The sequence below is a fragment of the Lichenostomus cassidix genome, chromosome Z (assembly GCF_008360975.1).
Source record: "Lichenostomus cassidix isolate B80296 chromosome Z, HeHo_3.0, whole genome shotgun sequence".
Lineage (NCBI taxonomy): Eukaryota > Metazoa > Chordata > Aves > Passeriformes > Meliphagidae > Lichenostomus > Lichenostomus cassidix.
The window spans coordinates 29,262,037-29,406,215 of NC_139511.1; the positions used below are offsets into that span (position 1 = coordinate 29,262,037).

Here is a 144,179-nt window from a genome sequence, read left to right on the forward strand (position 1 = left end):
AATTGAAGGGGAAAGAAACCCAAATGTGCCACCAATTTAATATAATGTCAATTCCTTGAAAACTCTCCTGAGTAGGGTCTTTATTTCCTAGTAGGGATTCTCACTACAATTAGTCTCTCATGAAGACTTAATAAAATTTAATTCTCCTCTAACAAGCCAACAATTTCTATGAAATTATTTGAAACTCATATTGTGAGACTTTTACTCCTGTGTTACTCGAGGTTGAATCGTGCTGGTGCATTAAAAAGTTGTGGAATTGATAGACAATACCAAATGAGTGTACAGGTGTGTTGTAAATGTCATATTTCCACATTACATAATTTTGATTATCTCCTATTGCTTTTGGGTCTAAATCCGTTTTTCTCAGGGTGCTTAAATATGTGCTTAACCACAGAGCCCTAATCCATTATTTGAGTGTTTTTTACTATTCCACTGTGATACTGGAGCAGGGAACTCTCTGAAAAGAGGAGTTTAGTCTGAAGTATAACTGTGGTAGAGTCTGAGTGGGAGTGAAAGAAACAATGAGTTCTAGAGGAAGTCCCAGCAGGGAATTTGCCACCATTCCCAGGCAGCTTGGAAACCTGAGGAATAACACCAATGAAACAGGAAAACAAAATTTTCTCTGTCTGTGTTTGCTTAAGTTGTCTTTGAACACACATTTCTCAGTCCTCAATGGAGCCAAGACTGAAGCTACACCAGCCAGGCCTCTCCAACTCATGTCCCCAGCCCTGGCACCCCACGCCAGACAGTCTCAGACAGTGGGCAAATGACCTCACTCTTACTCACTGGAACTGGCACATCAGGAGGGGACCTGGACAAAGGTACTCATCTGCAAGAGTAGTGACCTGCTTTGCTTGTGTGCATCAGCTGGCTGAAAAACATTGTAATTTGGAGATTAAATATTGCAAAAGGGGATTCGATAAGAAATGGCATGTAACTAATTAGTGAGAAAAAAATGTAAAATTAAAAGGCAGACAAGGATGTATGGAACGATGTTTGTATTTCACAGAGATTCAAGCATATTAGTGATTAAGCATTCAAGTTATCGATTCCTAAAATGTTTTGACTCTCAACACAGCACATTTTCCTCTTTAGATCTGCATCTCCTAAAGATTCATTAAACACAGTGAATTTTCTCCTCTACTTTGTTAATAATTTTTAGTAAAGAATGATTATAGAGCAAGGCCCTGTGTAAGAGTTAAATTGATAGATCATGTTTACAATCACATAATTCACATTCAGGGAAACTCATCATATGAGATGTTCAGGCTTAGAGGAACTAATTTGGATTCAGCAAAGCACCTACACACATGAACTAATGGAAGTGTCCAAGGCCAGTTATTTCAGTCTATTAAGTTTAACTCTCTAGTGCTTTAGCTTAAATTGAAATCTGTGTTTTGGCCACACTTGTCTAATACTCATCATGTTTAGATATAAGAACTTTATTATGGTTACTAAACTCTCATTTCTACTGGTCAGTAGTCAGTCATCCTTTTTGTGACTGTTTAATATGGTCACCGCTGATGTATTCCTCTGACATTACATAGTATAGTTAACTCTTTTCCTTTTTGTTAAGGGATTCACTTGCATGAACTGGACATGGGGAGGATGTGAACAACAAAATAATAAAATTATGAATTTTTTATTTAAAAAATAAGTTTTAGCTTTAGAAGGTATTACCTGGTCAGACTAAATGCTTGGGGTCTGACTAGCTGTCATAGCCCCTGAAGACAGTGGGATCTGTGGGATCCCTGAAGACAGTGGGATAAAAATATAGGTTTAATAGACGTGATGTAAAAAATATGTCAGTGACAGAAGAATCCATACAAGATGCAACATTTTAGTTCCATTTCCATTGATTTGCACACAAATGGGTACTTGCAGCAAGAGAGATGAAATTCAAAGCAACAGTACTATCAGAAAACTGTGTCAGTTGCTGAAGAGAGGAAGTCTTAAAAAAATACCAGAAGGGAAAAAAACATTATAGGACTACGAGATATATGATCAACTGGCAATACAAGGATGAAGCAGGAAAAGGGATGGTAGTGGATGTCCTTGGAGTCTCATGGATAGAAGCTGACGAAAGGACAACACGATGGCATGGAAGCCATGGTAGATGGGTTTCCTCACTGCATTGTATACCTTGTGTTTGGTTGTGCAGTGCAAGGGGATAGAATCTCCTACATTGCTGCCTGCATACAATTTTGTTCCTACAACACCATGGAGCTCTTGATTCACTGGCACTGAATGGATCAATAGAAGAAATGTCATGCCAGTAAAAGCAGGGAATGAGCTGGCTGGACAGTTTGATTTATTTATGTGACATTACAAGTTACTTTTTACAGTTCCACTGAGGGGAAAAAGAAAAAAACAAACACATTCTAAAATGATGTATATATCTATTTTTGGATGAATTACCTAGATTTTTAGGTACTGCTATTCCACTCACTGTATTCAGCAAATACACTCCACCCAGAAAATTACCTCATCACATGTTTAGGTTTCTTATCAAAGTGAGGCAGTGGACAGCAACTTCAAAACTGAAACAGGAAGATATGAGGATTCCTGAGCTGTCAGATTGCATCTAACTACCATGGTATCTTCAGAAACATCTGAGTGTAAAGATCATAATATTATAACAGCTCAATTTGCCGGCATACACATCACACCTAAGAATAATTGCTTTACAGGCACCGGAAGTATCTAAAGATAACCACACATTCACTTCATGCTTAACAAAAAGCAAATTTAAAAAATTGCATTTGTTGTTATGGTTCAGAGATTGACTTTTTGAGGTGGGGACCTTCCTTCCAAGTTGAGATCAGAACTTGGGACTACTCTTTTAATGCAGGTAAAGAACTACAGGCCCCAGCATGTGACACCATCACAGCCAAGTATGCTGTTTTCCTCTGATCATTTTCTTTTCTAAGACATAGAGTAATAAGGTGAGACACAGAAATACCTGGCAAAATAGAAATTCTGTTGCAAAATGGTAAAGTGTGTTTGACATTTTGAATCTTCCTTGCACTTGAAATTACAACAAAGAGGAAAAGTGTGACCTCTTTTCTCCTCTTGATGACATAAGAATTCTGAAAAAAAAAAGAGAAAGGGTTACTCTGTTATGGTTTTGTTTAGTTTTCATATAGACATGTATTGCTCGAAGCAAAGAGTCAAGGCAAAGTGATTTGGTCATTGAAAATGTGCAGCACTTTTGATACATCAAAGCAGAATATCTCAATAGCATCAAATAAAAAAACAGTAAAAATTTCTTTCCTTATTTGCCTCTGAACTCCTGTATAAACTGAAATATCACATCATGAATGCTCTGGTTTGGATGACTTATTCACGGATGGAAAAATTCCTGCCAAAAGTACTTGAAATAATAATCTCATGACAAAAACTTGTTATGCTTTGGATAGAGACATCATTATTTAATCACTGCAGTGATGAAGATGGATTCTTGGCTTTATGGACAACTTCTCTCTGCTGAAGAAACCTTATAAAGTGGAGTTGTAAATCCTGGAGATAAAAGCTACAGGATATTTACCTGATCATGCCTATCCACAGGAATCAGAGCCCTGCTGAGATGGGGCTCTTAATTAGCCTGGTAACGCAAGAGCTTATTCAGAGAACAGGAAGCAAATAAAGGAATGGAGCCATGGGGACTAGGGGAGTAGAATAGGTAGACTATTCTACTCCCCTAGTGTAGAAGTTGTCAGCTTAGGACCTAGAAGCTGTAAATGGCAGCCTACCAAGGGTCTTGTTCATGAAGTAGGCTGGGGCATTCGTGTTCATTAAAAAAAAAACCAAAACCAACATATAAATTGCATTCTTGTGTTTGCATGTAATTGAGAAAGAACAACCAATACATGTTTATTTCAGATTTTCTAAGGGCAGGCAGCTAAAATTTGGTCTTGTGATATCTGAAACAAATGCTTAACTAGTAAATGCATCTTCTAGAGATCTCAAGGGACCAGAGCTTCAGAGTTATCAGAAATGGAGGAAAAGCACTTTTATAGTTTTGGCTTAAGGGAAACACATACTGCTTTAAAAGAACACTATGTTGTTGTTTTTTCTATTTGGTTGGAAAATAAAGAGGTTACTTAAAGCCAGTGCTGTAAGTTGAATTGAACAACAGGAAACAAAGCAATACTTTTGAAGAGGCAAAAAACGCTTGAATTCTGAAATGTTTTGACAGTTGAATTGACAGTTGAAGAGAAAATGAAACATGCAGTAGAATTGCGTTCAGTGAACTAAACCACTGAAGGGATTGCAACTGATGTACACAAACTACCCTTAGCAAGTGCCTGACTCCTCTGTCTCAGTAGCTGTATTGATAAAAAGCTGATCATCTTGCTCCTCTGCAGGTCTTGCCTGCAGTCCACTGAACAGTACAGTAGTTATAACAGTGAGAGCTCATAAGAAAATGGGGGAAAAGAAAAAGAAAGGGAAAAAGAAACAAAGTCTGTTCATTTTGGGCAGCTGCTTAAGTGTTTTCTCTAACCTTCAGACTTTGTTTGTGAGCTTTCTTATTAGTATCATTTTCACACAGCATTGGTTTCAACTAAGTAGTCAAACACCATATGGAATTGAATAATCAAACATTGCATTTAAAGATGTTGAGATGAAACATCCTGACTAATTTAATTTTTTTTTCTTCTGAAAACAGACCTTCCCTTCTTTTTGGAAATCCAAATATATATTTTTCTATGGAAAATGTCACCAAACCCAATTGTTGGCTTATTCCACTTCTTACATGGATATCGATAAACACAGATCCCAGCTGGTGGCTAAGGAAGGAGTCTGAGTTCCATGGACAAAACTCCATGGAGGAGATCTTTGCTCAGTTTTCTGCACCCTTCATCTGCACCAGCAAGGTCACAAAGTTGAATCGTTCTGGTTCTGTAAGGAAGAACAAGCTTGTTCCCACAATCAGGAGCAGTCATATGTCAGCTACAGAGTGCAAATCAGGCTAACGACTGGCTTTGGTTTGGGGAAGTTTTGGATGTGTTAGAGGTAGCCTCAGCATGTGAGGCAGTTCTCCTCTGTCCATGGTGCTAGGACAGATCCCATGCGTTCATACCAATCTCTACCCCTCATCCTGGTGACAAAAACACTGCTATTTCTGAGATTTGTTGCTGTCTAGTAAATGTTATAAAATTGCATTACAACCGGATTTATGCTCATAAATTATTATAAATCTAGTGTATTGTTAAATGCCATCAGAAAGAAGATGCATGTGGTGCTGCTCGTTTCATTACCATGGCTGCAGAAGCTGTTACTGCTCTTGTAGCCGACATTATGTAAGGCAGGTAAACCTAACAGACCCCCATGAGTCCATCCTTCTGGCTGGGTTTCGCAACAAGTTGAGGAAAGGTTTTGTCTCCAAGGTAAAAGCCTTCACCAGAAGCCTTTCTGAGACTGTGAATAGACACAGATCTATAGACTACATCATCTCTTTTTGACTGTATCCTTTCTTGCCTCCGTGCCTGATCCTCATGGGGTGAGGAGTATACTGGTGGAAACTTTTCTGACTGAGTGGTCAGGGTACCACCTGGACAGAAGGCACCCAAATCAGTCTCACAAAGTATTGGATTTTCATCTGTAAGGTACGTCCTGGGAGTTATTTGGAAGCTGGTGTTTGGGGCAGGGAAGAGGTGCTGAAGCTAGGACTTAGAGTATCTCAGTGGAATTTGTGATTTGATGACGTGCCTTGTTCTCCTGAAGAGGAGGGAACTGTGAAGTAGTTGGTGCTAAGAATTATGTTTCACTGTCTCATGTGTCACGATTTTCTGTGTCAGCTGTATAATCTGGAAAAGTGGGTACAGTTTGGGAACAGAACCATGCGTACATGACCCTTGGAGAGTCATCTGGCTCTGGGAACAGACCAGCAGCTCTAAAACGGTCAACAAGAAGCTCAAGGACTTCTCAGGGACTTCTTGACGTCCTTATTGTTTTGTCTGGCTTTTGAAATCTCCTGTGGATGACATCACTTATTCTCTGCACACATGGGAGGACATTTGCTATTGCAAAGCTTGTAAGTAGCCTGTGAACAGGAACAAAGACATTTCTCAGCAACCCCACTTGGCTATGCTGACCTTTGGCTGCTACAGGAGTGTCTTGGTGTAGCATGCTCCATTACTACCAATATAGGAAGAAGAAAGCTGATTTTAGGTGATTGGGTATTCTAACTATGAGCTCACATTTTCCTGATCCTTCTTTTTGAGGGTATTTGAATTGTTCCTTCCCGAACTCCAGGATATAAGAGCAAGGTGTGCATACACAGGTTTAGAAGTGTGGGGTGGGCACACTGTCCCTCTCTCTAGTAGCAAACACATGATGAAAAAGGAATGTGAGGTGTTTTAGGACAGACACAAACTATAAGCCCTGCTCAAAGCCATACAGGCACTTTGGGTGGCAACACAGATCTGGAAACACAGATCTGGAACTACTGTGTTAATTGCATAGAAACCTGGGCACACAGCTCCAGCAGGTTCCTGGGTTTGTTTCTTGAGCACAGTAATCTATGCTGATGCATACCTATGTTATGTACGAAAAAGCATAAAAAATACTGCTTTATGAACTTTGAACTGTAAATTCTGGGAGGTGAGTTAAGGCTTAAAACAAGATGATTTTCCACCCTGTCTTGGTATTATTTTTTTCTTTCTGAAACTTGTTAGTAAAAGTGCAGCACGTGTTTACCCAGGTGAGTTTCTTAGACTAACACTAGTGTCTGCTGCAGAAGTGGTTTTCTGGGAGCCTATAGAACCGAATAGTTGAGTAGAAGGGACCTAAAAAGACAATCCAGTCCAATTGTCTGATCACTTCAGGATAACTGAAAATTAAGGCATGCTATAAAGGGCATTATCCAAATTCCTTTGAAGCACTGACAGGCATGGGGCAGCGAGGCAGACCCAGGTGGTAGACACTGCCCTGAGTGTAGAAACATGCACTCCCGCATGTAGACTGCACTCCCGCATCTGCAGCTGGCATCGGAGAGCTTTGCAGCCTGCGGAGCTCCGATGGCCGGCATCGCTGCCCCGGGAGGGACTGACTGGCCTGTCATGCCTGCTGGATCTGCATGCCGCGCGGTGCCAGGTGCTGGCCCGGTGTCCTTCCTGACCTTCAGACGAGGTCGCCCGTGGGCCGTGCCAGCGTCTCCCCAGGAGGCGCCGCTGCTCCCCATCCCCGGGCTCCCACTACTGCCGGCAGCACTGCGCCCTAACCCCCTCCCTCCCTTTAGACCCATAAAGGTTACTTTGGGGGGTGCTGTCCCACCTCTCCTGTTGGCGACAAAAGGACGGATCAGCAGCAGAACTCGTCTCCTCCCCACCCAGCTCCAAGCCGGCTGTCGGCATCCCTAAAGGTGGGCGCCGGTGCTGTGAAGGGGGTATTGCTCTGCTTTCCCACGTAGCGCTCGCACCGCACAGAGCTCCTTCCTTCTCACCTTCAGATGCCGTCCCGAATCCGGGCTGGACAGATCGCCGCGCTCGCGTCCTTCAGCGGCAATCGCAGGGAGACGACTTTCCTCTTTTCCCCCATCCCGCCACCCCCCTCAGCCCCCCCGCCATCGCCCCCCGACCTGGATAGCGAGAGCACAGAGACGAGCAGCCGGCGGTTCTTCTCCGGCACAGTTAAACCGAGGAGGGAGGAGAAGAGTCTGCTCCCTCCCTGTCTTCTATCTTGCCTCTCCAACTCGTTCCAGGACCTAGGGAATGAGAGGGGATCTCCGGAAAGGACTCAGAACAGAGGATGCAGAACGCTCTCCCACACCCTCCCCCTTTTGCAGGAAGCCGTGTTTGCAGAGATTTCCCCTGGCACACGCACTGATTCCCGAGGAGAGGCAAGGAAGCAATTGCAAAATACAACAGCGGGCTGACAGCAACCCCTCCTTCCCCCCACGGCAAAGCACAAGGACACCTGGCCGCTGGAGACAGCAGGGGATGGGGTGGGGGACAAGCACGCATACACGCACCCCTCCGAGGGGCTTGGGGAACGCTGGGGGCCTGCTCGGCAGCGAGCACCGAGGGGCGAGGGCGGTGCAGGGAAGGGGCGGGGGAGCCGGAGGCAGGGGGAGGGAGAGAGTCCAGCTCCCGCAACGAGGGGAGGAGGAAGGAGGGACCGTGTCGGTGGGATGGTCCGGAAATGCTGTGATAAAAAGAGGGGCGCGGGGGAAAAGTAGGGAGAAGGTCTGGACTCATCCCTTCTCCCCCACTCCGCACCCGCAACTTCCCCGGCAAGGCACACGGGCGCCGGCCGGAGCCCGTGGGAGAGGAGAGGAGCAGCAGCCGCCACCTGCCCCAGCCCGGCCCGTCTCAGCACAGCGCCTGCCGCCCTGCGAGGTATCGTGCTGAGCCGGGAAGGGCAGAGAGGAGAGGCGGGGTGCGGGCACGCAGAGACGGGGACAGCCCTCGTCCCTCCAGGTGCTGGCACGGCTGTGACCCGGTGCCGGAGCCGGGCGGGGGGTGGGAGGCAGCAGCCGGCGCGGCGAGGCTGCGGTGCTGTACCTGCGGCCGGCCGGTCTCAACCTTGAGCCGTCCCGGCTCACCCTGCGGAGGTGCAGCCCTCGCTGGCACTGCGCTGGGGGCTGTCCGAGGGGTTCTGGTTGGGGACATTCCATCCCGCCACCCGCACTGCATCCTCATCCTGATCGCCCAGCATCCCCCGCTTGTTCTCCCAAGCACTTGCAGGGTGCTTCACCTTCAAATGCCCCCTTGGCGGTCCCGGGCGGAGCTGCCAGCCCGGAGCAAACCCTCTGAAAACCGAGAGGGCGAGAAGCAGGCGGGGAAACGAGAAAGTTCAAAGGTTTAACCCCTTCCTGCCCGTCTGCAGGAGACAAGCCGTGAAGAGGCACCGCATTGCTCCTCCGCACTTGCTCCCGGCCGCTTGCCCTGTCTGGGGGAACCACCGTGTAGCCCTGACTCCTCCCACTCGCTGACCGCTCGCCAGCATGCAGCTCTGCTCCTTAGGTGCCTTGTCGTGCAAAGCAGGGTCTGAAGGGATGGAGGGTCGGAAACTTGTCTGCACTCAGACAAAGGGAGGAGGGCTGTGGGGAGAGAGCTGAGGAAGACCAGGCATTAGCCTTTTCTTCTCCTTGAGACACTATTCCTCTTTTGATTGTGCCTCTTTGCAGGCTGCCTTCCAAGGATTCCTGGTCTCTGTGCATTGTAAGGTGTGAAGGTGGGAAGTACCCCAACAACAAATCATGGATTTTGTTATGAAACAAGCTCTAGGAGGTAAGTGTGGTTGGCACATGAGGGGTCTTGAATCCCTCCTACTCCTCTCCTTTGCCCCTAGTAAGAGAGAGGATGGTCTACTAGGGTAGGGTCTGCAGCTGGAATGTTTTTCTGAGGACTTGGAAGAGCATGCCTGTCACTGATTTCATGATCCCAGAGTGGAGTGTTTTAAGAGTCTGAGCAGGAGAGGGCAGCAACAAGCAGATACCAAAGCACCATGTGAAAGAAGAGTCCTCCCACACAAGGTGTGCTGGCCCTGGGTCATGCCTACTTGGCACCCTACCAACTGTTTGCATATCCCAGTATGCAGATCTTGATTTGCTTCATGCCATGCCACTGAGGCAGGTGTTATAAAGGGTGCAGACTGGTTTAGGCAGAGTAAACCCAGAGTAAGGGTGGCATTTTGTCTTTGTGTGTGAGCCCTCTTTCTCCTTTGCCCCAAAGATTGTCCAAATCCTGAAAAAAAAAGGCCAATACAGAAATTTTTGTCCCTGATATTTTGAGGGTTGTTTTTAGTAAGAGCACTGTCACAATAAGGAGGGAAATGGTAATAAAGTATTCCTACACACCCTACCTGGATTTGAGGCCAACCTTCTATGTGTTTCTGTATATTATCTTACATGTGTGAGGAATTGTTTTAAACTAATGGTGGGAAATAGAAAAAGTAGGTATGTGTGCAGGAGAAATTGAAACTAATGCACAAATATTTGGGAATTAGGTTCCTTTTTTACTGCCACAGTTACTTTCTAGGCTGCTTGACCTGAACATTCAGCCTAAGCAACGTTGTCACTGAGGTGATGCTGGATGCTGTTGGGAACTGAAATATTGGCCTCAGAGGAAGTTGTTCATTCTCTCTTGGACTGTATCTCATGTATACTTTTGTCGTTGTTTTTTGCTTGCAGAAAATGTAGAGTCATGGGACTGTGTAAATGTTTAATGTGTGGTGATATTGATGTCATTTACAACTTCAACATTTACTGCAGGACTCTCTCCCACGGCATGGAAACAATGCTTTTTCATCTCTGAAAGTGGTGCATGTTTTTCACAAGGGGAGCAAAATTGTCACTGTTAAGAATGTTAACATTCTTGTTAAGCTAGCAACCCAAGTTTTAGTTGGGGTATTTTGAATTGGGAGATCAAACTGGAGAAGAAAGGGACTAATTTGGTTGCATGAAATAGCAAGGTATGAAGACATCTATATTGGAAGGTAACAGTGCTATGTTTCATGTCACTCTTCAGTGCCTGTTTTGAAGGAGAATTAGTGTTAAAATGTTCAGGTTTTGAACTGTTGGCTGGGTTGCTTGCACAGAAATGAACTAATGTACCTGCAAACTGGAGATACAGCCACTACAGCTGGAGATCCATGAGTCCAGGAAAGAGAAATAACTGCTTAGATACTGCAGTTAAAGGCAGGGGGAGGAGGGCTGCAGCAAAAGAATAACATTTGAGATGCATGCTTTTTTTGCTGCAGCTTGGTGACTTAACATGGGTTGGAAGCAGTGTCTGCCTGTGCTTAACAACATTCACTCTGGGCAGACCTTCATTCTAAGATGATGTTCCATGCCAGAGTCAGGATTTGTACAATAATAGGGCTTTCTGAGAAGGTAAATTCAAAAAGCACCTTTTTGTGAAATCTGAGCTCCTGATGTCTGTCAAGATGCAGCTCAGGGCACCAACTCCTCTGACAGATGACTTAATGTGTCTGGAACTTACCCACTTACTCAATAAGGGAGAAGCCTCTGCAGAGTGGTAAAATCCAGGAAATGCTAATTCATTAAGCAGAGTCCTCTTTTTAAATTAAAAATAATTTCAACAAGATAAAACAAGATCTCCCAGTGCAAATACATTAGGGAAAATACAGGAGGTTTTGGACATTTGTTTCTGTCTGGAGTTAAAGCCCAAGCTGATGCAAATCATCCAAGCTGGCCACACAGGCACAGCAAACCAAAGACTACAGGTTATAATTTGCTTCCTTAGTTTTGGGGCCAGAACCCTTTTTGTCTGCCAGTTCTGACAGGTAAAGGGAGATTTACTTAAGAGTTGGACTCAGTGATCCTTCTGGGTGCCTTCCAACTCAAAATAATCTGAGAATCTGTGAATTGTGTCCACAAAGATGCTCAAAACAGCAAATCACCAAACCTTTAATGATTGATAGGCTTGCTTTGGTTAGGATACTAGGTCTGATCTGCTAGTGACCGTATGGATTATCCTCACTTTCTGGGAGACACTGTGTGGATTTTATGGCTCTTTGATTTCAGTTTAATATGGCTTTTCCTGGAACACCTCTGAATTCATTTGTCAGTTTGATAGGATTTTTTGAATGGTGTGAAAGTTCTTATCCCATTCTCAAAATCTCATATGGTACTCCTGGAAGAAAGAAAAAAGTACGGCAATTTTGTGAGTAAAGTCCCCTCTAATTTACAGAGAACCAGACCTGCCATAGATACTGCCTGCAGAGCACCTACAGCTAAGATAGTTGAAGGGTTAAGCTATCTCAGCTGGTGACAATTCACAAAGGCTGAGGGCCAGTTTGGTTTCCTTGGCAGAGCATAATGGGTATGTCATTTTCATAATGGGTATGTCATTTTCTCTTCCCAGTGTACAGCCCCAAAATGAGGCTTAGGCCAGAGCTTGTGATAGTTAAGAGCCTGGATTTGAAAACTGTTTGCAGATGGGTGCTTTTGACCTTTCCCTGCTGGACACGACAATGCAGAGCTCTGAAGTACGTGAGGAGTCTGGGACTAGGTTTTGTCATAGGGAGTGATCAGTTAAGGTCCTGAAAGAAAAACGTCATTGTTCTCCGACCTCCTCACTCACCTTATAGAGAAACAGGAGGTCTCACTCTCTGCTAATTAGCAGTAGCACTAACCTTAGCAGAATGCTTCTGTGGGAGTTTTGCCATTGCCTGTGGACCAAAATTGGAAGATATTACCTTGTCTCTAATGGGACAGGACAATCAGATTTGCTTTTCCTTGAAGTTTTGCCCATAGGGGAAGAAGGCAATGAGGTGTTTTGAAGGCTAGGTGAGCTAAGTTAGCAAGCAAGGAAAGGCAGTTATGTGGTGTCAAGTTGCTTTGTTTGCAAGTCTGGGTGACTTCCAAATTATTATTATTGTTTAGATTTTGTGAAATCAGTTTGACAGGGTTATTGTGTTGCTGAAGTAGAATGTGTCTTTTCCCTGGCTTGTTGTTAAAGATCTGCAGAAGCCTGCTGTTTCTGTGCAGTGGAAGGTCATCCTCTGCTGTACTGCCAGCAGTGGGATTTTGCTTCTAGTGCTGGCAACAGAGTTTCTGCCTGGAGGTTGACCAGCTTGAAATGTGTCTTTTCAAATCCCTGGCCTCTTCATGGCAAAATCCTTGACCCTTTCATTAGCAGTGGGAACTATGGTCCAGGAAAGCAGTACGAGATACCAGGTTATCTGGCCAATTTCTTTGTGTAGGGCTTTTTTTCCCCCCTGTGATTCTCAGACCTTTTAACATCCTATATGGAAGTCACACTATTTATTGTCTGACAGTGACAGAAGCCATGCAGAGGTCAAGATGCTGATTATCTGTGTAAGACAAAAAGAAGAAAGTAGCAAGAGGAAACCTAAAGGTTTAAAATTGCTCCTTCTTCTTCCACAGAAGTAACAGAAAAGGGATATTTTGTTCTGCTGATCTTGCTGCATCATTGACAGAGGTGTATAGCCAGGGTGATTGGTCGCTTTGCTGTTCCTGTGACAGTTCATTAAACAAAGACAATCAGAGTGATTCCATGACTCTATTTTATATTAGAAGTGCTCTTTGCCAGAGCTGGTCTACTGCCATATGACCAGTGCGTAAGATTTCCCAGGAAAAAGCAGGAACTGGAAGATCCAAAATGGGTCCTGAAGGGGTTTATGCTTTTCACTGTGCATTGCTTATTTCTTCCTAAGTTTGTGTGAAAGCAAAGTGTGCATGAACACCTGACTCCCATGTTGTACTACACTGTATCACTAACTGTCACTGCTGGCTTGGGCAAATAGGGAAACTGGATTGAAAAAGAACACAATGACATTCATGTGTCTTCTGGGTGTCTTTCTGTTACTGGCTAATTTGAGTGCCAAGGGTCTGAGACATTTTCTTATGAAAAAGAAAAGAGGAAAGCCTATGGAAAGTGAGGAGGGTTTACCAGAGGTTGATTCATGATGTGTTTGAAGAGAGAGAGATTTCCTACTGCAGAAAGCAACATTCTGCAGACCAGAATGTTGTGAAATTGTGGATATACAGAACACACAGTAGCTCTAAATATGATGGTTCACAGAGCCCTTTTAATGTGCTAATTTTATTGCCACAATAGGAGAAATGGTAAGAACTGGATGGTACAAGGTTGGAATGCCTACCTTAAGTACTGACTTTTCTTGATGTCGGCATGTGGATAAATTATGCAAATCCTTTCACACGTAACAGTGCATATGAATGGTATGGTCTAAATTTCTTCTTCATGCTTCCATCATTCCTTGAATTCATTGTGCAATGCAAGCTCCCCCAGAAGGAAAGGTACATCTGAGTTTCTGGAAAGATATTCACTATGAGAGGTATTACAGGCATGATTTTCTGATTTATTGGCAGCAGCTTAGGCCACGGCTTCACATCCGCTTCTTCTGTCAAGAATCAGTGGACACTTGTTTTGGTTCAGAAAGATTCTTAAAATACTTTAGGCAAACAACAAATGCAACCAGATTGCCTTCTGGAATATGTCAGCAGGGGTGCACTGCCTACTTCATGTCCTTAACCAGCAACTTTGATTCAGCTGGGTATACCACAAACACAGTCCAGAGGGAGTCCCCTTGTTCTTGAAGGCAGACAGAGATCCAAACCCTCATGAAGATAATGGGATTTAAGTCACTGTGTGACTTAAGCTCTGAAAGAACAGCTCCTGTACTAAGCTTACATTAGCAAAGATGTGAAGGTGTGTGAATGCCAGATAAGCCTGAATGAAAACCATACTAGTATTTAATGTCTTAGCAGTGACCTTCTGTATATTCTACTGCTGCATTTGCCTCACTTTAGTGTTTTGTGGTGTGAGGATTAAGCCTTTAATTTTTCCTGCAGAAGTTAGCAAGATTGAGTGCAGTCAGAGGCAATACAGACCTGCTCAGGGTGGAACAGACTGTGAAATAAACACAGAGACTTCTGTTTTCTCCTTTTCCAACTCACTCTCTTGTTTCTCATATTTCCAGTTCTCTGCTGAGCCTCTGTGTTGCTCTGGGACCTTGTGCATCAACTAGGCTCTGCTCCACTGCTTATGTTAATGTATGAAGTTCTGGAGCAGGTCACAATGCCAGTGCTGGTGTTTACTTCTGGGCCTCTTTTGTCTGTGATCCTTGAAACCTTTAACAAATGAGGTCTTTCATTTTGCAGTCATCCAAATCATAAGGACTGGAGAATCTGGCACGAGACACGAGATCTCAAGCCCACTGTAGCATGTGATAGATATTGGGGGGCTCCTTACTTTCATTCTTCCACCTGTATTGTGTGTAATTCTGGGCCCCACAAACTAAAAAGGTTTTTAAGGGAGTTGAATTCATCCAGAGGAGGGCAACAAAGCTGGTTAAAGGGCTGGAATGAATGTCTTCTGAGGAGTGGCCAAGGACCTTTCTTGGAGGCAGAGGGGTCACCTCATTGCTCTCTAACTTTTTGAAGAGGGGAAGTGGAGAAGGAGATGCTGATCTTTTCTTCCTGCGATCCAGTGACAGGAGGCAGGTACCTGGGGAAGGTGGCATGTCTGATACATACATTTTTCACAAGGAATGGTATTAAAAGTTTTTTTTTCTAATGCATAGTGCTGGCAAAGAGATTTTATTCAGGAAATTCGATTAAGTTGCAAGATGTCTGCCAAGGAAGCAAATGGTTGCTGTTGAGATTATACCAGTGAAACAACTACAGTGATGATCAGTTGATTTATTCCGTCCATGGTGCTAACCAGGAGATGAAAAACCAACCAGGTCCTTTCTTCCTGTGCCTTTCTTGAGAAAACTTCCTTTGATATTTGCTTGCCTCTGTTTGGCCTGTTGAAGTTAGAATCACACAAAAACTCTCACTTATGTCTGCTGGGATCTTACTTATGTTTGTCTTACTTGCAAGCAGGCATTGAGACCAGTGTGCTTTTTGAAGTGTCCTTGGAGGAAATGTGCAACCTTCAGCTGATTGTAGAGGTAGGCTGCAAAGAGCTTAACTAAGATTTCTCCTGCAGGGCATCTGCTTGCCAAAAGCCTGCTTTGGAGTGACATGGCTAAGCAGGGTGTTTTCGCTCTCAGCGGGAGAGAAATAAGGAAATTTCTCATCTATTAAGTAGTCTGTCTAGGATAGATTCAAGGCAGAAGAAAAAGATTCTTCTTAGTTTTTCTTCACTTTGAAGGAAGTTCTGCATACTTTTGATTTTAATATCTGTTGCTGTATACCTGAATCTTTCTGACTCTTTTTTTTAGCCTTTCATAATTGAAGGAGTGAAAAGTGGTGGTTTCTTGCCAGCTGCATGGTTTTGGTACAAATAGAAATAGTCAGTGCTGAAATTTTGGCCTGCGTTGCATAGGAAATGCTATCTGCAGCAGCGGATTTGGAGCCAGGCGGGAGCCTAGTGCATGAGGTACTACAGTTACTCAGATATTGTTGGTGAAACGGGATGCTCTAAATGTAAGTGACTGGTTTTTCTTCGTGTTGGCTCTCAAGGAGAGGGAAGCTCAGAATGTAGTTCAGCTGTTAGCTGTGGAGACTCAGTTGCTCATGTGCTGGCAAAAGGACAGGCATTAGGGAGGACTGACATGTAAGAAGGCTGAAGTATGTGGGAGGGCTTACCCTTCTGACTAGAAGGGTAAGGTTTGGATTCATAAAGCTATGCAATCAAATCCGTGAGGGCTACCTGTGTTCAGAAGTCTTGCTGGGTTGAGTCGAGACTGTGTGGTCTGTATTTGTTAGCACTGCAGTAAAGTATAGGGCTCCAAAAGCCCTGAGCAGCCTCTGCAAAGGCTCTCCACTGAGGGAAGACAGGCATCTTGCCCTTACAGAAGACTAGGATGTCTCTTTCATCCTGTGGCACTGTCCCCAAGGCCACCAGCAAAAAAATCCACCCTAGCAACAAGATGGTTGCACAGAAAACTTCGTGTGGCAGTTGCATGGAGATGAGAAGTTCTCCAGCAGTGTTTGAAGTCTGCTTAATTGTTGAGGAGGCCTGGAAGAGGAATGACAATAAAGAGGGAAGGCTGGCAGAAAGAAAGGGACAGATCTCTAATGCATTGCCCTTGGCTTGTCTCATGTCAGAGGGCTGCATGCAAAAGGCATGTTCTTCTGTTTGAAGGCCAAGGTCCTATCTCTGAACTTTGTGGTAGAGTTGGGGAAGAAAGAGAGGGAGTAGACACTGATGCTGAAACTCAGGGACAGATACAGGTTCTGGTGTTATCTAGGATGAGAATTCAGAGTTTTTCAGGCCATTGGAGAGAGGATATTGTTCATGATGTGGTAATTGGGATGTTAGTCCCTCAGTGCTGCAGAATTACTATTGCCACTTCCAAAAGCTCTAAAGACCCTCAGCAGCATGCTGAGGGCTCTTCCAAATCCTCTGTCTCTCCTCTTTCAGTGGTGGGGCAGAAAATATGCTGCCTTGGCCTTGGATGCTCTTCGTTGTGAAGCTGCACCTCTGCAATGCCTTTGTATATTCATTCCATGTGCTGAAATCAAGTGCTTGATCAAGTCAACACAGAACCTTAAAAATTTGTTAACTTACCGCTTTGAGCACTTTGCTGGTTGCCATTGTACTTTCTCACGTACAATTTGATTGTGAGAGCTTGGATATAGTCAGTTATGTTTCTCTCAGCTTTGTTTTTGTGTCTGGAGTACGTGTCTCAGGATGTAGAACATTGCTGAGAAGGCTGAAAGTGTCTACTGACTGCTGAGCAGATGCTCACATGGTTTGCTAAAGGGTAACAGCTGCAATTACAGACATGGCAAAGGTTACTCGTGATCTATCACTGATACAAAGCACAGTGCATATTAGAAACAAAACACTTCAACTAAATTGCTTCTCTCTGCTAGGGACAAATTGATGACCCCCCTGCGCAATTTGAGGATTGATTTTTTTTATTTTTATTTTTTCCCCCCTCTCTCCTGTATTTTTAAATGAGCTGCTTTCAAGTTGGATGGATGCTGTCAATGCAGAAGTGCATTAATACAAACAGCAAATTTAATCTGCTGACTTTGTGCATCTTTTTTGCAGTTTGGATTGGTCATTATCTACAAGAATGAAGCTGTTTAGTAGCTACTTGCATTTTTGCATCATGATTTGAGTCTTATGGCTTGTTTGCAGTGGTACTGACCTTGAAGGAATGTCAAACATACAACAACATCAACATAAATTTGGGATTCAAATGGCTGTGAATTACCATCTGAGAAAAATAAGAGAAGAACCAAAAAAAAATCCAGGTGGGGAATGGTGGAGCTGTTTTGATAACTCCAGTCTCCTGAGAGAATTGGAGCAATGAAGGGGAACGCAGACAGCAATTAAAAGGATAGGAAAGAAATGTGTGTCAATACCTAGGTTGACAAATAGCTGAGCTGCTATGTCTCTGTGTTCCTGGATCTATGTCTTTTTGTTTTTTTTTTTTTTTTTTCTGGTGAGGTCAGCAAATTTGACCAGCAGAAAAGAAGTTAGAACCTTCTGTTGAAGGTAGGTGAATGTAAAATTGTTGTCTCAATTGCAGGCCTTGTCTGTAGGAGAGCTCTGGGTATGCTTGGGAAAGTCACTTCATCTCTAAGTTAAGTGGTGTCTCTGCCAGCCTCCTTGCAGAAAAAAGCAGTACAGAACACCATTATCCCAAGAAAACAACAGACTCAGCCAGACACAAGGGGCACTGAGCACTGCCCTTCCCTTCATGAGAAGTGAACAGCATTCTTTTGTCCTTCTACCCCTCTTCTGCTTCTTAGTGCCAGACAGAGCTCAACTGTTGGACTTAAAGGGCTTGAAAATTTGTCCTTGACTTGGCAATGAAACTTTCTTGTTCTTTCTACCTCCCTGCCATGGTGTTGCTGCATATAGTGTGAAACTTTCTGCATACCCCATGAAGGGGCAGGAACTGTGTGGGACTGTCTGGCTTCTGTTCCAAGTGTGTGTGTGTCTATTGAATTATTTGAAAATGTGTATATTAATCAAAATCCTAATTTGCAAGAGGACTTTGGAAAGGTTTTACTAAGGCTGTGTTGGTTGTTTTTTTTTAATGAAAATTCTTTAAACACCTAGTTTGTTTTTTCTCAGCAATCAAGAAAAGAAGATGTGTTGCAAACCTGAAAGACTGCATGAGACAAAGACATCATGTCAAAACCAATGTATTTTTAATCTCTGACAGTTATTTATTTAATGCTGGAGCTAAGTGTATGCATGCTACTCTTCCCTGAATCTGAGTGAAATATTTTCTTCTTTGGGAATTAACCAATTTCTCTTTGCAATTTCCTTCTAGACTTATTTTTTCCTTAAATAAAAAAAAACAAATTAAAATCCCAAATTAAAAAAACAAATTAAAATCCCAAATGGAATACAATTTGGAATACAATCCAAAATGGAATACAAAATACAACTGAGGAGAAGGAGAAAATATTCAGAGATTTTGCCAGCACATGTATATATTTACTCCTTTACAAAGTTCTAGCTGGGAATAAAAGTGCTTGGAAGAATATTTAGAAAAAAATCTAGACTCCATTAGAAACAGATGATTCTTTTAAAATTTGGTTTGTGTGTTTTCTTGGGTTTTTTTTTTTGTTTTTTTTTTTTTTTGTTATTAATTCTGAATACTTAAAATGCTTTTATTGACAATTTCAACTTTCTCCTCTATATTTTCCTTTAAATATTGGAAGTTTCTGTTGCATGTCAGCTGGGCTGCAGAACGAGAAGATTAAAAGGTGCGTGAAAGAGGACTTTACAATTACATGGAGATAGATTAAAATGCTGAGGAAAAAGGTTAAGGAGGGACACCACTACTCTCTCTAAACACGAGAGAGGTGAACACTGCAGCAAAGGAAGAGGTACTTAAACTGAAGGACAATGTTGGTAAAAGGATAATGTGAATAAATTGGCCATAAGCATCCTTTAGTCAGTAATTATTGTCTCTTGACTAGTGGGAGAGAAGAGAGGTGTTCTTTCTGGGGAATCCTGCTGCTGCAGCAAGCAGGGAGAAATGGAAACTGAGTCTCAGGTGTATTTGAAATAATTATACATGCTCAGAGAGGTAGGGCCAGTGAGGCAGGAAATAATTTTTCTTCCTGAGTACCTCAATAGAGAGTTGATGGCTTTGAGTCTTCACTTGTAAGATTGTCCATAATAACAGAATTGCTCTAAATCTTAATTTACATTAAATTTTGATTTTGTTCCAATATGTGATAAGCTCTGATGGTGTCCAGAAGGCAAACCTAGCTGAGTGGGAACCAGCATTGTGTGCCTCTGGGTGAGTTAGTTACAGAGCTGAGGTTAATTCTCCCTTTTCTGAAAACATTTTAGCCCCTGGCCATTTGTATAACAGAAGAGGTCTGCTAGCTATGTTATGTCCATGCTCACAGACGATTTGAAATCAGCTTTTTGATTCAGATTGAAAGTACTTTTCTTTCAAAGACTTGGCGGATTTGCAAAGTAATTTCTAGAATACGTGGCTACACTGGATAGTTTTCCAGCGGTTGTGTTTCAGTCCAGGCAAGGATTTGGAGTTTCATGTAACAGGCATAGCTTGAAATTCCCTCCATGGTAACTTCTACCTGCAATTTACATGAAAGCAGCTGTTTTCAAAGCTTTTTTGTTAAGTTTTGTTTCTATTTTAGTTTTTTTTCATGCTACAGTTGAGAAATAAGTGATTTAAGAACTAGGTGTTTCTCTGGGACCTCTTCCTGATTTTGAGCAGTTATCTGAAAATAGACTATTCTGTCTTCCTCAGTACCAGTATTTATTATTTTCCTGATCGTTGGACTCAGATTACACTCCATGGTTTATGTGCCTGCTGTCTGCCATCTCAGTATTCTGGACTCAGGCTGACATTACAGTATGACTTAGATCTCTTGTCTGCATAGCAATTTCAGAGGGTGCCTTGTGCTGGCCCAGCACTCAGAGAAAGGCACATGTTTTATTTGCAGGACTGAACCTCTCAGGCTCAAATGTCTCTTGTAGCCTTGTGAGGTTTCTTCCCCATGGCTGATAAATTTACAACCATGTCTCCTTAAAACTGACCAGTTCAGGAGTGCCCAGCCAAGCAAGCCTTCAGCAAGGGCACACAGGTGAGTGGTAGAACACCAGATCACTGCCATTGCAACATATTGGCTTCTGGAAGAGGAGGAGTGTGCCATCTCTTTCTTCTGACTGTGCACCTTTATAGCCAATGAACGCTGTGCCAGGCAGAGATCCCACTGAGATTCATATCTCTCTGAATATTATGTCAAGGTGTTTAACACCTTTTTTTGGTCATGTGGCCTGAGATCCCCTGTTGAGGACACAATGACTTGCCTGGTGGCCAAGGTTCTTGATTGGGATTTCTGGTTTTGTGTTTTGAATGTCATCTGGTAGAACATTTCAGGTGGTACTCCTTCCACCTGGTACTCAGTACCTCTCCTCTAAGACAGTATGCATGTGCTCCTGCTCTGCTGGCAGATGCAATAACAGTTGCATAAAATAGGTGGGTAAAATGTGTCCTGTTGACCACTGCCACAGACAGCAGTGTTCGTTTCCACACAGGAAAGTGAAGTCAAAATACAAAGTTTTGAGTTTACTTCCCATCTTGAATCCTCTCCCTGGGTTAAATCTAGAGTGTGTTGCTTTCAATGCTGTTTTTACTCCAGTTGACTGTTGTGAATTGGCTGCCTTGAGTTAAGAGCACTCATTGCTTTTTTCTCTCCATTACAGGCATGCTGTCTTATTGCTGGTTCTTATGTGGTTATTTGTCTATTATTTATTTAGGGATCACTTTAGTGTGTTTCTTTGTACTGTAGAAGATCCTTCTGCACTAGGATCTTTCCATGTGCTCAAAAAATTAGTTCTAACTAAAAGACAGTTGAGCTAATCTAGCCCAACAGAGACAATCTCTGGGTGACCAGGGACACTCAGCACTTGATTCTGTACAACAAAGTCCTGGACACTCACAGGCACTTGTTTGATACAGCATAATGTAATTTAGAAATTTCCACTGTCTTTGTTGGCAGAGAGATCTGTTAATCTACAGCAGCTGAAGACCAACATTTCTATTAATTTTTTGCAGATACAAGTAAAATAGTCAAAGAGTTTTCTTCCTCCTCATAAAAACTCACAAAAATCCCCTCAAAATCTCATTGGTTGGAATATTCCTCGTTTTCACACAGTCTGGAAAGGATAAGTCAGATCTACCACCTTCATGTGCATGAAAGAGGTACTTATGGCATATTATTATGGAAGGTCTGGCTAACCTAGGGATGGTATTAGTTACATAACATATCAAACATACCTCAGGTGCAGCATGAATGCTGTGGAGTGAAGCAATTATCTATTTTGCTGTCTTAAGAACAGTGCGACCTAGATTCTCTCTTCTTTTTTTTTTTTTTTCTCTTTTTCTTTTTTTTTCCTTAGTTTTTCCTCACAGGGTGGCCCACTTAGTTGATTAAACTGCAACTCAATTATAACTGGTTGTGTTACAGTTGGGAATAAAGCAGATGTAAAGAGAGTGGAGCTGATAAAGTAATTTATTTTTTGCCTTACTGGTTAGCTGGAAATTATGACTAGGATTAAGTGACAAATGTTGGATTTAGTAGCTTTTGGGTGACAGACATCTCACAATAGGCTTGGCTGGCAGTATGGAATGCAAAAGTGATTCAGTGAAAAGATGTGCATTTTATGGTAAAAAAAAAAGGTAGTAGTCTAGTTTATGAAAGATTTGAAATAAGCTTTAAATCCAAAAGAAGCCCAAAGTCAGCAAACACAGGGACAGCATGATTCATATTTTGTTTGAAGTGGAAACACATTGACACTTGTACATTATTTATAACTTTTATGCACTGCAAATTCTCTGCTAAATCATTAGAGGCATTAGGAGGGTAAATAAGTCATCCACATAGGAGGAGGTGACCAAACGCTCATCCTGCAGTCTTTGGAAACAAAATTACCCTTTAGGTTAAGGACATGACAGCCACGTCTAAAAACACTGTATTTAATGAAACCTGACATTGGCTTAGTGTTGTATAAGTTTCCTTATCTACAAAAGCAAATCTGTTCAGTGCAGGACAACCTGGAAAGTAAAATTCCTCTTTCCATGAAGTTCATGGTGGGAAAGGATCCAGTAAGAGCTCAAAAGCCCTGAAGACATGTAGAATCATTTACTTTCCTAGGCAGATATCTCTGGGGAGATATCTGCAACAGGGGTGAAGCTGTGGTTGTAACCAGCATCAGATTTGTGCTGGGACTCCAAGTGCTGGGAGGAGTACCTTCTGTCTCCTTGGGCTGGATGCTTAGCATGGCTTGTTGCTGTGTTGTGACATCACCTGCAGCTGAGCCATGTGCCTTCACACCATTGCCACCTGCACATTCAAGCATGACGACTTAGCCAGGTGAAAAAAGCAATGGGAATTCTGCTCTTCTTTTTCTGACAGTGGGGAAAGCTGATTCTGTAAATACATTTCTTGACAGTAGTGCAGGGGAAGCCTACCCATTCCTACTCTGAAGAGTCCCATCACCCAATTTCAGCTGCAGTGTGCTGTCTTGCTGCTCACTTACCACTTCAGTTTTGAAAGCTGTCTCAGAGCTGCAAAGTCTGTTCTCTGCAGTGGGAGGTGGATACTCTCCTTACCTGCCCAGATTCCGATTCAGCAAAGTGTGAAAGAAGTATCCATCTATGTAAAAATATTCCTCTCATACCTTGGGGCCTTAGAACTTCCTCAGGAATCAGAGAAGAGCTCATAGACAAGGGCCCTTGGAAACCCTCCTTGCATTTGTACTGAACTTCCCTGTCAGGAAGGAATGGGCTGGTAAGGAAGCATTGTGCAGATATTCTGGGAGGCAGTGTACAAAGTTAATTACTGAGTTCACGGGTTGTGACAAGGGCCTGATCTGCTCCATGTGTAGCTCACTTGGAGCAAAATAGAAAGATCACACTGTTTCATCTTCAAGCATTTAATAAGAATGAAGTGGTATTCATCTTTGTAGGGAAATCTTTGTCCATTGAGAAGGATTAACTGGAGATACCACAGAAGATAATAGTAATGTTATTTGAGGACCTTGAAGGTCCTGGGTGACCTTGACTGACATCATGGGGAAGGCCACAATTCCAAATGGTCTGAGTGCCATTTGAAATTTGAAGGCATCTGAGACACATTTACACATGATTTCAGATTCTTTTCTGTACCTCTTCTACTTCTGATTTTTTAGTGATCTTAATGGTTAATTTTCTTTCCTCTCAATAGCTGACAGACATGGATATTGGCTTGTCTTTCAGTCTTCTTTTTTTCCTCATTCCAAGAACCCTCCTGTCAGAATGTTATCTCTCTGTTTTACTTTTGTGTTAAGATAGCACTACAACTGCTTAATGGGAGAGCTTAGAAACAGTCTCTTGAGATGTATCCATCAGGATCAGACTATCCATGTGATATTCCTCGTCTAAAATGCTGTGCCTAACAGGAGGGTCTAATTGGCATCACTTGTCTCAGCTACTTCAGGACTTCTGCAGAGTCCTGAGAAGGCACAGAGGGGATGTGTTTTGTTATGCCCAGGATCAAGAATGCTTTACATATTCCAAATAAAGATAGGCAGGCCTTAGACCTGATAATAATTTCTTTCCTGTTTTCCTTATCACTTAAACTCCAATCTGGCTTCCCTCTGAAGGGACCTGGTGATTCATGCCCATGTTATCGCCCTGCACAGAGCAGTAAATCACCCTTGTCTACCTGCATGGCACTGTTGAGCATCCTGTCTCATGTACTCCTTAGGAGCAGACACCCTTTAATGGTACAGCTGGTGGGTGGTAACAGCATGAATCTACTGACATTTTGCTAATGCTGTTTCTTACAGCCAGAGATTCTGTCTGTGTTTCATAGAAATTCTGGGGGACTATTCTCCCCAGTGATCTATCAGGACCATCACAGTGATGGAAGGAGGGAAATGAAATAATGATTCTTGTTTAAGGGTTCAGCTCTCCGCTTACCCACCAGTAAACCTGTTACCCTTTGTTGGTGTACTGCAACATTTTCCCTGCAACTATATGTCTAGATTCTGATGCTTGCCACTATTTAGAACCATGTGGTTGCTGGGCCCAGCAGTGGGTACAAAGACAAAGAAATGATAGCCATGAATTTGCGCAGCCCAGCAGTCTGGATTAGAGGGCTAATATTCACATGGTGCTGCTGAAAGAGCTGTTGCTACTGCCAGTGGAGCAACATATGTGTAGGGGTTAATGCTATCAGAAAGCTTCATCCAATGAACTTTGGCTCTGGATGTGCTTTTGAGGACATGTCAACTGGACTCATGGTGGAATCTTAGCAATTTATACTGAGGTGATATATGTGCAGTTCTTCCTGGCCTTGGCTTTAATATGAAAGCATGGTGACCTTTGTCAGAAATGTGCATTCTTACCCATGAAGGGGAGAGGATGGCCTCCTTTATTCCTGAGGCTTGCTTTGGAGCTTCCAGCAGGACTTTGCTCTACATACCCTGGGCAGGATACCCTGTGCTGCTGCTGTGTGCACTGCACCCTGGACCACAGCTGATGGAGTCTGCTCACCACCTCAGTTCCAGCAGACCTCTCCTCTCAGAATGCTCATGGCACCTTTGGAGAGTACTCTTCCTCTCCATCTATCAGATATGTTCTAATAACACAGAAAATCCACCAGGGTGGCTTTGCTAAGCTGCTAGCCTTGCTGAGAAGGTGACATCTCTGTGCCTCCCATTGGTGTGTGCACACAGTAACTGCAGAATACCAGTGTTGTACAGGACATTGAACAGGAGCAAGAAGGAGCCTTCCTTGACTGTATTGATTATATGAGAACAATAGACTCAGAGGCAGGAGAGCAATCCCTCTTATCCACCATCCCCCTAATTTTCATTCCATGTGCAAGTGTGTTCCAGGAAATTAAAGAGATTCGCCATGATTATATCACTGACAGTCTCTGAGTAGTTAAATTCAGTTCAGGGCTCAAGTGGAGAGACCTAAGGTTCCTTATGCTCTGTAAAATGCTCCCTGTTCATGTTTGCTAACCTTTTAATTAGAGAACCAAATAGAGAAAGTTGTAAGAGGTAACTGTCTTGAAATGCAAAACGCTCAGTAGAGTTTTATTTTAACAAGGTTCCTATTCCCAGTCTCTTAAATTACAAAGCCCTTATAAGGGAGTCAGCCCATGAATCAGTCTTCATTAAGACATGCATTAAAACTGGCAGTAACTGCCCTCTAAAAAAAAAAGAAATTAGATGAGTTGGGCAGAACAGGGTTTGTTGTGATTTTTTCATCCTATTTAAGTCCAGTTCCATGTCCTCAAAAACAAAACAAGCAGCACACCTGGGATAGTGAGAGGAGAGAAGAGTACTGTCACAGTTTGTCTGCTCCTTGGACAAACCGGCCTAACCTTGCAGCCTTTGCTAAGGATAGAAAGCAAAATACATGTAATCAGCTACTCAGAAACCTGGGTGACTTTAGCTGACTCTGTGGTTGTGAGCACATGCCAGTATGGTAAATGAGACAGATTGTCTCTCTGTCTGCAGGTTTTTCTCTTATTTTATGGCCCGTAGGATGATTTTTTCACAGGTGACATGTGAAGTCTTGTCTTGTCTGCTTTCCAGATTATTCGGGGCCTCTGAAGGATATTCAGGGTGAATATCCTTCAGGGTGAGCCTGAAGGTGTGAGCCAAGAGCTTTCTTCTCTCTGCCCACCATCACCTTAGCCCTCTATCCTAAGCAGAGTTACTTCTTTAGCTCTCATTCCAGACATGTCATTGACCTCTGGTCTTGGATGGCAGTCAGTTGTTAGACATTTCTTCAACACTTCCAGTGTACTGGCAGCAGGGCTCTAGGCTTCGAGAAGATCAATCTGGTTTATACCAGAGGGCAGAATGTGTGAATGAACTCAACATGACTTGCTTCTGAGATTGTACCTGTAGCAATAAATGAGCGAGAAGAAACTAGCTGGACAGGCAGTGGTGCTGTCACTGCTTTATGGGGAAAGGCGTTTAGAGTTTCTGTTTGTTGTAATGGCCCAAGTACGTTGCACTTCAGCTGTCACGGTCTCTCTGAAAAACAATGGTGCAGTGATTTCACTGCTGTGTGCTCATGCAGGTAAGCATAAGCACGGATATGTGGCTGTGCAACAAACCAGTTAGCCACACAATATCAAAGGATGCAAAAAGTTGACTGGTTTTGGTGGGAGGACATAATTGTGATGAAAAGCTATTAATTTTCTCAGCTTCAGCTTGATTAACTTGTGACTGATTTGTCTGTGTAACATTCCAGCTGAAGATCCTGAGCAAGCTTATTACAGAGTTCAAATGGATAGACCTGTTTGATAATGGAAAATAACATAAATCATTTTAACTAGAGGCTAGTGTTTCATTATTGAACATCTAAAAACCATGTCTTCCCCAAGCGGATCTCTGGGGAACATTGAAAACTTCTTCCTATGAGTAACCATGTGTTCCTTCTCTGTTCCAAAAGGCAATAATGAAGTTATTAAAAGTATCTGTGATAGTTCTTTGCTAGAGAAGGATGAAATACAGCATTGGCATATATTCTGGCCACTAATAAAAAGAGCAAGGTGAAGGTTATTAGGTCATTTAAACATTCCAGCAGAACAGAATGACTCAGAACATTGGGACAATTTTCTGCCTGATATGCTCACACTATGTCAGGATGAGGGAGAGCTGTATTTAGTAGCTCTTCTCTTTAAATTCCAATATAAGCTATTTCCTGCACACTGCATTGATTTTCCTCTCATTGTGATCTTGTAATAATTGTAGGGGCAGGGCAAAATGTAATCTTGTGTATTCCACAGTCTTAGCTGTGACAGTAATTTAGATATCTGTCATCATCTTTTCAGCAAAACTGCCAGTGGGTTTTTTGAAGGAAGTGTTCATGTACTCGCACAGTTGAATATTCCTCTTTTAGTAGGCAGTGTTGGTTTTGCACCTTGTCTCTTTCATTCTATTATTTGAGAGGACTTATAATGCTAAATTTGCCCTGTGTGGCAACCCCTTTTTGCTTGCCCTCATCCAGATACAGAACTGCAGAAAGGCTGTTGTGCTTGAAAGCTGCTCTGTTTTTTCTCTCTCTAATGCGAAGTATTCTGTCTCCTAACAAGCTTTGCATCTGTTACTTTCTTACATCACCTTGTTTGCACTTTCCAATGGGATAAGTGTCCATGTTGTCATTCAAGTGATTAATTAAAATGAAGGATAGACCTTGCAGAATATTCTACCTGCAGCACATTCTTCCAACCTGACAGCAAATCAATTGTGCATCAGCTTCCAGACTTGACAAAGCAATACAAGTGTATTCCAGAAGCCTTTTTGTGGTTCTACAATCGTACTGATGGCTACAACTAACACAGTTAACTGGGAGATTTTGATCTTCCCTCAAAGAAGGGGTATTAACTGACCTTCTAAGGAGCCTGTGAGAGGCAATGACTTCCTTTCAGGTGAGTGGAGAGAACATGGGCAATGTTCATTTACCATACCTGCTCGATTGCTCAATGCCCATATTAGCTGAGATTGCTCCTATCAGGATTGTCTTCCTGGCAGGAGGTTGCAGCTACAGACCCAATTTGCATTGGCTTGGAATGTTTCCAAAAAGAAGAAGGTCTGTAGTTGCTTTCAAATCTGCTAAACAGCAGTCAGCTTTATTCCTTCATTTATTCCTTTGCTTGCTCCTGTAAAAATTTGGTAGGGCAATGGCATTAGGAGAGGTACTGTGAAACTAAGGAACATTTTGAGTGGTATGAGGAGCTGTCCTGACAACAGAATACGGTGTTGGACAGGTCTTGTGTTATCAGCTCCCTCAGACCTGTGGGTATCTTTGAACTGAGACATGCCTCTAATCTTCTAGAATTGGATAGGAATGCTGGCAAAGCACCTATGAGTTTTGTGATTGGTGTTACACTGTAACCAATTAACCAAGTTGTTATCAGTGTTAGGTCTTCTAAAATACTGCATTCTTTATAGGTGCAGGGAACAGGCTGTTAGCACTGTTCTGTTGCTTGTTAGCACTATTCTATTACCTCTCTCTGTGAGCTCTTCAGTCTGCTTTGTGTTTTGATGGATGTTGGTCTTTTTTGGAGCAAACTAAAACCTTCTGTCTGTATAGGAGTCTTCTCAGAGGAGTACTGTTCATATTAGAGCAGGAGGCATCTGAGCCTTAATTCAGCATGCAAGAGGCAGTTTTCACAGTGGTATGTATTTCAGGGAAATTTATTTGTATTTTGATTGAAAGGAAGGCATAATTAGCCTGAGCCACTCACGTGCTTGTGGCTCTTTTGTCAGAATCAACAAGAGGCTGATCTTAAAAAGGGACATTATGATGAAGATGAGAGGTGAGGATATGGGGGAAAATACTTGAGGTTGCCATATTGACAAGAAGGGAAGTAGGGTTTACAGGAGCTGAAAAAAGAGCTGTGAGTAGTTCCCTTGAGCAATTGCCTAAAGCTGCTGTGGGTATGATATGCTGTCCTTCTTTGTGGCTATTCATGACAGTTGCACTTTTCTTGAACAGGAGTAACTGGCATAAACTTATAAGTGACACTTGAATTTTGAATATACCTACCAGTCAAACAACACTTCAAGTTTCCAACCTGAAGAGGCAGACAGTGCTTCTTAATTCTGTCTTCCATTCTGTTAAAAAAAAAAAATCTAAAAAAAAAATCTAAACCCATGGTGGTCTTCAGGTGTGCTAATTTAGGATCATATTTGAGCTTTCTTCTAGCAGCACTGGCATTTCATTTTTTTTCCTTGCCAGCTGTTAGGAGGAGGTGTGATTTCCCAGTGATTTTAGCCAGCATAGTGGCCCCTTGTGTGTTGGTTGCCTGCACAGTGGTGGGAAGAGTTCTTTCTGTATTGGAGAAACAGAGCACTGAGCTCAAGAAACAAGTTAACCTGGTCTGTTCTTCTTAAATTGTGCAGCTGGAAATTTCTGGGTGGTGTTTGCAAAAGGAAGAAACAGAATGGAAGTGGCTCAAGAATTAATCAGATTGTCCTGTTTGCAAATGCCTCATGTTGAGGCATGACACTCAACAAAAAAGTTTACCTCAAGACCATTCAAATGTTTCCCTATTTAGTGGTTTTCTCTCTTTTTCATTATGTGTTAAAATGGGACTTTTTTTCAGTCTCTAACCAAAAACAGTGCATAAAGACCTGTTCCTCATCTCTCCCCATCTCTTGATCTCTAAGTCACTGTCTGTTCACCTTGCCACAGACTTAAATGGGGTGAAAAAAAATCATCAGCTGTGAACAGTTGCATTGGTTCTTGCCTTAACGGTGTAAAGTTTCACCTGATGTTAAGGCATGACTTTGTCTATACCTGAAAAACTGGGTTGTTTACCATAAGAAGGTGTACATCAATGGGATTGCTGATCCCAGCTAATGATTTGTGGCTTTCATCTGGAAATGCTATAAATTATGGTCATTAAGGTAAAAAGCATGAACTAAAATGATGCATATGGGTCTCTCCTTTCCTGGGCTAGGGCTCTGTCATTTTCTGTACACAGTGAGGAAACTAAAACTTGCTGAGTCTTTATAGTTACTTCTTTTTTGTTGTGTTGGCTTAGACTGAGATCTCTACATGACAGAAAGCTGAAAACATGTGTAGGGCTATTGATAGCTGGCAAGAACATCAGTGAGAGCCATGATGTGTTGAGACTTGTAAGGAGATCCAGGCTACAGTCATCAGTTGCTATCTCTCTTTATAAGACAGTCCTTAGGCCTTGTTTTGTGCAGCCACTGGCATTTATTCTTGGCAGCAGAAAAACTTGTTCACCCCTCATTTTAAGCATTTGGTGTTTGGCTCACTTGAAGAGTGTGAAGTCACACATTTATCCAGCCATGCTTCTAGGTCATGTCCCATCTTTCTTTGCATCAGCTCTCTGTCTCCAGTATTGCTTCAGATGCAGCCGTGCTTCTGGGTTCTTTTGCATAGCAGATTTAAAATTGTGATAAGCAGCTGCTAGTTGGAATTGAGGCTTAGGGGCTCATTAGCTCACAGAGACACTTATATTTTCATTTGCATTTTGGGGGAGCTTATGATACCCTGTAATTACAATGTCTGAAGGCTCTCCATCCTCCTGGGGCTGAGTAGCCACTGTTTTTTTTGCTCATTTGATAAGCAGCAGCAAAATTAACCATTTGTTTAGAAAGCAGCTAGATTTCTTACTCTGTTGTCAGCCATAGAGGTGGAACCTTCCTCATCCCTCCTGCCTGTCTGGGAACACCTCTTTGTATTAACAGTGGATTCTGCTTCTTTAGAACTGCCAGACTGTAAGGCATTTTCCAAAGCATGGAAACGTCTTTACTTTTTTTTCCAGAAGAGTGAATTAAAGCTCAGAGGTAAAGCCCAATCACTGAGATGTGAACCGGGTGAATTTGCCATCCTGAGTAGAATAACTCTCTTTATTAATAAAATTGTGACAGGTTAAGTTTAAATAATTGCCAGTCATAGTATATGACTGTGAAAGTGTATTCAAGGTAATATAGTTATTCAAAGCAATACACTAACAAGCTCTAATCCCTCCTCAAGACAATCATTCAGGATGCACAGAGTACTGTTCTTACCTAATAGGTGGCCCTGTGGGGGAAGAAAACAGGCGCAGGTTGTTGACAGATCCCAGAAGTCGCGGTGGAGTCTTCCCATCAACATTCCTGTATTTTAAACTAATTTTTATACTACTTTTTTGTATTTAGGTCGAGCTTGAGTCACTTTAGTCGTACATCGTACTCAGTGAGTGGGGATTGTACCTTTGGGGTGGGTACCTGAGATAACCTTGGGATGGGAACACTCATTCTAGTATCTGTTTTCCTCCCCTACTTTGCGATGCTTGCTGTTTCACTCCACATTGAGGTCCTGAAAAAGATAGCTTCCATCTGATTGAGGGAGGGGGGGCTTGAATAATGAGTACTGGGAATCCTTCATCAAGTTAGAATCACAGAATGTTTTGGGTTTGAAGGGAACTTCAAAGATCTATTTTCAATTCCTCTGCCTTTGACTAGATCAGGTTGCTTCAAGCCCCTTCTACATCACGGAGTTTGAGGTCAACCAGGCATCCTCAGTGAGGGGTCGGTCCAGGAGTTGTCATATATGGAAGCTCCCACAGAGAAACTCATCTCAGGTAGCTGTTCACTTTGATATATTTTTAGTGTAGACACACAGGTGAGGTAGGACATAGTTCCCAACTATGTATTTGAGAGAGGGCCCAATTCTCATGTAGAAACTTAGAGTACTAAGTAGAGAAGAAGAAAATTTATGTTTCAGCAGGCAGCATCCACAGTCTAGTTGGAAAGGATTAAATAGAAGAAAATATAGGGTATTAGAAAAGATACCAGAATCTTTACTGATGAAGAAAGATCAGGAAGGCTATCCCAGGAAGCATAGGTACATGACCCCTTGATCAAACTCTGATTATTACAGCCTGAACCAGTCTGAAGTTTTATGCAGCAAGGACATGTGTCTGAAGACAGTTTTTTTTTTCTGAGGATGAGCTACAATTTTGACTTTGACTCTGCATGTAGGTTACCCGTCCTGCACTTCTTCTGACATGTACCAAAATAGATTGCAGGTCTCTAATCACCAGGGCATATTCTCCATTTATATGACTTCACAGAGATGCAGGCTAGTTCACAGAATGTAAGAACTCAGCTTTTACCTATATCTCTCAAAAGCAGCAGCTTTTGTGTCCCCCTTACATGCACTGACTTACTGGTGATGTTAGCTGACTAATCTATGTGGGAGAAGATTACTGCAGTATACACATATCTGAAAATGATGAAAGGTTTCAAACGGTTTGAATCTGTACTGTACTCTAGGTTAGAAATGTAAAGACAGAATAAATTACACAGGAATAGAATTTCTTCCTTGCAGTGAGTGGGAGCAATTTTTGGTATTTGGCATAGCAGGCCTATAGGAAAGTGTTTGTTATAAATAGACCCAGGATGAACACAGAGGAGATCCTGATAGGAAGTGAAAAAGTGCTGAGCAAGAAAGATACCACCTTGTGGCACTCACAGCGCTGCTCAGTATGCAGCAGGATTGGTCTGGCTTGTTGAAAACAACACAGTTCCAATCATGTAAGCTGAAATTCTTCACTTCAAATCCAGTTGGAATAAGCACTGGGCAGACAAATCTTAAAACAGAAAATTCTTTTTCTCTGCCCTAGCTGTTAGTTCCTAACAGCTGCTTTGCACCTATGATCACTGAAATTCCCTCAAGATTCAATTCCTATTGTACTCCCTCATACTGTAAGTTTAATTTTTCCTTTTGAACAGTGGGCACACCAGAACTATGCAATCTGTTTTATTGTTTATAGTCAGTTCAAAAGCATATTAGAAGGCAGGACTCTGTCAGATCAAATGTAAGGACTATCTAACCTAGTGTTGCCTCCAACAGTAGAAATGTTGGAAAGGCAGCAACTGGAAGAGTGTAGTGGGCATTATACCCCAGAACACTGTCCAGCCTGCACTAGCTGTGGGTTTTAAATGCATATATGTTACCTCTGTGCATTCCTGGTAATCATGAGGGTTCTTTGGGTGCAAGGGAGTGTTTATGTCAAAAATTAATTAGGTATGATATTTGAAGAGGGCCAAAAATTTGATGTTCCTCAGTATTATGAAACTGGATGTCCACTCCTAAACCTGCACTTTGTATTGAACTGTATTTGTCATTCAAAACAAAGTTCTGACATTTTGTAATCTGTCCAAAGTAAGAGGAGAGCTTAAAAGGCTGTGGAAGTCATTGCGTGCAGCACACTGTGCCTTCCGCTTCTGTAGGTCCCAATCAGATACTTTGAATGGAGAGCCTGGCTGATGTGTGATTTGGGGTGAATAAAGAATTTTGACATGTATTCTCTCTTGTGATAATGACGGGTGAGAGCTATTAGCATAAAATTGCTATAAATCATGCTCATTGTAAAGATAAGGGTCTTGATTGCAGTCAGCACTGAAATCTCTAGCTCATTTCCTGTAAATCACTCACTTGAAAGGTAGATTTAAAAGATCATGTGCTAGGCAGGCTTTACTGGAGAATTTGCAACTCACTGGCTGTCCATTTGTGTAATTAGGATACATAATATTTAGAAAATCTTACCAAAATCTGTTGCCTACTGTCATTTAGATGCTAGCTTTGGCTGTCCTTTTCTCAAAGAGGTGGGCAGATTTCTGCCTACGTCCTGCACCAAAGGTTAATGTGTAGGTTTTCTGAAGTGCTGAAAAGGCTGAGTGGAGAAACACAGACCTTTCTGATCCTATGTGTGGTGTGGGCAGCTCACACTGTTTGTTTCACCAGAGTCTCGCATCATCTGCTCACTGTAGGGCCTTTTTACTGTTCTGGGATCCAATACTCCAGAAATGTGTGTAGGAGGGCAGGTCTAGACTGTATCAAACCAATGGTCTGTTGCCTTTCAGCATCCTGTCTCCAGTACTGGCCAAAGGTGTGCATTTCATGAAGATCTAAGTACAAGGCAAAATAATAACTTCCCCTAATATTTTCCCATCTCTCTTTCTCTCTACTTCCAGTGGCTTCTTGAATGTAGGTAGGTTTTCTGTATTAAATGATTCTCAGTGGAATTATCTGCCACGAGCTTGCCCAGCCTGTCCTTGAACCTTTGTAACATTCTGGTGTCTGGCTTTGTGGCTTGCTCCTCATCCCTTCACTTGATAATTCAGCTGGTTTTCTGGAATTTACAAATTTTAGCATGAGATACCTTAAAATTTTTAGAATGAGGATGGACCTTGGAATAAGTTGTGTCTTGGCCTTTTTCCTGAGATGGCAGTAAGAACATTTCTGACATTTAACTGAAAACTCTGTCCACAAGAATAATGCATGAGTGCATTTGTTGCTGTGTTTTTGTTTTGTTGTTATTTTTGTTTTGTGGGTTTTGTGGTTTTGCTAGTTTGTTTTATTTTTTCTTTTCCTCCTTTGCCCAGGAGTCTGTATTTTCTTCAGACTACAGAACTTGGTTGCTTCTCTTGCCTTCCTCTAACAAAAGTAATTTTGCCTTGCCACACTTCTGCCTTATACCTTTAGCCAAGGTATATTAGAAAGGGTTTACCAAGATGGTAGTTATCCTGCTATTGCAAGCAGAAATATTTCAGTGTAAATTAAATTCATGGAGTTAAACTTGCCAGTTGATTCCATGGAATTAAATTTGCCATTTCCATGTGTTCCATGAAGAAGCTGCAAGACAAAACTTAAATCAAGATGTTAGCATGCTTCTGTGGTGTAAGCACTGAAGGTTTTTGCCTGTAAAACAGCCAGAGTCTGTAGCTAACAGTTGTCTTTGTCAAACTGTTGGAGAATCTCAGGTAAACTGTGTTGGCTGTGCCTTTCAATCTGGTATCTTTCTCCAAAGAAAATCCCATTAGTGCCACGTTGTTCTGCAGATCACAATGTCTGTTGTCACAGTGAAAAATTAATTTCTGTGGGGAAAAATACTTATGTGGGTTCTGGTTCTTTTGAAGCAGAGAAGTTCCAGCTTTTTCCTTAATGTTTTGCCTGTGAATATGAGTTCTAGCAGATGAAATTACTGGCAGCATTCTTTTACGTATTGCCCTTATCTGAGTAGTTTTGGAGGAGAACTGTGAGTTTCTTTTTCTTGACATGGTGGTATAGCACATTTGATAGGATGCTTTGATTGGAAGAAAAGAGTCAGATTACAGTTCAATTACCAGAGTGTAAGGGAAAGAAAACACCATTTAGATTTGATGCTCAGAAGGAGTGAGTGGGGTCATGAAGAGGATAAGACATTTGAGGAAACATAAGTATCCAGCTTTTTATGGCTTCATTGTACACCAGTTATTCTGATCTACAGCTTTTCATGTGTCATGCTTGAGAAAATTTTGCACATGCAGAAAATTAAAATCCCTTTTGATATTTAGACACTCAGCTTGTCTAAATTTTTTTAGACAAAAATTCACTGTGGTGAGAGAAAAATATACCATAGGAAGGCAAGGGAAAAAATAGTAATAGAAAAGAGAAATATTTCTTTTGTTGTGCTTTTTACTTTTTCATGGTAACTAATCTAAGTCCAAAAGTGCACCTGAAACTGGGAAAACAACTTAAAAAATGGATGCCTTCTATTATTGCAGGCACACAGCAAACATCAAAATGTTATTTGTGATTCAACCAACAGTTCAGAATTTCCTTAGCACTCAGGCAAAGGCTTTGTGAATCCTCTTTTGTCCTTCAGTGGTTCTTGCCTTTTCAGCTGTGAGCACAGTTGTCATCTGGGTTATGTGCTATGTTCGTTTTGTGAGATGGGGTGTCACAGCAGTGACAGCAGAGTCCCTTGCTGCACCAAGTGGACATGAAGATGATGTTGCCTTTTAGAGTTCAGTTTTTGCTCCATACCATCACCATATCTTGTACTGAGGCAGATTCCTGAATGAGCTGTCTATAATACATAGAGACAGATCTGCCTGACAAAATTTGTCATGACTACCAGGCAATGTGAACTAATGATGTCTTCAGTATCTTCTTTCTATCCCAGAAAAGCACGCTGGTCTGTCTTGGACCAAACCCTTACCTGAAGGATAGTGCCTGTTGGTTTGGATCTTAATTCCTATTCTTTTACATTCTCAGAAGCACAGAATATCAGGAATTGAAGGAGGCCTCTTTGAGATCTCCCCTGGTTAAGCAGGGTCAGCTTGAACTACCCATGACTGTGCACTGTCAAGCTTGAAACATTGCCATATTTACTACTGAAGGAAGAGATAAACTGTTCTCCATGCACATTTGTGATGACAAAGTTTATACTGACATAGAGATGGGGCAGGGGAAAGTGGACAGAATTCAGATACCTGGTAGAGAGAAATCTATATTCCTTGTTGGGTGTGGGCTGGGATAGAATTTCTTCCTCTGAAGAAAGAACAGTTAAAAAAAAATCCATCAGATAAAGTGATGCAGAAACATCTTTTCAGTCATGGTAGGAGAAATGAGTGTAGTGTTTGGTTTCTTTGGGATTTTTCCAGCCCTATTTCCCATGGTTGTTTTTCCCTGATAAAATTCTACTTAGTTATTGCTTTAATGAGGAGCAAAGATTTCTCATTTTACGTTGTGATAAATTATTGCAGTATTAATTAGAACTTGCATAGCCAATTTCATTATTTCAGAGGTTTTAAAAAATGTTAATTACTTCATTAGTAATAATTAACTTGTTCTTTGGGAACTGCTGAACTTTTTTTTCCAGTTGTTTGTTTGTCATTGATTTTTTTCCCCTTCACATATGTTTGTTTCTCTCACTGTGCAGTTTGGATGATGCATTTTTACCTGGTTTGCTCAAGTTACATTAAATTTATTCCCTCTGGCCCCTTTGTTTCTGATAAGATGGGTTATGGTGCAAAAAGGAGTATGAATCTATGATATGACTGTTAAAATGAGGAATGACTTGGAATTATCTCTTAGAGAGCCCTGTGAGTGGGAATTCTCTCACTCTGATGTTCTGAGTTCTGCTGTACAATGCACCTGGTGTTGCATGTTTTTGCTGTCTATAAACATGTTTAAGAAATGTTTTAGGGCTCTGGGGGAGAGGTTGTGGTGGTGTCTAGTTCTTTTCCCTGGTAGACAGCTATTCTTCTGGAATGGTTGCAGTGTTCTATGGTTTGGTTTGGCATGTCATCCCCAAGACTTTTGAGTGTCCAGAATATAGATCCATTGCCAGAGTTAGTCAGCAAAGTTTGGCAAATTATGATGTGAAACCAAGGAGTCCAGCTTGGCTCCTACCACAGTTGTTTCTGTGGCAGTGAGGGAAATCAGCACCATGTGCATGGCTAGCTGATTATGAGGAGAGTGGAAATATTTCCTGGCTCCATTGCTGGGTAGATTTCATGTTATCTTACTACTAGACAGGAAGGTAATACCTGGCACGATTCCTTGATGTTCCTAGGAAGTCCTTGCTGGTGGAAGTAAAACAAAGCCTTGTTCAAAACAAGGCCTCCATGTATCATAGTAACACTTCTCAGTTTTGTCATGGTAAAGATAGAAGGTACTTGTTACATAAAAAGAAGACAAGGAAGGACTGATGAACTGAACTGAGCACCCACAAGGACAGAGATGATGGCCTTTACTGTCCCAAGAGGCATTGATTGGAAGACCAGTCCAGGTTTCTTTAGCCACCAATGCTGACCATACAGATGGGTGGTATGGGAAAGAACTAAGAAAATGCAGAGAGGGAGCAAAGTAGCTGGGAAACTGTTAGAAAGCTAGTACTCATGGTGGCCTGCTCCATTTTATCTGTTTACAGCTGGAAACAGGGTTGAAACTGTGTGTGTCCCTCTGTCAGTGGGAGAGCAGAAAGAAGGATGGTGTGGCATGGTTATATACCACAGGGTGGTGTCATATTAATAAACTTCCAAGGAAGCAAGCTGGAAGTCAGGGAAGATCCAAACCAAACAAAACACCAAACAAAAAGATGCAGAGGGTAATATTGTTGATACATTTTTTCTGAGGAGATGAAGATGTCCTATCCAGCCCTACCAAGGAAGGTCTTTCAGAGAAAGACAATGCTTCAACTATTCCAGATATTTTTTTCTGAATATAAACAGGGTTTTGACTGCTTCTCAGGATTCCCCTGGAAAGTAATGCTTTTGTAGCAAATAATCACTTAAAGATGTAGGAAAATGCCTGTAGATTAATAAACCATCTGGTTTATGAATATCTTGCTAAGGAACACTGATTGAAATATTATTATTTTTGCAGGGGTTTGCTGTATTTTGGTAACTAGTACCCTTGCCACAGGGGTGTTCTTTGAACATCTGGATATACAGAAATCTCATTATTAGATTGCAAAATTTTCGTTGCTGGTCTTACTGCTCTCTTTCTCATTTAAAGTGGAAAAAGGAAAAAATCTGCTAGTTTGAATTAAGTTAGGTTTTTCCATGGTGGGAGAGACTGAAATCAAAGTAGGAGGATAATGAGAAAAGCACTTCAAGGGCTCATAGCCTAACCAGGGAATTAACTGATCTTGCTCAAATCTTCACGCTTGGTCATTAGATTCATTAAATCACAGCCTTCATGCCACAGAGAAATTTAAGGAATCTGCCACACTATAATTTTTTTTTCCAAAGTTCAAAGAGAAACTAGGTTTCATCCAAAACTCAGGTTCCCAGCCTGTGTGATCAGGGGAATAAACAATAATTTTTATCAGTCGCAAAACTTGCAGAGTTCATCTTCTCCATGGTTGGTTTCTTTTGTCACAGAACTTAAGAGACAACTGACTGTGAAAATAAGCTCCCAAGACAGAATTCCATTTGTCATTGTGCCTAGTGCTGTGCTCTTCTCTGCCTGGTCACTTTCAGAGGCACAGCATATAGCTTTGGTGGAAAAATTCCTCCGCTGTTACAAACTAGGTTTTACTCCCAAAGCCTCTGAAGACCAGACAGCTGTACCTGTCTGTTGGTGGGAAAGAGAAGATCTGACTAATAAGTACTTGTTTGCTGTTGAAGGTCAACACAAGCCATTAGAAAAACAGCCACTTGAGCACATTGTTGTGCTCGAGTGTAGGAGGTGAGGAAGAGAAAATGCCTCATCTGAGAGGCACATGGGATCTCTGTTACATGGTGGCAGACAAAGTGTCAGGTATGTTGCCCAGATAATAAGCTGGAGAGCAGGACTGGCGGCCGTTTGCGTGTTGAAACAGCATTGAATGTCTTCTTTTCTGTGCTAATGAACAAATGAGCTTCTGTGAAACTATTAGCCTGCCTTCCACTTGTGTGTGTGTTTCTTTACATATATAGAGAAACAATTTACTTTATGAGCCCCTGTCAGTCTCCTGCGCTGGGAAAACTTTTGAAGGGAGATGTGCTGAGTGAGAACAGAGCCATTATGGATCTGCTTGTTTGGCAACTAAAGTAACACCTGTGATCTTGCTACAAAATGCTAGTGCAACGCTCAGCTCTTACCATCCTTCTGATCAGCACAGAACATTCCAAAGGCAGGCATTTTCTGAAAAGCCTTTATCTCTGGATCAAACCTCCCATCTACTATTGATAAAAAAGCAACATTTTCTCCATTCTGGCCATGTATCTAGCCAGGATTTCAAAGCTAGGATGTAAATCCCATGTGTTTAGAAGACTAAGTGGTGCAAGAATTGTAAAGCTGTTGTGCTGACTGACACCTTAAGCTTTGTACAGCCCCAGGTGATCCACTCAGCTTGCTTGGTGTATAAGTGTATGAGACATTGACACAGGCCCAGCTGGCAAGCTGGATGCTGAAGCTTGGACCTCAGATATTCTCACTTTGTTTTAACCTTTGCTTTTTCTCCCTGCTTGTTGCAAGCCGAATGGGAGCTTCAGATGAAGTTGATTAGAGTAGCCCTCCCACTGAGTCACAGCATGCAGAAAGGACTGCCTTGCTTTCTAAACTCCTTCTAAGGAGGAATGTACATGTGGCTGGATCCACTCTTAGCCCCAGACTTTGTCAATGGTTTGTGTCTAAAAGATTATATAGATGTAATTGAACCTTTCTACAACTTTGTCTTGCACATTTAAGGACTGCAAACCAGCTATATTTATATAAATATAAATGATTTATTATTATACAGATTAAGAGACATGAATCAGAATCACCTACTACACAGTATAGGCAGCTATAACTACTAGTGCAGTATAGTGCACTATTTTTGAAACAATATAGAAGCAATTACGTTAAAGTTAGCAAAACTTTCCATTACCACTCCTAGAAGGGGTATGTTAAAAAACTCTGCCATTAGCAATGGGACTGGAGTGATTGACTGTCACTCAGATGTCTCCATGCCAGCTCAGCATCATTAGGTAAGTCATCAGTAGTATCACTAATTTGTTCTTTTATAAGGTCCTTTACCTGCTCTGCCACATCTTCACCTCACTTTCAGGATGTTTAACTTTGGGATTAATGAGTCACACTGGCTTCAACATTATTCAACACCAAAAGCAGCATGACACCCCCTTCTCCATTCACTACTGCTGAAGGCTGTTCTGTCATTATTTATGTAGCAAAGTCCGCATAGCCTTTTGTCATGCCCTTGGTAGGTGCAAAGTAAAGAAGAAATGAGAGCAGCAGAGGGCAAAGATGTGGACGTGAATGACTTGAGATGAAAAACTCTTTGCTTAGGCAGGACTTTCTCCACTCTGTGAACCCTGATTGCTGGTGACCAAGTTCAAGAGGCCAGAGGGTTGTTTTGGCCATGTCTCTTGTCAGCAGACCTCCTGTACTGCAACACCTTTGTGTGGGTTATAGTTGGCTGCAAAGCAGCCTTTGCAGAAGACTGAATGCCATCAGGATGGGAGGTGTGGTTGGCCTGATCAACCCTTCCCAAACCTGTTGCGAGATTTCTGGATGGCTCCTCATACAGAGCACAAACCCTTATAATAAGTTTGACTCTAGCTGTGTTGGAAATTGTTTGCTGACCTCTACATTAGCTGGGTCTGCTTTGCAGCAGAAAGTAGACATGTGAGGAATAGAAGGTAGGAATTCTGCCTGGTACCACCTCCCTAGAACTTTAAAAGCTTAATCCTTTCTTAGAGTCCCACCTAAGCTGTAGAAGAAATAGCAGCAATATGATGGAAGACCTGAAGTGAACTTGTAAGAGTTTCTTCATGATCAGTATGAAGCAATGTGGGGTTGACTTCTTGTTCTGACATTTTTTCTTGGAAACCACACAAGAAAATGTAGTATTTCTACTCACTAAAGTCCCAGGGAATGAGACTTTGGGAATGCATGGAATTACTCTTGTGTGGACCATGAAATGATGAGAGCTTTTAGAAACCCACAGAAGCACAGAACACATTTTCCTGAAGTAAATCTTAAGCAAATTTCAGAGGGATATGTATAAGAGTTGTCTGGGCTTTCTAGGGTTAGTTTTTCAATGCCCGGCACGATATTTGGTTTTAGAGCTCATGCTTATTAGCTCTAATTAGCTCAGGATAAACCACCAAAAAAAAAAACCCAGGCAATGCTGCTATTTGTTAAGTATTTCTTCTGTTTATTTAAACAAAATGAAATCAAATAAATAGAGTTATCCTTCTGGGATACACTGAATTTTAAAATGGAAAGAAAATCTGACCATTCTGCTAATATTCAAACATAAAATTGAAGTCAGGAAGACTTTATGTTGGACTAGCAGTACTTATGCAAAGACGAAATTAAAAGGCTGCAAAGAAGCCAGGATGCTGGCGAACATGTGGGAAGCTCTCTTGCATGTCTGAGCCTTTCTGTAAGTTCCCAAACAAGTGTTAACTCTGAGGCATTAGGTAGGTAAGTAGTTAACTGAATGTGTGAGCAATGTGATGCAGCTGGTTGTGTGCTGCTATTTACTGTGTTTCAGGGATGGCAGAATGCCTATGTCAGCATCAAAGCAGGTCTGACAGAAATAGGAGGGAAAGTTGAAAAGAAGGACTCTTTCCTAGATCTTCTCTTTGAAGTCCTTAATTTATCTACAAAGCATAAAGAGAAAAAAAAGGACAGAGGCAGAGTTGGGGTGCACATGGGATGATAGCAGTTTCTTGAATATGACAGACAGCTGCCTAGGATAAAATTAAGTAATGTGACTATATTATGGGGGCATGGGTGGGGGTGAGGGGGTGGGAAGGGAGAAGGCAACAGCAGCAACACAGTCCTCCAACAGAAGGGTGAAGACCTTTGGACATAAACCAAGATGAAGATTCAACTAGTCTGTTCTAAGCCAAAGATGTGCAAGTGCCAATGGACATGGTACAAAGTGGGCAGATATAAACATCTCAAGGCATTATTGAGGATCTTGCTATGATTCTGTATTTTGGTCAGGGATGTTAGGGGTCTGGAAAGAAATCCTAGCTTTTAGGATTCTTTCTCTTTTATGATTCTTTCTCTTTTACTTAGAAAATAATTTCAAAATGAGAGTTTGTGGTATTCCTATGCTTGGAGATTTCCAAAATGTGAGAAGGCAAGACTCTAGATTGCCTGGTTTAACTTTGTAGCTAGCCTTGCATAGAGAAGGCTTTTGTTAAAGGTCCCCAGAGATCCCTTCCAGCTTGAAGTGTCCTGTGATTTAGCCATTGTCAGAGTCATAGGAGGGTATTTGGGAATTTATGTGCTTTTTGCTCCTAGATACTTGGAAAGCCCTGTTTTTTCCTAAGAATATCTTTCCAAAAAAAAAAAAAAAAAAAAAAAAAAAGAAAGAAAAGAAAAGAATGAATCACTGGGACTGCAGAGGTTGTGAAGTCCCAAAGTGCAGTAGGGGAGCACTCAAAAGCAGCTTGTCTCACATCACCACTGAACAGAAATACTTAACACACAGGAAAGAGACAGGGTGCAGGGCAGTTTACTGTACCTGCAAATTGTACTTTTATCCTTGGTGGAAAGCTGATCTTAGCAGGCAAGGCAGGCAGAGAAAAAGAATATAGATTTGGATTTATATTTTGAGAAACATCCATTACTCAAAAGACAGCAGAAAGTCAAGGGACTGCAGAGGTTTATCAGTATCAAACTGAAAAGCCTTGATGGTCTGATCTATCAGAGGCTGGATGCTTGAACTTGGAAACTGGAAGTATCAATCATTAACTGAGATTTCCAAAAGCCCCAATGTCATTAAAAAGTTCTGGGACATGATGAGATTTTCTGCTAATGTCTTCTGTACTGAGTGTGAAATCTCAAGCTCTGTCCTTGAGATGTATGAAGTAAAACAAGTGAGCTGGGATATAGATGAGAAATAGTGCAATTAAAATCAGTTTTGGGAGCTCATCAAGACCTCTTTGCTGCCTGTGTGACTCTGGCTGTGCATGCAGCGTAATCTCCTCTAGAGCTCCCAAATGCTCAGCATGATGGTCTGTACCCACAGCCAAAAGATGCTAGACTAATGCCTGAAGTGCTTCAGACCTTATTCTTTCAGCTAGTGATCCAGACTTCAGTTTACCATGGGGATCAGAAATGAAGGACAGATCAGAAATGAGGATCAGAAACGAGCAGATGGTGTGCATGGGAGAGCTGGTCCTGGAATTCCTTCCAAATGGTTGTCACCAAAATCCTACTTTGTTGCCAGATGTGTTTCAGTAGCCCGCTTTCCTATTCTTTCTTGTCGATTTGTAGAGGAAAAAAGAGGAGAGGAAAAGAAAGAAGATAAAGGTTGATAGACCAAGCCATATTCAGCAAGGTCTGGCTTCATTATACATTTGTAGTTGTTTGAGAATGACATCCCCCAGTTTAGTCCCTCCCCACCTTGAGACTCCAAAACCACATGCTGCTTACTCAGTCCCCCTCCCCTTCTCTTCTGCCCATGGGCTGCTGGAAAGAGAATTTGGAGGCACAAAATGCAAAGATCATGGGTTGAGACGAGGATGATTTACCAGGAAAAGCAAAGAGATAAGAAATTAAACAGAAACATCAGCAGCAATACTAATAATAGAAGTCTACGAAGAGAGGGTGATTTACATGCAAAATGGTCACCAAACCCAGGACAGTGAAACGATGGTGGACAGACACCATGCCACCCTGATTTCCTGACCAGATAGAGACATGTCCTTCTGGGAAGAGAGGACTCTTTTCCCTGCACCTGGCGATGAGGCAAGATGTTACCAAAGAGCATTTGAGTCTCGGCCACACCCACATAGCTCCAGGCTCACCCCTTCGCAGGTACTTCAAAAATTAACCCTGTATTTGGCTGAAACCAGGACAACATTTTACATTAGTCCTGCGGGCTTTAATTCCACCTGTCCCTGTGATCCCCCTTCATCCCGTGTTATATCTTGTTCTTTTATTGGTCAGTGTAATGTGGTGCCCTTGTTTACTGCTGTAAGATCACCAGAAGACTTCCTGTTGATTTATTGTCAAGGATGTCACCATAAAACCAGAGACTGGAAAGGTCCTGGTCTTTCCTTTCTTGAGGACAAGCTTGTAATTTTTAATTCTAATCAGATGAACTTGTGATGAAGCATTTCTGAAGAACAGATTTGGCAGAGCCTCATATTTTCAGGTGATTGTAGGCTTGCAAGACAGGATACCTACAGGTTCTTTATCTTCCTGCATCTTATGTAGTTGAGAATTGTTGCACTTTCATTTCTGGACATTTAGACCTGGGTTTTGCAGCTCCACTGATATTTCCAGTACGTCTTAGCATTCAGGCACCTCTGTCTGTAAGCAAACTCGGCAAACTATCAAAAAGAAATGCAATAAAAGGCATCTTCTCTTGAGATATAGTTGAATAGTTCTTTTTTCAAGAACAATTCTTCTGGGAATATTTGTGTGTCTGGACATGGCTGTTCCAGAATCAGTTGGAGTCCAGGGTAGCTTAATTCCCTTTTAAGGATTTTGCACTTGACACTTTCCATTTCTCTTTACCTGAAGGAAGGTTTGGGTGAAATATGCTATATGGCAAGTTGCATTTTGTAGGACTGTTGACCAGACTAGCACACAATTCTTACCAGTGGTTAAAGGAAGAACTGTGCCTGGCTGTTATTAGAATTAACTGCTGAAAACATGATGGTAATAGATTTTGCCACAGTGGGGTTTTTTTGTGTATATGTTTTGTTTTGTTTTTTTAAAGGCATTTCGTCTTTGCAATGGAAATAAGTTAATATATGTACATTTTAGAATGATGCCTAGACAAAAACGATCTACATACTGATAAAACAGTAAAAGCAGTAATTCAAAGCAGTCCAGTGAGTATTTTATCTTGGAAAAGACAAAATTCTTCTCTTACTCTCAGATTCACATTTCTTCTGTATGGTGATCATGTCTGATCACCATCCACCCTTATTTTTGAAAGTGATGTGTATGTGCTTTAAGTATTGAGCAAAAGCTTCCAATGAAGCAGAACTTTTCTGGCAATAAATTGTGGATGTGTGGGCAAAATGGAGGAAGCTAGCATAGAAAGGGAAGCTCAACTCGTATGCAAAGGGAGGCATGAAGAATTACCAAGTGGGCAAAGAGTTACACCTAGTTTCTTCAGTGACATCTGAGCTTGGAATGTTCTGCATAAGAAGGAATGCACTTGGTAGGTATTTTTACTAGAACAAATGGTACTGTCATAATGCATAAAACTGGTGAAATCATTCCATCCCGAGATGATGAGGGCTTTTGCAAGATTTCAAAATTGCTGCCCAGGGAAATCTGAAAAAGTAAGATTGTGTTTTCACAGAAAGTTATTTGAATACTGTGGGAAGTCCAGAAGAAAACTGATGTTACTTCCACAGTTAAATGTTGAAAGGGAAAGAGGATGACCCAACTTCAACTGTGGGTTGGAAAGACCAAGAAAATGTCTGACACAAGGAAGGTAAGTGCATAGTTCAATGTGTGTGATTTAATCAATGCCAGTCAACATACATTTTCTTAAAAATGCATCATGTCATACTAAGCCAAATCCATCTGAAAAGGAGATGACATGCAAGACAGAGTTGCAGTATGGTTGCAACCCAAATACCTTAGGTTCTGGTACACAGGAAGGTAGATACTGTGCTCTATGACTGAATATATTAGGATATCAAATATTATGTAGTAGGATATGTACTAAAAGATTAAATCTAAATCCTTGGTCTGTCTCCGAATGTCCTTTTAAACAGGACATGGGTTTACAATGTGAACTTAGGTGACTGGCAAGGGAAGAGCCTATGCTGAACTGACAAAAGTAGATGCAAATCACCATGCTGCTGTTTGTTCAGCTGCTCTCATGACCCTGCAAAGTGCCACAAAAACCTGCATTATTCAGATGGCACACTGATGCCAGGTACTAAGTAACATTTAAATGGCTTTCAGTGAGAATTAAGGCTGATTGTACACAGATTTGCCAAGACTGTCCATGCTATCTGCAATATTGTTTCCATGTGCATGATGCCCAGTTGCTTTTCAGCTTGTGTTTTCAATGAGTGAATTAGGCAGGAAAGATATTGCAGCTCTACTAGGCAAGTTGCAAAGACACATAATTTGGGAGAGATGCATAGTGAGGTCTGTAAGAGAAGGCTCAGATTCCGTGGCCATATTGACATGTTCATCTTGCTGTTGGTGGAGTGAACTGATGGCCCAGTCTAGGAAAGATGGGGAACCTAGACTCTGCCTCCCAATGGCTCCTTTGCGATTTGGGGGAAGCAGTAAAATGATCAATCTCTAGTGATGGTCTAGGATGGACTATGTGCATGATAATGTCAACTTCAATGGGGCTAGCATTCTTCTCAAGTTTAGATCTGTAGTCAAGGGCCTGCCTGTGCTTTGTGGTGGAAACAACTGAATTCTGTATTTGAATTTAAGCTGTGAATACACAAGCCTCATTTAAAATGAGGCTTGGTCAGAATAGGACAGCAGGTAAGCATTCCCTCTCTTACCTTCCTATTTATTCACCTATGTGCAACATGAGAATGAAAATGAGTTCTTGACCAGTATGATAGTAAATGTTAGCAGCTTTTTATGCTTTGGGCTAGCAGCAAGGTGGGAGAGTCCATGTAAATGTGTCAGAAGGGGGTCTCCTTTCCTTGCTAATCCTTTATACTACATGACAATCAAATTTAGACTCAGACCAGAAATTTTTCAATGTACCTGAAGAAATATACAAGAAAGGCTAGAAACATTGGTGGACTCAAATGGCTCTGTGAAAAGGAGGTGTTCTTTGCATATTGTGAGCTACAGCCTGGCTGACGGTAGATCAGGCTGCACGAGGCCACTGCATGTTGTTGACTAGTGCCTTGAATGCAGCCTGAGACCCAAAAAGAGGGTTATATTTAGAGTTATTATGACAGTTAATTCAGAGTTATAAATGTTGACAAGTTCATTGCATGGATTTTTGAGCTTAATATGTAAGTTGCTGTATAAATAAATTATTTTTTAGCAACATCAGATTAATATTCAGAATAGATTTCTCTGATGACTGCATACAAATCTTACCTTACCTACACTGTAAATAAAGCTCTTGTCAAGTCTCTGTTCGACCTTGTTCATGTTTTATATTATGGACAAGAAAAATGACAGAGGGAGGAAAAGCAAGCTGACATTGCAGGGAGATCAGCAGAAAGCCTAATGGAGCTTGTCAGCTAAATGAAGTGTTTCAGAACTGATGATTAGTGAAAAAAAAAAAAAGCTTGGGCAAATCAGGGAAAACCCCTTCATTTCACAGTTTGGGCAAGAAAGAAGGTTGTGATTTTCCCTGAATTTGTTAAGAGCAAATACATTTTGAGAATGTGTCAGTAAATGACAAATAGAGTCAGTATGTCAAGCCCAGACGATGTTCAACACTTGGTATGTTTTGCCAGCAGCAAATGAGATGGAACATAAGAATAGTGCTGATCTGCTCAAGGGTAGGAAGGCTCTGTGGAGAATTCTGGGCAGTGCTGAGGCCATTTGTATGAGGGTCCTGCTCTTGGGTCACAATAACCCCAGGCAGTGCACCAGGCTGGGGGCTGAAAAGTGACCCAGCTGAGAAGGACCTGGAGGTGCTGGTCACCAGCAGCTGAACATGAGCCAGGAGTGTGCCCAGGTGACCAAGAAGGCCAATGGCATCCTGGCCTGTATCAGCAATAGAGTGGCCAGGAGGACCAGAGCAGGGATTGTCGGGATTGTCCCCCTGCGCTCAGCACTGGTGAGGTCACGCCTCAAGCTCTGTGTTCAGTTCTAGACTCGTCACTCCAAGAAGGACACTGAGTGCTGGAGTGTGTCCAGAGAAGGGAAATGGAGCTGGTGATGGGTCTAGAGCACAGTTCATATGAGGAGCAGCTGAGGGAGTTGGAGGGTTTAGTGTGGAGCAGAGGAGGCTCAGGGATGACCTTATAACTCCCTACAACTCCCTGGTAGTAGGTTGTAGCCAGGTGGGTTGTGTTTCTTCTCCCAGGTAACCAGTGACAGGACAAGATGAAATGGCCTCAGTTTGTTCCAGTAGAGGTTTACATTAGATGTGAGGAAAAATTTTGCCATCAGAAGGGTTCTCAAACATTGCATCAGACCAGTAAAATGGTAAAGTCATCATCCCTGGAAATATTTAAGATATGTGGATGTGGCATTTAGGGACATGATTTAGTGGTGAACCTGGCAGTGTTAGGTTGGTAGTTTGACTTGATGATCTTAAAGGTCTTTTTCAACCCAAATGATTCTATGATTCTAAGAAAAAAGTTATGAACAGACTGGGGAGTGTCCAGAGAAGGATGACAAAGAGGATCAAAGTACAGAGGAACTCGTTATATGAGGAGTTGCTGAGAGGGCTCGGTTGGTTGATCCATGAGGAAAGAAGGCTTAGGGGGACCTTAACACCACGTTCCAGTATTTAAAGTATATATAATACATAAGTATATAAATATAAAGAAAATGGAGACTCCCTTTCTACAAGGAATCCCATGAAAAGATGGAGAAGGGTACAAGTTAACTCCTGGTGAGATTCTAATTGGGCACAAGTGGAAAATTTTTCACAATAAGAAAAATCAGAAGTTGCAGTAATTTCCCCAGGAAAGTGGTTGATACTGCAGCATTTGTAACTTTTAAGAGTCATGTGGACAGGATGCTGGCCCATTTTGTCTAGCTTGTGCTTTTGTCAAGCAAGTTTTAGATGAAATTATATTAGAAGTTACTTTCAACCTGGTGATCTATGTTCCTATGGAAAGCAAAAGACAGAAGAGTACGTACAGACATGTATGCTGTGGTAACTTAGAAACCAGTTCAAAGGAACTCTTTTTCTAGGTTCTCTGTTACGTGTTAGTTTGAAGGTTTTCTTGTCCTCTGGTGAGTAATTAGTGCTCTGGGGTACCTGTGAAGGGATAGTTGTTCCCAAGGCAGGAGGCACTGAGGTCTCCAAAGTGTTAGATGAAAAGTTCAATCCTGGCAGCTTTAGTCTAACCCAAAAACTGTGGCAGAAGTTAACACTTTTGTTTCCTTTCAGAATCCCATTCAGCTGGTAAGACACTGTAAGGTCTAGGCTTCCTGTGATTAGGAAATCTGTGGTTTTAATAGTGCTCACAGATGCAGTCTGCTCCACCATGCACTGAAGTCAGTAAGTGTCTCTTCACTGTTTTTGTTACAACTTTTGCTTCAGCATGAGTCAGACTTTCCCCAGCCTGAATACTCACTCTGGCCTGAATAAGCTATCAAGCTGCACTGCTTCTTCTAAAGATTGTCCCAGTACATTACAAGAATCTTGGTCTTTCTGATGTCTGTTTCCCCAGACATCAAAACAGAATCCCTCTGTGAAACACTGTCTCTACAAACCCGAGCATTGAACAGGTTTAAATGTTTTGTTGATGATATTTCCATTTTGGAGCAGGTTACATGTTTTCTCTTTGGTTAGCCTGGCAGGGATAAAGGCAAAGCTAATTGTGAAAAATCTTTGCTTGATAGTCTTTAATGATCTAGGTGGAGTTAGAAAAAATATACTGCCAGGAATGGTCTGTGGAGCTACTGACACTGAGACTGGATGCTACATTATGGAGCAGTCTTACGGAGTAATTTGACATCCTTTTGTGGCTGTTAATGGTGTTTGTGGTATCTGGGCCAGCAGGAAGTCGCTATATCTAGCAACAGTAACTGCTTTTGAGAACAGTCACTTAATACTAAGCTGGAGTCTCTTATTATTGTAACCTGGACTATACGGTAGGGGTAACTCAGAGTCTATTATTAGGCAACTGTATTTTGTATAGTCCTACTACTCTTGTCAGTGTGGTGTCAAATAAAAATTTCTTGATGAATATAAAAATATACCAGTAGAATGACATAATTATATATTTAAATAATTGTGCTGGTATTATGACTGCATTCAAAGACACAATCAGCCTTTCTATCAAAGTACCTTATATTATTTTAACCTCATCTTTTCCCGGCCTGGAATCAATTAACAGTGGTTTGGAAACACCTTTACAGTAGTGTGTGTTTCATGGAAAGATTCCTTGTACTGCTGAATGTACTGAAGATGCAGAAAAGTAATTCATCTGCTTCATTGACACTGGAGGCCTCACAGACCAATCAAACTGGCCAGTTTGATTTCAGTCACACTGGATCAGAGCTACTTGGTTGGAATTGAAGACTTTAGGAAGAGCACCAGATAAGGGTGTGATGTTGGACAGTATCAAAGTCCTTACGGAAGTCTAGGGCAGTGACGTCTAGGTTATTTTAGGTGACATGAGGTTATTTTTCCCTTGTCAACCATTGCCATCACTCCATCACAGAAGGCTCCAGATTGGTCAGGCACAATTTGCCCAAAGTAACAGTATGTTGGCTGTCTCAGGTCACTTTCTTGTCTTTCATATGCCTTAGCATATATTCAAGGAAGATTTGCTCTAGGATCTTCCCTGGCACAAAGGTGATGCTCACCCATGTGTCGTTCCCTGGATTTTCCTGTCTTCCCTTTTTAAAAATGGGAAATGTATTCCTTTTTCCGGTCACCGGGGACTTTGCCTGACCACCATGACTTGTCAGATATAGGTAGAGTATCTTGGCAACAACATCAGCGAGTTTCCTTATGAATGTCATCGATTTCTATAGACTTGTTGCTATGTAGTTTCATCAAGCGATGCTGAACCTGCTCTTCACATACAATGCGAGGGACTTCCCTCCCCCCCAAAACCACTCAGAGGACCAGGAGTTTGAGAGAAGTGGAAAGTCTGAGTCCCTGTGAAGACTGAGGCAAAGAACCCATTGATTACCTCAGCCTTCTCCGTATCAGTCGTCACCAGTTCACCCTTCTTGATTATCAGTGGAGGAACAATCTTCTTGGCCTTTCTTTTCTGACCTGTATACTTATCCCTTGCCAAGTCCTTTTCCAGAATTGTCCAGGCTTTTCTGAGCCCATTCCTACACCTTCAAACTGTATTCCTTTACTCTCCTCGTGTCACCTGTCCCTACTTCCATAGGGTGTACATTTCCTTCTTACTTCTCAGTTTGAGGAGCAAATCCTTGCTCAGCCATGCCAGTTTCCAGCCTGCCATGCTGGATTTTGTGCACACTGGAATGAAGAGCTCTTGTGCTTTAAGGAAAGTTCTTTGCCAGCTCTAATCAGCTCATCTATTGTTAAGGACAGTTTCCCACAGGGAATCTCATCCACTGACCCTTTAAACAACTGGAAGTTCACTCTTCCAAAGTTCAGTGTCCAGAGTTTCACTTTGCCAGCTCACATTCCTTGAGATCCTGAGCTCAACCAGGGTGTGACTGCTACAGCCCTTGCTGCTTCCAGCCAGAACCTCTTTACTGAGCTTCTCCACACTGCTGAGCCTCACCTCTGGAATGCCTCACCTCTGGCTGGCTTGTCTAATACCTGCACCAGGAAGTTGTCCTCTACATACTCCAGGACTCTCCTGGGTTTCTTGCAGTCATCTGAGCTGCTTACCCAGCAGAGGTCCAGGGGGATGAGAGCTTGCAAGCATGATGCTTCTGTATCTGAAGCAAGAAGGCTTTGTCGACAGGCTCTACCTCATCAGGTAGCCTATAGAGGACCCCAGTTTTGATGAAAGCCCTGTGAAGATTTGTACAGGGACATTTGGGGTTACAATGCAAGGATGGAGTAAGAGGAATGAATTAGGAGTTCATCCAATTCTGTGTCTGAAGCTGATGTATCAACCAGTGTGTGTAATTTGATGAATAACAGCAGAGTTTTTTGCCTGGCAGGATACTTTTTACCTGCTTCTAGAAAAAAAAGTAATTTTGGGCACAAAACTCTTTTACAGCAGGTTTTCTGCGTACATATCTCAGCCAATTCAGTACAACAGTATGATTACAGGCTAATGTCACACATATGCACAAAGTAAGAATCTGGGACATAAGGAAATGCCTAAATAAAATACAAAATAGAAAAATCCTGGATTTATAAATTTCGCTTCTTCCCTCTTCAAGAAAGAGTCCACTAACTGTAGAGGCCTCTTTGAAGAGAGTTTGTATTAGATAAATAGCTCCACATAATTTGCAATTCAAATCGGAAGTACTTGTGTCAGTGTTTGACAAAGCATGACCAGTGGGGTGCCCTGTAATTCTGTCACTGAGCAGATGGGGAGATGAAGGATTATTGCTTGTTGTATTCCATATAGACAGCACACTGTACATCACAGATGAACCCTGACAGCTGAAGTTTGACAACTGCTGATGGAAAAATACTGATGAAGTAAAATGAAGCCTATTGAAATGGCAGGCTTACATCATGAGATTTTTTTTTTTTAAATTGAACTGTTTTCAAACTTCTGGACTTCATGGGATTAAAGAAGACACAGCTATGTTCTTGCAAAAGAGTGAAGCTGTAATAAATAATAAGCAATTTATCTTTTTTCAAATATAAAATTTCTTCTTGTGGATAAATAAATTGTTTGATAATGGGCTTGGAATGATTGCCTTGTCCTGCTACCAGTTCTGATGGCATTCTTAATTTCAGTCTCATTTCTTTTGTGACCTTTGCTTTTACATTGAAGTACAGTGTTAGTCTATGTATTGAATTCCAAACCCCTGAACTATTCTTGAACATCTTGTTGATCTAGTTATTTCAAAGCTTCTGGTTTTATAGAAGCACGTTCCCCATGTAACAGGGAATGTAAATGTGTTAACTCTCAAGGCAAAACAAAATTATGATAAAAATGTCTCTGTTTGGTTTTGGGGATATTATCTCCCAGACACTTTTCCTGAGTGACTATGTTGCTTGTGCACTTAAATTACTCGCAGAAATAAATATCCAAATACTTAATTTGAATGTCCGTAACCAAACAACTGAAGACCTTGGGCAGTATGCTTAGCTTTTTAAACTCATAAGCCAATATGCAACATGCTCCACCTGCTAAAGGATAATATTATTTTCAGTCTAGCTCTATTTTTTGCCTTCACTAATAGTTATTTGACTATTTTGTGATTTAGAGCTCATTTGTCTACTTAGTCATTCACAAACACAGTTCATGCATGTGCAGTAGAAAGAAGAAAGCTAGAAAATTATTCTTTTTGCTCTGAAGAGATGAGGTCCATTTTGGCTATGTGAAGTCAGGCTGTTCATTACATCTTCCTCACATTTTGCATCCTTAATGTTGGATACAGTTGCTTCCTGAACAAGAAGGATAAAATCATCCCATTAGAAGTGGGTATATTTAAAGAACAGAAAAGACTAGTTCAATTTTTAGCAAGAGACTTTTGTTGCAACAAGGGAAGGATCATGCTTCCTTCATCTGTGAAAGTGATGTCAGCATGATCCTTTCCTTGACAGAGTCCATTCCTGTGGTCTGAAGGAATATTTGCCCATCTGGGAAAGAAATGGAAACAAGCATTTTACTTACAGAAGGGGCTTTCTGGTAGAACAGACTCGGTATGTCAAAGTGTTCTGATGGTAACAGCCCTTTTGAAACTACCAAACACCAAAGAAGTTATCCATGTCATGCAGCAACATTGTAGAATACTCACACAAACACCCACAAACTTCTTTCACTTTGGGGGATAAATGGCAAAAATCATGTCTTGATGGGACACTGGAAGAAATAATGTGCCTCAGCTTCCAGAAATTGTATATAATTTGTAACTTTTTTTTCTTTTCATTTTTTTTCTTAATGACTCTAGCACAAAGGCCTTAATTCCCATTCATTCTCCCATTCCCGGCCCAGTGCTGAAACCTAATAACCTATGGATATAACTTCCAGTTTTACCTAAATCCTAGTTGAGGCTCAACATCATGCATGGCTGGAACACCAGTCCAAGAGGATCAAAGCACAGGTCACTTGAACTCTCCATGTTGTTGCTGCTCATAGTGAAGGCTGTAATAACAGGAGAAGCTTAGAATACTGTTTCCCAAAATATTTTCCCAGCTTCCAGCCATATTGGTTCAGGAACTTATTGGACAGAAAGTGATTTTTTTATATTTAGCAACCCTCTTTTTTCTTCTGTATCTTTCATATTCTCCTCTCCATGCTACAACAGTTTATTTGATTTGCAACACCCTGTGGCAAGGAGTTCCAAGGGCCAGTTACTTGCTTTAAGAACAACCACATTCTTCTGTTTCTTCAGAGCTTTCCTCAGATTTTTTGAAAACTGTTTGAAACTTGCTTTCTCCTTAGGTCATGTGGGACTCTTTTATTTAGAGACAGTGAGAAGTCATTCCTTCTCCCAGTCACTTCCAGTTCTGAGGAACTCCAGCAAGGTGTATTTTTCCCTGACTGGAAGGTTCTATCTATTAATAGTTTCTTGTAGCCAAGCTGTCACATTCCTATCATTCTTGATGACCTAATTTCATATAATTTCACTTACCCTGACAAGTGGCACAGACCTTTCCCATAGTGCAAAATGAGTCTAAATTACACATTTATGTGAATGTGCACCTATTAATGACAAATGCAATTTGCATACTTACCCCAAAAAATCCACTGTTCTTCCCTTAGGTTACATCTTCAGACTATTGATGTTAGTGAATTCATGAACTCTATTCCACGGATAGAAGATCTTTCCAAAGAACTTTGATAGAATAGCCTTTTTGATTTAATTTAAAAGATTTTCACTTCCTATTCTTGAGAATATATGATCTTTAAATTTTTAAATCACTTTCCCCCCAAGAATAGAGTGAATGGCAAGCTTTTGGCTTTTCACGGGAAAAAATGGGCAGATTTCCAGTACTGCAGCCCATCTGTCTGAAAAAATGAGGTTGAATCCAGTGGCAGTTCTGATTGCAGATGGATTGAAAACAACAGCCCCTCCTTCTGATTCTTCTGGAGAGCATTTATTAAGCATCTCAATGCTGAAATTGTCCTTTTAATATCTCTCTTTATGCCTGCAATTCTGGGTTGTAAGTGAGGATCCTAAATGTGTTTAATTGGCTCTTGGGGTGACCAGTATTTGTTTCTTTCTGCAAAACTTTTAACTCTGCTTTTCCCTCCTTTCCTCTACATATGTCTGTGTGTATGACTACAGCATTACATGTCAGCAAGTACTACAGGCTACTGTCTGGATTATGTTTCAAACAGCAAACAAGCTATAGCCTTGAAAGGATTCCGATTGTGCTGTCATGTCAGCCTTCCTCCAGTGACCTTTGATTCCAGAGCAAGTACTGAGGTTACAAAAAAATTAACCCTGAACTAGTTTTCTCATGGCGAATGATGCATTGTGTTTGTTAGCCCTCGGTTTCACTGTGAAAGTGTGGGTTTACTGTGTTGCTGACAGTGGAGTTCTTACCAGTCTCTCCCAGTTGAAGCTTGAGGGTGTGGGGTCTTTGTGTTTCAGCTTTTCTTGTTTGGTAATTAAAGCTTTATATTTGGTCCTCGTGCCCTTCGAGGTTTGTGGACATGGGGAATAGCAAGGTAGTGTAATTGCTGTAGACCCTCCAGGGATGAGGGTTTTTTATGAGATGGTAATTCCACATTCTATCATAGAAAGTAGGTATTAAAAATCCAGAGTTTTATTTTTCTATTGGCCTAGGGTAGGGTACTAATGGTGTACAGGGAACACTCTGTTTCTGGATGCTGGTGGCTCTCTAGATAATCACAGATGTGTTGAAATGCTCTGGTATTTCCCTGCTGTCTCTTGGAAGCTGTAGGTGGCCAGTGGGCTGGCTCAGCTGGCTGGGAATGCCTGGGTTGAGCAGCACTGCTAACACTACCCAGAGCTTGGAGAGGAGTGTGTTAGAGGACCTACCCTGAACATGTCTCAGCTGGGCTCATTCAAGTACATCAGTTACTATTGTGAGCACACATCTAGGGCAGATACAGGAGAAGCTCTGTGGCCACCAGAAATACTGTCCTGATATCTGACCACAGTATTGTCTCCTCTTACCAACTGCTAATGCTGCAGTGCTCAGAGTCACAGCAGAGACAGGTCAGTGTCACCAATGCTCTGTGCTCAGGATTCTTCCTGGTTCTGGAGGATAGGTGACAGAAACAACAAACAGGACCAAACTCAGAGCTACAGAATTTTCTATTCAGCATAAGCTACTGCCAAAGTCTCATGTTATATTTTGATTAGTCCATTCTTAAGTCTGAATTGCACTATTTCTGGTTCCATTTTGGAAGTAATTACATATGAAGTCAAATTAACATTAAACATAGTCCAAAGAGGATGGACTGTGAAAAAAATGGAATAGGATAATTTGATAGTCATCTTTTCTCTAGGTGAGAGACCCCACTATGGTGCTTCCATGATATGATTAAACTATTTGACAAACCATTGAATACTGCACATTTGTAAAACAATTGCTTTGGTAATAATTCAGATGCAAGTCTATGAATACAAAGCACCAATGAAAAGAGTGTGCCTGAATAGAATATCTATTTACCACAAGAAAACAAAAAGCATGTTTTTAGCATGATACAGGAATCTCAGATTATGAAGCAGTCATTTTGTACACCAAATGGATATGGCTGTCCTTTCTTCGAGTCTCTGAGAGATTCCATTGCCCCTACTGTAAAATGCTTATAAAAAACCTGGATGTAATCCCTCTTGATTGTGCTGTATTTGATACTTGGGTATTTAGAACTATATGTGATACTTCCTGCCCTACCTATACCATAGTGTAGTATTGAGATTGGGCATTGCTGTCCCCTCAGAGGCTCTTTCAAGCCCTGACTTTTCTGTTGCTCAGATAAGGCAACAGATGTGGCTGTGGCTTGTAAAGGGAGACTTGTGGAGGAGTGCTTTGTAACCTCCTGCTGTACCTCCCATTCAGGAAACAAGGGAGACACAGAGTGTGTCTGGAGAATGGGCTTAGTGGACTTACAATAATAGAGACCATTTCCCAAAGGAAAAAAAAGTGTTTACTTGATCAGTAGTTGCTGTCTGAACAACACTGACCAACACTTGCAGTGCTTCATTTGGAGCTCAGGAGAAGGTGACATTCATACAAGCAATGAATGCAGTGTGAATGCAGCTGTGTTGCTTGCACAGTAAGCTTTCTACATGTAAATCCAGATGAATTCAAGGAGTCACACCAAGAGTCTTACACAATTGTAACCTTGTCCTGTTCACTAGATTGGCATACATAGAAGTTTTTTTGTTTGTTTGTTTGTTTTAGGACTGTATTGTTACCTTTTCATTTATGTAATATTTCTGTGAGTTGAGGTTAATACAGAGTTGAAAGCTCTTGAAATCTTGTTTTTGTCGTCTTTCATCCCTAAATGAGGATGTGAAATCTCAAATTAAGCAACAGTTTAAAATCTTCTATAGAAAAGTTTTCAAAAACCATTTTCTTCTGGTTCAAAAGTGTTTCATGCCCTTCAATTTTCTTTTGACACTCCTGAAGTAAAAAGTAAAAAGCACAGAAATTACATCAATTATTTTTCTTGCTCAATTATCTTCTGGCCCCTTGAGCTTTTCCAAGTAATTCTATAGACTGAGGTAACTCCATACCATGCTGAAAAGTGCATGGATCAATAGCAAGCATGGCCTATATATTAAAAAGGGTAAGAAAGAACTACTGATGGAAGACTGAAAATAGAACAAGCACGTCTTGTTCAATCAAGACTACAAGGTGACTTGCAAGAGGGCTTTGCTCCCTGAATGCTCAGCAGTACTGTGGGGCTTTTGTCTCCTTAAGCAAATTACTATAAAATTGTGGAAGAAAATTTACCTACCTTCCTGTAAGAGCACTTGTATGAGATCTGCATATTCAGAATTGGTCGTGTGGTTCCCACTATGATGGAGACTGAACAAGACACCAGGATATGAAAGAGGCCCCAAGGGTAAGGCTGAGGTACAGACTTCAGTAATATTAGATGGCTGGAGTGCCCTAAGACTTGTCAACAAATGATAAAGCCTGCCTTAAGAACTGTCTCACAAATCTGTTTCTGTCCATGTAGAAAGAAAGAGCAGCCTTTGTTTTGAGGGTGTTACCCACAGGAGTCTTCAGGACCCAGAATCACAAATGTTGGGGTGAAAGAGAAGGCTTGCCTACAGGGCAGGAACATGTGCAAATAGGAATGATACATGCATTGGTTTGGGAATAGAAGGTGTTTCTTGCTCTTTCCTGATTTTTGAAGGAAATGTCCTTTCTTAGTCCTGAGTGATGATTTTGCTGGGTGTCACATTAGATTACTATTCACAGTCTATGAGGCAGTTTTTTTGTTGACGTGTTCAAAGGCCTGAGTTGCAAACTGCATAATGAGATCCTTGAAAAGCTTTTACAGGCAGTGAAAAAAGTGTGAAGTCACCTTCATAGAAGGGAACATAATGATGTGGAGTTCAGAGTTGTGTTAATCAACACTAAAGGCTAAACCAGAGTGTGGTGTATATGAAAAGAGACAATAGCCACAGGGCAAATGTGGGAACTGTTTTTCCTTAGTCCATAACACAGGGATTCACATTCTGATGCTTAAAGTACTTGTGAAGACAACTTATTTATGGAAGTTTACGCAGATCAAATATTTCATACTGAATCTGCATCTTGCAGATTTTAAGGTTTGTAGGTGAATGACAACCATCACAGAATAACCAAACTATGCCAGCTGTGAAAAGGACGTCAGACATCTTACCTAATTGTCATACTTGAAGCATGAACAATGGTGCAGCAGACCTTTCCCGTAAGTTATTTCTCTTGTTTTATTTTTATCCTTTATTTTTAAAAATGTATTCTCGACTTTTCATTTGCATTTCCAGTCTTTTAGAATATGAAACAATGTAATACATTACTGAGTGACTTGCCATTGATTGTTGTTATTACTTTATTTCAAATAAACCCATAGGTTGGTCTTAGACTGAAAGTGACTTCAGTTATTTTCTTCTCATGCCAGAGTTTTGGCATCTCAACTTTCTTGAAAGCTTTGAACGTATAAGGGACCAAGTTGTCTAGCACTGCTTCTTCTACAATTTTTGGGTACTTTTGTTATTTTTGCAGCTTTCTGAAAATAGTCCACTAAGCGGCATTGTCAAAGAATCCTCAGTGATGTTGTGTGATGTCAAATCTCTCAATAAGCCTGTGGTGGTTACAACATGAGTGATTTTAGAAGAAGTCACATCTCTGAAGTGATGTGATTTTTTTTTTTTTTTAAATTAAAGGAAGGTAGTGGCTTTTTGACAGCTTCTGTTCTGACAGTCCTGGAGGTGCACTTAGACTTTTAGTCTCTAATTTTTTCTTCCACATAAATTTGTCTGTTCTATCAGGACTGCATTCTTGGTGGAACTCCCACGTAGAACTAAAATAAACTGTGGAGCGAGGAGAGAAAGCTGCTCTGGCTAGCAGATACAATGTTTGTGTGTGTGTGAGTGTGTATATTATGTTTCTGTCTGTGGGTGTATGAAGAAACTGCTGGGAGCAAACCAAATTGGGAGTTCTTCCTGGGCACAATGTGTCTGCAATCACTGGTATTTCTTCACTATGGAAGTCCCACAGCTTCTTATGAAAACCCTGTCTCCTCTACTTGCAGCCTGTCTGCTGGCCCTCAGGCTTGAGAAAACATGAGATCACTGGCAGATATTATGTTAACTTTTCTTCAAGTAAAACTCGATTCTATTCAATGAGATGAGGGTTACAAGCTCCCGACTTGAGTAAAAGCCCATTCCAAAGAACATTTTCCTCTGGTAGAGTACCATCCCACTGAAATCACTGTAGCTACCAAGAAACACCACACCATCAGTGTATTGCTATGCTGCTGTTGCCAAGCATCCACGCTGCTTGAAGTATATCAAGAGAATAAGAGAAGGTGAATTAATTATTTCTAGAGAGTTCCTACCATTTCTGGTATGTAAGTAATTTTACCAGTTAAGCTCTATTACAGCTGTTTAAACGTCTCTTGCTGCTATGTAGAAGTTCCCAATGACATCTCATTGTGAGAACTCAGCTGCCTGGGAAAGGCTCATAAAGATTCTCAGAGATTCGATTGCAGTCTCTTTAGAACTTTCCTGTGCGAGGGTGTTGTGATTTAGCTTATGGGCAGTCACAGTGCCCTTGTGCAGTGTCATTTCTTCCTGCCAACACATTAATCTGTTTCAAAGAGACCTCAGAAAATCTGCAGGGGCCAGAGGAACAGTTTGCAATCTTCCACCCAAGCCCCTGAGAAGTAATTGAGGCAGCCATAATATCTTGCTGTCTTGCTGTCTGGTCTTCTGGTTTGTTTTGTATAGTTTGGTTTTTTTATTTGTTTGTTTGTTTGGTTTTTGGTTTTGTTTGTTTGTTTGTTTTTAAATTAAAAAAAAAAGTTTTCTTGCTCTTAGTCATACTTAAAAAATGGTGTGGTGCTAACATAATATTTTGGAGGTATCTGGTAAGAAATCACAGAATAGTTTGTTGGAAAGGACCTTTAAAAGGTCTTCTAGTCCACATCCACCTCCACCCCTGCCCCACATATAACGTGAGCAATTTAGAACTTAGAAGTCCATATAGAGAGCAGCACTTTATGCCCCTCCATGGCAGCAGAGATAGGTGACTTGCTTCCCATCAGAGAGAAATCTTGTTCTTCTGACTTCCTTGGTCTCACAGCTGTCTTTGGATAGGTTTGATCCTGCTGCCAACTGAGAAACATTCTATATATATGTACTAAACACATCACTAGAGTTACTGTTGTATGGTGTTGCTCCAGTCCCTGTTAGCCTTTCTTTAAAGCTACAGGAAGATTCCAGTCAGCAGGATTATCTTACAGACTGATATTTCTGGGTTTTTGGATAGACATCATTCTTGTCAGTCAGAAACCGTGGAGAAGACCATCATTTTCCAAGGCAACAGAGAAGGTCTGGAACCTGTCACCAGGATGAATTTGGGAAATCTGCTAGAGCAGTAGAGATTTACACAGTTAGCAGTTTTTATTTTTTTTATTCAGCTGTTCTTTCTGTGCCAAAGTGAATAATTTCTCTGAAGCAGGAAAGCAGGGCTGTAACAACCATAAATCACAGGCAGATAAATATTGTGGCAAGCAGATCTGCTTTCAAGTTCTTTTTTTTCCTGTTGGAACTGCAGGCTGCATGTGACTAATGCCAGAATACTGCAGTGCAGGTGGGCTCATGTGAACAAGATGCCTGCATTCACTTCTCCATCAGTAGATATCAGGTGAGCAAGTCCAGAGGAGAATTTTCCTCCTAAAGTAGGTGTTTCCACTTGGCCTGAAGAATCTCATCCCAAAATCCGTGACTAGCTGGAGTAGGCCTCCATGGACTAGGAAGGGAACATATGCAGAGATTATTTACAGCTACATCCTAGCTGAGTCATAGGGGTCAGGAGGGCAAGAAAAGCACTTGCCAGGGATTAGTGATCAAAACGGGAACAGTAGCCACTGCATTTAAGTTATACAGGGAGTTGTTCCTGCTTTATGGTTGTGGGGTTGCATGGAGTGTTCCCCTGAAAATGGGACTGCACCCTTCCAGGTGTAAATCTGTCTTAAAATTGCCTGCATACAGAAGCTTTGCAGTGCAAATAATGAAGATCAAAAAAACTCCTGAGAAGAAGAAATGGGAGTGCCTCCCAAAGGTGAATGCAGCAGCTTTGGAATAGAGGCAGTAACAGAAATTTATGTTATCTTAATTGCTGTAAATCTTCTTAATCTTAGCCTGTCTCTTAATCCCTTACCAAGTAATAACAGGCATCACTTGTCTTTTAGGGAAAAGATTTGTGTAGTAGTTCAAACGAACAGTGTGTGGATTGCTATTTTCATGTAGTGCATCTGGAAACATATTTATATAATGTGCCTGCAAGCAAGGCAGAGTGCTTTTTAACTAGGGTTGCACACATTTGGCAGCATAAGTAAAAGACTGTGGCCTTCCAGGTATCTTAGAGTAGTAATGGTCCCTCCAAAAAAGAAGTCAGGTTTGCACTCTTCAGCTAGCAGCTCAGTCTGGTACCCCAAAATCACTCCCCGTCATGCCTGCATCATTTTAATTTCTCTTCCTGTACAAGCTGCCTTTAGCCAGTGGGGGCACAGTGGTTGAATATTCTCTTAGTGCTGTGTGCTGGAGACTGATGATTGCTTTTGTTTCCAGCTTTTTGAATTTTTCCCTTCCTGCCTTGTAGCAGGATTTAACTGGCATGAGGTAGGTAAAAGGAGTCTCAGCAGTCTGCATGCTCTGTGTGTTGGTCTCTGGAACACAAATGCCTCCCCCAGCCCCTCCTTGCACAGTTGCAGGATCTTGAACACTTACAACCTAGTACTCTTCTGCAGTGGACACAGGCATCAGTGTGGGATGGGGAAGGGAGAATGCTCCTTCATGGTACTTGTTTGTTAAAATGTCTGTGTGAAATATGTATGAGTGAAAGCCTAGCTTCTACTTTTGGAGGGCTCTGAGACAGCAGGGTGATGACTGTGTTTGTCTGATGGTGTGTCCCCAGTCCAAGGCACATTTTTGGGTCAGGCTGACCTAGACACATTGGCACTACTCACCCTGACCTTTGCATGTGCATCATCAGGTGTTCCCTTGTATGACAAGTTTGGAGTTAAAGGTGTGCTACTTAAACACATACCCACATTGAAGTAAAACCTTGTACAACAAAACTGGGATATCAATAGTGTTTGAAAATTCTATTTTATCCAGTTTTCAGTTTTTGTCTTCAACAGGACTTGCTTAGGTGAACTCACTATGTTTCCAGATAATCTATTTCCAATCAATGGAATTATTTCTTTTATGAGTGACTGAAGTAATAGCTTATCCTAATGGCCTGTGTGTCTTCAAAGGCAGTGGCAGCAGTGCTTCACCATGATGTGAGCATTGACGAATGATGCAATCAGATAAAAATGAAACCAGCCTGGTGTGGATTGTCAGATGTGTTTATGGAACTCAAACTAGGTTTCTTTCTTCTGCATAGCCTTACCCTGTCCAGGCTAGAGGTAGCTGATAACCTTCCCACACCTTCTGTCTCTGCACGTTTGTGTTGTATGTTTGTCTCAATCATCTCATCATGTACCACCATCTTGTAGTTTACAACATGAAATGGTGTCATCATACGATATTAATAGTTCTTTGGCCTGCACTTGTGTCTCAGAAAATAATTGCTCATGGTGCCTTGTAGGTGTCTTGGAAGGTCACAGAGCAGAAAGAGAATGAATGAGTCTATCAGAGAATATTAATAATTTCACCTAGGAAGTGTGCAATTTTTTTTGCAGCAGAGGAGGTTTGCAAGCTAATGAATGAACTGAAGTGAACATTTCACTCCTCAGAGATATTAACTATACTAAATCGAAAGTGCACAGCACAGTACCAGATAAGAAGAACACTAACTCTGATGCATACAAATGAGTTACAACTGACAGGCCATCAAGAGTGATTGACATCTTTCAGAAACTGATTATAAAATGTAGTACCTGCTTCAACCTGGAAAAAACCTATAGGATCATTTTCAATAACAGATATGTATTAGCCCAGTGCCAGTTTCTAGTTTGTCATGAAATGAAAATTGTGACTGGCAATATAAAAAACCCAATAACGAATGACAAGCAAAGTGTTAGGTTGTGCTCCTGGGTCAAAACAACTCCATGCAGTGCTGCAGAATAGGGGCACAGTGTCTGGGCAGCTGCTCAGCAGAGAAGGACCTGGGGGTGCTGGTTGGCAGCAGCTGAACATGAACCAGGAGTGTGCTCAGGTGGCCAAGAAGTTCAGTGGCATCCTGGGCTGTATCAGCAATATTGTGGCCAGCAGGACCAGGGTAGTGATTGTGCTCCTGTGCTTGGCACTGGTGAGGCCACATCTCTAGCTCTGTGTCCAGTTCCAGGCCCTCCACTCCAAGAAGGACATTGAGTCCTGGAGTGTGTCCAGAGAGGGGCAATGGAGCTGGTAATGGGTCTAGAGCACAATTCCTATGGGGAGCAGCTGAGGGAGCTGGGAGGGTTTAGTGTGGAGAAAAGGAGGCTCAGGGATGACATTATCACTTACTACAACTCCCTGGTAGTAGGCTGTAGCCAGGCAGGTTGTGTTTCTTCTCCCAGGTAACCAGCAACAGGACAAGATGAAATGGCCTCAAGCTGTTAAAGTGGAGGTTTAGACTGGGTATGAGGAAAAATTTTGCCACCAGAAGTGTTCTGAAGCACTGGAACAGACTAACAATGAAGTGGTCACCATTCCTGGAGGCATTTAAAATACATGTAGACATGGCACTTAGGGACTCAGTTGGAGGTAGTTTTGCAGTTTTAGGCTGACAGTTGGACTTGATGATCTTAAAGGTCTTTTTCGACCTAAATGATTCTACAATTCCGTGAAAAATAAGAGAGAGGTCAAAAGATCCAGGATATTGTGACTGCAGGTCTGAGATCAGATCTAATGAATATCACCTGGAAATAATGTCTCCACATAAATTGCACAGGGACCTTTACTGTTGTAGTTAAAATTGTGTTAAAAGGATGTACCACCAATGTAAAGAAATAAATAATATGCTAACTGAAGAATTCACTTAAAATATGAGTTGCTAGTTGTAAGCTAGAAGGAGACAATAGAAAAGGAGTTTATTCATTTGTTGCACAAGTGTGCAAATACCAGGAGATTGATGTTGGTTTGTGTGCAAGTACTGTATTGCCCTGTGTAGCTAGAGAGAAACTGTCACTGTGCAGAAATGGAGACTTTGCAGAGATAAAAACATACAGACTAAAATTTTAGCTAAAAAATTATTTTAATGAGGCTGGCAGGGTCTTGCTCTAAAAAACATACCTTCCATTATCTGTCAAAGAACACTATCCAGCAGCTTGTAAGATAAGAAAATTATTTTTTCTGTTAATGTGGCTATCTATCTCATTCACTTTTGGGCTTCACCTGTCTGCAGAGTGAAACATAGGTCTTGGACATATTAGAACTTACTACTACCTCAAATAATGTGGGAAAAATAATTTCTAGAAAATTCAAAGTGCTTACAGTGCCTTGGTACATGGCTCTGTACCAAGCTGGCAAGTAGCCCTTCAACACCAGCCTTTATATTCTACCTTGGTGTCTGGAAGGGAAATGAAACATTACCATAGTGGTGAAAAAAAGCATTTTTCTCAAAATGGTTGGGGTTCTTAATACCTCCAAGTATCTTTAAGTATCTCATGTGCCTTTAGGGAGAATTTGCTCAGCTTACCAGTTTGTTTCCCTGCAAGAAAAACAGTTTTCTTCAGCAATACAGTTTGTCTGGCTTGGATACAGAGGGAGAGAGAAAGAATGAAGTAAAATACCAGAGACAGAGAAAGCTGAGTCTGGGAAGGGGAATGGCTGAAGAAAAGATCCCCAGTAGCAGACATTTTTTCAGTAATGTTAATTTATAAACAAAATGAACTGAAGCTTTGAATGCTCCTCTACTACTCCTTCCTCTTACCCATTTGTGTTCTGCCGGTCCATCACTTGCACATGACCCATGACCTATGGCTCACCACTTGGTATTTTTAAGTGAACCTCACTGGAATCCTACCAGTATTGTTCCCATGATATCACAGAAAAGTTAATGCTGAAACAGATAGGCTTCTCACTGGCCTGGAAATAAGCACCAGCTCATAGATTGTCCTGGGACTGTCCTGGGAAGCACAAATGCATATAAATGTTGTGTAAGATTTGCGCTGAGTGGATCTGGGAAAGTAAGCAGAGAGAAATGTTCCTGTCTACTCTGAGCTTTGAGTTTCATTGAGAACTTCTTAATTTAATACAATGTTAATGATCCCTATCAGAGATCCCCACTGCACCAAAAAGACCAGAAAATAGCATTGTCTAAGATATTATGATTTCTCAAATGAGCCTCTCAAATGAACTTGGCATCAGTTCTTTGTTTACGAAAGGAATCACTAATGCATTTCAGTAGGTGTATTAGTTAACTATTAATTAATAATTTGTGATTTTTCCTTCAGAGCTATTCAGTACTAATATATAAACACATTTTTTGTTCATGGAAGTACCACTTTCAAATGTCACACAATACCTTCCTGAGGGGCTGTTACATTTGTATTGAAACTGTAACAGGTGGAAGTCAGATGTTTTGGTTGTTTTTTCAGACATAAGCTTTATATTATGGTCTTGATGATCTTCATTGATACCAAAAAAATGTACTCATTTCTGGCTCTGAAATGATTCTGCAAAGATGAGGGACCCATTCTTGCTCCAGATCAGTACTCTGTGATTAGCTCCTTATGTTTGGATGATGTGATAAAAGTCATGCTGTGATTTAGAGACTCTCAGGAATCAGTTGTCCTGTCTCTTCAATCTAAATATGGCTCAGACACAAATTGTACTTCCAAAAAAATAAAAACAAACCAAAAACCCTGTGAAATTCCCTCAGCACATGCCCATTTCAGGCAAACCTCCTGCTGGTTCCTCTGAAACCTATCATTGAGAGAGAGAACTTCTGCACCATCCTCTGAGATCTAGCTGTACACACACACAGGCATTTTGAAAGACAGGTTTGGGTGCTATTTGTCTACAATATGAAATGAGATTTGAGCAAAGGAAATTATTTTAATTTTACTTAATTACCTTACCTGAAACAATGGTGTATACAAATTTCCATCATTCTTTACTTAATTAAGAATGCCCAAGGTGTTCCTATTTCTCCATAAATAATCCTTAATAATCCTAATCCTGTAGACTTGCAGAACACATTTTTGCCTGCTATATTTAGGACTACTTTTTTATCAAGCAGCAAATTCAACACTGCTCCTGCAAGTTGATTCTGTGAGTTTGTGTTTTCTGTGTGAAAGCTGGATTGGTGTCAGTCAGCTGTTGAGGGGTTAGGTCATAGTTGGTGGTGCTCTTGTAACAGAAGTCTGGCAGTTAAGAATTTACTTTTCTTCAGTTTAGATGCAGGATGTGTTTGGGCATGTACTCTGCACCGTTTTCCTTGCAAAATTAACTTTAGCCACTTTCAGATGCCATTTAAACTTGTGAGGTCTCCAGAGTCACACAGTGTCTGGGGCTGTTTTAACTGCAGCCAGCAACAAAGCACCATGCAGCTGCTCACTTGCTCTCCCACCTGCTAGAAAACGTGTGGGTTTGAGATAAAGGCAGTTTAATTGGGAAAGCAAAAGCCACACGTGCAAGCAAAGCGAAAAAATGAATTAATTCCCATGGGCAGGTAGATGTTTTGCATCTCCAGGACTGCAGGGCCCCATCACACCTCATGGTGACTTGGGAAACCAAGTGACATCACTCAAATGTCCCCTCCTTCCTCCTTCTTGCACCCAGCTTTAAATACTGATCTGGAATATCCTTCTGGTCAGTTTGGGTTACCTGTCCTGGCTGTGTCCCCTCCCAGCTTTTCATTCACCCCCAGGTGCCATGCCAGCATGGCAGTACAAAAAGCAGAAAGGCCTTGTTTCTGTGTAAGCCCTGCTCAGAAGTAATAAAAACATATCTATCATCACTATATTCAGCACAAATCCAAAATGCAACACATTACTAGTTCTGTGAATAAAATTAACTCCATCTCGGCCAAAACCAGCACATCAAAGCTGAGTGAACCCACAGTATTTGCTTAACACCTGATTGTTTAACTGTTTGGCCCATATGAATTAAGGGAATTATTATTGCTTTTAAATAACTGCCATGCCACTTCTGGGATGATTTTCCATATGAAGTCTTTTATCCTTTGAGGGCAGGACTGTTTATTGTAGCCAAAAATGTGAGAGTTTGCACACATTGTCCTGGAGCTTTAGCAATTTCTGTTTTCTTTCTGTAGTGTTGTCTAAAGATGTTAGAAATAATGTTTATTGAAACTCCTTACTAATTAGTGAATAGTGTGACAGTCTCTGACTTTGTGTCAAGGTATATGTCACAGCTGGGTTGTGAAAGACAAAAAGACAGAAAGAAAGACAAAAGCCCTCATGTTTATCACATGAACAGACTCAATAAGTGTGTCCTTCCCCTGTTTCCTTGGGAGCTTCAAATGGAGGCTTAAGGACAGAACAACTGCTCTTTCTTTCTGCTTGTGCCCATAACTGTGGCACCTCAGTTGCATGTGGAGGAATTCTCTGGGATCTTCACTGCTGAACTGCTAAAATCAGCTGTTATCTAGGGAGTGTTAAGAGAACAAAGTCTACAGTTTAGGACGAAGAACAAAGGAGATGAAAAAAGACCTTTTCTTTCCCAAAAGTAACACAAAAGTCCTTAGGTAAAATGTAGTGTAAAATTTTGGTTCTCATAATACATTTCCTTCCAATTAGTTAACAGTGATACTACTGTGCAGCATTTTACACATTTAGAAGGTGACTTTGAAACCAGAGGTGAATTAAGAGAGTCTATGAGGATCCTGAAAGTACATTCTTCTTCTTCTAAGTGTCCTGTGTGCTAAATGGCTCCAGAACCAAATGCCTAAAGTATTTAAAATATTGGTCTTGTTTAAGAAATAAAAGAAAGTTATGTGATTTCACTTTTTACATGATGAGCTGAGCTGACATTATAACTTAATGATAGCCTAGAGGTAGTGCTTAGAGGGAAAAAAATAATCTCTTTCTGCTGCTGAATTCTGTTTCCTAAGTAACTGGAGTATTATATTGTCTGAGTAGCTCTAACTGGAGAGAAGCTAGAAAGAGATAAACCTGATAGATTATTGAACCTAAATCAGTTTAATCATCAGTGGAGAAATCTGTGGGGGGGACCTAGAAATAAAAGGTGTTAGTGAGATTTGTGATCAATGATGTATGCACAAAAAGGCTGCTCAGAGCTCTTTCTGCAGTGGAGATATGTGACCCAACTAGGCTGTATTTCCTTGCCACTTGCTATGAAATTTTAGCTTACTTGCAATTTCAGTTAGCCTTCCTTGCCTTACAGGAAAGAAATCAGCAGATAGTCGGTGTAAATTTGCTGTCAATATGCAAGAGTTTCTGTACTACTCTGATCCTGCAACAAAGGATGCAAAATGGTAGTAGAGGAAGGCTGACAATAGACAGGGACCATGAATATTCCAGGTGGGGTTTGTTTGGGGTCCCTAGGTGTCTTTTTGTTTTAAGCCACAGATTTCCTAACCATGGAAGTGTCAAGAGGTTTGTGGTTAGGCAGCTGAATGGAGACAGTCATGTTTACTGTTGTTATTTCCCACCTGGCCGAAAACACCCCCTGTGTATTACAACCAGATCTTGTAAGGCTTAAAATTACCTGTTTCCCATGTTTCTCTATGGAAAATTTCTCTGTCACATGTTGGGGGATTGGGGGGTTGTTTTTGATTCAGGTTTGATTTTACTTTAGAGCTGTGGGAAAACATGTTACCTGTAAAAGAAATGTGGTGAGAAAAGGTATCTACTTACCTCTTTACAAATTCCTTGTTGGTTATTATAAGCAATAGTTAATCTGATAACTGCCATCACTAGGGCAATTCAGGAGGAATCATTCTTACAGGTTGCAGATGTTTCTCCCCTTAAGGACCAAGGTTTCACAATCTCTATCCCAAGAACAGATGGGGAAAGCAAGACCAAACACAGTCCTCCAGCAGTGTTGACACACTGAAGAGTAATTTATGAAGGTAGTTCATAAGGGATTGTGAAAACTTCTTTCCTTCACTTAGCCCTTGGTAAGACCAACAAACAATTATTTGGCAGGACTTTGATAGTGTGTCCTTCCAATCCAAGCCTTTGTAAAAGCCAGAAAGCTTTGCTTCATGCAAAACAAGAGATGTTGAATATGTATAGTTGTGACTATTAAAACAAGTCTCAGATTAACTGAATTAAATCTCAGCCAGCAACGAGCCAGTGTGGAGGTGTCTTGACTCAGCATCTAAGGACCAATAGTGCTTTTCCAGGGTGAAGGAACCTCATTTAGTAAAAGATGCAGAGTATTTTTCTGCTACAGACAGGGTCCAACACTGCTTCCTAAGGATATGTGTCCTCACTTCATCCATGTAACCAGGCTTGATCCTGCTGCAGCCCTCCAGTGCCCTGATGATGCTGTATCACAGTACATGCTCTCCTCCTTTCCTCAGCAGCTGATTTCCTCCCTGGCTGGATGATGGACAGTCATTTGCTAATAAAAATGTCTCTGAAATGCAGGGTAAATGGGTTTATGCAGCTCTGTGGGGATAAAGGGGCATGCAAGATACCTCCTCCTCATTTGCATGGTTGTGCAAGGGCTTTGTACAGCAACAAAAAACTGGGTCAGGAACACACACAGGGACTGAAAATTTGGAAGCTATGTGTATTCAGCAATAGAAAGAGGACAAGACAAAGCCAGGATCCCACCTAGGTACTAAAGCATTACAGGTGGTGGTATCCAAGAAGAGATAAGAGGCATGTAGAGATGCTGCTTCTTTCTGATCCACAGTAGGAGCCTAGAATTCATCAACTCCAACTGTTTGCTAATGCCAAGTGGTCCTACCTGTCATAAGATGTGTAATTTCTGACAACAATTAAGACTGTGATTGCTCATCCCTGCAATCAAGATTTAAAATTCCTTTCTGAGCCCTTGTGTCATTTTGTTCTGGATGTATAACCTGCCTATTACATTAAAAACCCTTCAAAATCAATCATCAGTCACTTGGCTGAGCTGATAAAGTGAAAAAATGGTCTGGATGGCAGCTTGTCCCTTTCAGGACTGAAAACAAGCTGGCTGCCATCATGCAAGTCTACTGATGTAGTCTCTTCCTCTTGCTGTTGTGCTTCTCCTGCCAGTGCCAGGTAACTTACCTGATCAGGTTGAGTGCCTTGCCCACCTCCTGCCTTGGGGGAGATTGTGCTGCCTCCTCAGTGAAAGGAGAAACCTTTCCTGATGCAGAGGGCATGACAGATGGCCTTGAGCATGGGGAAAGAGAGACCTGCCATCCTGGGGGTTTTCCCCACATTCTTATGGTGCTGATTTTCTCTTGTGCTTTCTCTAGGGGCTACCAAAGACATGGGGAAGATGCTGGGTGGGGATGAGGAGAAAGACCCAGATGCTGCTAAGAAAGAAGAGGAACGACAGGAAGCCCTTCGGCAACAAGAGGAAGAGAGGAAAGCCAAATATGCCAAAATGGAGGCTGAAAGAGAAGTTATGAGACAAGGGATTCGAGACAAGGTAAGTATCTGGCTTTTGACACACACTGATCAACTTGTAATGCCCAGTGGAGAGCATCTGTTTTCAGCTGACTTGTGACTAGTTCCCTCGGTGCCTGCATAGAACCAGGTAACTACTTTGCCACACTGAACTTTGTCCCTTTATGAACTCTTCCTCAAGCTCTGTCCGTGTTTAAACACACCTCCCACACAGCAAAGCCCTGCAAAGTTGAAATAGAGAGTGAAGATGAGGAGAAAAATACACCTATTTTTCTCATCATCTATTAAATGCTCAAAATATGTTATGTTAGAGGCTTCCTTTTACCTTGGGGATACTTTCCAAGCTTTCAGTTGTGGTTTGTAAGAAGAGTCATAATTCAGTGAATTTTTGAGAGATATGGTGCAACTATCTTCTGTATTAATTCCAAAACGTTACTATGCTGACCAGTGATAAGGACAAATCTAGTCTACTTTTCATATTTAGGCTTCCATCACTTACATGGGATTAATCTGAAAAAAAGAGAGTTTTCATACATTAACTATCAGGGGTTGATGTGTGGAAGGAGAAGGCAGTTTTGGTGCCTCTCCCTCAAGCCCAGACCAAAACTGTTTCTTTAGAATAACTTAGGTTTATAAGAAGATGTCTGGTGTTCATATATCTTGGAAAGAAATGTGGGCAATTTTTGGATGAGGGGTTTCTAATGATGAAGTCCTCTGTGGTGACTTACATCACATGCCAAAGAAAATACCTGTAGATAAAACGAGAAAACCTTGCTCAGTATAAGAGCTGTTCCCCGTGCTGTTCCCCATGCTGTTCCCCAGCTGTCTGGCTCATTGCTGTTGAAACAGACATAAACAACACTGTATCTGCATTAGGCCAAACTTCTGACCCAATCCTTATCATTCAGGATGGAAGCATGAATAAGGGAGAATTTCTCTGGTGGCACAGTGCATCTTGCAAAGAGTTACTGACAATAGTTCTTCAAATAAGGAAATTTGGGATTATGTTTCTGAGAAAATAAAGGACTTAGAGGAAGTTGTCTGTCTGTTACACTGTCAGAGAAAGGTATCTATATGATTGTTTAAATGAGGGTACTGTTTGACGGATGCAGAACCTCTACCTGGTAAAAATTCATTTTTTTATAATCACAGAATCATGAAATTGTTGAATGGTTTGAGTCGGAAGGGACCTTAATCATCATCCAGTTCCAACCTCTCTGCCATGCTCAGGGACACTTCCCACTAGATCAGGCAGCTCAGAGCCCCATCCAACCTGGCCTTAAACACTTCCAGGGATGAAGCATCCATAGCTTCTCTGGGCAACCTGTTTCAGGGCTTCACCACATCTAAGGAAAGAGTTTCTTCCTAGTATCTAATCTAAACCCATCCTCTTTCAGTTCAAAAATATTGCCATTGTCCTGTCATTATGTGCCTGTATAAAAAGTTCCTCTCCCTCCTTTTATAAGCCTCCTTAAGGTATGGAAGTTTGCAATGAAGTCTCCCTGGAGCCTTCTCTTCTCCTGGCTGAACAACCCCAGCAATAATATATTTAATGAACATGTATCTAGAGAGTCTAGTATATTAATATAAGCATATCAATGTGTGCATAATATGTCTAATGTGTTTATAGGTGGAACTGTTTCTAAGCAATGACGTAGGTAATTAGGGAAAAGAAAAAGAGTAGTAAATTTCTGAGTTGCCAGCAAATGAGCTAATGCCCTGTTTTCATTGGTCACTGTCTCTTTTGGAGCACAGAATTGTTCCCAGAGGTAGATGGGGATTGCCTTTTCCCTGCTGTTGTGAAAACTACTGTAAAAGCATTAAAAAAGTCTAAGGTGTCCTCTGGTATAATTCCAAGGTGATGTCATTCATGAGTAGTATGCATACAGCCTGAGCTACAGCCAAAGGGGTTTTTCCTGTGATAATGTTGGCTATCTGGACTTTGCTGATTTGGCTGAGTACTGAGTGGCCAAGTCTCTTACAAATGCACTGAATCCTTGAGTAATATGGCAAGGAGTTGGGTCTGCAGAAAAGGAGAACAGGAATACTTGAAGGAACATTATTTGACCTCAGTCAAGACTCTGGATTGCAGCTTTCCGAGTGGAGTGGTGGACTACCTTTGAGATTAGCATCAGAAAGTCCTGCTTTGGGCAGAGCATCTGGATTGTGAACTTATTTTCCTGTGGTTTTCTTTTTTCTGGCTGTAATCCCAGCTAGCATGCATTTGAAAGATGTTTTCTGCAGAATCAGAGAAGATGGATAAAGCTGTAGAAAGGAGCTGTATTTTCCTTTCCTTTCCTTTCCTTTCCTTTCCTTTCCTTTCCTTTCCTTTCCTTTCCTTTCCTTTCCTTTCCTTTCCTTTCCTTTCCTTTCCTTTCCTTTCCTTTCCTTTCCTTTCCCTTCCTTCCCCTTCCCTTTCCCTTTCCCTTTCCTTTCCCTTTCCTTTCCTTTCCTTTCCTTTCCTTTCCTTTCCTTTCCTTTCCTTTCCTTTCCTTTCCTTTCCTTTCCTTTCCTTTCCTTCTTTCCTTTCCTTTCCTTTCCTTTCCTTTCCTTTCCTTTCCTTTCCTTTCCTTTCCTTTCCTTTCCTTTCCTTTCCTTTCCTTTCCTTTCCTTTCCTTTCCTTTCCTTTCCTTTCCTTTCCTTTCCTTTCCTTTCCTTTCCTTCTTTCTTTTTTCCCTGTAAATTGGAGAGTTCCATAAAAGAGAGATTATCTTGTCCTGACAAAGAGATGGATTTGATGATACACAAAACTCTGTCTTCTAGTCCTGTTGATTGGTGGCTGGAAATTTGAAACAAATTTTGAAAGAATTAAAAAAGAACTGGATTATTTCCTTCATTACTTGATTATTTAGAAAGTATCTTCATTTCTTTGCTAACTCCACTAAAAGCAAAGATGCAGAAAAGAAGAAAACTGAAACAGACATTCTGTCTGGTATGTATACAAGCACAAGTAGTTGTTAGCAGCTATGAATTAAATCCAAGACAGTTTAAGTTTTAGAAAGCTCATACTGATATTTGCTCATTTCTCACATAAGAGAGCGAGAAATGAGCAATTAGTTCAAGTGACTGAGTAGGAACAGATTATTTATGCAGAATACAAGTTTGAAAGTGTGTGTCTTAGGTTATGAACCCTCAGTCACAGTTATTCCTTAGTGCAGCTGTGGGATGTTAGGGAAGCAAGCCAGGGAATCACAGCTTAATCTGTGAGTTCCTATGGCTCTTGGTGAGGCTGACAGAAAGGATGGACTCATCATGTTTGTTGTTTTTGACTTTTTGCCTCAGCTTTCCAACCCCTAATCTTTCCAACATCTAAGTGTGATGAATGCACTCTCTTGTTTAGGGCTTCAGGAAATGTGGGAGCTATGGCAGGGCTTGAAAACAATGATGACAGATACCACAGATGTGCTCCAGCCAGCATTAACTTTTAAATCCAATCGGTTAAACTGGGACACAAATGCCCTCAGCCTAGCATGGCAGATGGGTACAGAAATTACTTAGGGAGAGGGAAGTATGAATTACTCAGAAATGAGATTTTTTTCCATTAAAATGTATGATGCATTTTCGTTTCTAAATGAATTTTTAGGAAGGACATCTGAACATGACATTTTGAAATAACTGGACCACCAGTTGTCTGAGCTTCTACCCAGTATTAAAGTCCAGTGTCTGGCAGTGAAAATGGATGGAAAGAACATAAAGAGCATAACTGGGGTATACTCCAGCTTCCTCCTACCTCAGGAGATGAGCGTGCAACTTGTTTTCTGATCTGATCTGATCTGGTTTTGATCTTAACAGTAATGCCTCACAGAGCTTCTGGGCCCTATCACAGCTGTCCCTGGGGAGAGTTGCCACACTTGGCCAACACAGGCAAGACTGCTAATAGACCTTCAGCCCCTTTGTCTGGCAGGTGAGGCTGTGGATAGCTAATATCCCTCTTACCTTGCTAATATCAAGTACTATAAGCTCATCATGCTGCTGTATCCATCTTGTTTCCAGTGTTCTTGGGTGGAATACTGCCTTCTATAAACATTTTTTTATGTTTATGTGCATACATCAGCAGTGAAACCAAATTGCTCTCTTTGTGTAATAATGCATAATTAGTTACTTACATAATGATTTCTACCACTGTGGTAGAGCCCAGTCCTGAGGAATCCCCAATCCATGCTTGGAAATTAACACTCTACCTGTCTGAGACAATGTCCATAGTCTGGCTTCCAGAAAATCTCACACGTGTTTTAGGCAGTCAACATTGTTAAACCCCTGTTGAAAAGTAGCAGAAGCTCAGAGATATCCTCACAATGGGGAGGGCTTAAACCAAAAAGGATGGGAGCATGGTCCAAATGGCTTGACTTCAAGATAGAATTTAGGTTTGAAATTAGTCCATACTTGAGATGGAGCATGAACTGCTTCAGTAGGTTTTGTATACTCAGTTCTCTGAGTGAAAGGGGGAAGTGTCTCTGACCCATCTTGTCTTTAGCCAGCCTTATGTGCTGCTCATATGCTATGTAGCACATGGTGTATAGCACATGGATTATGTGCAATAAAGCAGAAATTTAGTTATATTAATAAGGATTTCTGCCCTTCAAATGGAGCATGAAATCTGCATGAAAAGTATGGAAAAGTGGAAAATGAAAATTCTAATCTGGAAGAATTAAGAATGTCTCTACAATTGTAATTGTCTTTGTTGGGTGCTATGTAAAGATGGTGACACAGTGCATGACTGTTTGTTTACACTTCTAGGAACCTCAACTCTCCCATTGCATAAGAACAAGTTAACTGTTTCCTTAATAAACAGATGTTCAGTATTTTATCTCTGATGTGCCTTACAATGTATGTTTTCAAGCTCATTTACTATGCAATATTGAAATTCTGATGGCAATATAATGAATATCCTCATCTGAGGGTTGAATTCTCTGTTGCTATTACTATTACACTCACTAACATAGTTAGCGAAGCACAGCTGCTTCTGATATTTAACAGGATGGAGGGCAGAGTTGTGGGGTTTTTTTTTTGTTTGCAAGGTGTGAATGCAGAAGGGCCATTATGTGATTAAAGCTTTTCATGGCAGAAGAATATTAACAACTTGTTGCATCAGTGAGCCTCAATGGCACAGTGAGAAATGCTCAGGACTTCTTGTGACTTTGCAGGCAATATACAAAAATGGCAAAATCTGGGTTTGAGGTTTGTTCCTGCAGGCAGCATATCACACAACAGGAGAATGTGCAGTCCTTGCTCTGTTTGAGTCCCTTCTGTCTCTGGGTGTGTGCCATTAATTCTTCCCATATTTCTCACTGTGCCATTTAATGCTCTCAGTGACTAAGCACTAAGATTCTCTGCAGTATTTGGAATTGTCCAAAGAATTGCAGAAGGGTTTGGGTTGGAAGGCACCTTAAAGATCATCAAGGTCCAACCTTCCCTCCCCCCTCAAGGGCTGGGACACCTTCCACTAGACCAGGTTGCTCAAAGCCCCTTCTAACCTGACATTGAATACTGTCAGGGATGGGGCATCCACAGCTTCTCTGGACAACCTCTGCCAGCCCCTCACCACCCTCCCAGAACAGAATTTCTACCTCATCTCTAATGTAAACCTGCTCTCCTTCCATTTAAACTCATTCCACCTTGTCCTATCATTCCATGGCCCTGTATATGTCCCTTTCCAGCCTTCTTGCAGTCCCTTTTCAGTACTAAAAGGATGCTCCAAGTGTCCCTGAAGCCTTCTCTTCTCGGGGCTGAAGAACTCCAACTGTCCCAGCCTGTCTTCATAGGAGAGGTTCTTTAGCCCTTGTTTCTCCTCTTTGTGTCTCTCCTCTGGATTCGCTCCAGCAGGTCCATGTCCTTCTCATGCTGGGGACCCCAGAGCTGGACACAGCACACTATGTCCCTGGAAAACCATGAAAATTATTCAGTTCCTTGTGGATATTTAAGATGTAATTTTCTGGTCCTCCATGGGTCACGGTACATGATGCTGTAACTTACTTTTTTAAGGAATGTAGAAACATTTGGATTGCTGGTAACAGGAGTAGTCCTAAGTTAATGTCTTTATTTTTCCAGTGGGAAAGGGTTCTCATATGGAATGCACTCCCCGCGCCCCTTTTTTTTTCCTCTTTTCTGTATTTTTAAATCTGATTGCTGAACTTACTTCTAGCACTAAATCACTAAATCAGACAAAAAGGCAATCAGGATTCATAGCTGCAGTCCTAGAATTTTATGTCAGATAATCAAGATGCGACATAATATAATTATTTAATTTTAATATTTTATTAGCATATCTCCTTATGTAACTGGTGCATATCTACTAAAATCCTGTTTTAGAGCAGGAAAAATAGCAGAATGTGAATTGTTTCTGTTCTTCAGCGGTATCAGAGCATTGAAATTAAACTCCCAGTTCAGGAGCGCAAACTTAAATTTGATAAAACTTGGTTGCTATAAAATAGTTTCACACACTGTTAGCTAAACTCTTCAGCGTTACATGGTGTTTCATTCTTGTATAACTTCAGATGCAGATATTGCCAAGGGCTTTAAAAATCCCTATACAAAGGATTGAAATTTAAAATGCCTGAAAATGTAATTTTGATAGTGCAATTTGCCTTGTGAAGAAGAAATATATAGTGCTTTGTCATTGGAGACTATTGGCAACTGAAAAAAGTGTAGAAATTTTATTATTTGCATGCCAAAATATGAAAGATTTCAAAGAAAATATTTTCCTCAGCAATGAATCATGTTTTGTAATTCAAAAGATCTTACGATGAACATGAAGATTCTGTCTGATCTCTTCCCTTTTAAATCATTGATATTAAACCAGTGCTGTACATTTTTATCCAGCCCTTGTGATCTAATGAAAATGAGTCTACTGTTCAGTGTTGGGGCCTTAAAATAGATTTTCAGAGGTCTGTATGTATTGCACAGATGGGGAGGTATCATTAACTGAACTTTTCTGCTTCTACAGTGGATTTTTATAACTCAGGATAAAAAAAAAACCCAAAATGAAAAATATCTTGCCTAGTTTAGTTCAGTGCAGATTCTCTTTGTGGCACAGACAGAAGTGTTTACAACTGGGTCACAGGTCCTCTGGCTATGAGAAAGCAAAAGACTTGGCTATGACACTCCCAGTGTGATTCTTTGCAAGACAGGGATTGCATTGTGCCTTCCATGAGGTGAAATGGATGAGTGGGATGAGAGGGAACAGTCGTAACAGCACTAACGGTGAAAACTGATAACAATTGCACTCTTTGCAGCATTTAAATCTCAGGCTGTTCTGGAAGAAGAACAGTGCAAGGGCAACATCCTTTGGTGTTCTGCTCTCATTTGATAACATTGGTTATCGAGGACAGACTGTAGGAAGTCCAGGCAGATTTGGAACAAAGAAACACATTTGCATTTTGATTCAAGAGCATTTTAACTGTGCAGATCATTTTCATATTGATATTGAGAGGCTTTCTAGTGGATACAGTGATTTGACCTGGACTAGACTTCTGACCTTCTGCCAGAACTTGTAGCCCCCAGCCAGCTGTATGCAAGGATGTCCTGACTGGCCTATGTTGCCTCTGAGTCAGATTCTGGAGTTTCTGTTACCAGTTTTCTCCATAGCTTTGAGTACAGATTTCTAGCATCAAACTTGTTTCCAGACTGCAGCCCTTTGCAATTTAACTAAATCACCCACTTCTCTAGCACTTTCAACCTTAGGAAATTCCTGACAAAATTTAATTTTCTGGTTTGTGTCTCCAAAAACATTCCCTTGTCTGTAAGGCAGTAACTGTTTTTTGTGAAATGATGAACAAACTGGTCTACTCCAGTAGGAGGAAACACAATCAGAAAGTAAAAACTCATAAAGTTATCTGGGTATGCCCAAGTTTAGCAGTCTGTCTTGGAAACTGAGAGAGAAGTGATGCCTTCCCAGGTGTGCTTTTCAGCACAGAACAGGGATTGATGTTCCTGCCCAGGACCTCCAAGGCCATTATTAAACATAGTTATCTTCAGAGTGATTTCAGAGAGTCTGTTCCTTCCTAAACTAGGAAGTTTCATCTTTATATTTCCTTAGAAGTCCAAGGATATGCAACATATCTTGGTCTTAGTGAATCCAGCCATGTAGATCTATAGAGTTCTGTAGGTGGTCTGAATGAAAATGTGTGTGCCAGGCCTTATCTCTTGGAATTAAACTAACAGAACTTCCCTGATGGTAGAACCTGCATGCATTACTTCCTGTGCTGTAGCTGCAGGCCATTTTTTAAAATTCATAGTGGGAAGGCACCTTTAGCAAACCATTTGATTTCTGAAGAAAACTGGCATCGTTTTCATCTGCTTCCATAATAGTTAGAGGTTCAATTATTCAGTAGAACCCAGCAGGTGCTGACTACCCCACTAGTACATTTGGGGCTCATTAGTCTGCTTCTCTGTGCAGCTCTGCCTTGCTGTAACTTGATTTCTGTGTTTTGCGCTAGTCCAAACCTACACCAGTAGATGTCACTTTGGATACTTGCTAACGAAATCCCACTGGGTGATGCTTCTGAAGTTACTGAAATGTCTCTTGAAATGCAGCCTATTTTGCTGTTACTCACTGACTAGGGTGCCGTGTATAGTCATTCAGCTGAAATCCTCACTTAAACGGCTTTTGTCTTACGGGGTGACAAGACCTGTGCACATTGCTGACATGGTACTGAGAGGTTCAAATGCTCAGGACTGGGTGCAAAATGACCCCAAACATATGACATACAGTTATTGGTGCTGCAATTTAACTAGAAAGGGTATCTGAATGGAGTCTCAAACCTAGCTGGGTATGACTCATTGGAACCCTAAGCATTTGGCTCATGTATATGGAAAGACACAAAATATGCGCCTCAGCAAATGGTCATTTGCAAATTCTTTACCAGTACCAGTGCAACAGTGCAACAGTGCATTCACCTCTGAAATACCAGTTAGCTCTGTTTGTGACATTTTGATGCTTCTTTGTGATTGTAAATGTGGCTGAATCTTATTCACATCAGCCAGTAAGACCCAGCTGCACAGTGAAAGGGCTTTTTCACAAGAGATCGCCAAAATCTATTTTTAAAATTATTATTAATTAGTTTAATTATTTATATTCTATATATGTCAATTATATAGATTATATAAGGTTAATTATATAGATTATATAAAGTATAATATAATACATTCTATATTAAATAGTAATTATTAATTTAATTAATAATGGGGTTATTATGCATTTTTATTTAGCATTATTGTGTGTGTTCTACAGGTGAGGAAATTGGGCAATTTGCCCAAAATCATGCAGCAGTTGAGTAAGGAATCACATTTCTGAGCTGAAGGTCTAGAGATGTAGTCTAACTGTTGGGGTTCCTTCTCCTCCTGAAAACATGGATACCTTCACAGGGAGCAGATAGAAGAACTTAGAAAAGAAGACCATCCCAGTGTCTGTATAACCCATGTTCCCATTGCCACTGGTTGCTAGAATTTGTTGCCATCCCCAATCCTGTCCACTTAGAATTCCTTTAGCCAGTAGATCTAAGACTAGACAGAATCTTTTCTTGGCTGAATCCCAGCAAGGGAAAACATCAAAAAGCAGAGGAGCTTATTTGCTGCTCTGCTGCTTTGGGAAGTAAAATATTGTTTCCTTGATGGAAAAAAACTTAGTCAGGATGGTATAAAATGTGAGTAATTGGCTGGAGGAGCTCTGAGCTTTTTCCAACATAGTCACTTCAAATCTTTTAGTTCATCTTATCTTTAAAAGTAGATAGCTCTGTTCTTTGGATCCTTCTGGATCATACTACTTGTGTCAGCCTCAAAATGCAGATAATTACAAGAGAGTAATTTGATCAGTACTACTGCCTCTAATAAGTATAGCTACGCCTTTTTTTTTCAAGTAACTTTCTTTTTCCTGGCTCACAAATCAGATGCAAGAGGAAGGGCTTGTAGAGTTGTTGATTTTTTTAATGTCAAGCTAATTCAAGGACTGTGAGGGTCACCAAACAGGATTTAGAGGTCTATTCCATTTTTGCTGCAGCCAAAGAGCTCCCATTACTGCTTCAAATCAGGCAATAGCCACATTATGTCTCTTCTGTTGGCAGTTTGTTATCTGAGTCCTAAGCCATCAGATAACTCACCAGGAATTAATGAGACCAGTGGAATTATGCCTGCTTGAGAATGCAGCCTGGCACCTTCATGGCTCAGCTAATGGATGCATCATTCTTTTTGGATGAAAATCATCAGAGCCAGGCTCAGCTTTTGAAATGCTGGTGCTTCCTTAGAGCAAGATGTGGCTTTGTCCTGGCATTGCCATGAAGTTCTGCATCTGTTCTGGCAGTGCTTTCAATTTCACCAGCCTGGGATTTAAGACTGTCAGAGAGAATTAGTCAGCCCATGCCTGAAAGAAGAAGGGCTCATCCAAGGCCGGGTCTAAGTTCATGCATGGGACAGAGTGATAAAATTTGAACCATGCTTTGCTTATCCTGGCTGTGTAGCCTTGCCTGCTGTGTGTCTTCATCCCCCATGGGTCCTTGTTGCTTATGGTTTAGGAGGGAAAAGAAAGGACAGCTTGCATGCCCCATTCATGGTGACTGACAATTCATATGGCCCTCCTGAAGGTCTTGAGAGTTCTCTTCCTGCCTCACTGGCCATTTTTGAGGCACTCATGAATAGAGCTGACTAAATCTTACCAGACTCCAGTGCAAAGTGCCCTCTCCAGGGCTCCAGGCCCAGGACAATCCTCTCGCTGATGCAGAAGGAAGGCTGTGGCCTTCCTTTGACCATGTGAGAGTTTGGGGAAGACAGACTGGCTGCTGTTGGGAGAGAAGCAGGGAATTTTGGGGAAACATTTGCTCTTTCATTGTTTCTATTGTCTATGGTTTTCTAGAGTTCTCTTCTTTTCCCTTCAGTACAGCCTTGAATCCTGTCTCTATGTCTGCTCCTGTTGGAAAGCACAGACTCAGGTTATTAATTTGAGAGGAAGACTTCACTGAGGAATATTTTTTCTTGGTTAGGATGGAGGGAGGAAGAATGCAGCCTTTCAGCTCCAGGCCACCACATTAAATTGTCCCATCATTTCCTGAAACTGTTGGCATGGTCTTCACAAGACTATCAGCCTAAACCAGATATTGTGGAGTATGTACCGTGCTTTTGTGCTCTTGGTCCCAAGCCAGACCTCCCAGCAGCCCCTTAGAAATTTAGGATCATAACAGGGTTGAGCTTACTTTTAAAACTTGCACCATATAGTTCTGTAGTATCTCACTATTAATTTTACAGCTGCTGGATTATTTCTGTCATGCTCAGTTATAGGGATGTAAATTCGGTCTCCTTGTTTAGCAGGCTGACTGTAAATTAGAGGAATTATTCTTGAGCCAGTGATGAAAACAGAAATAGTCCAAGGCCTGATGTGAGAAACTCAGCTAATAAACTGTCCCTTGGATAATACAGAAAGCACAGTGGGGTTTCTAGGTGTTTCTTAATCAGGATTTGCATGCCTGATTGAAGATCTATTCCAGCTGCTGCCAAGTTGTTTTGGGGATAGAGGCATCCCAGTGTACCTTTCTTGAAAATCCCTCAACTGTTCTCTCATATTCTGAAGTTTCTGATGAATCCCTGGATGTTGACTTGTGGGTGGTGCTGAAAGTATTTATTTCTTCTGTTTAATGATTTGCTAAGAGGCTATAGGAAGAACCTACTAATTTAAACCATAAACCTGGCCTGAAAAGGGAAAAGCAGATTTCACCATGGAACAAAATTTGACAACAGCACATTGCTTTCCTTTGCAACAACCTGTAAAAAATATAGCATATATTTTTACACTACCCCACATTTAAAGTATTTTTTCCTCCTCCAAGATGTTTGCTAGGGAAGGATATTCTGCAAAGAGAAACAAATGGAAAACACTGATACACTTTTGGATGAATATCCACTTTTCTGTCATTCAGACTGGGTGTCTGGGAAGTGGTTTAAGGCAATTTTGTGATGCCATATGCTTTAGGTGTGGATTTGGAGGTGGAGAAAGGTAGGGGGTGCTTCAGGGCTTCCCTTTGAAAGTAGTGGGAGAATGTCAAATAAGGAGCTGGCAAGCTATGCCTAAAGATAAGGATATCCCTGTTCCTGCAGAGCATCTGACACTATGAAGGAAGGAACAGGGCTCCAACTGGTTCAGGATTATTCTGAAAGCTCTTTCCCTTGACAGGTGTGTGCTCTCCCTTGTTTAAGCTTCAATTTTCTCAGAGATTTAGCACTCGACCTTGTTTGACAGGCCTGGTGAGTGTCAAGGAGAAAGGCCTCTCACACTACTCATAATCTGCCTCTCATTCTGACATGTCACACTGGAGCCTGTGTGAAAGGAATTTTGTGTCCTCTGGGCCATTCCAGAAACTGGAGTCACAGTTCTGATCATCAATTTTTTTTTTTTACAAGAATCTGTGAGTGAATTTGTTTGGCAGAAACCATTACAGTGATAGGGCAAAAGAAATCACAGATTATGAGGGAACTCAACAGACCAACATTTGTATTGATTTTTCTCTTATGCCTTCTGGCTGTTCACCAGCTCAGCTTCTTATCTCTTCTTGGCTCACAAATGCAAAATCAGATTTTGAAACAAACAAGATTGTGTTCCTTTGCTTCTACTGACTGGTTCTGGGTTTCCAACAGGCAACTTCTTACTGCAAAATGCAGCTATTTCTCAAGGGCAAACCTGGGACTTTTGAATACTGAGAGCACTTACAGAGGCATCAGGAAAAGGACAGAAGGCAGGCCTTAGATTCTGCACTCCCTCACTTTGTCATAACTGGGAACTAACCTGTCTAAAGTCTTTGTTTCTTACATTCAATGTAATGATCCACTTGAAAGCATCTGTGTTAGAGGTGCCACATAAGAGGTAATGAGCACATACCTGACATTAACATGGAGCTTGAACCCACTAAAATAAATTAAATCTGCTTAAGACAATTATGAAACCATACCTTTGATAAAACTTCTTTGGTGAAAGGTTGTAAGCTCAGTGGCATTATGTTTTTTAAGAAGTCTCACCACCTGGGGAGTTTTGAGACCACTTGTTTTCCACTCCCTTATGTTTTCCCTGTATTATTTATACATGTTATTGAGGCAGACAAAACCAGTATTTGAAATCCTGGTAGGAGATGATAGTGTGAAGCTCCTCCTTGTCTAATTCTACTACATGTATCTTGGCAAATGTCACAACCACAGAGCAGTGTAAATAACAGCACTGGCATAACTACAGTAACTCTATGAAAGACCATCTGTGATTTGTCATCTGCTTTTAGTAAGAATGCCCAGAAATGAAAAAAGCATACCTCAAGTTTAGTGAAGTTATTTATTTGGCTGACATGGACTGTTTACCTCTAGTTCTGGAAAGTAGCTTAGCAACAAATTTGACTTTTTGGTTCAAAATCTAAATGTAAAAATTCTTCAGTTTCACCCAAATCTGATGCAATATGGAGTTGAGGAACCAGCTATTGATTGACAGAGGGTAGGGGTAGATGAGATGCAGAGAGACCACTGCAAGTGCTTTGTCTGTCCTGATAGCACTAAACAGCATGAAATCCATTCTGCTACCTCATCCATACACCCTGCAAGATTTTAACAAAAAATGTAACTCTTCTTTTTTAGGAGAATTTCTTGACATTTGCTCAGTGATGACTCAGAAGCAATGCGATAAGCTCTCACTGTTGTGCACATATACCTTTGTACACAATTCTGACCAAAAAATCTAAAATAAAAAGTTCAAAGCTCAGCTCTAGGTAAGTACAGCTTGGAAGGTGTTTGTTAAAATCCCCACAGGACAAAACTATGGCTCTTCCCAGTGCAGTTATCTTCCAACAGCATTGCACAGTGCCTGTTTGCCGAGTCATCTGTAATCAGAGCATCATGATTGTGAAGTAAGGAAGTTGCTTAAAAGATACTAAAAATGTCACAGCTCCTCTAATTAAAATCAAGCCTGAAAGCTCTGAAGTGTTGGCTAAGTGGAGTAATAGTTATTAAAGCACCTGGGTCTTGCTAGGAGATGCCAGGTCTCCCTGACTTTACTGTTCTCAAGGGCACAGTGAACAACTTCACAATGTGAATGAAAAATCAAACTGGAAGCTGCACAGCAGGATGCCTGTGAAATAGACTAATTTATAAGTTGGTGCAGAGCTAACAGGAGGCTATGTTGGACTGTTTTATCATGGTTTTGATAACAAAACACAACACAGTTATCACAAGTCTAATTAAATAGGATAATCTATGCACTTTCTATCAATTATGCTTTTTAATGCAGCTCAGCTCCTTTAAAAACCTCCAGTCTTGCATTTAATATGGTCCTAATCACAGTGGTTAAAACCTCTGGTGGTTTCTGGTTTACAAAAGTAGAAACTTAACGGCAAGAACCTAATTTGTAGTTATGTGTGAAAATTCAAGAGTTGCAGTGGCTTTATAATTTGAGAAATGCAGTAAATTCCACCGCAGTAAACAGCCTCAGGCTTTCCAAAACAGAAGTTATGGTGGCTGTGACAGGATGAAAGGTGAAGTAACTTTTATGTAACATTCACCTCCAGTGTAGCCTGGAGAAGAGGTTCCCTGGGAGTGTAAAACCAGTGTGTGGATGTGGCAGGTGGGGATATGGTTTAGAGATGAGCACAGTGGTGCTAGGTAAATGGTTGGACTTGTTTGCCTAGGAGGTCTTTTCCAGCCTTAATGACTCTGTGATTCTGTGATCTCAGACTGGCCTCTGTTTCCATCTCTTGTCTGAGATAAGGGTGTAAGATGTTTGATGAGATCTCCACAGTCCTGCAGGGGCAGCCAGCATATACTTCTTGTCAAGGTTACCCCTGTCCTGTGGGCACTACTAGAGAGCTGGGAGTGTGGTCTAGGTGCATGACAGGGCTTGGCTTACAGATTGGTGACTTCCTCCATCCTACTTGAACAACTGGTTTATGATGCTGCAGGTCTTTCTCTGGCTCCTTTACTCAGCTGGTTGCCCTGAGCTGGGAGGCAGAACATTTTAGGAAGATGATACTACAATGAAGAGGAAAACACCGTGATAGAGAAGTGTTTTTAATCATTCTGGTATAGACTGCTATCCTAATAATGACGACAGAACTTAAATCTGTCATGACTCCTATCCTTTGTGCTGCACCATTCATTTAAGAAGACATCCTACTGTGGGGACTATCACAGAGCATAGCAAGAACAGGTACAAGCTTCTTTTATGACCTTTATCAAATTTGGATTCCACGCCACCCCCAGAGTAGGAAAAAAAAATAAAAGAATGCCAATTAATTCAAAATCACAGTAGGTTGCTGATTATAAGCTTAAAAAAGATAATAAATGCCTGGATATTTTTCCACTTAGAAAAACCAACCCAAAATGTTATCTACAATTCAAAGTAACTGACAGTTTTATTTATAATTTTATTTAGAAACTGCAGAGAAATGTCCTACAGTATTTAACTTGTTTAAAGGCAAATTTGTAGATCAATACATGAGCAATTGTATTGTTATGCTAATCCAAATATCTATTGTCTTCTCCACTTAAAGGCTGTTTTTCCCCTGAATGTTGAATCTGTAAGAACTGGTATGCTCTATTTCTTTGTTCTGGACCAGTGCATTCTTTGGGAAAAAGTGTAGGGTTGTTTTGCCATGTATATTGCACATAGTGCAAGGGAGGAAGCTTTGCAATGCTTTCTGTGTGGATAGTTAACTTGTTGGTTAATGTGTGCATGGAATGGCTGTTTATGATATCAGCCTTTTTGCTCCATGACTGCTTTTCACACAGCCTCTAGGTGATTTTTCTTTCTTTAAAGAGTATCACCAAGTGTCAACTGATAATAAAATGTCATAACCTGATATTATATGTAATATCTTATTACATGATTGGAGATGTCCACTCTATATTAAATAGAGTTGGCAATATTTTCTCCGTCCTTCAACTCTTCAAGTCCTGAAAAATTTTGCTTAACTTGTGTCATTAACTCATGCAACAAACTTCAATGAGTGTGCAAATTGTGGTAGGTCTCTGCCATTTGTTTCAGAAGCTAACTGTGCCGCTGCCAGGCATAGGGAAATTCTAAAGCCTTATCTTGACAGATAAGTAGGAATCTATCTCAATACCTAAGGGTGGATCCGTCTCAGATTCAACTGATTATGGCCTAAATATGTTTGCAAAGCTAAGTTTAAATATTTGGTGGGTGGCTTTAGAAAGTTCAAAACAATAATGGGCTAACTTAGCTAGAAGATCATATTTAACTAGGAAAACATAATTAATAATTTAAAGAACTGTTGAAGAAATTTTTTCATATGCATGCCCACATTATACAAAAAATCCTGACAATCTTGGAGGGAATAAAATTTCAGCATTAAAAATAAAAAATACACTGGTATGAAGAAAATGTGGAAGAAAAATACCATCAAGATTATGAAATGTATCAGAATTTGTAAAGGAAGAAAAAGAGCAGAATCAGAACTCTAGAACTGGCAGAATTAAAGGCAAGAAGATGTTTATTCAAAAAAAACCCCAAAAAACCCACCAAACCAAACCAAAATCAAACCAAACCAAACAAAACCCCCCAAAAAACAGTTCCAAAAAGGAATAGTTCCAATGAGATAATTTGGTTACTAAATGAATTTTGCACAACCGTTAGTAATGCCTGAAGCTTTTTTCTAGGTGGAGAAGACACAAACAATGCAAATGAGATGAAAATTTTAAAAAGTCATTCACAGCCAAAGATGATGCTAGATAACAGCATTGATGTGAACAGAGGAAACTTGGATGACTAAGACTGTGGAAACTAGATATCAGGCCAGCTGGGTGGGTATCTCAGGAAAAGAAATAAAAATACATAGAGTCTGTAAGCCTGCATTTGATATGAGGTTGATATGAGGTTGGAAGAATTAATTCTTGTATGAGGTTAGAGGTTTGGTTCATAATATAATAGAACATTCTTAGGCTTGGTGTATTATCTCTTCCGAATTGTTAGCCTGAAATACTTACTAAAGGAATAAAGCTTTTGCCAACAGAATCCTTGTCATATAGGTAGCTTTTAAGTCTTGTGGATGATTAACCCTTGCCCCTAGACCTAATGAATGTTTTCATTAAGGAGATAGACAGTTGTGTATAGAAAGACCAGAAAATGGTCTTTTCTGCAAGACACATTAAGAGCAATTATGTCCCATGGAAAATTCATGTGAATCATCATGTGACATAACAATGGCTGTGGATTTCATTTCAGCTGTCAAGCCTGTGGTTCAGTGATGGAAATAAATACAGATCCAATTCTTTCAAAAATTGCAGCTTTACTGAGAACCATTGTTGAATCTCATTAAAATTATATATTGCTTTAAAAGGCAAGAAAAAGGGGAAAAAGGCATTTAATGATAAAAATGTTTCCCACAGTTGGAAATTGCTTTGCATTCTCTCGCACAAATAAAGGAAAGAATGAAACACTTAATTATGTTTTGGATGATGTTAGGATAGGAGCACAGCTCTGCTTGTTAATGACTTCCCTTCACTTAGCTATCCCTAAGCTATTGATGCTACCAGAATTGAATCACCAACCTTTCTGAAATATGAATGGGTTTCCCTTTTCCTGGTATAAGTGAGGAAAGGGAAGGGAGTAAAAGCTTGCAGTCTCCTTGGACTAAATCCTTCGCTTCTCTCAGAGGAACAGACAGGTGCAGGATGAATTTTAGACAAATTTAAACTGACTGCCTAAAGAATATCTCTGCTCTGGTCACAGAAGCATTAGAGATCTAAAACAAAATCACTGTTCAGCAAAAGGAATGTATACAGTGGGTAGCATTGAAAATCCCATCAACCCCTTGCCAGAGAAGAAAATGTTGCTGAAAACACTGATGTTGAAGACCCTTGAAGAAAAGAAATCAGTTCTAAAGAGATTTGATATAGCAACAGAAGAACCAAATGCTTGGGGCCTGATGATGCATCCCTGTCTCAGGAAACAGTTTTCTTTAACATTGAAGTAGCTCTTCAAATGAGGACGTGTTGACAGCAAGTAAAAAGATCAGTGTAAGTAGAATGTCTTGAAATTACTAAAACTGATCAGTTCAGGGCACTGAGGAAGAAAAAAATCTAGCATGGAATTTTTTTTTTTCAAAACAGCAAAAGTTCGAGGATTTTGTTAAAATCAAAGGTAAAGCAAACTACCATTGACTTCTGTGGTGTTAGGGAATGTAAAAAAAAATTGTTCATAGGAAGCTCAGGACAGCTGAGAAAAGACAAAGAACTTGGAGGCAAAATGAGTTCAGTGACATCATCAGGATGACACACCAATTTAGTGGCAAAGCTGGAAAAACTTCAGGTTCTTCAGATGTCTGCTGAACGGTGTGGCTTTTCAGCATGAATAGGCAATCCCACTGATTTCCAGTACAGTAAGAAGTGCAGAAATGTGATTGAGACAGTGTTCTTGTGGTGTGGAGAAAGGCAAAGCACTCATGTACAATAGACCCTGACAGACTAGGCAAAACAGACTGCCTTGTGCAAGTGCTCTAAAGAGATTAGCAGAATAATATTTGTGAAAATTATTCAATTTAATAGAGATGAGAAGAAGAAATAAGAGAGTCCCAAGACTGATCCCCTGCTCAGAGAAATCACTGAGAGACTTTAATTAATGTTAATTGGAATAGATTGATCTTTTTTGGAGTATCAAGTTACCTTGAAACCACTGTTGAAAATTCAGTCTTATATTAGAAAATATATTAAGAAATGAAAGTTTGTATGAAGATCAGAGGACACAAAGTAATAAATAAAATATGGCCCCAGTGTCTTTAATATTTATAAAATGTAAATTGGTAAAGCATATAGATGTGGTTACCTCAGAAAAGAGTAAGCCTAGCAATTCAAAGTAAGTACATCTGGAAAATTAGAAACTCATTTTTGACCTGTGTCTGTGTCTTCAGACCAGTGCTAAGTAAGCTCAGTAAAGTCTTACTATGACAACACTTAATTATAAAGAACAGCATGGTAAATGTATGGGATAGATTTATGTTTATTTGGTATGCATTTAGTGAAACATCAAAAACTTTCTTTTTTCTTACTAATTAGTCACTTCCAAAACATAGCAAAGAGCTGATGTGTTTCTGAGCTCTTTTTTTACCAATTGTAAAATACCAGTAGTCATGGCATGCACACACTGGAAAACATTTCAGTTTTGCCTACAAAAGAGACAGAGAAGACAAATGAGGAATTGCAAAGAATTGATTTCACTAAATATTGAAGAGCCACTGGATTTTTTAAAAAGCATTAAAAATTTAAAATACACAGAATGGAAAGATTGTGCACCAAACTGTTTCTCTAAGCATATGGTGCCGGAACTCTGCACTACACCTTTGCATGAGAGAAACCAGTTAGTAGGCACATCCTCCAGGACTCTGGATAGAAAGTATTGTCTGAATAAAAGCAGAACTCAGATTTCCATGTGTCTGTAGAGATAGCCCTGTGCATATATCTTTGAATATATGTAACGAACTATTAACAGACTATCTAACTGTGCTGCATTTTTTAGTGAACAAGTGCTCCTTCAGATGAAAGAGTGCTCACATCCACCCACAACACTCACTCTCCTGTTTTCTGGAATTTAATCTTAATGCAGTAGTTCAGTCTCTAGCTGTTGTTGAAAGAGCACCTGAGGGGCGATGCTGCAAAATGAAAGCTCAGAATAATGTATGACAATTGCACCCATCTCAACCAATTCTCAGAGATGCCCAGTAAGAGTGGGATTTGGGAAGTCACCCTAGCAGCTCACCAGAGGAGGAGGAGGGATGTAAGGCTTTGCAAGTCTTACGAAATCCTTGTCATAGTTTCAGGTGTGTTGCAGTGGTTCTGCGTGCAGGTTGTATCTGTTTTTAAGCATCATGAGTGAAGTCTTTAAATAGAATTGAAAATGAGAAATATAACAGGATTAAAAAAAAAAAATTATATCTGTTCACAGAGAAGAGCTAAATATGACAAACCAATACAAGCTTGGTTTGATGATGTACCTGTACTTCTGATGGTTGAAAGTAGTGGCTGCCAGAGACAGAATCCTTTAATATTACCCTAATTCTTGCAATCCTCCTCAGAGCAGCAACTTCTGTCTATCTAATTGCACCCTTGTTGTAAGATAGTATTTACAGTTTTTCTGTGCCATTGCATTCCTGCTACATATTTACAGCTGTGGTGGTTTTTTTTCTCCTTTCTTTTCTAAGTCCAGACCATGATTTATCTCTACTACATATAAAGAAGAGAGCAAGCCTGGGTTGTTAACACTGGTAACTGTGTCTCCCCTCCCCTCCTCTCCACTTTTGTTGGGCACAGAAGTCACTCTACCACAAATCCATATTTTCTACTTCAAATGTCCTCCTGATTAATCCTGACTTGAAGGTATATATCTGAGTCTTATGTCATACTGTAGGGCAGAAAGGGAAGAACCTGAATAGGGTCCATTGTTCAAACCACAGCACAACTGTTCTGCTCAAAGCCCAGCAGAAGACAATGTTATGATTTTAATCTTCTGCAGTGAGGGAAAAGGTTGCTGGGGGAGTGCCAGGACTGGAAAGAACTTGGGATGCTGGGATAAAACTATAAAATTTAATGTAATGGCTGGAAGACAAAGTTGCTGTAGTCTTCTAGATAGTACATAGCAAAAAATACTAAGGGGATGATACTTTTACATAGCATTTCTGCACTTGACTCTGACAACTATGGATTTTCACACACTCAGCCGAAGGATCCTTTTTTCAGTCTTATCCCCTCTCTTCTGCAAGAAGCATACATGTTGTTCAATTTCAGAGACTGTCTTAACACACAGCTATTGGCATCATTCCAATAGTCATAAAGTGACACCTGATGAAACCTCATTCTTGGAGCAAAATCTTAGTTCTCATTGGAAATTGAACGTTTTTTCCAAGGGTCTGACTAGCCAATGAGATTTAAATACCCTGCAGCCCTGCAAAGCTGAAGACCCACTAGCTCCCTTAAAGGAGATAGTCTGCAAGGGCCTCAGATTGTTGGGGTGCAGTGGTGGCAGACCAGAACCCCAAGAGAAGAGCTGCTGGGAGATGACTCTTACTGCACCGTGCTTCAGGATGTGCAAAGAAAAACATTCCATGCTCGTTCCTTGACCTTTTTCTGGAAGGAATTGTCCAGCTTAGCAGCATCACTGAAAAATGGCTGCAGATTACAGGGGGAAGCAGGGCTAGTTAGTGAGGTAAGGGGTCAAGCCTTGACATTGCTAGAGCTTATCTATTCCTATTGTACTTTCCCCTGATGAAATTATCATTTTGGGCAGGTAGCAAATATTATCATCCTGACTGGAAACCCATTAACTCTATGGTAGGTCTTTCATATTAGTCATCAGAGCTAGTGAAACTGATCTTTGGTTTGCTCAAAGTGATAGGCACTATTTTTAAAAAGAGCTAAGTGGCTGGCATGCAACAAAGGTCTTCTTTTAGGGAAATGAATATTCCAGGAAGACTATCTCACAGCTATTAACAGCTTTCATTAGCTGAACCCAAATTTATGCATGTTTCATTTTCTGCTGAAGGAATGGATTACGCCTAAGAGGAAAAGGAGGCAGGGGGGTGGGGTGGGCAGGGCAGGTCAGGGTAGGGAGGGAGGAGAGAGGGAAGGAGGGAGAAAATGGAAGAAGAACCTTGATGCTTTCTAGTTTTAATGTATCAGTCAGAATGAGAAAGGGTTATTAAGTACCTGTTTTTAAAAAAATTAAACAATTTCACAATGGGCACCTACAGATACCAGAGTGAGAAAGAGATGAAGTCAGGTGAGGAGACAGGCTTGGGAATATTTGGTATCATTATATGGATAACCAGGTTTGCCAATGAGGTTGCCTCAGCAAGCTTTAGCTATCTAACTGTTCCTTGTCTCCACCTGAGCTGGCAATCATTTCTCTGTTGGTACTCGACAGGGAGAAATGCATACCTCAGAGCATGATGACCCTAGGGCATGCCTTAGGATGGGATGTATTGCTGTCCACAGTGTATGCCTCTTCCCACTAAGAGCTTAGAACAGATGCTTAACTTGTAGCTATCAAACTATATGCAAGTGCTCACTCGTGAGGAGGCTCTTCTACCAGGTTCGTTGCAAAGTCTTTGTGTAGAGGAGTGCCCAACATAGGAGAACATCTTGCTAAATAATCAGCTTAGTTACTCTTAATCGTGGCTTTAAACCAGTTTTCAGTCCATTTCTCTCTCTGGAGGTGGAGATGGCTGAGTCTGGTAGAGGCCAGCCCCTGAATTCTTATCACTCACCCTGTTAGGCCCCTGCTGTCAGCACCTGCACATATGAACCCAATGCTTCCCAGACTTTTTCTCTTCTGTTTTAGAAATGCCCTAAATTTCTAAGGTGAGGTTCAGAGGATAATTGTTCTAGTATCTGGAGTTTTCTTTTTGTTTTGAATATGCTTTTCAGATTATATCAAAGCGGGAAAAGCCACAGGGCAAATTGGCAAAATATTGTTAATGTCTTCTAATTAAATTCATTGAAGCACATCATCTTTCTGCTTCCTATATTCTCTGTTGTCTGTGGTGTTTCTGTCTCTCCTCCAGCATGAGATGGCACCTCCTTCTGGAAGCCACAAACTTACTCTGATGGAGTTAGTGCCCCAGTAAAGTCACTTTCCAAACACAAGCCCGAATAGCCAGGCAAATAATATTTTCACACAGCATTGCTGAATAATAATGTAGAGTCCTCAGGCTTGCAGTGGCTGCACTGGGAAGCAGGTGAGGGGTGGAATATTGATGGACAGTCTAGAGGGCAATCAGGTGCTTTTAGAGGCAGCTACAATCATGCTATGTCAGTGAACTGTCCTTGTTTTCAGACAATCAGAGACTGTGTGTCTTTAAGGCTTATGTTTTTTTTTTCTCCTGACACACAGGTGGGAGGAGCTAGTTACTTTCTGGGGTGAGAATGAAGTCAAACAAGAGCAGGAACTGGGGCTGAGGGACCTGCCACATTGGGAAAGTGACAGGCAAGCTGTTACCAGTAAGGATGCCGAGAATGTATGAATATATAAATAAAAGGGAGATTTTCTATCAGCAAAGAAATGCGCATGATGTTTCCCACTCTCCTTGCAAGTACTCCAGAATTAGAAGCTTGTGCCCAACTTAAAAACCTGCACACTAGTTTTTGCCAATGTGCAAACTTCCTACCCTCCCACACTCTACAAATCTCTTTGACAAAAATCCTGGTGGATTTTGATGGATGATGGATTTCCACCCTTCAAGCACATAAGGTCAAGAACAATAAGTACCTGAACTCACACACGTCGGTGCCTGCTTAGCATGATCTGAAAGGTGATCACAGGGTATACACTTGTTTGACCTGTTGTCATGGTGCCAGGACCTGTCCATCGGTGGGCATGAAAAAACATCTCTTTTCACTTCTGCAGCCCAGCCAGCTCAAACACAGAGAAATGTTTCTACTTTTTCTATTTGTTCCACTTTTCTACTTGTTCTGTTTGTTCTATCTGCCAAGGTTCTGGTCTGGGCTGAGCTTGTTGGTAGTTTCTCTGCTCTGCACACGCAGAGCGCTTTCCTTCATGTGCTTCTCAAAGGATACAGTGAAGTGTCTTCTCTCAGTATCAGAGTTCCTGGATTTTTCACTGACTTTGTGAAAAATTTGTCACTGAGTTTGTTGAGTTCTTCCAGGTGTACTTGCATAGTAGCAATTTTTAAACAACTGTACTGTTAGTAAAAGACACGCTTCCACTAACACAGGACTTCTCTGGTGGCAGCAAACACTGAGATTTAAAAGGGCTTTTCTCTCAGCTACTCAGTAAAAACCACTACATGAAAAGTTTCCAGGTTTTACCAGCAATTTGGATAACTAGGGCCATTACCAAGTAGGCTAAGGGTTTGGCCAAAAACTCGAACTAGCTGATCCAAAAAAAACTCCTGTGATCCCCAAAAAGCTAGTCAAGTTTATTCTTACTTGCTCTTTTTAATTACTCTGATTTTTTAAAATTTGAACACTAACTGTTCATTAATGGCCTGAAGCAATTTAATTTTTTTAAATAATAGGATTCCTGCTGGTTCATGGCTTTGCTAGACATGCACAGATATTTTATGATGGGAATAGTGGTCGGAGCAGAGAACAGAATAATCAGCTGAGCAAGTTGTTGATACGCACAGTCACATTTATGTGCAGGTTCAGTTACTGATGTGTTTCCTTCCAACACTCCTTGCCCCTTGATATCATCCAAGGTGTGATGTAGGGTTTCTCTCTGTCCTCTTTCCCTGCCTCCCACACTCCACACCCAGCTACTAGAAGTCTCTTTAATATGCTCAGACAGTATGAAAATAAAATAGAGAGGCAACTTCCCTTTGTCTAGCTTAGCTTTATCTCCTCTTTGTCTAGAGGAGGATAAGGTGAGCATGGCTGGGTATCAGTTGCCCCATAAGTAAGTTCTTCAAGCTGCTGCTTTTTGACATGGGCACAGCAAAAAGCCAACATGCTGCTGTGGAAGATCCCATTGATTACTGTGTCAGAAAAACCCCATCCAGTTAGATCAAGAGAGAGAAAGGAAATGGACTTGTTACTCTTTTCTTGACTCACTGTCTGGAGGATGAGAGCTTCCATGCAGTGAGAGGTTAACAGCTGTTCCATTACCTCCTGCCTGAATTGCTATGAGGTCCTGCATATATGGAGAGGGCAAGAAAAAGTGGAAACCCCAACCAAGACCTCAAGAACTATTGAAATTTATTATTGTTCTCCCTTGAAAAGGCTCTTTTCATTACTTTAGTGAGTCAAACCTTGCAGGAGATAAAATGTCTTCATCTTGCTGCCATAAAACAAAGGCATGCCTAGGAGAAATGTACCTTAGAGACAGCAAGCTCTTCTACACAAGGTTCACTTTTCCCTTCTGCTGTACAGCTCTTAGTTTGAGGTGGGCTGTGAGCTCTGTGGGATCTGCCCCTGCTCACATATCCCTGACCATACAAAACATTTGTTTTCTGACCATGGCCAGCCAAGGGAAAGGATGAGCAAAGGTTGCCAGCGGATTCCACAGAAAGGAAAAGAGAAACATGTAGCTCATCTCTAGAGTGCGTTTTGAGCTATTAGCCCATGCTGGTTGCTTGCTGTTGCAATGGTCTGAGATTTTTTTTATGCCATGGCTGTTAGAGGTGAAAACTGTTCTGGTTTGTCGTAGCAACCCAGCCTTGCAACACTATACAAACTGAGTGGGTCTCTCACTTCAACACTTGGTTGCATTGTTAAAATGAACCAGATAGTTTCCCTTACCAACTTTCACTACAAACATGCCTTCCCTAGTCTCTTAGGAAGCAAGAAAACTGCCTAGAGTTACATAAGAAGGAGGCTGCTGTGCTAGTTCAAAAAGGGCTAGAGAAAAAGAAGTGACTTGCACTTCATTTTTTCATGTCCCTGTGAAGAGTTACAGCATATGAATAAACACTCATAATTTCCTGCTTGCTCTTTTTGGATGTAAAAAGTTTTCTTCCTATTTTTAAAGCATTTTGATGTCAGAGTTCTCACCTCTGTTGCCAGTTAATGGGATTGAGAAATACTTTTTGTACTTCAGAGGGAAGAATATATCAAACGTTGGAAACTAATTGATTAACTACCTTCGAGTTTACTGAGTCTTGGCTCAGAGTTTGCAACAATGCCTTAGTCTCCGCAGAAGTACTGGCAGGGTGGGTGTGCTAATTAGATCCTAGCTGTAATGGCAGGATTTTTTCCTTGCAGAAGAATCCCCAAGGAATTAATGACAACAATTAAATAGTCTCAAAGCAAAGACTAGAGATAATCACCTAACTAATCTGTCCTGATCTCTTACTATTGCTGAATTACATTATCTTGTGCTGTCAACAGAATTAGCATTTACAATTTTTATGCAGGTTACTGTAAAAAACCTTTTCTTACTGAAAAGTTTGAGGCAGTTTATTGTCCTGTCAAATTCATCGTATCGATCCAGGGGGGAGTTACTGAGGACAGTGTACCATATGAACATGGCACAGAAGCAACTTTTGCTGTGTCAGTGTGGCATAGCTGTAAGCAATGACTGTATTTCAGAGCAGACTCACTGCAGGCCCCTTAGAAGGGTAAATCTTATTTAAATTCTCTGTTCACCAAGAAGAAAAGAATTGTCTCCCACATGGTCACACAGAAAGCTGAGAAAAATTTCAGATACATACCTAATTGTTGTTCTAGGGGACTCTTTTCCTCCCAGGTTAGTCCCCAGAATTCTTAGCATTACATAAAAGTAATAGTAGCTACTTTTTTATCTGGGCCTGTTAGTTTGCTCTATTCTATTTTTCTTTTCTTGTGTAACAAGCTATGTTTATGATCTGTTGAATCTGTTTAGATAGAAATTCATCTTTTTAATTTCCCTCAATTCTACTGTGTAATAGATGACTACAGTGAAATGCAACTGTTCCTCGCAGTGCCAGACTACACTAGGGACCACAAATTCACCTGGAGCATACTTTCAATCACGTGTGAGGGTACTACCAGAATCCTTTCTAAGTTCCTCCTTGCTCTGCTGTGATGAGCTCTGTTACCTATCACTTTGCTGATAGCACAGTCCTACATGTTCATGAGCACTTTTTAGTGTACTACAAAATACCAAGGAGTACCTAAAATTTCATATTAGCTAGAGCTGATATGTGCATAGAGAAATGTTCTAGCAATATGCTAGAAACGAAACTGGCAGTCAGAAACTTTTTTTTTTTTTTTAAATCTGCCTTTCATGGCTTCCCAGAGATTTGCAGAGATGAGGTGCAGAGAGCTCACATATGCCTACTGAAAGCTGAATTTTAAATGAATCAGCCATTTAGGGTTCAACCTCTTGAATTTTCAGCTGGCTTCAAGCTCCAATCTGCCAAAGCACTTATGATCAATAAGGCGATGAAATGCTGAACCCCACCTAGAAAAAATCTAGCAAGGCAGGATAATAATAAATTGCTAAGCCTCATGAGCAAACAGTGAGCTCCCTATTGCCCTGGAGAGGACAAATTGTATTTCTTTTGGCAGTTATCTGTATCTTCATCATGCTTTCCACTCCAAGAAAAAATATTACTCCTCATCCTGCGGTGAACCACTCGCTACCCTCTGGAGCACTTGTATTAGGTTCTCGTAAAAACACACTGACTGGACTAGAGCTTTCAAAATAAAATTTAATAATGAAAAAAAACCCCAAAACAACCAAACTCAAAACAACAAAAAAACCCAAAAAGCCTAAACCAAACAAAAAACCCAACAAAAAAGTGCTGTCAGATGTGGTAAACACAGGCTGTAGAAAAGAAATAGTTGTGTCTAATCTAAATTGCCGCAGTATCCTGGGGAAATAATTTTACCAGCCTCGTACTAAAAGAAAGGCTTTCATTTGGCAAAGGAATTGAATGCATGAGGCAGGAAAAAGGATGAGCAGCTTATACTCCATGTTCTGATCTTACACAGTGCACACATAAAGAAAGATGTATCTTATGAATTTATTGATGCTGTGACATATATAGCTATAACATCAGTTCTTCTAAACTCATACAAGCAACTGCATTTATGCATTTCCAAAACCCTGCCACTGGCTACTGGGAACTTTTTTGTGTAGAAAACTAAATGCAGACTTTGGAAACACAAGAAATCATAGCCTGCTTTGGCTAGGAGCATGCCTGTTCTGCATCACTGGAGAATGCCTCTCTTCTCATAGGAACCTTCTACAGCTTGACCCCGTCGTGGTGATCACGGAGCAAAGCTATGAGCAATCAAACTGCAGTTGTTAACTCTGCAATATGTAACTTTTCTTTCTTCTTACCCTGTTTAGCGGCTTCGAAGAATAGAATTGACCTAGATTTTTTTAACTGAAGCTGCAAGCTGGATTCTGGGGGAGATTTTCCAAAGCACTCAACAGGCTCTGCAGTACAGCATGTACTGTACTTATCTTGGGCCCCGTGGTCATGAGTCAGCGTGCTGATTTCAGTCTACCCTCCAGGTGCCTAAAATCAGTATTTTGGAGCCTCTGATCCTGTGCTCTTCTTCATGAGTCAGATAGTCTGTGCTTTCTCTGGATATTTCTTCTCTGATTACAAGATGGAAGACTTTGCTAGTCAACAGTAATTGAATTATCTCCATTCCTGAAGCTTTCAAAACCTTATTCCCTCTCACTGAGGCTGACCATATTGTGGAAAGGCATTGTTTTAATATGAATGCTGCATACACAAAATTAAGAAAATTAACATATTTGCAAACACAGAGAAAATGAAAACATGTTTTCTGCCGAGTATTCTGCAAAATTAATAGTATGTGGTACCTATGTTCTTTCTTAGAGTCTTGGTTTCCAAAGAGTAGTAAATTTGTTCACAAATTGTAGTTCACACCATCTGTTTGTAGTAATGAGGAAAAAAAGCATTTGACTGGGACAACCTAGCACAGTCCAGGGACTTGAGCAGTGAGCAGAATGGCCAGTTTGCTTCAGCAGAGTCAGCATGCAGAGTAGATCAAGCCAAAAGTGTTTCCCATCTGCCTCTATGTAAACACACACAGCATGGGGACAAAACAAGAGTTAGACACGTGTGCATGCCTGCAGGGCTATGATCTTACTGCCATCACAGAGGTGTGGTGGATGGCTTCTGTAACCGGATATAAGGAGAGCAGACTTAAGGCTCCTCAGAGATCTGCCTGGTAGAATACCATGGGATAAAGTCCTGGAACAAATAGGAGCTCCAAAAAGCCATTTAATATACAAGAATCACCTCCTCCAAGCTCAGGAGCAATGAATCCAAAAAATGCTGCCCTGTGAGATCATGGAGAAGATCCTCTAAGCTGGAGAGACATGGATTTCATGCCTGATAGTTAAGGAATTGGTTGGATAGACAAAAAGATCTGCGGTGTGACATCCTATCCTTACAGGGAAGGGAGCAGGCAAGATTCAAAAATGCTTGTGGTCGAAAGAAAAAATAAAAGTCAGAGGGTCCACACAAGCTCACAAAGCTTTACTAGTAAATTATTCTCTTGGCATGGAAATTGGTATTAGTAAGTCCCTAACCTACTATACAAGCACATTGCAGTGGATTTTGGGTTATGGGTTAAGACGAAAAAGAAAAGAGAAGGAAAGAGATGAATCAGAGAGCAAGTGAGAGAAAGAGTAAAGGAAGGGTGTGGAAGGAAGCATGAGGAAGGAAGGGAGGAAGGAAGGAAGGAAGGAAGGAAGGAAGGAAGGAAGGAAGGAAGGAAGGAAGGAAGGAAGGAAGGAAGGAAGGAAGGAAGGAAGGAAGGAAGGAAGGAAGGAAGGAAGGAAGGAAGGAAGGAAGGAAGGAAGGAAGGAAGGAAGGAAGGAAGGAAGGAAGGAAGGAAGGAAGGAAGGAATCACCTGGGACTGGTTCTAGTGTCAGGGGTCTTGGGTGGTCTTGATCCCGCTTTACAGTCCATGCCCACTTCTTAAACTCATTCCTGTGCATGTGTTGTGCTGTGTTGGACTTATCTCCAGGAGCTACAACAAGGATTTGTCCTGGAAAGTTTCTGCCCTTACCTCTGCATGGTCCCTGTCTCCAGCCAAATCTAGTTCTTTCCCATGACTTGTTATTACCAACAGGTCTTGGCTGTTGTCACCAACAATCCATGGCTGGCTTCACAGCTCTTGGGCTATCAGTGTTTGAGACACACATCAGCCCCATTTGCTTGTAGGGTTCCACATGCGGTTAAAGGCTCAATGTCCAAGTGGACACCAGTGATGAGTGGTGTCCTCAGGGTTCAGTGTTTAAATGGCACTGTTCAGCATCTTTGTCAGTGACATGGACACGGACAGTGGGATTGAAGGCACCCTCAGCAAGTTTGCCACTGACACCAAGCTGTGTGGGGCAGTCAACAACCTGGAGGGAAGGGATGCCATCCAGAGGGACCTGGATGGACCTGGACAGGCTGGAGAGGTGGGACTGTGCAAACCCCATGAAGTTCAACAAGGCCAAGTGCAAGTCCTGCACCTGGGTTGTGACAATCCCAAGCACGAATACAGGCTGGGCAGAGAATGGATTGAGAGCAGCCCTGAGAAGAAGGACCTGAGGGCAGATGACATGGCTTGGCAATGTGCACTTGCCGTCCAGACAGTCACTCTATCCTGGGCTGCATCAAAAGAAACTTGGCCAGCACATCTAATGAAATGATTCTACTCTTCTAATGTGCTTTCATGAGGCATATCTGGTGCACTGTGTCCGGCTCTGGCATCCTCAACATAAGAAGGACATGGACCTTGTTGGAGCAAGTCTAGGGGAGGGTCGCAAAGATGATCAGAGGGCTGGAGCACCTCTCCAATGGAGACAGGCTGGATGGGACTCTAAGCAAACTGGTCTGCTGGAAGGTGTCCCTGCCTATAGGGGGTTTGGAATGATTTGGAGATGATTTTTAATGTCCCTTCCAGCCCAAGCCGTTCTAGAATCTTGTGATCTCTTTCTTTTAACTAGGTTTGTGTGGTCCTCCCTCCACTGAAAGCAATGAAAAGATTCCCCTTGATCTGAGTTTGCAGAAAATTCAAAGGTGGCTTCTGCACTCAGGAACCTGATGCAGTTTGTCACTTAAACAGTAAACAGTGGACACATGTGATGTAGTTTTCAATGAAAGTAAAGAAACAAGTACAGATCTGATCTCCTCCAGAGAGCAGTGCTTTATTTTGCACTCCATCTGTAGTGGAGCAGCTGAAAAGCAAATTTCATATCTATTGTTTAGAGTAGCACTACCCTTGGATACCTGGGGCTCTGGGTATTCCCATATGTTCCCAGGATTGTTTTGCAGCCCTGCAGCTAACTGGAATGAAAACCAGGGGTGTGGTTCTCAGGCAGTAATGTTACCATGGGGGATAAGGAAATGGCGGCTAGATTCAACCAGTGTCATCAGAAGATGCAGCTGGGAGGCAGATGGAGATCATGTGAATCCTTTGAAATCCACATCTGTGGATTTATGTGGTGCAAGATGAAAACTGTAGGCCTCTGTGTTTACTGTGGGAGCCGCCTGAGAGAAACAGGGGGATAAGACTGAAGAGCATACAGGAAGACCTGAAACAAGACAGATCATGCATGAAAAATTGCTGTGATTTTGACAGAGCTGAAAGCCTGAGCTAGCGCAGAGTAGCAAGGCATGTGTGGCCACAGGGAACTTATGGGGAGGTGGAATCTTGGATGAGGGAAAGGATTCAAAGGACATGAGCCAGGTTTACTAATAACCACTGCTGGCTGAAAAACTCTGACAGCCCCCAAGGAGATGGTTGGGAACGTCTTTTCCAGGAGAGATGAGGCCCTGTCTTTGCATCTCAAGTGTTCTCTACCTGAAGTTTATTTGTCTTCCTTTCCTTCTGTCTGCTACCTCTCTCCTGAGCTGTGCTCCTGTTTGGCTCACACGCTATTGAACAATGTAATTTAGGACTGCAGAGTCCAGACTTTGCCTTGTTCTTTTCCATTATTAATCAGCCCCCTTCCACTAACACATTGACAGGGTCAGCAGAGCTATGCAGCAGTGTGTGAAGACAAGAAAATGCCTATACCTACACTCACTCCACACAGACCCCCCCCAAACACCCCCCAAACACCCCAGTGGTGTGGCATGGACTGAGACACCCAGGTTCTCTCTCACACCTTTCATCCTTGCCACAGATTGATATTTGCATGGTTGTCATTCTTTGTTCATTACTCCTCACAAAGCACAGAGATTATCTAGGGTCAGTGTGTCTGAGGTGCCTGAAACAGTCTATGTAACTCTTAACAGTACATGGCAGACCTTGCACTTAAATGGGTAAATTGAGAGACAAAGAGGGTGTCCTCCTTTCCTATGTGTTAAAAGGTTTCCTCACAGGTTTTCGGGGGACTAATCCTCTCTATCAAGCTTGGGATAAATGAAGTGATTGGCAAGACAAGTAGATCAACAAAAACAAAGAAGCAAAAAGAGCCAAATTTAACACAAAATGAAATTAGCAGATTAGAGGTGAAAGAAAATCCAGGGCACATTGTTGGGCTGGACCTACATCAAAGTAGACTCTGTGCTTTAAAGAGTGATGAGAACAGTATACTCAGGGCTCTGGATTTTACCACCCTCACCACTGTAGAAAACACTTCTCTCATTCTGCCATGTCCCCAGCTCAGGTGTTTGGGGGAGTAGATGTAGGGGGAAAAAATATGCTCTTTCCCTTGCCATACAAAGACACAGCAGCACTCTTACTGCAGGAAGATCTGTAACCAATATTGTAACATTAGTAAAAAAAACCAAAACCAGACCACAGTCTGTCGCAATGGTAAATACTTTCCTAAGCCTCTGTCTCAAAACTGCCTCATCTGCACTTGAAACTTAAAGCCAAAGTTGTGTTTGACAGACTGTTCACTCCCAGTGAGACCAAAGAAATCACGTAGAAACAATTCAAGTTTGTATAAATCAAATAAAAGGGGAGTCTTTTTCTGTACTCTAAATTCTCACAGTTGTGGAACTAAAGGTTGGGGCTAAACTCTACCTATTGCTCTCAATTTGTTTCAGCCCTAGATATATTCCCAGAAGAAAATTCCTTGCATTAATGATGAAGAGATGTAAAATGGGCTTATATTCTCTTTGGTAATGGAAGAGAGAAAAAGAACTTTGCACAATGGATAAATAAAGCCCAAAAGAACAGATGAAAGATAAATATTTTTGTAGTAGCTGCGTATTTTCAGTTTTCCAGATTTTTTTGGAAGGCATTTCATAAAGAATCAGGTTAGACATGAGGAGAAATATTTTAATTGCATAGGGTAGTTAACAATTCTGTTACTACTACAAGAGTGGTAACAGAACAGATGAGAGGTTTTCAGTACTTGAGGTCTCTAAGAAAGACTTGTTCAAGTAAAGTTAACTCTTGAGATAAAATGGCGTGCATGTTGTGCTCTCAGTGTCTTTTCTAACTATATGCTTTCAAATCAGGAGGAAACTTTTAAAAAAAATTTTTTTAATTGATGATTAGAATGTAAATGAAATTTAATAGAACTGTTAGAATAGGCTCCTATAACTTGTATATGAAGCAAGATAAGAAAAAGGCATTTAAATCTCTCAATAGCTTTTCAAACTTTAGCTAGTAAATAAAATAGTAATTCCAATTGGCTATATCTGCCACAGCTCTTCAGATACTGTTTCAGTACCACCTGCAGCTATGCAAAACCCCTGAGACGTAAAATTCGCTCAAGACAGAAGTAACCAGCATGATTCATATGTCAACCTTTTCCCAGAAACTAAAGCTCGTGTTATCTGATATGCAGTATTATTTTATATTGCAGTAATATTTGGACTGAAACCAGTTTCAGGCTCTCAGAGCACCTGGGGAGGAAGAGTTGTTCCCTGAGTTCTCTGGACAGTCTTTGAGTTGTGTTTGTAACCACCACAAAACTCTTATTTCTTGAGCTTCTTCAGATAAAGCACTTGTTTCTGAGTAGGCAGTTCCAAATCTGGTCCAAGGAAAACCACTCACTTACACGTTGATTGCAGCTGTCTTCCTGCAGTCAGTTCCACACCTGACCTAAAGATACGCAGTTGCTTCTGCAAGAGTCTTAACGATGATATTACTGTTTATTCATTCGGTGACCTAGATATTTGCTAGATAAATACGTTATTTTTTACAAGAAACAGCTGGCTTGTCTTAGGAAATTTTAACTAGATTTATGGTAGGTTCATATTTTAGGATGCACATCCTAAAATATGAACTCAACAGTCCTCCACTCCCTGAAGCTCTTAATGTCATTAGAGTTTGATCAAATTTCCATAATAGTTCATGAACCTACTTTGAGCTGTGAAAAACTGGAGGAAAAGGGAAGAAAAGAGATGGGGAGGAAGTTGATGTGGTATGTTAGTCTGGCCTTTTCCTGACATGCACTCTGTGAGTGTGGTTTAAGCCAAGGGCAAGAGTATTTTTTCCCTACTCTTCCCACTTGATGGCTGAGGACTCCAGCCTGATGGTATTTCTCTAACATGATCCAGTGGCAACAATCCTCATGTGGCTGCTCAGTAATAACTCTAGGAGTGGCAAGCTGGTACACATACTGAAAATGTTTCAGTACCTTTCTGGGTTAGGTCCATAATTCTGCATATAGTAGAAGACAGGAGTATGTGACTGAAGGCCAAGCAGGTAATGATACAGCTTCTGGTATTAAATTTTGTGGGGTTGAAACTTAAATAAAAAGGGAACTATTCTCATTCTTCAACTTTTTTTGAAATAATGCAATATTTCCTATCCCCAGGAAAGTCAGGGCACTAGAAAAATTATTTTTAGTTATATTTTTTAAATTATTTGTTTACTTCATCCAAATTATTTCATTTGGATGAAAGACACCATTTTAAATAGTGTCATTATTAAACTATAGGGTCACTATAATCACTATAGTGAAAGACACTATTTTAAATGTGAAGACACTATTTTAAAATCTTGCTTATATTAACACTTTCCTTTCTATAATTTTATTTCCTCTGAAACAATTCCAAACCGAAAGTATGCCATTTTATTCACCTATGAAACTTCACAACTTACACTTCTATTAATGCAAAGCATTACAAAATACCACCAAATCTAAATGATGGTACTGAATTCTCATAACTTATTAGTTTTGTTCCACTTTTTCCTGTGGCCTGGATGTTTGCTCAGCAAGTTCATGAGCCAGAGGATCCACATATCTTGAGCTGATACTTGTTTTGAGATGGAGTATTTGAAAGCATGCAGGGTTACCTCTGTGTTACCATGATTTGTGTTGTCCCCACAACTGTTGTCTCTAGCTGCCAAAGGAAGGCACAATTTGCATATAAATTGTACTGGGAATCACTTGGAGACATCTCTCCGTGGCTTGAGAGGGAAAATCAGGGTAATGCAGCTGTACAGATTGACCACAGTTTAGCATTGCTTGTCATTCTCCCTGCCTGGTAGCTGGTCCTATGTTGAATTTCCTTTGTGATCAAGTTGATCAAATTATTTGTCTCACATGTGAATGGAGACATCATTTTTCTTTAATATCTTTACCATGAAATCAGGTGTGACCACCACCCAGTAGATATAAAACTTGTAAGACAAATGTCCTTAATGAATATTTTTGCTTGAAAGAATTGATTTAGAGAACTAGAGTGTTTTGAAGCTACTGCTTCCAACTTTGCAGGCTGTCATCCTAAATATTAATGATGATGAAGAAAGGAATAAAAAATAATGCCTTTGCTCAGAAATGTTTTGGAGGAAAAATCAAACTCAACAGCCCTCTGAAATCAGAAAGTCATGAAAGCAGCAGTGCACTTTAGGTTTTGTGGGTTAACAATTTGTATTAAACTTAGCAGGAAAAAAGAAAAGAAAAAATAATGAAAATAGCATCTAATTCATGTCTATTCAGCAGAACGGTTTTATTGATGCTTGAAAATACTGAGTACATGGCACCAACATAAGTGTTTGATGTTTTTGAAATCATATTTAATTTTCTTTTCAACATTCTTTTCAAGTGTATTCATGCAAAATGAATTGCAAGCAATTGTACAGGTGCTTGTGAGGTGACTGGTGGCAGAGGAGTTGTCTTTTCAAAAAGTTGAAAAGGATAAACAGAATATTGCTGCCAGACAGGGAGCTGTGAGCCTGGGGACCACAAGTATCCTGGAAATGTACAGCTGGCCTCTTTAAAGCACAGTTGGGCACTGAGAAATGGAACACTTCCCGAGTTTGCATCATGGTCACATTACCAAGAAAGTTTAACCTCCATTTATCATCAGAAAAAGTGGAAATATTCTGGGAAATTTGAATTGGTCTAAATAAACAGAGAAAGTCCCTGAGCAATCTGACCTAGTTGAAAATGTTTCTGCTCATCACTTGGACTAGATGGCCTTTAAATGTACCTTCCAGCCCAAAACATTCTATGATTTGATAATGCAGAGGGTAGCTTGGAGGTATAAGTGTTGCTCAAGATTTGCATGTGACAGATTGAATTGATTTTTTAATTTTGTTGTGCATCAACACAACAATCTCTGAAACCATGCAAACACTTACAGAAACAGCAGTATATGCATATGTTTAGTCCTCTATTAAATCCAGCCTCTTGAATATACAATCATAAAATGAGATTCTCCTTACTCATTTAATGTTTTAGTAGCATGCCTCTAATTCTTAGTGGAAGTACCAAATTTCAAATACCCATTCTACTCACATGCTTAAGAGTGTTTCCCTTCAAATAGTGTGAGTCAGCTGTTTCTCTCAAGAAGGTTTATTTTCACAGGGGTTTTTCTGTCCCACTTATACAAAAAGAACATGGATGAAGTGGTATAGGATACATTCCACATGAGAATGTCTAAAACAGTTGTCTTCACTGCTGTCCTGTCAGTCCTGACCTGTTTGCTTTCTTTTGTTGATAACTATTTTTCCCCTGAAGTTTTGCCACATCTATAAGCCTTAACTATAAAATATTGCAGGTGGAATTTCAATATCATTGGGGATGATGGACTTGAACATCAGTCTTGTTAACAAAAAAGAGGAGGATCAACACCAGTAGAATGTCACCATTATACTTTACTGACACAGAGATTATATTCTCTTTTCTAGACCCATGGCTGCATAGTCCCAGTTTCTCCCCTGTGCTTATTTCTGAGTGGGCTGAGCATTTTAGCATCTTGTCTTGTGAAGGCTGTCCATCCACTGGGAGGAGGAACAGCCTTCACAACAACCATCAGGGGAGGGTTGTTATGATGGGTATTTTTGGAGTCCTTTTAAAAGTGCAAAATGAGAATATGTGGTGTTCTTACTGCAGAATATGACGCACCATATGCAATGGCTGGCTTCATCAGCCATGCAGCCCAGCAGATGTGTTGTCTCTCATATTATCATTCAAACAATGTGTTCTCTCTCCCCTGCAGTATGGGATAAAGAAGAAGGAAGAAAAGGAAGCAGAGGCCCAGGCTGCACTGGAAGCTAATGCTGAAGGGAGTCTGACACGCCCAAAGAAAGCAATCCCTCCTGGCTGTGGGGATGAGGAGGAGGAAGAAGAAGAGAGCATCCTAGACACAGTCATCAAATACTTACCAGGGCCCCTGCAGGACATGTTCAAGAAGTAAAAGCTGCAGACTGTTAGATGGGCATAAACAGTACTGCAAAGGATTTCTCTTTTGCCCAATGGGGATTTACAATCTTGCCATTCATCATGCAGTCCTCCCCACCTATGCCCCTACTGCTCACTAGGAGTCCCTTTGCTTCCCATGCCCTTCTGACTGCCTCTTTCCCTTTCCTCTACCCCAAGACTCATCCATTCCTTTCTTTTTGTACATAGTCACATCCAGTAGATGCCTCTGAATGGATGTAAAGATTAAAAAGCTGCAGACTACACAACTTTTATTATAAGCCATAGTACTATGTATGTTAAATAAGGCAACTGCACATAAAGCATAGAAAAGGAACAATCTCATTTCCATACAATGCAAGAAGGAGTGTTCACTAAGTATGAACAGTGGCCTCTTTAATTTTTTAAAATTCTCTTATTTTTATTATTAATAATAATTAATCATTATTATAATATTCCTATTGATTGGGTCACACTAGCCATTTTTTTTTGGGCACATCTGCTCTTGGAAGGGATCTCTCAGTTCTCCCATGGAAGCAGAGCTTTTCTGTTTTAATTCCATCCATGACATAAATAAAAGATCGTTTTGAAAGTAAATCATGCATGACTTACACAGCTGACATCGCTCAGAACTGTGGAAGAAGTGAGTCATCTGCCCTCAGATGCTGTAGAAGTTAAATGCCTCAGAATCTAAGCAAGAGTCATGTTACTTTGGGAATTAGCCATACATTTACCTTGAATGAGCAAACTGGCCAGGCACTTGCCATACAGAGAGCTGAAAGTGTAGAAGAGTGCATAGTGCTCTCATAGAGGACCTCCCCAACCCCTCTGAAGCCAATGACCAACTGTATTTGCTGCTCTGTTTAACTAATCTTCCTCCTTCTGCCATGTTCAACACTCCCATTCCCAGCAGTGCTTGTGGGTTGGACGTTTGGGTTCCAGCATATTGTCGTGGCTGTGTCCTGCCCACCCCTTCCTGCAGGGTGTGGGAGTGTGTGGTGGCCTGAATGTTAGTCATGGCAGATCCATAAATATCCATTATGTTTGTCGTGCTAAATTACTGCATTGTCCGGGTGAGGTCACTTACTCTCTGCCCCACTGAGATTCTACACCTGTAAAATGTAGGTTTCAGTCTCTATCTACTATAAAGGCATGAAGAGAGGATGCTTCTCTAGTGCTGTGCAGGAGATAATTTATATTACAGCAGTGTGTGGTATCCCTTGATGCTAGCAGAGTGGGATAACCTTTTTTTTCTCACCAGTATCTTTGTTGCCTTTTGCAGACACTGGCACAGTGGTCTTCTCAATAAAACACTGTAGAAATCACATAATTGCATAAGAAAATCCAAATTCTATGGGAGATGTTGACTTGCTAATATATATATAGATTCCATACGTAGACAGACCTATTCTGAACACAGATCCTCATGATCAGGTATCTGGCTTGTCATCTGAAGAGCTAATCCTGAAACTTTGCATCTGGCTAAGTCTCTGTAGTCGATGTTGTGAGAGCATCATGCCATCTCAGTTTTGTGATTTGTCAGAAGAATCAGGGTTTGTCTGGCAGAACTAGCATTGCTTGTCCCTGTCCTGGTAACAACAAAATTTCCTAAGGACATGGACAAGATTTGAAAGCAAATACACCTCCTTCTGCTGGCAACAAAAAGGGGGATAAACTCAGACACCTCATTATGTACCTAAATTAAGCATTTTACTTCAGTGGACCTTCTCTGATGCACTAGTTCAGTGGAACTGAGTTCAGGCAAATATCTCAGTAACTTCCTGAGTAAGAAATTTTAAAATACATTTATCATCTTTCCAGCTAAGCAGAAGAAATGTGTACCATGGTTAAGGAATTGAGCATGAGAGTTCTGTACTGTTGTACCTTCCAGTAGCATCTGTCATAATAGGCAAAAAAAATATTTGGAAGAGATTAAATATATTATGCCCTCCTCACACAATTTTTATTCAGGTGTTCTAGTCCTCACTTCTCAAATTTCAAACATAAGGTTCTGCTGAATCCAAGGTGGAGGCTAAAGATGTTTGACAGGTCTACAAGTCAGAGCAAGTTGATAAAGATGCTACTTGTTTCAGGCTGGATATGTGAACAAGACTCGTTTGTTCAAGTACAAGCTGCCAAGGGCTACCCAGAGGAAAGCGAAGGCAGGTTTTACTTGCTTGGACAATGTTAGTGGGACCTTTTAACCCCTAACTTTCATTTAAAGAAAAATGAGTGTCTCCCTCCTGAGACTTTTAATGACCCAGAACCCTCTATCTTGGGTTCTACTACTAGCATGGTAGTGTTGAACAATTTACGATTTTCTAGGAAGCATGTCCTATTCACCCCATGCTAAACCAGCAACTATTAATTTGAGCCTGTTTAAGTAAACCTCAAAGAATTGAAAACTCTCTTCCTGTCACAAAGGCAGCAGCTTGTTTTGATGCTCTGCCAGAGAGCATCCAACATCCCTGAAAGCTAAAAGGCAAAGGCTGGATCTTTGCTTCAGCCACTCATTTGTAACCAAATCTCCTAACCTAGATCACTGGCATATAAACGTCAGTACTTTTGAAATGCTCTAATTAATCTCTGTAGCCCACATCCTCTAACACATAAGTAGAACCAGCAGAAATGTGCCTGTGCTAAAATGAACATGTCCATTCATATATCCCCCTGGCCTTGTGCTGGAGAACTCTGCAAACAAATGAGAGAATGAGGTCATTCCACTTTATTTTGGCTTTTCTCTACCATGTGCTTGCTGGCCTTTTCCAGCCCCCATCACTGACTCCCTCATCCAGCCAAATACTGTTCCTGACGTAAGATCAGAATTTTCTGCCTAGCATCCTCTTTGCAGAATGTTAGTGCTGATTGTTTTCAGTGTCCCTCCGTCAGCTTGATGTGCATGCTTGTGCATACATTTGTGGAAGGTGAGGAAATTGGTGAAGAAAGGGAGAAGAGAGAGAAAGGAATACTGTTTGGTACTAGTTTAGATAACTGTGCCTCAGAAGCTGTGGCATTGAATGACTGGTCTAAGTCAGGGTCTTCTGTAGCATGTGCTCAAATTTCTTAAGCAACTACTGCTATCTCTGGGCTCAGATCATTAAAAATACTGCCCTTGTGAGCTGAGCTCTTGAGCTGTGTAAACATCTGGATTGAGCCCCTGAAGAGGGCCACAGGATCTGCATGCTGAGTCTGGTAGGCCTTATCCCAGGCTTACAAAGTATTAGGGAAAGTGGTTTATTAAATAGTGTTTACTGAACCGTTTTCATTGGGGGAGCTTCCCAGCTCAGGCATTTCATCACTTCTCGTCACACTTTCAGCTTGTCACACCTTCAGCAATCTTTCCTCATTTTCAGCAGAGAGTTCATCCAGGTGTGAGCTGGTAGTTCCCATTTTCCTTTTCTTGCCATAAGAAACATGACAGAAGATCTACCACAGGAACGGGATAGGTTTTGCTTGGTTTTGTCTCACGTAACTTTTGGCACATTGCATGAGTAATGGACCTCTCCTGAAGTCATTCCACTGTCCCAAAGTGCCTAAGCCATGCTGAACAGACCTGAGAGCAAGGCACTCTTCCTTCTCTTCTGCCCATCTATTTCCCTTCCCACTCAGAACTGGTAACAAGGGACACAGACACCTTTGGCTCATGTATGGAAGTTAGAAGTATTGTCTCACTTTTCCCCTTGGCACTCAAGCAGGTGATGAAGCACTTAAACAAGAGACCAAAGAGAAGCATGGTTCATTGTTTGGATTCTGAATATCTTTTTGTCTTTCATGACATTGTTTTATTTGCATCACTGGTCTGTTCAATCTCAGGTAAATGAGGTATTTTAGTTTTATAACTGGTTTTTATTTACACAGAAGGGTTGTTGGCTAGACACTGCAGTCATTTTCCCTCACAGCTCCAAGACCTTACTGGTTAGTAAAAAATAGTCAAAGGGCCTTCACATTTGGAGGGTAAATGATTTAGTTTGCCATTGACCTTGTGAACTCACCTTTATATGTAGAGAAAGCCATATGAAATCAGACCGCAATATTAATTATCAATGCTACTCTTGTGTTTAAAATGAATTAAACAAAATACAAGATCATGTGCTAAATCACTTTGGAGTTCCTCTGTCTATGTTTCTAGTACCATACATTGGCTTAGATCCCTCCCAGCCCCTCTCCTTCATCAAGAAAGACCATACCAGTGCTGCTGAATACATCTTTTTGCCAAGCTTTTTGTGCTAGAACAAGCATTGTTAGAAATTAGCTGTTGTGATCTAAATGTAATGTCTTATGTATTTGAAAGTTGTCTGTATCTGTTCTGAATATATGTTACCAAGATAACTGTCTCTTCATGCACTGAGTTAGTAAAATGTTTCAGTACTGTCATTAAAAAAATTGCCTGTTTTCTCTCTTTCTCTTTCACACACACAGAGCAAAATTAAACTTAGCCATGCATTTTCTAGTAGAAATGCTCCCCAGCTTTCTTTCACATGCATGCAGTACTTGAGGATGATTTAAAGTAGAGACATTGTGAATGTGATTTTAATTTGTTATTTCTCTGGTATTTTTCTGGTATTTTTCCCTGCATGATGTGGGTAAATCGTATGATGTTCTTTTAAAATGGAATCACAGCCAATAAAAAACCCCAGTGATTTCATAAATTGTTCGCAATGCTTTCCTGTCAAATTCCTACCAGGTCACACTTGGAAATCAAAGTATAGTTGCACATATGCAACTGGAATGGTAACAGAATTGAGGAGCAACATGGATGTTATTTGAATAAATATGCTCAATTTTTCCATTGTCAAAAACACTGATGAGGTTTGATGTGTAAAGGTGATTATCAAATTTTAAATACGTTTGCTACTAGAAATTAGTTTTCCTTGGGAAGAGCAGAACAACACTCCTTTGAAAGAAACACAGACATCTAGCTTTGGTTTAGTGATAATATGTTTGGCTCTTATGACAAAAAATGTAAAACACTGATTTGCAATGAGACAAAACGTATCTCAGGATCCAGAATTTGTGATATATACAAAACTCTTTGGATGGCAAGTTTCACACAGCTAAGCCTCATTTTACTTGCTCAGGCACAAATCATTAGTTATTGTATTCAGCATGAAAGTGTTGCATCATGTTAGAAAAAGATATTAGCATACCTCTCATAGTAAACCTGATACCTTTTTGCCTATCCTTCCTTAGGACCATGGCATGATCATTTAATTTTGTTGGGGTTTTTTTACTAACAGAAGCAGCCACAGGACTGTCACAGAGGATCAACCCATATTATTTACATCCTAGAACTCCAACTCAAGTCTTTGAGCCAAACATTGCTAAAACTAACACATACTAATGCTGCTGCAGACTGTGAGTTCAAGGGCAGGCTCTCCATGTACTTCAGGTTCCAGGTGAGGTCTGTCTTTTGGGCAAGAAAATATTTTTCACTGTTTTCCCCAAGAAACAGACAGCTTAAGGGAACCAGAATTATCATATCAGACAAGTATTGGGGGCAAGACCCAGATACTGAAGAAGGAAAGCAGGTGATTTTGACCAGCTTCATTTTGCAAAGGAGGTAAATTATTATTTTTAAACAGCTTCTGCTTTCTTATTAAAAACATATATATATGTAGAAGGATTAATTCCAATGGTTAGGCTGGTGAAGTCTACCTTTTCCCATTTTAAAATATCAGGTAAAATCCTCTCCAGAGAACAGCAGGCCCATCGTGAGTGCTTCTGGTGGAAAATCACTCCAGTTATGGAGATGCATTAGTGATTTATTTCTCAGACACTGATCCTGGGATGCAATGACTAGCCTTCCTGAAAACTTCCACTCTTCACAGACAGCAGTGGTGGCAGGGACTGCATACTTGGGGCAGATATTAAACTTCCAAATTAAAATCTGGATGCAAAGATACCATGGTCCTGATTAAGTCCATTTTAATGTCTTAATTTCAGTTTTTTCTGAAGTGCCGTGGATGATCTAGTCTACATAAAGCTCTCTTTGAACATATAATTTGAATGAAGGCTACTGAACAATGCTGGCACAATGCTGTTGCGTGTATTGGCATCCTGGGAGGTTTGTGGCAACTATAAACATCCCCAGTAAAATTATCCCAGCTGAGATTTTTAATTCTTCTGTAACCGACCCTCCTCTTTTCAGTAAAAAAAAACCCAAAAAACCCACCACCACCACTAAACCCCCACCAAAAGCCCCCATCAAGAATGTAAGTGTATTGGAGTGTTCTTGTTGAAGAGAACTCTGCTATAGCCTATCACCTGTGATTTTACAGACAATTTGAGATAGGTGGTAAAAGTACGTCTGAGAAAGACAGATGGCTGGAGCATGTCATGTCAAACACCCATGCTTTCCAGAGCCTTTGGTATTGAGAAGCTGAATTCTGCCAGTGCTGTGAGATGGAAACAATTTTTTCATCTGAGATTCACTTTTCACAGAAAACCCATTTTTGTATGAGAGGGTCAGATTTATCAGTGTATTTGGGCAGCTCAAGCTGCAGCAGCTGAGCGTATTTTGGATTAGAAAAGAACTTGTCTAAAACCTATGTGCTGAACATTTCAGCTGGGCTATGAGAGATTTAGACCATCACAAACAACAACTGTCTAACTAAAAATATATTCAGTTCTATTAAATTTTTAATAAAAAAATATTTTTAGATTTGCACAAAATAGAACATATCTCTCCAATTTGTCAGCTACTGTCAAAAAAATCAAACCCAAGGAAAGGCCAGTCTGCTCAAAAAGGGAGAATGTGTACTGAAATGTAGTTAAGGTATTAATACTTAATATTCTGTTTCAATTTTCACTTTACTGATGTTGAATATAGCCAAAGTATGTGTACAATCTCTTCAAATTTGTTTATGTATGTCATCAACCTGAAGCCAGTGCATGATGTGGGACTATCAGTTTCATAGCCTGATAAGCTGTGAATTTTCTGCATATGCAAGCCCAATATCTAGCAGCTGGCTTTTAAATTATTGAAGTTGAGACACCTTTTCAGGTCTCCATATCTTATCAAGACCAGAGCAGATGCTCATCAGATATTCACCCCTCATCCACAAAGAAACCTCTTTTTTTGTGAAGACTGAGCATGGCAAATCATAGAATTACAGAAGGAAAAGAATTTTAAGAATATCAAGTCCAGCCATCAATGTTGCTCCACCACTATGTTTACCATTAAACTGTGTCCTCAAGGGCCATATCCACATGTTTTTTTAACACTTCCAGGAATGGTGACTCCACCCACTACTTCCCTGTTCCCGTCTGTTCCAATGTTCTCCAATTTGTTTTGGGGAAAAAAAAAATCCTAGTGTCTAGTCTAGACTTTCCTGGGGGCAACTAGAGACCACTTCCTCTCACCCTGTCACTTGCTACCTGGGAGAAGAGATCGGCCCCTACCTGGCTACAGCCTCCTCTCAGGCAGCTGTAGAGAGTGATAAGGAGACCCTAAGTCTCCTCCAGGCTAAAGACCCCCAGCTCCTTGATCAGACTTGTGCTCCAGACCCTTCCCCAGCTCCATTGCCCTTCTCTAGACATGCTCATCCAGGGGATCTATGAAGAGGACCTGGCCCAAAACAGAGCCCTGAGGAGCCTCACTTGTGAGTGGTCCCCCGCTGGATGTAACTCAATTCACCACCATTCTCTGGTCCTGGCCATCTAGACAGTTTTTACCCAGTAAATGGTGCACCTGCCCCCACCATGGAAATATGGTTTCAGCAGGAGAATGCTGTGGGAATCTCAGACTAAATCTGAACATTTTAAAGTTAATGCACTTACAAATAAATAAATTAATAGATATTGATTCTCTGAAAAAATATCTTGCTACTGAAACTCATTTGGGACACTTGGGAACGAAACCTATTACTATCTCTTTCAAAGTAATATTTGAAGAAATTCCAGCACATCTATTGCTAACTGTTAGCAGACCATCAAGTTACAGACTGAAAGCCCTTCTTATTTAGATTAAATAAAGAATTGGGTTTCATGTTGCTAAATAGGGATGAAATGTAAAGCATTTGGAGATTTTTCATGTTTTGTTATAGTACAGTGTTAGGAAGCTCCTAACAATCTCGTGTTTTTACCTAAAAAATAAAATCGTTCCTCATTTGTGGTATTGCAGCCTTTTTTAGTATGGACATGAGCCAGATTGTGTTAATAAGCTATGACAAAGAGAGGAAAAATAAAACGCCCACAACACATTTAAAATAATGGGCAAGCAGGTGGTGATTGCTCATGGATTTGGTGGGGGTTTTTTTGTCAACTCAACACAGCTCTGCACTACATTCGGAGACAAAAAATGAGAGTGGAATATTTTAGTGGAAATTTCCTAGGCAGACTATACAAGTTCTCTTATTCACGGTGGTTATGAAGGATAGCTCAGCATCTGAGCTCAGCAACTGAAGTTGTGCAAAAGAACAGGTTGTGGAGATCCACCCTCATGCAAAGCAACAAGAGAGAGCACTGGCCATTGTCTAGTTCTCTTGCCTCAGCAGGAGAAGCTAGAGTCACAGAGCTAATAATTTTCACCCACTGGTGACATGAGAATAATGATACTGAACCATCCTTGAGCTGTTCCAGCAAGACATGTTGTCCTTTGTGTAAGCAGCCTTCTCTGAGGACTTTTGAAACAGATGTCAATAATATCGAAGGAGGGTGTGTCAGAAACACTCCTGGGAATGATGAGATGATACAGATTAAAAAGATGTCACTTACCATATGTTGCTGCAGGTTATTACACCAAAAATTAGTTAGAACAACCTAGCTGATAGTCAGATACCTAAATGTATACATTTTTAAATGGAAATTTATTTACTTGCTGTAAAGTCTACTTCATACTTATGTAATGGAGCACATGGAGTGCCCCCTTAAAGAAACTTAGCAAACACGGCAGACATAATCAGTTCAATCCAATTAAATGTTCACTGATGGTAAAACTTACCTGTTGGTGAATTTTTTCCCCCTCTACATGACCTGATCTAAGCCTCTTTAAAGGTGACCAGAGAGTGACTGTCTTTCACTTAGAGATTTTTTATTTGTCAGGGACTACAAGTGTTTTCCACTCAAAAAATTTTTTCAGCCCTCATTTCCTCTTTTGAATGCTGAGAGAACAAAGTCCTGCATCACTCAAGGAATTCAGCAGATGTTGCATGGTTATTAAATTAAGTCTCAGTGGAGGTAGAATATAAAGTACCTCAACTGTGGGTTCTTTTTCCAAGTCAGAGCCAAGAATCTTCCAGGAAGAGTGATGAAGACAAAATTCTTGGCTTTTTTTAAAAAAGTTTTTTTAGTCAAAGCAGATAAAGAATAAAACTCTAAAGGCTTTACATATTAGGAAATAATATGAAAGATAATGAAGAGCAAAACTTTTGCAAGACCCCTTCCTGCCTCTTTTCCATCAGTAGCTTTGAGTGAGGGCCCAAGAGAGGCTGTGGTCAGCATGGAAAACAATGCTTGGGACATAACAAAAGCCAAGTTCATTGTGAGTGATGTTCCACAGTCCCATGACTGGACATAGTTACTGTCAGACAGCTGACTTGAAGTCTCCAGTGAAGACTAGTTCCCCATGAAAGCAGGCTGGGCTACATCCAGGGTTTCAGATATCAGGTACCAACTGCTATTAGGATGGAGGCACAGGCCTGTCAGAAGGAGCCTACTGCCCAGTTCCTGTGCCAGAGCACTATTGTCTGGTCAGGAGAGCAGAATTGAGAGAGAGAGGGAGAGCGAGAGAGAGTGAGAGAGCATTGCATTGAGAAAGTGATTTACAGTGCTAAAGCACATTTTTCCACTGATGACCATAAAAGACCTTTTAAGCCCTGACTGCCCTGGCTTGTAAATTCCTGACTTGCCTCTCTCCAGAGTACACATATTTAATGACTAAATAAAAGCAAAAGGCGTGAGGAAGGGCACAAATACATACTGATAGGGGTGTCGCACATCATGGAACAGGGGAATGGCTGATCAGCAAGGCTGAGGGATCCTTGAAATGTTCTGGAGAGACAAAGCTAGGGTAAATATCTCTCCTTTCTGCAGTTTTTGAGTCTCTGCACAGTCTCTCTTGGCAGTGCTCCTGTTTGCTGGCAGTGAAGGACTTGTAATTGCCAGGGGAAAGGTTTCCTAAACCTGGGAAGCTCAGAGCTTGACAAAGGAAATATTGGAAGAGCTTCCTAGAGCTGCAGAATTGTCTGTTGCTGACAGACAATCACTAATCACTACCAGAAATCACTAATCACTGCCAGAAAATACATTTGCCTTCCTTGCCTAGCACAGAAAACTCTTTCTTGCTATGCCTAGTGACCACAAAGCAACACATGGCCTATTCCAAATCACAGACTTACACCCCACATAATAAGCTTTTCAAAACTCTCTCCTTTTTACCTGGAAAGAGAAATGATGATACATTTCCAGGTGAAAACATTTTTGGCCAGCTCCACCCTAGCATTAAATGACTCATATCTCCATTGCCACATTTGCAGGATTCATTCCTTTTGTGTCTGTCATGTGGAGCTGGGACCTCTGCACTCACCACCACCAATTCACAAGACTAGTAGTTTCTTTGTTCCCTTGTCCCTTATGACAGCCATATCAGGCATGCTAGAAGCTTCTGAGAGGCAGAAAAGAAGCTGGTGAGGATGAATTTTCAGGCAGTGGAGCAGACGGTTCAGCCTGGCCTTCAATGGCAGCTTGGTAAGCTGATGTTCACATTCATTCTGAGACACCACCCCAGAAACTGCACCCTGTGCCAGCAGGTTTCCCAACAGTCACTGGAACACAGGAGGTTAGTGACAGCACACAGCACCTTCATACTTTGCTTTCTGCTTCCATACATCTTTCCTTCAATGATCCACCTAATGGCATCCTGATTATTTGGTTACCAATACGGTTTGGTGAGAACCTGGGGCCTTCTCCAAGGTCTGGGTATTGGTGGGCCAAAAGGGGAGGTTTGAAACAGGTCCTTTCCCTCAAATAGGACACCTGAGATCTCCCTGAGCTTCCTTGCTTTTGGGTAAAAATGCCAGGACATTCCTTTTGCTTAGGAGCCTAGGATCTGTTTATTGTGAGTGGTAGGCTTAAGAAACATATTTGTCTGCTAGGCTTGCTCTATTTCTTTCCCAAGAGTGAGAGCTTCACCCAGGCTCATGTAACATTTTTAAGTGCAGTCACCACAGAATGTTTAAATAAGAAAAATATCAGCAATATCTGTGAGCTCATATTTGGAGGTAATGCACATCAACTTTTCCCCAGTGTGTTGCCCTTTGGCAGAGAATGTCTGCCTCTGGTCTACCCTAAATCTCTGCAGGCATTTAACAGAGATCTGGTTCATTAATTGGCAGAGACTTAAGCTTGCATCTTTCACAGACTGCCTTGCTATTGCCAATAGACTTTGGCAGTTGACAGTGAAGGAACTCTATTTATGCTTCTCCAAGGAAGACCTTCATATTCTAGGGAGGAAAAAAAACCCAACAACTCTCATCTTCAAGTGGATTAACAGTTCTAAGCTTTCCATGCTATTGGGATGGTATCAATGTGATCAAAAATGACAGATCAACAAGAAATTTACCCATATTAATAAGCCCAAAGTTGGCTTGGCTGTTGGGAAATTAATTTTAATTGATTCATCAAACAATCAACACTCCTTACCATTCCCAGTGGGATCAGAGATAATTACCTGACAAAACCCTCCAATGCCTAAAACTTTGAATTGACTAAACAAAAAATGCAGTGCATCCAAAGCCATGTCTTTAGTTTCAAAGGGATTCTGAGTGGCACTGAAGTAATGTCAGCAGGCATTGTCTCAACATGGCTACGTTTCTCTCTCACCCTCTGAGATGAGACTTTATGGAGAAACACATTCCTGCAGGACCATGGGTGCCATGCCACTGTAGCCTACCCTTGTGCAAAACAGAAGCTGTAATCCAGCCAAGGCTAGTGACTGAGCACCTGCAAGGCAGCAGTGTGGGTAGAATGTTGTACAAATAACATTGTGATTAGCCAAGAAAAGGCAGGGCCAGACAGCACTGGGAAACTACTAGCTTTTGCAGTCTAACTGCTAAGGACAAATTGCCTTCCAAGGCAATTGCCTTCCAATGTTGCTGGTGAGCATATTCCAGCTGTGCAAGGAGCTTTTGTGAAAGTTGAGGCAGAAGATGAATGGCTATGGTACACCGCTGAGACTTGACTCCACACAGTAAGGGTTCCCTCCATAGCTCCCTCCCCCTAATCTCCCCTTGTGGTCAGGCTTGCTGTGGAAATGCCTTTTCAAGACAAGAATATAATATTATATCTCTGTGAGTCACCAGGTACAGCTTGGGTCTTCTTTGGCACGAAGATCTTGAGAAAACAGAGCAACCAAACATCCTAATTTGAAGTAGCAGATGTCTTCCAAAGGAATATGAGGTGGGATGGAGCACAGGGTGAGGAAATTCAAAATTACAAGGTTATGGCTTCCTTGAAGTCCTGCATGTTTCCTGTGAACCCATGCTGTAAAGCTAAGAAAGGGTGACAAATTGAAGCCCCAGTTAGCCATGTTTCCCTGTCATTTCCGCCAAACCACATCTATCAATTTACTTGGCAATTACTCACCAATTTTCTCTTAAATTCAACCTCAACTTTACAGCATTGGATGATTTCTAATACCATCATAGGTAAAATAGCAAAAATTAAAGTAGTAAACTTTTTCTTTTTAGTGTCTGCCTTAGACCTTTTCCCCATACAAAACACCCTGTAAAAGGCAGTGCTTGTTCACAGTGAGAGGGTTGGGTAAAATGCAATAACCAAACCGTGTCCACTCCAGATGAAAATAACTCCTAAATGCAGTAGTCATTACCAAGCACTGATATTTTAGTAGCAATCACCACAGAAAAGGGTCCAGGGAGGCACAACATTCAAGGTAGATATTACTTTGAATTATAGCATTACAGCTTACAAGTACTTTAAAAGAACCACCGCTACTTTTGAGGCTGGACAAAAGTTAAACTTTTTATTCAAGAAAATTGGGGAAAAAAAAGGCAGGGCAGAGCAACAAATGAGGTCTGGTTTTAATTGCAGTCACAGCTTTGAGGGTGAAAACCTGTAGGCAAGTGTGGATTTGTCACTGTCAAGGAACTGCGTGAAAATAACAATTACAACTGATGGGAGCAGTGGAGGAACTAATCCCACAGCAATAAACACAGCCTTGAAAACCTCTCTCCCATACCAACGACAAGAAATGAATAAATACTTTGGAGCTAATAGGAAGCTGTAGATGAGAGCACTTGTCAGAGCTGGCTGTGAGTGAGTCTGACCTATTCAAACTGCCCAGAGAATCCACAAGGCATGTGAAGTTCCTGGGAGAAAAGTCTGCTATAGAATGTGCAATCAGTCAAACACACACAGATACACACACATAAATGCCAGACAAAATATCCCAGTCCACTAAAAACCTGCTGAAGTTGTGTCACAAACACTGTGTTCTTCCTAGCAAAAGTCTGCTTTTACATTGACAAACATGACATGAGTGCTTATTTTCCCTTGAATGTTTTCTTGGCTTTGAGACCTGGCTAGCAAAAAGTATCATTAGAATAAGATGATAGAATTATAGATAGAATAATCCAGCTCTTAGGATACTCTGTGGCTGAGACAAAACCAGACTGAATGAGTACAGGAGTGCAAGAGGAAAAATGCTCTCTTTGTCATGCCCTGGGGAAAAGCTGGCTTGTTCCAGTGGTAGTGAATTGAATCCCAGAGGAAGAATGCTGGAGTGTCACTAGTGTGGAGAAAAACAAGTGGACTAGGAGCTAGGTCACCAGACCAGGCTTGGGTGGCTTTTCTCTGTCTCTTCTTTTTGTTTACTTTCCCCTTGAATCTAGAAATTTCACATTGATATTTCTTTCAGCTGCTGTGTACCACTGTGGCTTCAGGTGTCTGGGGATATGAGACACTCCTAGAATATAAATCATGATATAGATATTTATTTACATTGAAGAAGAAAACTGCCAAAGCAGAACTGAACTTGCTCTGAAAATAAGACAAATTGAAATCCACAGAAACTGGATGTTTACATCCTATGGCATAGATTAATTATTAGATTCCTCTTGCAAAGAAAAAGCAATCATCTTAGACTCCAAAGAGACTTCCTTCCACAGAAACTACCAGAAAGAGGCTGTTTCAGAATGAAATCTGCATGAATTATAAATGCAAAACATATGAGGGTATCAAATTTTTAAAGCTATCAAAATGCTCAAGGAGATGCTTCCACATCCAGAGAAATGTTCTCTCATCTTTATGTTACATGCTGGAAGTGGGACTTGTACAAAACAATAAGCATGAAATTTAGATCTATAATCAATAACAATCAAGACTTCAAGAAAAACAAAAAGAGATCCACAGACAGTAAAAAGTTTTTCTGCCAAAACTTGGACAATACTGGGTTTTAACTACATGCTTATTGTGCATTTCAGTGTGCTGTATATTAAGTAATGACTGTGTTATTTTAAATTGATGTGAATACCAGAAAAAAGATAGTGTCACACATCTTAACTGCAGCAGAGCAAAGAGAGGATCTTGAGTTCATGAGCGATAGAGTACGGGGTGAGAAAACGGAAATAGAAAAACCTCTTGAATTTCTAATGGTGCAGAGAGACAGTAACTTACTGAAATTTTCCTCCTACTAATTGATTTATTTGTAATTTTTTTGTCAAATATTATTTTTGGGGGGTCATATAGTTTATAAACTAATGCATATGGTAGTGAGGTAAATTTTATAGAACTGAAAGCATCTCCAAACTTTGTAACCCTTGGATAAATTTCCTTCTACAGCTTTTCTAGATGTGGTTTATGATATTAACAGATTCCATGGAGGAGTTTAGTACAAGAGTATTTTTCTGTGTCTTTGCCCATTGACTGAATTAAAAACATGAACAAGTTTACAGGGGTTAAGTATATTTTTAATCCCTGTTGCTGCCAAGTGCTTTCTCTAAGCTTCTAATCAACTAAGAATTCTAATTGTTGATTGCTTTTCAGGGCTGCCTTTCTGAAAAAAAAAAAAAAATTGGTGGAGGATTGATACTGATCTTACGTTCCTCACCATGTCTGTACAGCTCTGAACTCCTGCCTCAGCACCTCTTACCCTGCTGCTTTCAGGTCTGCTATGCGCGCGTTCTGAATCCTTTTTCAGTTCTTCTTTCTCATGGATAAAGCCTGATGGCTTACTGAAAATCCAGTTCCTGTAATTTGCTGTTCTTTCCCTCCTCCTGTCCTAGTTTGCAGGGGATTTAACATTGCTTTGTGTTCATGCTGGGCTAAGCAGTGGAGACTAAGCCAATCCTGTTGCAAACAGTACCTGTGCTCGGTCCTCATCCCATGACAGACGGAAGAAGAGGAAGCTCTTGTAAAGCAGACGGAGATGGCATGCTGTCAAATTCGGATCAGCATCATTCCCAAGCTAATCTCACCTATCTGAGGCAGCTTCCTGAGGATACAGTGGGTCACTAAACTCCTAGCATGTGAAAAGTAATTCCAGCTGGGCATTTACTTCTTAGAATGAAGGGGTTATGGCAGTGGCAGTCTGACAAAGAGGCAGCTACTCTGAGAACTAAAGATTTAAATTGGAGTTTAAAGGGTGTTTCTTCAGCACAGATGAGAACATTTTCTGCAGGTTCTCAGCTATCTTTGGAAGGGCCTTTTTTCTAGTTGTACTTCCTCTCAAGAAAATGGTTAGCAAAAGCTGACATCATTTAATTGGCTGAAAGTAACTTCATATCATTTAGGAAGACATCGGTTTAATCTGCCTCTTTTTCTTTCTTAATTAAATTTGTCACAGTGATATATTTGCACTATTGAATCTTCTTGAATTTGCAAGAATATTTAAAAACCAATGTATTTTTAGAATGACTCATTTTCAATCAATCATCTGAATGGGCCTGCCAGGAAAAAGCAGGCTATGGAAAGCACAGCAGGGACAGTGTTCTCCCAGAAGAGATTATATATGGTTTTATGAAATGTACACTGTGTTAATCCTCCAACTCAGCTATAGAAAGGCAAAAGTTAAAGCTCAAAAGTAACTTAAAGTGTCTTAAGACCATCAAGGGGAGGGATATTTTCATTATAAAGGCATTTTTTTTAAAACCTATATACTTCTCAGAACAATGGACAGATCCGTTTGCTTTCCAGGTCTTCCATCCAAAAAGTGAAAGATAATCCAGAATGAGTTTTTCTAGTAATTCAGTAGTCAGTACTGAGTGGATTGTCCAACAACTCTGAAAAGCTGTTCTCTGTCATTGGTCACTTATCCTCTGGACATTAGAGACCAGTGCATATTGCATTTCTGTTTACTTGTTCTTCATGGAGTTCATGTAAAAAAGCCGATCTAGCTACTACTTTGTAAAAAAGATTTTCTTACCTTGGATTTCCTTGTTCTGCTTTCTTCCCTTAACCAGAAGAAATTCGTATTTGCTCTGTCCCACTTTCACTGACAACTTACCTCCTGCTTACAGATGTGAAGAAAGAGTGAAAATCTACCATCTCACTGTAGAGTTTAGCTTAATTTCTGTCTTGTTTCACATTTTTTCTCTGAGTGGTAGCACTGAGATTTTGAATGAAGGCTTAACAGATTTTTCAGACAAAGTAATCAAGAAAAGATTTCAGCATTTCTTAGATAGCTTTGAAAATTACAGCCTTGAAATGCTATTCAGAATGGGCTTTACCGCCTGCTGGTATTTTTACCAATAGTAATATAAAGTTGCCATTTCAGATTACTTCTTTCTTTATAATTTGCGTTCATTTGTCGCCTTTATAGGTAAAGTGAAACAATGAATAGTAAACGGGCAGGCTGTAAGAAGGTTGTGACCAAAAGTTGACTGTATTGCACAGTGACTTAAGGCAAACTCTCTTCACAGGTTTCTTCACATAGCAGCTACAGGGACTAGAGAAAAAAAACCCACTCACATATTGCCTAGGCCAGTACTCTGGGCTGAACGTAATCTGTGCAGATGGAGCAATAAAAATACTTGCGGTTATATGATGCAGATCTGGACAAAGACAAGGGCTCTTGTGACGTGGCTTGAAAATCAAAGCATGTCTTGTGATTTGTATGAGCTTTGTACAGTTCCTTCTGACAACATTTTCAAAGTACATGTTCTTACAGTGCAGCTACTAATCAAGGATTGGCTTGTATTCAGGCCTCACAGAATAATGCTGGATTACAGAGGATGGACCCTCCCACCTGGCAGCCATGGAAAATTCCTCAGCCTTAGTGTCGCACAGTCTACTAACTAGACCTGTTTCTCTAGGCAGATGAAGTTACTTTCTGGTCCTTCTCCTGCCACTCTTTATTTCCATTCATTAATTTGATATCCTTTTGACTAACAAGGGTGAATAACAGAACAACCAAAACCTGATGCAAGAGTGTAGGGTTTGTACATGGTTTTAATAATGGTATAGAGCAGGTAGATCCATCACTACATAGGAAATAAAATTGCAAAAATAATTTTAAAATACCAGCTTTTATAAAAATTTGTACTTAACAAGTGCTCATGGAAAATGGATTTCTTAGTTCATCTTGTACAGAATACAGCTAATTCTTTGACCTTACAGCATTACATGCAGATGCAGTGAAGTGTAAGTCTTTTCTAAGTAGCGAAGTCATTTGCTGACATAAATAGCATTGTGGCTTGCCCTGATCTTTCAGTTCAGGAAGTACAGCTGCAGCAGAAGGCTGATCCCTTCCTTGAACAAAATATTAATTACTTTGTTCTCTGGAAACTTTAAGTTGGAGTCCCTGATAAGCTAAGCTTTTACATGCTTTAGGGCTTTAATAATTTCCATGTCAGTTTGGGAAATCTGATGTTTTCCTGTTTGCAATACTATTGTTTCCAAAGATATGTACACATCAGTCTGTCACCACCCACTCAGGTTGTGACAATAATCTAAAGGTTTTTTTGTTCTTCAAATCCAGGTACTTTCTTCAGTTTCAGCTTCTGAACTAGTGCTGCTCAAGTGTGAGACTTTTGAGAGCACCCATCAGGATCCGTAAATTTCTTAAAATTAATATACAAAAAGAAACAACCTGCTATATCAAAGTAATATTAAATGCAAACATTTTGGAAGCACAGCTGAAGAAAATGCTGCTGCCACCTGTTCCTACTAGGTTCCCTAATGACTTACCATCGCAGAATTCCACAGGAAAGAGTTCTCGAAGATGTTGATTTCAGATGGCCTGTGCCAAGCTTTAGGGGTAATCAAATGAAATAATCACATTAGCTCACATAAAAGACTCCATCAGATATTTATCCTTGTAACTCCCAGTTTTACTGGATAATAAATTATCTTAGGGATGCTGCTATGCTCAACAGGGCCATTGCAGGCCAAGTGGGATGTCTGCTCCCCAGTTCAAGGTTATGATGCATCTCCCATTGCTTCAGCTCATGCTTGCTTGCAGAAGCTTCTGATTAAAGCAGATCTGTGAGCAAGGAGAGGTGGCCTGGAGAAAAAGAAGTCCTTCATTGCTGGGGAGTCTGTTTTCATTTTCCAGTTCCAGAGTGGAAGAAGATGGTCTTGGTGAGCCTGTGTTGAATGACATTACTCTAGGCATTCATTTTCATGCAGATAAGAAGAAGCAGTGGGCAATTATTCCCTGATTCCTGCATGGGATACCACTGGACCTTACAAACCTGGAACACCAAAGGCATCTGGATAGGCTGCCTCCCAGACTCCAGTACAAGGCAATGTTCTACATGCAGTGCTGAGTACAAGAAGGGAGGTACTGGAGGTTTCTCTCAAGATACAAAAGCACAGTACAGTGCTTAATAAAGTGCAGCTTGAACTTGGGGACAAGAGAAGTCACCTTGTAGCAAAGGCATATTGATCTAAGTACCTTTCAGTTCTCCTTCAGCTGGCATCTGTGGAGGTGGAGCAAGTCAAAGGACCACCTGAGGAGCTGCCTCTCCTGAGGCATTTTTTCAAAAGGTGGGTATTATCCTCAGAACTCATTCTGCTGAAGTAAACTGGGACCTGCACTCTTTCACAAATTCAGATGCAAAACTGTTGAGTGCATACATTATTGTTTGGTTTAGTGCCATAAGTAGTTTGGTTTAGCTCAATAAAGTAAACCCCAGGGAATGTCCTTTCAATTCGGCAGATTTATCCCAGGAATATCAAGGTCTTTTGAATGCTCTGAAAAAATTAAAAACATTCGCTTTAAAATGAAAAAATCTTCTGGATTTCACAGAAAGTAGAAAAAATCTTATCAAAGGCAATGAGAATTCTTTCACAGTACTTCTCATTTTCTTCTAAGTTTTCTGACAAGATGAATGAATATGAAAAGGGAATGTGCTTGTTGCAGTTTTTTAGCAGCAGCATCAAAAACATTTGTGTTATTTTGGTAAATATTTCAGCTTTATTTTGGTAAATATTTCATGCCATTTGAGGGTTTACTATGTCCTCTTTAGTGAGAAAACTTGCCAGTCAAAAGTTTCTTTTTCCCATATATTGGAGCAAAATTAAATTCACCTCTGGAAACTGACAGGGGAGAAGAAAAACAAAAATTAGAAACTGCTAATGTCATCAAGATATTATTAAAAAACCCAAATAACCCAATGCTTAATTATTTACTGTTAAGAAGAAAATACTCTTTTTTCTTCTAGGCAGCTCCATTAACAGGAAAACCAAAATATAAATATAACCAAAATATAAATGTCCCTCACAACATCTGCTAGTTGCCCAGAGGCTAGGACCTGCCTTCTCCCATGTGAGAGAAGACAGCAGTAGAGATATGAGAGAAAGGGAAACAAATTTTAATTTTTCTAGAAAGCTGTTTGGATGCACAATACATCAACTGGTACAGTGTTCCACAGCACACCTGACAGACACCCTTGACTAGCCTGCTCCAAGTTCATTTTCATTTACCCACCTCTAGAAAATAAAATACTGGTTGCACAGACATGATCAGTTATTTCCTGCTGTTGTCACCAGCATCTAGCCTAAAATGGGTGATTTATGGCTGTCAAATTGGCACAATTTTTATCCATTTTTATTACAATCAGATAGCAAGACTCAACTGCACAGCCAATATATCCCAGCCTCTTTATATAACTTGCACTGTGTATCATTCCCTGATTAAAGGTTTGGGAACTCTTCTCCCTCTTGGACTGATTCTTTCTGGCAGGAAAGCAGGCTTATTGTCTATCTCAATGCGATTATACTTAACACACTGTCTGGTTGACCTCTAATTTTCACTGTTCTCTACCTTCAAGAGACATGGAAATCCTGGCAATTTATTCTGTTAGCAGGAGCACAGTGTTCAAAAGACACAGTTACATGAACAGCATTTTTAAAAATTATATGGAAGAGAAGAAAAATCAATCTCACTATTTTTTAGCTACTCCTGGTCAGACATTTTTGATTACATGTTTTTTCCCCTAGCAAAGACACAAACATTTTCTGATGTTGTCAACAGAAAATATTTTCCATAAATAGAAACCTGCTTTTCATTCAGAAGCAATTTTCACTAGGAAATATAACCACTTCTGCTGCAAAACTGAATTCCTAAAATGCCTGAAGTTCTCAAATTCTTCCATTTCAAAAATGATGATGCTTCACCCTGTTTCATCACAAAGTTGTGATGCCATTTTTCCTACCTATTAGCCTAAGAACAGCATTGAGTTAGAAATGGTTAAATTACCTTCTTGTCCATATCTTCTTAAGGACATCCCTAAACTTCCTTTTAACTTTATGTATTTATGGGTGCATTCCATTAATGCCAATAAATTAGCCGTAAAATTAATGAGGTTTTCATGACCAGGTCAACACATTCTGAAGCAAATACTGATTCTTCAGAATTTGGTATTTCAAGACATTCCTCAGCTCTTTATCCCTGTGAATTCCTTCGTCTCTATCCAAAGCTGCCCCTAAAGTCCTGCCTTTTTGCCTTCTTAGAAAACATCTGCAGCATTGCCTTCTCTACTCACTGCGCATCATTAGCACTGCCTACCACACAAGTGTTCTGAAGCACTTTCCCAATGCTAAACATAAAAAGCCTACTATGATTTGAACTCTGTCCCAAACTGTGTAAATCTGTTTGTTGTGAAAGGTAAAGCATACACAAGCAGGGAGTGCTGGACATCTGCATATGTTGGTGTAATGCACTCAGCCAGAGAGGGGCAGACCTTCCTTTATACACAAACATTGGATTCACATTCAGTTGCAGAAGCAAATAATGTAGAACTGCAGGACTATTTTCCTCCCCCTTAATTTTTCTACCTTTTATGTCCAAAGGTGTCTGGGTTTTTTGATGTGTTGAGCCTGACAAACAAACAAATGACTTTAATACTCTCTTTGATTGTGCAATCTTTGGATATTAAAGTCAAACTTCAAAGAAACCTCATAGCTTAAAAATAATGTTTCAAGTCTTATATGTAACCTTTCTCTTGACTTTCCTTTATTTTTCTAAGCCATTATATTTGTCAATTAAGCGTGAAGATGTTCTTATTCCTTGGAAATTGCACTTTTCTTACAATAAGACTTTTGTTCACCAGTAATAAACAGAACACCTCACATCTAGTTTGATGCTAAAGATAGTCTAATAGTCCCACATGGATCTAAACTGCAAGGCAGGACTCTCCATAACTCTAGAATTTGCTTCTCAATTTCCTCCCTTACTGTTGAAGAGTACTTGGTAAATTTGTCCTCAGGGAGTCTGGAATGAGTCTTGTCTTCTCAGATGTTATGAAGAAATACGATGAAGGGGAATATTTCTAGAATAATCTCTTTATTCTTCTATTATGATATTGTCATCAAGAACTGTTTTCCTTCTTGACATATTCCCATCCAGTTGCTTTGGAATGAATGGGATTAAATGTATATATTCTTGGCAATAACTAAGGCTTGATGGAAGAAAAGGAGAAGAATCAGAAGAAAAAAGAAAGCTGAAGAAAGAAAAAACATGAAGCCTTCAAGGCTGTAGACTGGAGGAAGAGAAGAGTCCCATAGGCAGCAAGCATGAAAAAAAATTTTCCTTAGTCTTGCTTCATTCTGTCCTTGGTCTCACCCTGCACAACTGCAGAAAAATTAGGACTTCCTAAAGACAATGTAAAGACCAGAGACTTAGGTTCTTTTTGGTTTCTTTTCTGACAGAAGTCAGAAAAGGAAGTGCCTAGTGGTTGAGCAGGAAGAGCCAGAATTTACAGGTTGTAATTTTTCATCGTGGTTGCCGGACTAAAACTAAGTAATCTAGAACTTGCTGAAAGCAGGGGTGCCAGCTTTCAGTGGTGAGACATGCTGGAGGAAGTAAGAGAAGGGCCAGGGCTGCAGACTGCCTTTTTCAATGGAGAGAAGTTCCAGGGGAGGAGACATGAAGGTTTTTACAGAAAACTGAGGCAAAGCTGAATAGGTTAGGTTCATAGAATCATAGAATGTTAAGAGTTGGAAGGGACCTCAAAGATCATCTAGTCCCAGCCCCTGCAATCTTGGGCAGAGACATCTCCCACTATATCAGGTTGGTCAAATCCTTATCCAACCTAGCCTTCAACACTGCCAGGGTTGGGACATCCACAACCTCCCTGGGCAACTTGTTCCAGTGTCTCCCCACCATCAGAGTAAATAATTTCTTCCCAATGTCTAATCTAAATTTCCCCCCTTTCAATTTGTACCCAGTGCTCCTTGTCCTTCCACTACAGTTTCTGATGAAGAGACCCTCTCTAGCATCCCTATAGGACCCTTCAGATATTGAAAAGTTGCTCTGAGGTCTCCACAGAATTCAACTCTTCTTTCTCTTCTCTTCTCTGAATGGCCCCAACTTTCTCAGCCTATCTTCATAAGCAAGGTGTTCCAGCCCTTTTATCAAATTTGTGGCCCTCCTCTGGGCTCGCTCCAACAGTTCTATGTCCTTCTTATGCTGGGGACACCAAAGCTGGGTGCAGTGTTCCAGGTGAGGTCTCACAAGAGCAAAACAGAGGCGTAGAATCCCCTCCCTCATGTAGCAATGTCTGGGCTTGTCCTGACCCAGGTGCAGGACCTGCACTTGGCCTTGTTGAACTTCATGGGGTTTGCACAGCTCCACCTCTCCAGCCTGTCCAGGTCCCTCTGGATGGCATCCCTTCCCTCCAGTGTATTGACTGCCCCACAGTTCTTGGTGTCAGTGGCAAACTTGCTGAGGGTGCCCTTGGTCCCACTGTCTGTGTCGCTGATAAGGTGTTGACCAGCATCAGCCCCAGTACTGACCCCTGAGGGACACCACTGGTCACTGGTCTCCACATAGACAAGGAGCTGTTGACCATAACTCTGCGTGTGGCCATCCAAACAGTCCTTTAGCCACCAAGGGCTCCATCCATCAAATCCTTTTTCTCCGATTTGGAGACAAGGATGTCATGTGGGACAGTGTCAATCACTTTGCTTGTTGTGTTTAACTTCCTGTGTACACTATTCAGATCCCATTAAACAGCACCAGTTGGCTTCATGTTCAACACGGTGCTGCAAAATGGGGACAGAGCTCCTGTAATTCAGCATTAAGAGTATTTTTACCAAGCAGGCATGTTGTATATGCTTAACAATTTTCAATGACAGCGAAAGATACCCTATATATAATACTACTTCACTGAAATTAGTTTTGCAGGAGAATGATCTCTGTCATAATGTAGATTTGTTACACATACATATGAACATTATTTGGATGCCATTTGTGGCTCTTTTTTTTTCTTGTCTACAAATATTAATTAATTCTACAGAGAAGTGGCTTTCTAAATAAAAACATAATATCTCCAAACTTGCTTATACCGACTAGGCCACACAACATCAGTCAGCTAAGTATGTACACATACCTGCTGCCTATTGCCCACTCAACACAGATGTCTGATGACCAGAATCTTAATAAAAATCCTCAAGGGAGAGATCTGGATGAATCCCCATACTTATTCCAAAGAAACGAAAAGATCAGCTTACTAGCTCTTTAGAGAAGCAGATGTGACCCTGCTGGGTATGTCCACATTGTCTCTGTAGTCTTATTCACATGAGTAGAAGCTGACCTGACTGAAGAAGTCTTCTTACATGCATTCATTCCTGATCATCACTGCGATTTGTGCTGATCAGAGCGATTAGGTCAGAATTCCTAAACAGGGAAGCACACGGCACAAGAGGTTGTGCCAGTCACTTTCACTAAAAAAAAACGGTTTTCTGGTGTTTCATGTACCTGTAGCACCTGCAGACTTGATGATAGCTAGGAATAAGTGTTGCAGTGGTCAGGTACTGTCACTCAGCCCTCTGCCCATTAAGTATCAAGCCAGTGGAAATTTATTTCACATCCAGTTTGATATGTAATGACTAAACTTGCATTAAGCAAACCCTGTTGAACAGTAGGCATCTTAAACTGTTTCTCCAGCTCAGCCTTGCAATTAATACCAGTTCTCTTATACAGGACTTGCAAGCCATCTGTGCTGTCACTTTGTGGGCGTTTACTTTTTAAGATTGGGCCAACAACAAGATTTGTCTTTAATTTTCTTAAATTAGTCTGAAAAGCTGCAAATATTACTGCTCCATCAATGTCATAGTCCTAAACTGCTTCTAGTTACTCTGATTAACAATTTATACTTAAAGTTCCACAGTCTGCAATATGCATTAGCCTGAAACACCACATTGAGAGAGATGCATAAAATGCTTATGCCATCAAGCCATTTAAGATACTCAGCTGTCTTTAGAGAGCAACTACATGTGATTATTCCTAGTGAACTGACTGGAGCTGAGTATGTAGCCTAGAAACGTGATACTGAAAGAGCAGCAACATCAGAAAAATAAGCGTATTGTCTGAATTCTCCAGGTTCTCTTATTTTCCCATCTATTTCTTGATTATATCTGCCCACATCATAACAAGAGGAAAGTAGATAATAAAGTAACAGAAAGGGAATGAAAAATGGTGAGGGTATGTTCTTGTCTTACCTCTCAGAGGTCTGTTCTACTAGTCTGTTACGACCTTACCAATCAGACTTAATGTTTGCCCCACCAGTTCCTCACATTTTGCATTTTCATGGCATCACATCTGCATTATTTTTGCTACTCTCATCATCAGGGGCATTTCCCTTCCACTGATGGAAATCTTCACAACTGTGGAGAAAAGTGCAATCATTTACTACAAATATTACCCTAGAGGCTCAAAAGCTACAATACCATGATATAAACAGGGAAGAATATGTATGAGACACATGAGAAAGCAATGAAACACATTCTTTAAAAACAACAGAATACTTAAAAGCAAAATATAGATCTGTTACTACATTAGAAAAGAGAGCAAACAGTGGGTGATACAAACAGATATTGCACTTTTTTTCTCTCTCTAAACTTCATGAAACTGTCACCAGACAACATAACAAGGCAAGTAAAACTCTGGCTAAAGTACGGAAAAGAACAGGATAAAAATAGTGTGAGAGCTGGCCAAATTTGGAGAAACTCATCCTTGGGTGGTGAAGGAAACAGCCAGAGTAATCATAAAGATTACTGTTTCTGAGAAGTAGTAGAGGAAATGGGAAGCCCTGTGAAAGTGCACGGCAAACATACATCCACTTTTGTAAAAGGGAAAAACTGACCCTTTGAGAGCTCTGAGGTAATCACTCTACCTTCAGCTGCAGAAACCACAGAATTTGGGACTAAATAAAGATCACTGTAGATGAAAGGAAGACAAAGACAGGAAGAAGGTATTTGTCAAGGATGGAGTAGCTCCCCTCACTTGTAAGGGTGCACTCAGTGGGTGTAATAAGGATGTTTCAGTAAACCTTCACATAATTTCCTTGTGGGGACACAAGGTTCTGTGGAGCTATCCCTGTGGTCCTAGGGAGCTATCCAGGGAACAGAGAGCTGTCTGGGTGGTGGTTTATTTGTCTTTTAGAAAAAAGTCAGAATAGTTACTGCAGATTCACTGCAATTTGTGAGGAGAAGAGCAAATTGGTTCCCATGAGGGTCTGTCCTGTGCCTTGTGTTATTAAATTGTTTCATTAATGACCATGAAGATGAAGAGTAAGTGTACTAACAGTATTTGCAGATGACACAGACTGAAAGGGGCACTTGGGAGGACTGGAACAGAATTCAAAATAATGTCTGAAATTGGACAGATGGCCTGGGGTCAACAAGATGAAATGCCACAGAGACAAGTGATATATTTTGGGGGAAAACCAAATGTCATATATGAAAAAGGCAACCAGATGGCTAGTATAATGTTAGGGGGTTTGAGGGTGAAGATAACTCACAAAGAGTAGCAAGATTCCACTGCACCTCTTTTGGGATGTGTTAACAGGAATATTGAATAGACACTCTAGGGGAGGGGAAAAGGTTTCAGCTGCAGTACTGTGGCCAGAATGAAGCACTGTATTTTGAGAAAAATGAGTTGTTGTCTGGATTAGTTCCTGTCTGTAAAAATGACTTAAGAGATATTAGAAGACCTTGCAGTCCCCACTTGACCTCCATCTGAAGTAATACAGCAATCCTCAGGTATAAGACTTGACAAAATACGAGATTTTTGCTTCCTTACATTGTACCTCTTTGGACATATTTTTAATATCTTTGATAATTTTAGTCTGGCAGCTGGCATAAGGATGTCTTTAGGTTCCAAACTTCAGTAAACAAGACATTTTCTGAAATCTGGAGGGATACATTCTGCATCCCTCCCTCCCTCCCTTTCTCAGAGTGTTGCCTTGTCCTGTAAAGAAGTCTTCAAAACACTACTCCTTACTCACCACATGATCAGCAATATGCATTTTGTGTCTGCCTAAATCAAGGACACTTCAAATGAGTTCAAGTGGCTTAGCTCTTCTTCCCTCCACATGTGCTTTTTAAGACTTCATTTTTTGCAAACAATTCCACTGCTTCACTTTCACTTCCACTATAGGATTGTGGTTTTTGTAGAAGCAAGAACTTCAATGGCATTTCAAAGCCACTCTACCTCTTGGTCAGGGACACTGCCTTCTTCTATTCTTGTTAGACAATTGATCTTTCTGGGATTTGTTTTCCCTTTAGGAACACATAATAATTTTGTTTTGTTGTTATTTTCCTTGAGCTGAGCATGATCACAGCCAACGTTTCCCTCAGAAGAAGAGCTGGATACTCAGAAAGTGTCTACATTTTTTTTTGTTGTTGGGTTTTTGTTTGTTTGTCTTTTGTGTGGGTTGGTTTGCTTGTTTGTTTTTAAATTCTTCCCCCAGCTTATCACCAGCCATGGAAAGCAAAAATCTTATATTCCCATCGTGAACTGTAGGCTTTCGAACAACTTTGAAGGCTTTCCCAGAGCAAAAAAAAGGACCTTTTTACCAAGAACAACTGCCCTTCATGTGGAGTTCAGTATTTGTTCATCTCTTTTCTACTACACTTTATTATCAGAAATCTAATTAATCCAAAACTTCATGCAAAACATATGAAGCTACAGTAAATGTTAGAGACACACTCAAGGACCAAATGTAGCCAGTCTTTTCTGATGCTGAGACCAAGCATGGGAAATCACTCCCAGCAGCTGAATCTTAGTTTGGTTTTTCAGAACTGTAGGAATTGCTGGTAATGGGGCACTTTCCTACTCAGCAGTTACTAGAGTAAGCCCATAAATTTTCACATCAATTGCATCCTTCTCTTTGATTAACACAGAATACTTTAGTTCTGTGGGGTTTTTTTCCATCTGAAACAAAGCTTTTCCCAGACATTCATAACCATACATTCCAGTATGTATGTATGGTTATGAATCAAGTTGAGTCTTGATGACTTGGCAAGAAATCCAGGAATTACTAGAATTCTGATGCATGTGTATTATAATTTCTTGCTACGATGATTTCTAGCTAAGTCTTCATAAGACTCATAGTAAACACTTTGCATGTAAGGCTTAGTTTCGTTCTTATGTGACATATGCTGCAGAAAGTCACAGTGTAGGTAATGGTTTTATAGCACCTTGCATAGAAATACAGCTTGAATTGAATCATAACATTTGGATAAAGGTAGTAAACTAGAATATTTTGGTGCACAGAAAGGAAAAATATCACAGTGGCAAATTTTACCTTTTCTGAACTTCTAAATAGTTGCAGATTTGTCATCAATAATGTCGCCTCTTCTGCAAGAAAGTTGATCATGCACCCATCCTTGGAGAAAAATGGTACTGACATGAGTACTTAGTATGGAACTTAACCTGGTCCATGGTGCTGCACTGAGCCAATTGTGCTTGCTAATTCCTGCTCCAGATTCTTGGGGTCGTTTTGTACAGCCGAGCAACACCACCACAAGAAGGGTGACAAATGTCCAGCTTCATTCCTACCCATCCTCGTGAAAGACAGATATGCCTCTCAATTCCCAGGACAGGTGAGGTCCACAACCAGAGGGAAATACTTCAGTCAATGATCTTCAGTGTCTCATTTGCAACAATCACCATTTCAAACACTTGCATATTGGAATAATGATCTCAAGTTCTTTAATTTCTGTTTCTAGCTGACATGGAACTGTGATGCACCCTGGTATGGCTCTTCTTAATAATCTTTCACAACTCTGAACAATCCTCAGAAAATATGTGCTCCTTCTGATGATAATTAGAGAAGCCAGTCTTCCCTTTCAAGCATGTTGGGACCACAGGTTATTCCTGTGTCATTTTACTGGGGTGAACCAAATATGTCTCAGAGATGGATCTGAACATCCTGAGTCATGTTGTCATCACAATGTGTTTTTTGGTAACTTTCTCACTTTCTATTGAGAAGTGATCTCTGACTGGAATCTCCCCAGCAGCCTTACTCCTTCTCTCAGACCTTGGAGGTCTGTGCATTACCCATCTCATCTGACTACACTTCCTACTCTCTACAGAGAGTTCCAGCTCTGGCTGGAGAACTACTTTACTACGTGTAGGAAAGGAAACTTGTGTCTCTCAGACCCTCTGTATGAAAGGAAACTTGTGTCTCTCACCCCTCTAACTCAGAATAAGTGCATGAAACCAGCTCAGTGCTCTCCATCAAAGGCCCAAGAATGGCTGTCTAACTAATGGCTGTATAAATATGTAAAAAACTGAGGGGAAAAGCATACTGCATAGGGTAGACACAGGAAAAGTGCCTTCGTAGGACTTGATGCCTTAAATTGCTAGGAAAAATTTTAGACACAGACACACAGTATGGGATAGGGGTTTTACCTTGGTTTAATAGGATCCCAGATGCGCACCGAGGAACAAGCCAGCTCCAAAGGCCAGCCAAAAAGCCCAAAAAGCCCCAAAAAGCCCAAAAAGCCCCCGACGATATCTCCCGTATACAATTTATAGACAGCCTAGATTAGAATACCTATCTAAAAGTCTCCAATAAGAAGTCTAACACATGAAGTAACTGCTCCCTTATTAAAATTGCCCTCCCCCCAAAAGATTGCTACTTAGTTTACAAAAAACATGTCTCAGTGATGGGGGCCCTCTTCAAGGTTGTGCGTCATGCTTTTGAGATTGAGGGTTTGTTTCGTCTTCCCAAAGGATTCTGAGCAGGGCAAGGGGTACTAGGGTGATAGAATGTAGGGTTAAGATACAGGGAGTAAAAAGTACAGGAACGGGGAAGGGTAAAAGGTTATATATAAAGGATATATATATAAAGAGAGTATAAAAGTAAAATAAAAAATCCAAAAACCCATCAGGCATCAGACTAATGAATAATCTGTGAATCTGCATGCGTCAGCAGAAAAATAGTACAGTATATGAGAAATGGATAGAGGATAGAATGTAATTAGAAGTTGGCAAACCATAAGAAATGAACAGAGAATGTGTTTGAATTTACAGGACAAAAAGCAAGTAATTTTAACAAATTCTTCTGTCAAAAAGAAACAACTTTTTATAAATGCATCAGAGGGTCACAGAATGAGTAAGATTGGAAGGGACCACAGTGGATCATCTGGTCCAAGCTCCCTGCTCAAGGTTGAAGCAGGGTCATCCTAGAGCACATTGTGCAGGATTTCATCCAGGTGCACCCTGAACATCTCCAGTGCTCTCTGGGCAACCTGTTCCAGTGTGTGGTCACCTGCACAATAAAAAATTCTTCCTTGTGTTCAGGTGGAACTTCCAGTGCATCAGTTTCTACCCGTTGCCTCTTGTCCTATTGCTGCACCAAGAATAGCCTGTCTCCATCCTCTGGCAACCTCCTGTCTGATACTCCTGGATGTTGATGAGGTTCCTTCTCAGTTGTATCTTCAGCTGAACAGGCTCAGCTCTCTCAGCCTTTCCCTGTAAGAGAGATGCTCCCGCCCCTCAAACACCTTAGTGGCCCTCTTCTGGACTTGCTGCAGAACCTCCATGTCTCTCTTGTACAGGGGAGCCCAGAATTGGACACAGCACTCCAGATGTGCTTCACTAAGGTTGTGCCCCTCAGTAGAGGGGCAGGATCACCTGTTATGTTATCTAAGCTAGCCTTTGCTTTCAGGGAATAAAAACTTTTTTCTGGGTGTTTTTTTGTGCAAGTAAAAGACAACATTTATTTACATGTGGTAGTTTTCACCAATCTCCAATTAATAGGAGAAATAATGCTTTCTAGAAAGGTTTACAGAGTTCAAATTCTTATGAAATATCACAAATCTGTACAAGACAGGCTGAAGTTACAAGGATCTGTGCTCTCATTTAAAAACAAAAGGCTATGTTCCGCTAGACTCTCTGGATTTTTCCTCAATTTAATTGAATCAGCCACAGAATCATAACCTTTAAGGCAAAAATGCTAAAAAGTATCCCAAAGCAGTATAAAAAAGTTTTGTCTCATTAGGGAGAAATTGAGCAATAAAAGCCAAATGAAAAAATATTGCTATTTGCATAAAGGAAATCCCTAAGGACACTTGAAATGCTCACAAGTAGAGGGCACAGTGACACCAGGTCCTGTTATTTTCATTAATCCATTAAAATGTAAGGCAGAACAACTGGAATGTCTAGAAAATGAATAAGCTGTGAAAAGAAATCTAAACGTATTAAAAAGGCAGAAATATAACATGAAAGGATGTTCTGTGAAAACTGACAGAAGCTGTTCTGGAAACACCAGACCAGAGAGATGCCACACATGGCTTCACATAGGCATGACTGGAGAATCTAAATACACTGCTTTGTATCAGTGCATTTTAATAAAATCCGTTCAAAAGCTGATTGAATTGTCTAGTGTCAGTAAACTACTGGAAATCATAATGATGTCCCAGGATATGTGCAGAATGATAGCACTCTGCAGGTCAGTAACTGAAGGCAAAAAAAGCTGATGGATTTGGAAGGTCCAAAATATGATTCGGACAAAAAAATCCCACAGGAATAAAAAGAGTGCTGCATGTAAATGGGAGGGACAGAGAAAGAACAAGAATGGGGACCACCTGAAATGTGTCAGGCGTGCAGAGGATCAGATACATGGTGTACCATACAAAGATTCCCACCTACCTGTCAGTGCTCCTTCTAGACTGAAAGACCTATGAAAAATATAAACAGGCTTTTGTTTTCAGTGAAACCCTTCAGAAAATTCAATAAGATTTTGATCTCTACCTTTGAAAAGCAGTGGCATTTTCATTTTCCAGAAATTTTGCTGTTTTGTACAGTTTTCACTTTGCTACTCCAAAGAGAAGAAAAGAATGACAAGAAAAGAAAAAAAAGAGAAGGAGAGGGGAGGGGAGGGAGGGAGGAGGGAGGAGGGAGGGGAGGGGAGGAGGAGGGAGGGGAGGGGAGGGGAGGGAGGGAGGGAGGGGAGGAGAGAGGAGAGAGGAGAGAGGAGAGAGGAGAGAGGAGAGAGGAGAGAGGAGAGAGGAGAGAGGAGAGAGGAGAGAGGAGAGAGGAGAGAAAAAAGCAAAAAGCAAAAAGCAAAAAGAAAAAAGAAAAGAGAAAAGAAAAGAGAAAAGAGAAAAGAGAAGAGAAAAGAGAAAAGAGAAAAGAGAAAAGAGAAAAGAGAAAAGAGAAAAGAGAAAAGAGAAAAGAGAAAAGAGAAAAGAGAAAAGAGAAAAGAGAAAGCTGAGAGAAAAATAAATATTTTGGAGATGGCTAGGCCATTTTTTGGTTGGTGAAAAGCTGTCCAGATCCTCTAAAGGTCTGTAGAGGTTTGGGATGAACAGAGAGACAAATGAGGATGCAGTGACCAAGAGACAACATTTTTATTACACTGGTCATTGTAGCTATTCTTAAAGAAGACAAATCAAGATGAAAAGGTCTTTCAAAATACAGATGCCCTGTGCTGAAAAAAAGGCTCTGCTGACATTCATTTTAAAAATCTGTATTTTCCACAAAATATTTACTAAATTGTGAGGGTTGGAAAGAAGCACTGTGACTCCACTAGTCCCTGAATGTTTAGCAGCTGACTTCTGCCCTCAGGCTTTTGTTGATTCAAAGTGTTTGGACATAGAGCTCATGCAATTTCCCAGACAAAAGCCTCGTCATTTGAGTCCTCACTATATGCTGTGGGTTCACATGGTGATTGTGCTCAATACCACGTCTTCACCTTTGCTCACAGGAGAAGGCAGGCTCTTTACTTGCAACTCTGTACAGAGGTGGGATTTCAAAGGGGTCACATCAGACCCCCTCGATATTGTCCCAAGACACCTTGAAGAGATGCTGCATGGGGAGAAAGCTACAATCTTCAAATCTTCATTCCAGCTGCGTATCCCTGTCAGTCTAGTTTCATAGAATCCAGTAGTCCAAGGCAAGAGGTGCCTTTTGAGCCCATCAGAGTTCCTTTGGAAACCATCAATCATACACAACTCAGAAATGCTGTTCCTGACAGAAACTGTCCAATGAGTGTCCTCCAATAAAAACTTTATTAATATTGAAGTTACATATTAAAAGAAGGATGCTGAAGCCGGAGAAAAGAAAATTATTTATTGAGTGGCCATTAACTAAATTCTATGCAAGTTATAGGGTACCCACAGCAAAGAAATGGTCTTTGCCCCAGAGCTGTTATGGTATTATAGTATGCTGAATTCATACAGAGCTTTTTGTGAACAGAAAGATTAATATGTGTACTAGAAGCCCCCTGGCAATATCCTCTGCTAAAAAGATCATTCCCACTTTTCACAATGAGTTTCTGATCATTACCCTGACAGGTAACTAAAGAATTCGGAATGGATAGTTATTTTTCTGTGCTTAATATTTTACTGCATTAGAAATGTCATGATGCCTAACAATTAAGAAATTTTCATCTAATTCAGCTCAATATATTGAGGTGCTCAGTTAGAATCCTAATGCATTCCACAGCCATCAATCTACCAGGTGTGACAATGCACAGCTAGTTTTCCTCTCCTTGTCTGATATTTTCAGTTTTTCAATGAGGCTACACAGAAAACTCTAGAGTTTTCTGATGGCTGAGAGATTTGGTCTGTGATAAAAATGCATACAATAAAATTGAATTAATTCCTTAGTATGTGATTATGCATTCTGCACTTAGCACTTTTCCAGGCTTCTATGGAGGGGACCAAGACCAAGAGAAGGCTAGAAAATGGACTTTTCAATTCTCTGGAAAAAACACCAAGTTTTCAAATATCAATTTATTTTATCCTGAACTGGGATGAAAATACAGATAAGCAATATTTGCAGTGGGATTGAATTTGTTTAATAATTTAACTCATGGAATACCCTCCAGATAGCTGTCAGATAGTTGGAAATCTGGGAGCTGCACAAGCTAAGCAGCAATCTAATCTGCCTGATGGTGTGGCCTGGCAGGCCACATGCATAGCTGGAATACCTACTCCTGAATTTTCCCTTTTATTTGAAAAATCTATTGGAAACAACTGCTACACAAGACTGAAAGTATATAGGAAGTTTGAGAGTCTTTATTCTTTGAAGGTTTTCCAACAAGGAGCTTTGCAAAATTGGGATGACAGGAAAGCGAGCAAACAGTTCTCTCTCAGGACAGAAGTGAGCTGCTGTGAATAAAGACAATGACCCTAAAGAAGCCTGTTCAGCTGCCCTAATTTATAAGGAAAGAAGTGAAGCTGAGAATTTTATACGAGCAAAGAACTGTAAGGGTGGTGAGGCACTGAAACAGGTTTCCTAGGGAAGCTGTGGAGGCCTCATTCCTTGTTGTTGTTCAAGGCCATGTTGGATGGAACTTGGAGCAGCTTGCTTTAATGGAAGGTGTCCTTGTCCACAGGAAAGGGCTGAGACCTGAGTGATCTTAAAGTTCCCTTCCAACCTGTGGTGGTTTTGATTGGCCCAAAACATCAGTGAAGTGTTTTTAACATCTAGGAGAAATTTGGACCCCTCAGAAGCTGTTCCAGTAGGCCTAGGGAGGTGTCTGAGGGGTGGGGTGTGGCACAAAGATGGCTCCTGTGTGTCCTGAGTGCAAGTTCTGGAAGTTTTTACATCAAGTCCTGCAGAGCCAATCTCTGATGGCTCTGAAGGTGATGGACATGCTGCCTGCCAAGTTTGGGCCAATTGGAGGTGATGGTTACGCCTCTATGAAAACATATTTAAGAAAAATTCAAAACAAAGCAAGCGCGCACTTCTTTCACTTCTTTGTAGTTGGAGGAGGAGGATGTGGAGGTGAAAATATGTAGAGGGAGAACAGCATGGAGATTGCCAAGGTCAGTGAAGAAGGGGGGTAGGAGGTGCTCCAGTGCTGGAGCTGAAAACCCTCTGCTAGCCACAGTGAAGGCCATGGGGGGGCAGGAGGTCCCCCTGCAGCCCATGGAGTAAACAGGAGTGCAGAAATTCTGCCCACAGCCCACGCCAGAAGGGCAGGTGGATGCCTGGAAAAGACTGTGAACCAGTGGGAGTCTCATTTACGAGTTAAAACTGCAAAGGCCTTGCAAGGGAGAGAAAGACCTTGCTCCTAGCATGGAAGCAGCCTGGCCTCGGCTTGGGAGAGTCTGCACAGCACCCTATGGACAAAAAGACTCATGTTGCAGCAGAATTTTGGGTGGGATGTTGCTTGTGAGATTGGACCCACGCCAAAGAAGTTCTCAGAGGACTGTCTCTCGTGGGAAGGACCCCTGGCTAAGTAGAGAACCTCTTTTCCTGATTGGACTGACCAGAGGACCCCTCAACCTGCCCCTGTCTGTGTTGCTGGTTTAGAAAGAGGGAAGGGGGGGGGTGAGTGCAGAGATTGCTTCTTAAGAGGGTGGGGGTGAGAGCAGAAAACTGTCTGGAGAGAGAGAGAGAGAAACAAATAGAGATGAAGAGTATTTGTAGTAGAGGAATTGTAGTGATGAGTAAATTTGAGAATCTGCTCTGTGGACTGAAAAGAGGCCCCACACCCTGCCCCCCCTCCCCACCTGGCTTGTGGATTGTAAAGGAGGAAAGGGGGTGAATACTATAGGTTCGTAGAGGGAGGGGGGAGTGAACAAAATAATGTATGAAAAGTTTATTTTTGCCTTGCATTTATCCTCCAATTCTGTTAGGTAATTAAATCACCTTTTGCAACTTTAAGCTTGAAGCCTGTTTGCCCTTTTTCGTGTGTCCTCCTGGCAAGGTCCTGTCTCAAACACATGACACAACCGAAACCATTCTTAGACAACCAGATGGGGAAAGTGAGGGAATCGATAGAGTTGTACAATCACATGAGGGAATGCGGGGAAAAGGGGCAGAATATGGGGATAGACAGAAAAGCTTACAAATTAGATAGTTATGCATGGATATATGGAGTGTGAGGATGTTTATTTTCTCGACTGTGGCAATAAATAAAGAGAAGAACTCAAATCTGGGCTATTATCTTTGCTGAAAACAATAACCAAAAAAACACTGGTCAGTCACACCAGCTGATAGGCTGTCATTGTAGGCAAATCTGGCAATTTGCCAAGGATAAGGAAGGAAACTTGAGTATCCAGGAGGCTGGAGTGGGTCAGTGGGACTATGCCAGCCAAGGAGGAGGGTGCAGAAAAGAGGGAGCAGGAGGACCAGAGAGGTGGGGTGGGCAGACAAGGGTGCAGAAAGCCTGTTGGCTGTGGGCTGTGGCTGCTCAGTGCTTGTCCTGCAGAGCTCTGCACCCAATCCCTGCAGTGTATCCTGCTGTTCTCAGCCACCTCTGCACGACCTCACTCTCTGTCCCAGGCATGTGAGGACAGCAAGGGCTCAGTGCCAGCTGCTGGGGGAGCAGTGTGTGGGGAGTGGGGAGCAGCTGCTGCAGTCAGAGCAGGGCTGTGGGTGCCTCTGGCCAGTGGTGTTGGCTTTGGAGAGAGTCAGGTGTCTCAGTGCCAGCAGCTGGAGTGAGGGGGTCTTTAACCTCCA

The 144,179-nt window shown here is 41.0% G+C and overlaps 1 protein-coding gene and 2 long non-coding RNA genes across 6 annotated transcripts; 1 reads left to right on the forward strand and 2 right to left on the reverse strand.

Moving 5' to 3' along the window:
- Positions 1 to 983: 983 nt before the first annotated feature.
- LOC146424617 (uncharacterized) lies at positions 984 to 7,534 on the reverse strand. The gene is made up of 2 exons (XR_014846723.1): positions 7,279 to 7,534; positions 984 to 3,089 (listed from the first exon to the last, which is right to left on the reverse strand). It is a non-coding gene; the product is annotated as an uncharacterized LOC146424617 (long non-coding RNA).
- Positions 7,535 to 8,113: 579 nt separating this feature from the next.
- Positions 8,114 to 115,272, forward strand: CPLX1 (complexin 1). Of its 3 annotated transcripts, none has more exons than XM_085043678.1 (4): positions 8,114 to 8,423; positions 9,134 to 9,236; positions 70,925 to 71,100; positions 107,871 to 115,272. In XM_085043678.1, the coding sequence occupies exons 2-4, from the start codon at positions 9,206 to 9,208 to the stop codon at positions 108,066 to 108,068; spliced, it is 405 nt and encodes a 134-aa protein (XP_084899804.1). In that variant the 5' UTR covers positions 8,114 to 8,423; positions 9,134 to 9,205; the 3' UTR covers positions 108,069 to 115,272. The 3 variants fall into 3 exon arrangements, with proteins under 3 accessions (XP_084899804.1, XP_084899803.1, XP_084899805.1); XM_085043677.1 differs by having other exon boundaries at positions 8,115 to 8,342; XM_085043679.1 differs by lacking the exon at positions 8,114 to 8,423 and adding an exon at positions 8,951 to 8,969.
- Positions 13,526 to 22,696, reverse strand: LOC146424619 (uncharacterized). 2 transcript variants are annotated; one of them, XR_014847097.1, is made up of 3 exons: positions 22,566 to 22,696; positions 16,977 to 17,179; positions 13,526 to 13,767 (listed from the first exon to the last, which is right to left on the reverse strand). It is a non-coding gene; the product is annotated as an uncharacterized LOC146424619 (long non-coding RNA). The 2 variants fall into 2 exon arrangements; XR_014847098.1 differs by lacking the exon at positions 13,526 to 13,767 and adding an exon at positions 14,726 to 15,264.
- Positions 115,273 to 144,179: the final 28,907 nt, after the last annotated feature.

Bases quoted from the DNA above. Each gene is read 5' to 3' on its own strand.
- CPLX1 (XM_085043678.1), top strand. From the start codon at position 9,206: ATGGATTTTGTTATGAAACAAGCTCTAGGAG. The intron at 9,237-70,924 runs GTAAGTGTGGTT...TGCTTTCTCTAG, and splicing joins TATGAAACAAGCTCTAGGAG to GGGCTACCAAAGACATGGGG. The intron at 71,101-107,870 runs GTAAGTATCTGG...TCTCCCCTGCAG, and splicing joins GACAAGGGATTCGAGACAAG to TATGGGATAAAGAAGAAGGA.